General features: G+C 42.8%; 1 protein-coding gene across 1 annotated transcript; it reads left to right on the top strand.

The window, feature by feature from the left end:
* The first annotated feature begins 63,201 nt into the window (after positions 1-63,201).
* RYBP (RING1 and YY1 binding protein) lies at positions 63,202-134,899 on the top strand. The gene is made up of 5 exons (XM_059940190.1): positions 63,202-63,316; positions 64,101-64,226; positions 133,502-133,678; positions 133,773-133,871; positions 134,310-134,899. The coding sequence occupies exons 1-5, from the start codon at positions 63,285-63,287 to the stop codon at positions 134,560-134,562; spliced, it is 687 nt and encodes a 228-aa protein (XP_059796173.1). The 5' UTR covers positions 63,202-63,284; the 3' UTR covers positions 134,563-134,899.
* The last annotated feature ends 9,280 nt before the right edge of the window (positions 134,900-144,179 follow it).

The raw sequence follows: 144,179 nt of genomic DNA, 5'->3' as shown, positions 1-144,179 counted from the left end.
AGGGATGATGTGGAGAGTCTGGGCTGCCACTGAGAGTTTGCTTTCTGTGTTTGGAGGTTCAGGCATAGGTCCGCTTGGGAAGTCAGAGACTTGATACTTCCAGTTCAGTGATTTTTATAAGAATGCCAAGAAAAGGCTCTAAAGGAAATGTTGGAGCTGTCATTAGTGGTATTACCAGTGATCTGACTTTTCGTTCCTGGTATGCTGCCTTTACAACCTTGATTTCAGTAAAATCCACTAGGTTTCCAATAACCCGCCGGGATTGTAGCCATTGCCCACAGAATTTAAGGACTGAGTCTTGGCCCAAGCTGGTGGGCAGGTCTCAGCTCCTGCAAGCCACCGAGCATGTGCGCCATCCTCTGTGGATGACTTGAGGGTCAGATCAGCAGGGCAGGCACGTTGGAAAGGCCGAGGGTCTGGTTTACTGTGGGAAAGCCTGGGGGGATGGGCTGGATGGCTGTCGTCTGCGGCATCACAAATGCCGAGATGCACGTCGGCTGTGAACTGGAGTGGAGAAGATCTTCCTGGATGGGGATGAAGCACAGCCGCGACCACTTCTGATGTGAAGCTGTGTGACCAGACACTGATGGCGGATTTGCCCAGAAGTGACTTCTGGCTGGACCTGCCTTCACTAGTGCCTCCTAGGATAGGAGCTGGACATGCTATTTAAGGCCAGCATCCTTTTAAACTGAGGCAGCTGATTATTCTGATTGGATAATATCCAGCTGAGCCAGTTGTTAAATATTTTTAAAAGTCACCCCGGCCAGGGATCTCCTTCAAATCATTGTTTGCTGGCAGCCTCCAGTGTCAGTGACGCTACGCTAGTGTTAAATTTTCTGATAACTTTGCTTTAAAAAAAAAGTGGTGAAGCCCTTAACCAACCCCTAATTACCTCACATTTTGGGGCTTTTGAAATGAGTTTGCACTGGATTTTGTTTAAGATATCAAAAGGAGAAGATTACTAGGAATGGATAACCAGGGCCACAAAAATAGTAAAAGCTACTATTTACTGAATCTACCATCTATTGACCACTTTAGGTATATTATATCTAATCGTTGCATGAAGTGTTAGGTCTCTTTCTTATTTTACTCATGAGGGAAGCCAAGGCTGAGAGAAGCCAAGTGACTTGCAAAAAAGTCTTTCGGCTAATAAGTGGCAAACCCCGTATTCAAATATAGCGCCATAGTATTTGGTCTTTACGTTTGGGAAATGCACATGTAAGCTTAGCTGATGGAGTGGACCTCAGTGGGTTTTGCCACTCAACCCATCCGTTCCAGTCACCTTTCTTCTGCTAACAAAACCCTGATTTTCGTCTGCAGTACCATCTTTTCCCCAGCTCTCATTCCAGATGTTTGGGGGAGGGGGGGTCATGTGACTTGAGCCTGGCCAATCAGCACATGATATTCCCCTGGCTGCAGCAACTCCCTCAACAATTTTTTTTTTTTTAACTTTGTATTTTATATTGGAGTATAGCTGATTAACAATGTGGTGATAGTTTCAGGTACACAGCAAAGGAACTCAGCCATACATATACAGGTATCCATTCTCCCCCAGACTCCCCTCCCATCCAGGCTGCCACATAACATTGAGCAGAGTTCCCTGTGCTCTACAGTAGGACCTCACTCAACACATATTTATTGGGAGAAGCTGGGGTATTCAGCAGGGTCAAGGCAGGCGGGGGTGCTGCTGTGGTGGAGCCTATTTGCCAGCGAAGGCAGACAGGTAATAAACAAGCTACAGAGACTCAGCATAACTTCAGTTGGCGGTAAGTGCTTAAAAGCAAAATAAAACAGGGTAATCCATTGTAAGAGTAACACAAGGGGCAAGGTGGGGGGCTCTTTTACGGAGGGTGGCCAGAGCCAAAGAGAGGCAATGGGACTTCCGTTAGGTCTCTTCATACTTCTGCCTGCCTTGAACTTGGAAGAGCTTGGGACCCCACAACTGCTGGTGCCATCTTGCCCATCCCGAGAGTCTGAGGATGAAGGCAACATGGGGGACGAAGGGAGGAGGGAGGGAGAGAAAGAGGGTCCTGATGATGTCTTTGAGCCCCTGAATCAGGCTATAATGGGAATTAAACCTACCCCTAAATTTCTGTACAAAGGGAGCCTACAAATTTTTGTTTTCCTTAAGAGGGTTTCATCAACTGGAAAGAATCCTATCATGTACAGCTGAGTTTAGTCTAATCACTGCCTGGCATGTGAGCCTCCTTCACTGCTGGCGGGTCTGAGTGAATTTTAGATACATAAGCAGGCGACCGAATAGATAGATGATAGCTAGATAGCTCCATAGATTGATGGCTATAGAACAGATAAAAGTTAGTGTTTGTCCATGCATGGAGAACAAGATCAGAAAGACACACACCCAACTCTTCACACAGTTCACACTCTGGGATGAGAAGAAAGGGGTGTCACTTTTTAACGATCAGCTTGTGGAATGTTTGCATTTAAAGACAAGCATGCATGACCTTTTAATATTGAAAAAACTACAGATTTGGAAAGGTGTGGACAGAAAGGCCTGTGGAGTGGCCTTGGGCTGGGTCCTCAACCTCATGCCCATAGCACACACACCAAGGCCTCACAGGGCCATTACTCAAAGCAACTGCCAAGAAAATGACATGAAGGAGGACCTCACTGCCACCCCTGCTCTCTTTCCTGCAGAACTTCCCTACCTGTCTCAGGTGAGGACAGCTGGAAGATGGTAATATCTGTATGGCGCACTGAAGGATCAAGGCCACATGAAGCCAGAATGTATTTCCTGGGCACTCTTGTCAGCCCCAGAACCTGCCCAGTTGTCCCAAAAGCTGAGGGGATCATTTTCTTTACCTGGGACCCAGTCACTCAGCAACAGCTCAGTTGATTGTAGGACAGAGGCCCTTTCTATTGAAAATGCATAGTTTGTAAGTTCTTCTCCTTCATGCCAGGGGAAGTGTATCTCACTCGAAGTTCTGAAACGTGTCTAGCATTATTACAGGTGTTTGTTCTGGTTTTAAAATATTCATGGAACTCATAATAAATACTCTCATTGTGCTTGGATTTTGCTTGCACTCTAGTAGAAGCCTTTGTAGAAGACAACTGTGGCAGTCATTCTGGAATTGCCTTTCTCTTGGATACTTCCAGTAGACCGTGGATTGTTCCTGAAGCATGATCCCAGGTTAATGCTGTTTCGTACAGTCCAAGGTCCCATTGCGGATTCCAGCTTTGCTGTTTGTTGTTTAAAGCAAGGAACAAAACTTTATCACTCTTATCAGAAAAATCTTAAAGATTCTATGATAGAAACAGTCTTCATCACTTCTCCTTCTGACTTAGAAGTAAAAATTACTTCTATGTAGCAGATTACCTTTGGACCCAAATAAATTGTGTGCTAAAGCCTTCTGAAGCTATAGCTACTGCAGTCCTCCTCTTGTAATCTGGCTTTTTTTATATAATCACTGTACCCAGAGAAAATGAAAGGGCAAACTCCAACCTAGGGAAGGTTGAATAATCACAGACTCCAACCTTAAGGAATCTGAATTAATGAGATTTCCTGGGATTTTTCCAGCCAAGAAAGAACTACTGCCTTCCTCCCAAGGGCCTGTGATGCTCATAACTTTATTCACAGACGTACAACATCATTCCCTAGAGAAGGAATTATGGTCAGACTTTAATTTGGATCAACAGATAAAATTAGAAAATCTCTTGCGGGAAATGTCATTCATTATTTACAAATGTACGTAATTAAAGAAAGGAGGTATATACAGAATAAAGATGTTATTGTCTGTAGAGCAAAGAGTTAAATATAAGTAGAATTCCCTGGGATCTCACCAGGTGCATGCCCCAAACACATATTTAAAGTCTACAATGCAGAAAAAATAGCTTGAGGGATATACATCACACTGTCATCTAGGCTTTTCTCTGTGGACTGGGGAGAGACGTGGTTATCGAGGGATAAATTTCACTTGATATAAACGATTGCTGTGATGTTTGGCTCTTTAAATAATAAGTACAGTGGAAATTGGTTAGGCTCCTTGGCCACCTAGCAACTAGAATAGCTTGCCTGGATTTGTAGAATTTCCCATCTTATGCATCTGAATATGTCTAAGCCAGAAACTCACTTTCTGAGCCTCCCTTGTAACTCAGAAGGCCGATACACCTTGTAGGTGTATTAACCAGAATTCTCCAGAGAAACAGAACCAACAGAATAGAGGGGGGAGGCGAGGAGGAGGGGGATTGATTTATTTTAAGGAATTGAGTCATGCAATTATGGAGACCTGGAGAGGAGCTGATGTTGTGGTTCAAGTCCAAAGACAATCTGCTGGCAGAAGTCCTTCATGCCTGGGGGAGGTCAGTCTTTGTTCTATTAAGGCCTTCAACTGATTGGATGAGGCCCACCCACATTTTGGAAGACAGTTGGCTTTAATCAGACTTCACTGATTTGAGGTTAATCTCATCCAAAAACATAGTCACAGAAACGTCTCAAATAATGGTTGACCAAATATCTGGGCACTGTGACCCAGCCAAGTTGACACATAAAATTAACCATCACAACAGGGCCTGCCTGGACATATGACCTAATCTTTACACAAGGCTTTGGTTTGGAAGTAAGTACCATGTGGAATCCATTCTTCCAGAGGGGTGGTGGTGGAGACGTCCAGCTTACAGAGGCAAAGTGGCAGCAGTCCTAGTGGCAGCACCCTGTTGATGGAGTATACAGGGTTTGTGCCAGCAATAGCAGCAGAAGGATCCCCACTAGAGGCGTCTTGTTTTTGTCGCTCCAAGCCTCATCCTTTAGTTCAGGAATTTAGTGAACTACCCAGTTCCTTTAATACATTCCTTCTCTGTGTAAACTAACTAGGGTAGATGCTGTTGTTTGCAACCAAGAACGCTGAAATTCAATAAATGGTTAGATTATCTATTACTGCATAACAAAGTACCCAAAATTTAGTAGTTTAAAACAATAATAAACATTTTATTATTTCTCACGTTTTCTATAGGTCAAAAATTCGAGAGTAGCTTAGCTGGGTGCTTCTGGCTCAGGGTCTCTCATGAGATTGCATTCAAGTTGTTGGCCAAGGGGCTGGGGCTGGGGAATCCACTTTCAAGATGGCTTATTCATATGGTGGGCCAGTTGTGCTGGCTATTGGCCAGAGGCCTCAGTTCTTCTCATGTGGGTCTCTCCATAGGACTGCTTGAGTGTCCTCACACCATGGAGGTTGCCTTCCCCAGAGACGGTGATCTGAGAGAGAAAGGTGGATGCCACAGTGCCGTTTATGACCTTGTCTGTGTGAAGTCACACCATCACTTCCACCCTATTCTGTTTGTTACAAGAAAGTTGCTAAGTCTAGCTCTTAACTCAAAAGGAAGAAAATGAGTTTCCACCTTTTGAAGAGAAGAATGTCAAAGAATTTATGGATATATTTTAAAACTTCCTGTGGTAGCCAGCCTCAAGATGGCCACCCAATGATCCTTACCTCCTGATATTCAAACCTTTGTATATTTCCCTCCTATACTGTATCACATTTGTTCTGCGTGACCAATGGCTTATGGAGAAGTGATGGTATGTCATTTCTGAAGTTAGGCTATAAAAAGCTCCTTTAGTCTCTCCTGCTCTCTCTCTACCCACCCCCAACCCCCTTTCTCTCTCTCTCTGTCTCTCTCTGTCTCTCTCTCTCTCTCTCTGTCTCTGTCTCTGTCTCTCCTCCCACCCTCCATGTCCCTTGCTCTGCTCTGGGGAAGCAAGCAGCCATGTGTGAGCAGCCTTATGGAGAAGTCCACGTAGCAGGGAACTAGAGCCTCCAGCTACAGCTAGCAAGGAACTGAGGCCAGCCAGCAACCATATGAGTGAGTCTGAAGCAGATTCTCCAGCCCTAGTTAAGCCTTCACAAGACTGCATCCTCAGCTGGCCGTTTGCTCCCTCACAAGACCTCACAAGAACTTGAGTCAGAACCATCCAGCTAAGCTGCTCTTGGATTTCTGACCTTCAGAACTTGTGTGAGATAATAAATGTTGTTGCTTTAAGTTGCTAAATTGTGGAGTAATTTGTTACACAAGAATAGATAACAAATACATCACCATACATGTATTATTTTTTTCTCCAGAAGAAATAAAGGCGCGCGCGCGTGTGTGTGTGTGTGTGTGTGACTGGAAAAGAGAGTGAGCAAATAAGATAGAGATCTACCTAAGTCACCAAAGACAGACATGACCACCTCATGTTCTCACAGAACATCCATTTCCAGCTTTCTGAGGTTTTACTAAACTCCTAGAAATCCTTAACCAAATCTGAAGTTGAAATTGATCTTTTTTAAGGCTGGAGGCTGCTGCCTACCAAGCTATAAGCCACTGCCACCTAGACTATGTCAGGCAAGCCTGGGGACACCCTTCCCTCAGGACGGCATGTTGGGGTCAGACTGGGCTCTTGTGTGTGTTAATGGATCCTGTGCTTCAAAACTAGCCATGATTGTTGTTTTGAATTTTTGTGAGCCTTTTTACTTTAGAAAGTCTCTAGTTGCAGACTATAGCAAGTGCTTTGTGGGTTATTCAATCATGTTTATAGATTCAATAGCAAAAATAATTGTACAATCTATATCTTATTGGCTACTCAAGATAGCACAACATCCATTTATTCAATAAATATTTGCTGAAAACCCGCTGGGTGCCAGCCCTGGCCTAGGCACTGGAACACTGGATTTGAAATGTCCTCAGTACTGCGGGAAGAGAGCAGATGCCATTGTTGCAGTAGAAAAGCAATTACAGGAAAGCTAAAACCCCCCTCTTCCACTTGGGAAAAAAGCCAGAAGTCTGTCTCCAAGGAGCCCCACGGGGTGACTTGTGAATTCGCCCAGGCCCAGGCTCTGTCCGTGAGCTTTTCAGGCAGCACACCAGGAGTGGGTCCGTGCCCCAGGGAAAACCTGTAAACCACGCTCATATGACTCTTGTATAAAACCAGAGGGTCGGTTTATGAATGTACAATGAAAATTCTGACTATCCCGGGGACCAGAACACTCAGGTTTGCGTGTCTCACCCCAATCTCCCTCCCTCCTCCCGTGCTCCATTCTCCTGGCCTCTATTCTTCCCTTCCTTCCATTTCTGCTGTGACACATACTTCATGAGCATGTCCTAGGAGCCAGCCTGGGGCTGAGAGCCAGAGGAACCGTGGCGTATGAAGCCAGCAGAGTTCCTGCCCTCAGTCGGGGACGGGTGTGGGCGGAAACCCTAATCGAAGCACTCACACAGATAAACACCAAGGCCCTTTTTTGTTTCATGGAGGCCTTTGAGACGCTGATGACCATGAAGATCCCTGTCCTCAGAACGAGGTGCATCCTCTCACACACACAGCGTCTTACACACAGTTCCAGGGGCGTCTCGGTCACCCCGAAGGCCATCCGGGGACCTGGGGTGCAGAATCTCCCCCTCTGTAGACAGAACTGCACAAGAAGCAGCCAGGTCATACCCAGAAGGTTGCTTCTAGCTCAGAGTTGCAGCACGGGTTTTTTGGCCGCACCACGCAGCATGCGGGATCTTAGTTCCCTGACCAGGGATGGAACCTGTGCCCCCTGCAGTGGAAGCGCGGAGTCCTAACCACTGGACCGCCAGGGAAGTCCTTGACTCTCTTTAGATAGGCCAGTACCTTGATGCACTGAGAGCCATACTGATCTGGCCTTGGAATGGATGATACAGCTGACTTCGCCTATCTTAGCTCTGAACCATTGTAAATAGATTTGAAGTTTAACTTCAGCAGAGAGTGGCTTCTTCCTCACTTGCAAGTTCTTAGAAGGTGTCCTGGTCTGGGCCCCAGCAGCTCTCAGCTGGCTTTTCCAGGCGTATCCAGAAAACAATGAAAGACAGACGCCTGGCTCTTCAAAAATCTCCCCAGCCTACCTTTCTCCTCTCCACAATCTAGAGGAGCAGTTGGCAACCTTTTTCTCTAATGGGCCACATAGTAAATATTTTAGGTCTTTCGCAACTGCTCAATTCTGCTGTTACGATCCAAAAAGCAGCCGCAGGTAATGCATATATGAATGAGCATAGCTGTGCTCGTTTAAAACCTTGTTGACAAAACACCGTGGACTGGCCAGAGCTGGCCTGTGGGCTGTAGCGTGCTGACCACTGGTCTAGGAGAGGCTCCTGCTCCACATGGCTTCTCCCCGGCCCCCTCTGCTCTCTCTCCCTCACTGACCTTTTCGAAGGATTCATTACCATTGCATTTCTGAGGATTTAGACAGAGGGTCAAAATCTGTGGAAACAGCAAATGGAAGAAAGCTTTCAACTAGAAAAGGCATCCTTAATGCTCAGTCCTTCTTCCTGGTTTGTACAGTGTGGAGAAATGAATAGGAAAGAGACATTATGTGACCATGGGAAAACGTTAGGAATGTTTAATCCAGAAAATGGAAGATTCCAGCAAGGGGTGCAGAGTGGTTAAGAGTACTTAGGCTTCAGTCAGATAATGACAATAATAATCACAACACAACACAGATAACACTTACTGTACACTTACCATGTGCCAAATGCTCTTTGAAGTATTTTTCTAAATATCCTGTTTAGGGACTACCCTGGTGGTCCAGTGGTTAAGACTTCGCCGTCCAATGCAGGGGGTGCGGGTACCATCCCTGGTCGGGGAGCCAAGATTCCACATGCCTCGCGGCCAGAAAACCAAAAACATAAAACAGAAGCAATATTGTAACAAATTCAGTAAAGACTTTAAAAATGGTCCACATCAAAAAAAAAAAATCTTAAAAAAAAATTCATCTTTAAGGCTGGGTTAGCTTTCCAGGTCTGCCACTGTCGTGCTGTGTGACATCACTTAACCCCTCTGAGCCTCTGTTTCTTCATCCATTAAACCAGGGGTGTGGGGTAACCTCGGAAATGCGCTCAGCGCAGTGCCTGGTTACACCTTCATGCTCAGTAAGGGTTAGATCTGATTATTCCAATCTGTGGAGAGGCCGGGCTTGGTCTTTGTACCTCAGATCTTACCAGTGAAGCCAGTAGGTAGAACCTTCAGGAAGAGAGATTCTAACCTCGGGATAAACTTGGTGACTCAGCACTTCTAAGATATACAAGGTTCTGGGGACGTTGGTAGGAGATTCTTGTTCTGCAGTCAAATAAATCTCAGTTAAGCAAAGTTAAAGAAGTTTCTCAGCGGCTGTATTTCTTAGAGCCCGGAATACGCTATTGTGGTTTAAATATCTAAGCAAATATTATCACAAGCAGCTTTTCCCAACATATTTATCCACCAATCATTTTTAGCCCCCAGGGTAGCTTTGGGGATTAGTTTGTCACAGAAAACCCTTGAGGAAAATACAGTGGGAGTTGTGGGAAATAGACTGGGGGTAGTGAGCTCCTCTTTGAGGGAAATGTGTGAGCAAAGGCCGGATGCCCACAGGGCAGGGATGTGGACGGGATTCCACAGTGGGTGACACGGGGACTGAGTGAAGTGAAAAGCTCCGGGCCGTTCTGGCAGCCGGGCTTGTCCTGGTGGGCTCTGGGAGCTCTGCGGGTTTTCTATTCCAGCCCTGGAAGTTTGGACTTGACTGTGAATGACACCAAGAAAGAAGGGTGACGCTGGATGTCTCTGGAGGCCCCCAGTTAGGAGGCCCTGAGAAGCCAGGCCAGTATCCCTGCACGGGGGGGTCCCTTCAGGTTTGGTCACGGTGTGTATGGGTCATCAAGGGCAATGAAGTCACACTGTCTGACACGTCATGGGCCCTCGGGAAATGTTCCTCTTTGAGATACGTCCTGAGCATCCTGAAATGTTAACGGTTGAGGGCTGGCAGCCCTGACCTGGATTCCTGCTCTGGGTTTGCCACTTTCCAGCTGGGAGACCCTGGGCAGATCCAGTCCCTTATGCATAAAATGGGACTAACAGTCGATTCCTCCTCATCCCGTGGTGAGGACCTGTCGCGGACACCCTGGCGTCCCTGGCCTGTCTTAGGCGGGACACTGTACAGACAGGTGTAGGCACTCCTTGGGGCACGAAGCACAGGGCCTTCTGTGATGCTTTGAGCGCCTGTCCTGGGGAGGAACCTCCAACCAAAGCCAGCAGGAACAGGGTGATACACACCCCCAGCAGCCTTGGTCCTTGGGGTGGACAGTTCAAGGAGGCATCTGCATCTTCCCGGGGGGGATTGGAGGAATCCAGCTGTCCATTGCTTGCAGAGGTGGAGTGACCTCAATAACTCACCTTACACGGATGTGTCTCCCTTTACCTGTCTCATTCTCCCCACTCCCTCCCTCTCGCTTCCTGAGATCACCTCCCAAAGAAACTTCCAGTACCCCATTCCTTTTCTCAGGCTCTACTTTGGGGGAACCCAAACTAAGACAGGATTCCATAAGACAGTAAGACACTGCCTGTGGAATATCTGGCCATGATCAGTGCTTAATAATTAATAGCTCTAAGTAAGTAAGTCAGAGAAAGACAAATATCATATGGTATGGCTTCTATGTGGAATCTAAAAAAAAAAGGGTAGAAGTGAATTTATCTACAAAACAGAAATAGAGTTACAGATATAGAAAACGAACTTATAGTTACCAGGGGGTAAGCGGGGGGAGGGATAAATTGGGAGATTGGGATTGACATATCCACACTACTGTATATAAAATAGATTAACTAGTAAGTACCTACTGTATAGCACAGGGAACTCTATTCAATACTCTAATGAACTGTGTGGGAAAAGAATCTAAAAAAGAGTGGATATATGTATATGTATAACTGATTCACTTTGCTGTACAGCAGAAACTAACACAACATTGTAAATCAACTATACCCCCAATAAAAATTTTAAAAATAATAATAGCTCTGATTACTACTGAAAAAAATCAAGTCTGGCCTACCCTCTGGTCTCCATCTCGTTACCACCCAAGTGTATGTACACACCCACGCATGTGCACGCCCACACATACACACACCTGTGCACACACCCACACATGCACACCCACATGCTTACACCAACAATTCTCAGGCTACTTGAGGTCTTATCCTCCCACTCCTGGTTCAGATGTGATAAGATTTCCCATGTCCATTCAGAGCTGTAGGAGCAATCTGGTTAGTAAAACTCTTTAAATCCCCCCTTTTTCCCAACTCAACTGTGGACACACTGAAGGATGTTATGGTCTAAAACTAGGGCTATTCCCTTTCTCCTTCCAGAACAGGGGCCAGTCCGATTCTGCCACCACTCTTTCCTCCTTGCTTGAATTTTGCCACTTGTTACCACAAAAGACCATTCTGAGGCTGACTTTGTTGACAGAGGCGAGAGGTCCTGACTGGGGGCCTGGAACGCTGAACGCAGCGGGGGGCAACGTTCAAGACTGGAGATGGTGTGGGTTGAATAGATGTTCAGAAATAATGGCGGGGGTCGGGGGGACTTGGATGCTTGTTTACTGAGCTGCTGTTTCAAGCAGCAGGCAGGACGTCCCCTCTGGTCCTGACATCTCCTGTGATGGTAGTAAGTTCTGTATCTTCAGCACAATTAGTAGACATTCTCTACTCATTACACTGAAGTGCTCCCAACCCTTTTAATCATCTATCAGGTTGGGGGAGTGTCTTCGTTAAAAACCCACCATTCATTATCACACTTCTCGATTTCCTGGACCACTGGGGCACTTTATGGGAACCTAAGAACATTATGACTCTGTTGGAGAGCCCCCCATTTCCCTCTCTGTCCTATCTCCCCGCAAAATCGTGCTCTGAAGTGAAGCTGTTGGCAGTACCTCCTCAGTGACTCCCATGCCCTCTCCCATGCCTTGTGGAGCAGTTACTGGTTAATGAGAAGAACTTTCCAGTAATAGACGGTGACCTACAAATGAATAAAAGTTATCTCTTGATCTAGTTCAGAAAATAACGATGACAAAGAATTGCCATTTAAAGTAAAGCAAAGCAAATGGTTTTGTGATTATAAGGATGTACTGAGGCACAGTGGCAGGAGCCTGGGCCTCAGAGGTAGGTGAACCTGGTATTGAATCTGGCTGTGGCAGTTACCTGCTGTGTGTATCTTGGGTAAGTTGCTTAACTTCTCTGGGTCTCAATTTCTTTATCATTATAAATGGGGCAAATTATACTATGCAGACATTTTTTATTCTTTTCCTTTAGCATCTCCTGTTCTTTGTGGTTCTAGTGGAGGTGCCAGTCATAGTAACAGCCGTTACCCACCACCCCCCATTCCCTCAACAGGGCCCAGGCCTGGCCAATAAAGAATGGGTGTGAGGAATAGGCAAGGTCCTTTCTTAAGATTTTATATATAAACGCTGGAAGAGAGACTCTCTCTTCCCTTTGCTGAACTAAAATGATGGAAGTCTGGAGGTCTGGGTAGCGATGCCTCCGAATCCTTCTTCCATCTGCCCTCCATCACCCTCTCCCTCCATCCCTTCTCCTGCTGAAGAAAGAAAATAAAGCCAATACACAAAGAAAGGCAGATCTGTACCCAGAGGGGGAGGGAGTCTCAACAGCATTGTTTCAGTTTCTTTTGAATTCTCCTTTGTAACTATTACTGCTTTTTTATTTTGATTTGGGTTTTGTGACTGTTGGAGAACAAGAGGGGACTTTAAAGGTCGAGAGCCAACCTTTATTGTTTGCTAGATGAATAAAATGGAGTCGAGAGGCGGTGCCTTCTCTCCAGCCAGCCAGCTTCTCAGTTGGGACTGGCACCCAGGCTTCAGCGTCCAAGTCCACGTTCATTCATCCTACCAGGCAAGTCAGGTGACTCACAGGCCCATTGAGTGTATAATGGATAGTGTGTCCCCAACCTCACTGCCCCTACTTTCTTATCTTGCCCCCTAGCCCCTCATCAAGCCAACACTGTCTGAAATATCACCATTGTATTCATTCCATCCCATTCTCCTTGTGTTTCTTCTGGGAGTGGTAATACAGACAACTAATGTAAACTATTGGATGAATTGCTTTTAAGACCCTCTTCCATCACAGATAAAAGGGCTTTAGTATCTTAGGAGAATGGGTTAAAAAAGGGGGTGACATGTGGCAATGGTTCTAAAAGAAGGAAAATAGTATAGAAAAGGAAGTTCATTGCTCCTGAAAGCAGACTGCTGCAATTTTAGAATCTTCCTCCTCTTTCTCTGTCACCATAGTCCCCTTCTGAGTGTTCCTACATAGAATCAGTGCTACTGACCCTGCAGCCATTCCCTCCCTCTTCTCTCTGGCTGCAGATTCCACCTCCCACTTTAGAGACTGAAAATGCAACTCAATTTCCCAGCTTGCCTTGCAGCTAGAGTATGTGACCTATTCCTGGCCAGTTAGACATGAAGGGAAGTCTGGTGGAGTTGCTTTTAGGAAAGGTTTTTCTCCTTGATCAAAGAGAGATGCACATGAGAAAGCCTCCTTTATTTCTGCTTTTGAATATGGTAGTATAAAGATATGATGGCTGGAGCTGCTGCAGCCATCTTGCAATCACAAGGGGACAAGTCTAAAACCAAAGCCAGCACACTAAGGTTTGTGGCGTGGAAAGATGAAAAGAGTCAGGGTCCTGCAGGACACTGTTTCACTACAGAAATAACCCTGGGACAGCCCAACCATTGGATTTCTTGATAAGTAAGATAGTAAATGGTCTTTATCATTTGAGCCACATTTGGTTGGGTACTTTATTTCTTGCAGCCCCAAATCATCCCATTACTGTGTCTTAGACTTGTTTCCAAGAAGTTTCCTTGATGGAATATACATTTGTGTCTAAAATAAAGTTTTTTTTTCTTTGATGTTGCTCGGTATTTATTTTATTTTTTTTTTTTTAATTTCTGGCTGCATTGGGTCTTCGTTGCTGCGCACAGGCTTTCTCTAGTTGCGGCGAGTGGGGACCACCCCCTGTTGTGGTGCGTGGACTTCTCATTGCGGTGGCTTCTCCTGCTCTGGAGCACAGGCTCTAGGCGTGTGGGCTTCGGTAGCTGTGCCTCGCGGGCTCTAGAGCGCAGGCTCAGTAGTTGTGGCACACGGGCCTAGTTGCTCTGCAGCATGTGGTATCCTCCCCGACCAGGGCCCGAACCCGTGTCCCATGCATTGGCAGGCGGATTCTCCACCACTGCACCACCATGGAAGTCCCAACTCGGTATTTTTTATTACTAGAATTTCTGTTGGATTCTTTTTCAAATCTGCTGGGTGACTTGAGAGTTTCCTGGCCCATGTAGATATCCTCCACCTTGTCTTTTATTTTCATAAACATGTTAAGCGTGGTTAGTTTATAATCTGTTTGATAATTCCCATATGTAAAGTCTTGGCAGGACTATTTCTGCTGGTGTTGTTTCTGCTTGTTCTTATTCATGGTGCCTTATTTCTTTTTATTCATGATTATCTTTGATTGTATGCTGCTCATTGTACCTGAAAAACAATTTGTAGGAGTAATTTGAGGTCTAGGATAAATGTACCTTCCTCCAGAGAGAATGTGTGTCTGCATTTGCCAGTGGCCTGGGGACCCTTAAGCCAGATTCAAGGGTTTGAGGTTGCCTGCACCACCAAACACTGTGAATCCTGGCTGCAAATCCAGTACACAAGGCCTAGGTTACTTCTGGTTCACCTTTTCCCTAAGGGTGCAGGGCTTTGGGGTCCCTGTTATTATGGAGAGGCTCTCCAATTAGACTGCCCTTTTGATTTCTTCCTCCCTTATTCCACAAGGCCATCAAAACAAAAGTTCAGATTGTTGGAATCAGCTAATGCCCTTGGTTCAAAAGTGATTTCCATGCTCTGCTTATCTCTTTGGGTTCCTGTTTTTCCTTCAATAATGTCTTACTATATAATTAACTCTTAAGTGCTTGCAAGATGCTCAGTTTATCCAGCAAGTTTAGTTGTTTCCTGAAGGAGGGTTGGTCCAAATAACATAACCCACTGTTAGTGGAAACGGAAGTTTATCTTTGTCCATTCACCAAGTTGTCCGCTCCCGCCTAAACTGTGTCTCCATAATCCTTACCACTTGGTTCTTCCTGTCCGTGGACGTGCACTCTACTTGCCTGTGCTGTCTGGCTGCCTTGCCCTGTTCTTGATTTTGTTGCCCCCCTGATCTCTAGGCATCATCTGCCTGATTTCTGTGTGCCCTGACCCCTGGCACTTGTTTGCCCTCTGACTTCTCCTGGTTGCCTGTGCCAACTGACTTGGGTACCACGGGGTTCCAGCTGCTTACCTAGCTCTTGAACCTCCAGCTGAGCTTTGATCCAGGACTTTATGATATTTGCCAATATTGTCCTCTCCTGTGCCTCCTCTCTATAAGCCTCCTGGCTACCCATCTGGCCTTGACTTTTCTGATTAATTCTCCTTCCCCTTCCAGAGCCACTTAACTGCCTTGGCATCACCTACCCAATTCATGGCACCATCTTGGCCTTCCCTTGATTGAGTGTTTTATGTAGATGCATTTGAGACTGAGTCTCTTTAATTATCTTTGCCTAATAAAGGATCACACTGTGGGGACCTCATGAATGTTTTATAATGATGAGTAACTCTTAAATTGGAATCATTCTTTAAAATGTAGAAGACCTTGGGAATTCCCTGGCAGTCCAGTGGTTAGGTCTTGGCACTTTCACTGCCTGGGGGCCTGGTTTCGATCCCTGCTCGGGGGAAGTAAGATCCCACAAGCCACGAGGTGAGGCCAAAAAAAAAAAAAAAAAAAAGTAGATCAAAGTTGATGATAAAAAAGGAAACTGACAATGGCAATAAAGCCAGTCCTAGTCTTAAGACTTTTGTTTTTTGAGAGTCTATTTGGCCACCTATGAGAAATAATGAGTTTAGTATAGTGGTAGAGAGCACGGGCATATAAGTCCAGGGGACCCATGTTTAATCCCATTTTCACCCCTTATTAGTTATTTGAATTTGCACAATTCATCCTATTCTTCTTACTCTCTATTTCCTCATCCATAACTGGTGCTAATATTACCTTCTTCATGAGATTGTTATGGGAAGAAAGAGATAAAAGGCACATTTAACACAGTAACCGCAAACAGTAAGCGCTCAATTTAAAGGCATTATCTTTATCATGATTAATAACATTACGGTCCACCTTCCCTCCAGATATTTTACCACCTGGGTTGTCATGTGGCTGCTCATCCTCCATCCCATCCTGAAATCTCCACCATCTGAAGCTTGACCAAGAGTGTGGGGACAGTTGTTCCCAATGGCACTGGCTGAAACACACGTGTTCCTCTGGCCTCATATGTGGTCGCATTTGTTTAACGAGGTGACTAGTTGAATCAAGTCCTGCTTGATGAGGTTGAGGGTTGCAATATGAGACAAGTTATATTCACAGTTGAAAAACATCGTGGTTTCTCATGTCCCAGAGTCATTTTTCAGGAGATTGGAGGCTCAGCAGAAGGCTAAGATAATTAGGCTCCTGCAAGGGCAACAATGTACGTGGCCTTAAGGGTCTTTGGTATAAACATCTGTAGGATTTGAAGGCTAAATAGGTCTATTCCAACCTCCTCATTTGGCAAATAAGGAAACCGATATTCAGAGAAGTGAAATGACCTGCCCAGGGCCAAGCAGTCCATTGGTAGTAAAGTCAAGACAGGAATCCAGATCTTGGTTCTACAATTTACCAGCCATGTGACATGCTAGGTGTGGTGGTTTAAAACTACAGCTACAAATAAGTACACAAATTCTTTGACATTTCTCCTTTCAAAAGGCAGAGTGTAATTCCCTTCCCCTTCTAAACATAGTGACTTACTTCTAATGAGTGGAATGTGAGGAAGTGATACTATGTGACTTCTGAGGTTAGGTCATAAAAAGAATACAGTTTTTCCTGGTTCTCTCTCTCTCTCTCTCTCTGTCTGTCTGAGTCCAGCTGCCATGTTTTAAGGATGCTCAATAGGCCTCTAGGGGAGGTCTACTGGGGAGGAGCAGAGGCCTCCTACCAACAACCAGTACCAACTTGCCAGCCGTATGATGGAGCCACTGTAGGAGCTCCTTGTCTAGTCCCAGTCAAGCTCCAGATTGCAGCCCTGATGACATCTTGACTGCAACCTCATGAGAGAACCTGGGCTAGAATCGCAGAGCTAAGCTACTCTCTGATTCCTGACTCACAGAAACTGTGGGAGAGAACACATGTTTATTGTCGTAAGCTACTAACTTTGGGGTAATTGTTAAGCATTGATAGATAATGAATACACCAAGATAACTCATACTAATAATTAATACTAATATTGACTCAAGACTTTTTGAGTGGGAGGTGATAAAAATCCAATTCAACTAGTGAGGGAAAAAAAAGAATTATTATTGTTCCTGTCCTGGGGAAGACTAGAGATGGAGCAGCTTCAGGGATGCCCCATATTCAAATGATGTCATCAGGATTCTTTCTCTTGTCATTGCTCTGTTGGCTTCTTCCTTCTTCTTCATTCTGTCCTACCAGAGACACTTCCTCTGTGTAGGATAGGTTGACCTGGTTAGAGGCAACTCAGGGTTTCTTCATCTCCCCTTAATGGCCCTAAAAGAAACAGAGGCCTTCCCTCCCCCAAATGCATGAATAATTCCAGGGAAGACTCTCATTGGCCAAGTTTGGTTCCCATGCCTGTAACTGAACCAGTCACTGTGGAGATGGAAATAGGGTACTGTGATTGGCTACCAGTACCTTGGCTAACTTAGGACTAACTTGCTCTTTCAAAGCATGGTCCATGGACCAGGAGGAAAGCATCACCTCAGGCCTTGTTTGAAATACCAAATCTTGGCCCCTCTCCAGACTCTCTGAATCAGAATCTGAATTTTCCCAAGATCTCCAGGTGATTTGTATGCACATTAAAATTTGAGAAGCACTGAACTACTATAATTTATTTCCCAGCAAAAAAAGTAATCTTTCCTCCTCGTCTCCTATGTCAGTTTACTGCTCCTTTCCCCCAGTTAGTAGAGTACTTTTGTCTTTTAACCCTCTTATGTATTTTCATGTGCACATCCTCTCTCATCACACTTGGGTCTTTAAAGACAGAATCCAGTGTCTGATAGACAGTGTCCTCTTCTGTAAAAAAGGGATAATGCTGTTCACCATCTGGGGATCTCATGAGGACTAGAGGGAATAAAATACATGGGTTTAGAGCATAGTTATATTGTATATATTATTGTTAGATTGTAGATGCGTAAGGTTGAGAGCTGGTACTTTTTCCCTAAACTGTCATTTATTGGGGTGCTTACCATATACCAGGCACTGTGCTAGGTCCTTTATTATGTTTTCTCATTGAATCCCCACCATAAAACTCACAACTACATTATAAGGGAAGCAGGTATTATGACAATATAGGTATTTAGATAACTTGTAAATTTCCTCATTCGGAAATCAGGCAATGGATGGAACTTCCCTGGTGGTCCAGTGGTAAAGAATCATCCTTACAATGCAGGGGACGTGGGTTCGATCCCTTGTCAGGGAACTAAGATCCCACATGCCACGGAGCAACTAAGCCCGCGTGCCACAACGACTGAGCTTGTGCGCCTCAACGAGAGAGCCTGCGTGCTGCAAACTACAGAGCCCATGCGCTCTGGAACCCGCGCGCCACACCTACAGAGCCTGTGTGCCACAACTGCAGAGCCCACGTGCCCTGGAGCCCGCGTACCACAACTAGAGAGAGAAAACCTGCACCCCACAACTAGAGAGAAGCCCGCGTGCCACAACAAACAATCCCACATGCCTCAACGAAGACCCCACCTGCCGCAACTAAGACCCAACGCGGCCAAAAATTAATAATAAACAAATAAATAATATTTTCAAAGAAGAAAAGAAATCAGGCAATGGAACAAGGTTACACAACTAGTGAGTGAGTGAGGCAGGATTTGAATCCAGAACTGTTAACTCCATAGCCTAGTTCTTAAGAGCTCTGCTCCACCATGTTGCATGATGAAATCCCTCAACCAATATTTGTTAAAGAGTAAAAGCCCTGGGCCCCGTAAAACAAGGATCATAAGATCAAAGCCAACTCGGGCCAGGCCAGTAACATAATAGAGCAAAGGCCAGACTGATGAAACACTCTCTTCCCTCTTTACTGTGAGTGGGTCAAGCAAGTGTGATGATAAATGGCAGATGACCTTCACCCCAGTGTCAAGGAGACAAAAGGACAGATGGCGCCCCTGGGAGCTGGGGAGCCCATGGCCCATCTGGAGGCTGCGTGAACACAGCACCTTGCAGGACCACACGGAGTCATACATGGCATTAAACATTTTGAATCTGACCTCTAAGAAGGTGGACCCAGTGTTGTCAGAGTTGATTTTTCTAATAAAGCCAGAGATCTGGACTTTTATGTGAAATCCTTGACTTTGAAATACTGGTGAATAACTTTCTGTTAAGTATATGGGTCAGACATGTGGGTAGGTGGGTAGTGGTCACCAGATTATAAACCCTGGTCTAAACTGGAGAGGGAAACCTGCACTGTTTTTTGGCTTTTGTTTGCTAAACTAGTACAAAAATAAATAGGAAGTAAAAAAGGAAGGAGGAAAGGAAGAAGAAATGGAGGGGGACTTCCCTGGTGGCGCAGTGGTTGAGAATCCGCCTGCCAATGCAGGGGACACGGGTTCAATCCCTGGTCCGGGAAGATCCCACATGCCGCGGAGCAAGTAAGCCCATGCACCACAACTACTGAGCCTGTGCTCTAGAGCCCACGAGCCACAACTACTGAGCCCATGTGCCACAACTACTGAAGCCTGCATGCCTAGAGCCCGTGCAACAAGAGAAGCCACTGCAGTGAGAAGCCTGTGCACCGCAACGAAGAGTAGCCCCCACTCGCTGCAACTAGAGAAAGCCCACGCACAGCAACAAAGACTCAACGCAGCCGAAAATAAATAAATAAAATAAATAAATTTAAAACAAAAACAAACAAACAAAAAAAGAAATGGAGGGAAGAAGGAAGGGAAGGAAAGAAGGGAGGGAGGAGAAAATTTGGCTCCTTGACAACTTGAGTCTCAAGTAATAAGGTGGAAGACAGCTTTCAAACGGGGGTGGGGGGGAGGGGGAGGGGCATAGGGCTGATTGTCCCAAGGGCCGGGGCCTACAATGGGGAGTCCCTTCTACCTCCCAATGCCACCAAGGGCCAACCCGGCTAATCAACTTTTTTTTTTTCCTACCACCTTGGAGGCCCGCTCTGGCTTTGTTCAGCTGTAATCTTTCTTAATTAGATAATTGAAATAATCGTCCAATTAAGTTGGTTCACACGGCCCCCCCTTATTTGAGGACTTGCTGAATCCAGCTGGCATCTCATTTCCGCTGACTCCGTTTCTTGCGTCCTGCAGGGTCTGAAACAGGTTTCAAACTGTTTTCTTCCCTCTCAGTTCGCTGTTTCAGTTCATAGGAGCTACCACTAAATTTCAGTTCTGGCTAATGTCAAAATAGACTCCGTAGGAACTAAAAGCCGAGAGTTAGGACCGGCAGCAGCACAGTGGTGGCTGAGAGTGTCAGACTTGCAGGGGTTTGCGACCCTGTTCTACCATTGACCAGCTTGGGGACCTTGAACGTGTGCGCTGCCTCAGAGCTGCAGTTTCCTCATCAGTGAAGTGGGAAGAAAAAGAGGACCTACCTCATGGGTAGGGTTGTTGTGTGATTTAATTGAGATAATAGAAGTGAGGCCATCAGCCTTGTGTGTGAGACATAGTAAATGTTCACTACTTACGTGGGCTTGGAAAATGATGTATTCTTTTTATTTTCATTGAAGTATAGTTGGTTTACAATGTTGTGTTAGTTTCTGGTGTACAGCAAAGTGATTCAGTTATACATGTATATACATACATATATATACACTTTTTCAGATTCTTTTCCAAGGTAGGTTATTACAAGCTCTTGAGTATAGTTACCCGTGGTATACAGTAGGACCTAGGTGTTTATCTATTTTATAGTAGTTTGTATCTGCTAACCTCAAACTTCTAATTTATCCCTCCCCCTCCCTTTCCCCTTTGGTAACCATAAGTTTGTTCTCTGTGTCTGTGAGTCTGTTTCTGTTTTGTAAATAACTTTATTTGTATCATTTTTTAGATTCCACATATAAGTGATATCGTATGATATTTGTCTTGTCCGGGTTACTTCACTTAGTATGATAATCTCTAGGTCCATGCATGTTGCTGCAAATGGCATTATTTCATTCTTTTTTATGGCTGAGTAATATTCCATTGATCTATGATATATCACAGAAAATGATGTATTCCTAATAGCTCAAATAGTTGGCATCATATATTTGTTACAGAACTGGAGAAAAGAAAAAGAGAGGGCAATCACAGAGATATAAGACATAAATGACTCTTGGGGTTCTTTCGCTACTTGGTAGGCTTATATGGTACTTATACAGGTATTTGTTTTTGTTTTTGTTTTGGCCGTGCCACGAGGCATGCAGCATCTTAGTTCCCCGACCAGGGATCGAACCCTTGCCCCCTGCAGTGGAAGCTCGGAGTCCGAACCACTGGACAGCCAGGGAATTCCAGTATTTATATGTTAATCTAATATCTCCATCCAGTATTGTTTCAAGTTAACTCTAAAGCCATCTAAGAGACATAGGCTTTCCCTTGAGGTGGATCCTCTGTAAGTAAAATTTCAAGGCAGTATTCCCTTCCCTTGCCCATCAGAGTGGAAGGTCCATGTGGGCAGGGCTGTGTCTGTGTGTACGTCATGGTGTCCCTAGGGAGGTACCAAGAAATAATTGTTAAATAAACATATGTGGAGTGAGGGAGGACTGTTCTCCAAAAGGACATTCAGACCAGTTTCAAGCAGTAACACTTTAAAACAAGGTTATAAGGTGCATAACATTAGCTAAGGATGGAGAAAAATCTAGAAGTGGGCTAGTATTACAGGATCACAGAGTAAAACATATATCAGTTGTGACTTCAAAACCCAAATGCGCAAACCTTCCCCTAACCTGCTAAAATGCTGACCTCGCTGGAAGCCAGGCAGCCAGTAACCAGGGCCATCCCCCCTTGGCCCGACCTTAGCTATGTTTCATTCTTTAGCACAGACTCCTGGAAACTCGTTCTCTTTTATTTCACAGGAGTCAGGTATTAGAAGAGAATGATAGCTCTGTGCAGAGTATATTTTTTAATGCTTTTTAATCTTTTAAAAATTACACAAGCAGTACATCATTTTTTTAATGAGAAAAATGCCCATAAGTAAAAAGAAAAATGAATTTTCAAAGATTCTTTTTTTTTTAATTTTTTTAATTTTTATTTTTGGCTGTGTTGGGTCTTCGTTTCCGTGTGAGGGCTTTCTCTAGTTGCAGCAAGTGGGGGCCACTCTTCATCGCGGTGCGCGGGCCTCTCACTATCATGGCCTCTCTTGTTGTGGAGCACAGGCTCCAGACGCGCAGGCTCAGTAGTTGTGGCTCACGGGCCTAGTTGCTCCACGGCATGTGGGATCTTCCCAGACCAGGGCTCGAACCTGTGTCCCCTGCATTGGCAGGCAGATTCTCAACCACTGCGCCACCAGGGAAGCCCCCCAAAGATTCTTTTTTAATGATGTGGTTTTTTTCCTGGAATATGCTTTTAAAAAGGGGTAATCTTCAACTCCTATATAAGGCAGCAATGTGCTTTCTATACAGTGCATTTTTCAGGCTAGCAAAAGTAAAATGTTTCTTAGCACTTTGCTCTAGAGTTCAGCAATGGATAAGGGCTTGCAGTTCCCCATGTCTTCAAACATACTTGGGCAATCAATATTCTCCAGTACTGCATGGCTGGACTTTGGCTGGAGAGGACTGTTTGGTGTTGAGTGTAGTGGGAAGTCAGTAAATGTTCCAGACAACTGCCCAGTCACTAGTTTTCCGAGCACACACTCCCTGTTTCTGCCTCCGTGCCTTAGTGCACACTCTGGGTGGTAGCCAGCCTCCAAGATGACCAACACTGATCCCCACCTGTTGGTATTCACATGTCTGTATAGGGCTGGCTGATGTAATCAATAGGATATTGTAGAAATGATGGAGCCTGACTTCCGAAGCTAAGTCATAAAAGTCCTGGCAGTTTCTCCTCTGCTCTCTCTTGGATCACTTGCTCTGAGGGAAGCCAGCTGCCATGTCGGGAGAACGCTCAAGCAGCCCTGTAGTGAGGTCCATGTAGTGAGGAACTCCTGTCAGTGGCATGTGAGTGAGCCATTGTGGAAACATCTTCCAGCCCCAGTCAAGTCTTCAGATGACAACATCCCCAGCAGATATCTTTACTACACTCATCCTGAGCCAGGACCTCCAGCTAAGCCACTCACAAATTCCTGACCCACAGAAACTGTGTGAGATAACACTTATTTTTGTTTTAAGCTGCTGGGTTTTACAGTAATGTGTTCTGCTGCAAAAGGTAATTAATACATTCACCCTCCTGTCTAGAAGGCTTACTCCTTTCCTTTCCAAATTCTCTTTCCCTGAGGTGAAATTCCTCTTCCTGCCTGGATTCTCCAGCCCAGAGGAGTCTCTCCCTTCTCTGTGCCCCATCACCATGCCTGTCTTCCTTATTTGGCATTAACCAGAGCTAGAAGGAAAGACAGCCAAAGCCAAGCCTGACATCTGTTGTGTCTTTGTTAGTAGATGACCACATAATCATCTACCGATGGGGCATATTAATCATCTAGTGTATCATCTATACCGAGACACTTCTGACAGTGAAAGGGGGTGCTATTAATAATGATCCTGGGAATCAGCAAAATCCAGGACAGTTCTAGGGCAAATAACAACATTTGGTGACCACATCTGTAAGAGGTGCCGACACCTCCCCAGAAATACGAGAGAGAAAAAATTATTTAGCAGAGTTGCAGTTTTACTTGCCCAATGCTTGGATGTACCCCTCCCGCCAAAAAAGCTTGTTTACTTCTATATAATAGATGTTTCCCCCTGCATATCTCCGCCCAGCTAGATAGTGAAGGGGAGGAATATGATTTTATACCAGCCTGGTAATTTAAAGTCTCTGAGACCTTCAGTCATGACATGGCTGAGCAGAGGGAGTGTACAGCCAGAATTCCTAGCCCCATCTCCCCACCCCCATCACTGCAAACTCCCCTCCCACCTCACCTCTTAAGGTGAAAACTTGGGCATATGGGGGATGAGTAGGAAGTCACAGAGCATCAGGGTCTCCTTTAAAGGATGATTGGTCTGAGCCACTACCTGCACCGGGGACCTCCGAGGGGCTCTTTTTCCTCCTAGCTTTCTGTAGCAGTGTTCTGGCACTGGAGCCATCTCTCACAGGTGTGGGCCTTATGCCTTGCCCAGGTGTGCCCACAGAGGGGCTGAAATCTAGCCAGTGAGCCATGAGCCCGGGGGCTGTGTGTGTCAGAAGGAGGCTTTTTCCAGTTTGCACAACGGCATTCCCTGGGCCGGGACAGACCCTGGCCAGCACCCAGAGTCCAGGTTATTTGCCCTGGGCTTTACATTCTTTGCTTGTGGCAGCTTGTTGGTCCTGATCGCAGGCCAGAGCTGATTCCAAGTTCTTGTGGCACCTCCCTGACCCCACGTCGGGCCCGTGGCAGAGCTTAGGTCACCTCCATGCCCTGCACAGGCCACACAGGGTCAGGGCGTCTTCCTTAGACTCCTCTACACGCTCCTGACACCACCTGCACACCACTGCTGCTGGCCCCACGGACACGTGGCTTTAAGCTAGAGACAGGTCCCCACCCCCAGGTCCTGCAGACTTCCTTGCACAGTGCCTGGATGTGACCCACTTACCCTGCTGTTCTCACACTTCTCCCATCTCATTTTCTGGGTGTTTCTAAATCTCCTCTCCCTAGAGATATCTGATTTTATCAGTGGTCTGCAGGTTCTTCTTCCTTCCGCTGCCCTCCCAGGGTAACATGAACAGGTTTGGGGTATTACTGGGAGTGACAAAACACAGTGATTAAGAGCCATACCTCACCGGCTTTTTCATGTGCTAGCACACATCATATAGGAAATAATGTGTGGAGCCCATCGGGTCCTGGAGAGGATCTGGAACCCCAGAGGGCTGCTCTGGAGGACTAATGGGGTCCCCAGCCACCCATATCCTGCCAGGCTGTTCTGAGAGCAGAGGGGACCAAGTCTCCTGGGGCATTCAGAGGCACTCTGGTTGAAAAGCCCTTCTTAGAGCCGTCAGCCTGACTTTGGTGAGAAGGGAACTGAGTAATTGAGAAATACGTGCCCCCCTCCCAAGAGCCTGACTTTCAAGGCCATTGTCCCCCCTACAGAGGTCAAGAACCTCAGCTTAGAGACTAATGCTGATCAATGGCCTCTTTATTCGAAAAGATCTTTCTCCTTCCCTGGGGCAGTAAGCCTCCTGGCTCAGCCCTAGTGCTGGGCAGCAGCAAGAAAATAGTTTCCAGGATAAACAACGAGGTCCTACTGTATAGCACAGAGAACTATATTCAATATCCTATGATAAACCATAATAGAAAAGAATATAAAAAGAAAAGAATGTGTATATATATTTATAACTGAATCACTTTGCCATACAGCAGAAATTAACACAACATCATAAATCGACTATACTGCAATTAAAATTTTTTTTTTAAATTTTTTTAAAAAATGAAGAGAAAGGGACTTCCCTGGTGGCACAGTGGTTAAGAATCCGCCTGCCAATGCAGGAGACATGGGTTAGAGCTCTGGTCCGGGAAGATCCCACATGCCGCGGAGCAACTAAGCCCGTGCGCCACAACTACTGAGTCTGCGCTCTAGAGCCCGTGAGCCACAACTACTGAGCCCGTGTGCCACAGCTACTGAGCCCACGAGCCACAACTGCTGCGCCTTCGCTCTAGAGCCCGCCAGCCACAATTACTGAGACTACATGCCTAGAGCCCGTGCTCCACAACAAGAGAAGCCACCGCAATGACGAGTAGCCCCTGCACGCAGCAACGAAGACCCACCGCAGCCAAAAAATAAATAAATAAATTTATAAAAAAAAAAAAAATGAGAGAAAATAGTTTCTAGTGGGAAACTAAAATATATAGGCATAACGTTGGTGAAATAGGATCCCTGATACGGTGGTATTGATGGAACCTTCTCTGGTAGTGGATGGGGGAGCAGGGGTTTGGGGTTGGTGGGTGAGACCTCAAGGTAGCAGCACCCTAAAGTCCCATTACCTTGTGGCTAGACTGTCTTCTAAAGGAGCAGATTCCTCTTACCTCCAGGGCTTTTGTTCTGCTGAGTGGTTTATGCAGATGAGGGGCCAGCCCGGTGGCTCTGGGTGAGCAAGGGGAGGGAGCCGCCCTACTCCCCGCCCCTCCCACACTCTCTGCCCCTTCCCGGTCAGTACTCATGCCCACATATGAATTCTTCTGTTCTGGAGCTTCACCTAAATACAATACTACAGCATGTACGTTTTTGTGTTCTGTCGAGTTTCCTTAACATTATGTCTCTGACACCCATCCATGTGGCTACGGGTGGCATCAATCTGCTCTTTTTCCCTTGCTATGTAGTATTCTGTTGTAGCAAAATACCCTCGGTTTATTTAGCCCTTCTCCACTTCATTTGGATCGTTTTAGCTCTCACACACAAAAAGGCTGCTCTGAGCATTTTTGTTCATGCCCCTTTGTGGACCTCACTCATTTCATTCCTTATGTGGGATTTTTTGAAAAACATTCTTATTAAAATAATTTGTTTCTGATAAAAGTCATACATGCTCATTTAGAAAATGGAACATGCAAAAGTGCAAAGTTTTAAAAAAGTCATCATCGATGTACATTCAATTTTGTACTTGGCTGTTTCATTCCAGATACCCTGAGCATTTTTTTTATGATAGTCTGTGAGAAAGAGTCTTAGCCTCTTTTTAATTCCTTCTGGCCTCATTCCTTGTGTAGCCATCAGCTGACATTTGCGACGATTCTGAGAAGGTTTTGCCCAGGAGAGAAAGGAGAGACTGCAGACAGCTGGCCACCTGCCCTGTCCACCCCCAGGTAGAGGCGGGCTGTCTGTCTAAAGTGAGAAGGCGCTGGGTCTGCAGAGCACGTGCCTCCGTCCATCCCCGCCGGACTGAGCTCTCACAAACGGACCTAGCAGGGTGGAAGCACAGACTGCAAACTGAGAAGAGGATGAGAAGTGTGGCTGTGAGATCGGAAAACAGAGTGTTGGCAAATCGGGGAAGCGAGCGAGGAGTTTGGAAAGCTGTGTCACTACCCTCACTGTGCTGTCTTGGGCAGCGCAAGCCACACATGAACCATTCCAACCATGAACCAGTCAGTTCAGTAGGTGCCACGGATTCACGTTATCCTAACACAGAAAATCACAGGGCAGACACAAAGCTAACGGTTTCCGTGTCCCTTTTACTCTTAGCTCGTTTCAAATATTGGCAAACTTTTCTCCATCTCTTGTTTGCACTCATTTTTGCTAAGTATGTTTGATCGTAAACCTAAGATTCTTGAAGTACCTCTCTGAACTTCTGTTTCCTCACCTGTAAAATGGCGTGAAGGGTCGTTCTTATCTCTTAGATCAGGGTTTTTCAACTTCAGCACTATTGATTGACATTTTGGGCCAGGAACTCTTTGCTGTAGGGGCTGTCTTGAGCGTCATAGGATGTTTAAGCAGCATCCCTGGCCTCTACCTACTAGATGCCAGTCAGCACCCTTCCCTCCCCACAGCTGTGACCAGCAAAAATGTCTCCAGATATTGCCAAATAATCCCTGCTTGAAAAGCACTTGTTTAGAGTTACTGTAAGTATCACGTGAGATAATAATACAGGTAAAGCACTTGGAAGTAAGGGCTGCCAAGTAAGTGCTGGGTGACCCTTAGCCATCAGTGCTGATGAGAAGGTCCTGGAAAGGCGTGGACTTATGGCTGGGGCTACTTCACAAGCCAGTCTGCTTGTATATTTATTTCATCCTTATTCCTTTTTGCATCTTCCGTTCTCCCATCCGAAGTGCGTGGTTTAAAAGGCTTTTTTATTTTTTTATGAAAGGTGCCTTTCTACAAGTATCAGAAATAAAACTCAGAAGGACTGGCATTGGTCAGTGGCTTTTGGAACTGGAGAATGTCAAAGAAATGTAAATCATACTCTTCCAGGAGCATGAGTGTCTGTCTTTTCCTAAGACGTTTCGCAACCATTAACTCGTTGGACTCCATCACAGAGTATTCTGGCTGAGCCCGAACTGAATTCCGATCGTTTCTGTTTGTGGAAGGGCTGGGCTGTGGGAACTCACAGCGTTGGTCTGAGGGATTGGGGTTGGCGTGGGGTGTGTCTTTGCTTATTTCTGGCTGATGGAAGGGAGGACAACATTTGGTGGACTGAGGCCTGAGGGACAGAAGATGAGGAAGAAGTGGGATGGTGTTGGGCCTTTCACGTGGCCTTGAGGGATCTGAATGATGAGAGCGGGGTGAGCGGAGCTGGGAAGGGGCATCCTCACCGCATGCCCCTCTGCCTCAGACGCGGCCAGCTGGGGCTCCCTGAACCCAGATGCCTTCCAGACAGAAGGGGTTCAAGGCGTTTCAGGTCACCCTCCTGCCGGAGCTCACTGCCGTCAGCAGCAACGGAAAACACCAAAGTGTGTGACTGGGACCTCTTTTCTGATCTTTCCCCAGGGCCCCTAGGGCCTGTTCTCACCTTTGGCTCAGTTTCTGCCCGGACTCTGTCTAAAGCTCTACCTGTTTGGGGGACCAAGGGCACCATTCCGAGTTCTGCCATGCGGTCCCTGAGCTGAGGCCAGTCAGCCAGTAGGTAAGGACGCCACTGAGGCTGACAGCCACGCCCACAGCCTGTCCCCTCCTCCACTATAGCCACGCCCCTGGCTGTGACCACGCCCACGGTCTGTCCTCCAGCTCCAGTCACGCCCACTGCCACCGCCCAGGGCTGAAACCACCGGCCTGGACATTCCTCCTCACAGCTGCCTTCAGCCAAGTGGCTGCCACCAAGTTCCTGAGAAATGAGTCACAGGAGACTGTCACTCTGGGGGAAATCTCGTGCCAGCTTTATTTGGATGTTGCAAAGACCAGTATGATGAGAGGCCAACAGAGTGGTGTACCTGAACTCTAAAGCTTTCAAAAGTCTGCATTTGCAACTTTCCACTTTCTAGGCTCTGCGCTTCCCTCTGCGCCCTCCTCTGGGCCCTGTTTGTTCTCTTTGAGTGGAAGACAGGCCAGCTTGAGTACCTGGCACTGTTTTATACCTCAGCGTGGCATTGGGGAGGGCACCTAAAAGACCGCTGGCCCTCCAGATGTAGCTGAGCAGCCCAATAACACTTAATTGCCCATTCTGTCCCTTTGTCCCTTGGATCCTCACCAGATCCGACGTGCCAGAGCCAGCTCAGCTCTGAGAACTGTGCCAGGCCCCTCGGAAGCCCTCAGTAGGATTTGGACTGGCTGGCCAGCTCCTCCCTCTAGAACATGAGCTCTCCAAGGTCACAGGCTGTGTCTGCTTAGTCCTTGTTTACAGGACAGAAATTATTAGTGTGCAAATGTTCTTATGTCTTCTCTCTCACCCCTCCAGTCGCAACCTTGTAGTTGACAACGCATCTCATCTCCTCCCTCTCGCTGAAGGGTGGTGAGAGACTAGATTGATCCATCTAATAAAGAAAGTGAGAGAGGAGGGGAGAGGAACGTGTATCAGTGAGTGATTCTCAAACCATCTGCGTTGGAACCACCTGGGGATTTGGTTAAACTGCAGACTCTGATTCAGTTGGTCTGGGCCGGAGCCTGAGACTCTGCATCTCTGACAAGCTTCCAGGTGAAACAGATGCTGCTGGTGTTCAGACCACATGCACAGCAAGGGTGTAAAGGAGTGGATAGCTGGGAGGTTTGCACCGCACTGGAGAGAGAAATTCTGTGGAGCAGCTTCTGCATGTGAGAGAAAGGGATAGAAGAGGAAGGGATTTTTGGTTTTTTTTGTTTTTTTTTTAATAAGCATTATCACAGCCTCTGTATTTAGCTCTCTTCATTCTCAAGAAATGCAAGGACATTTGTTGTTTGTCAGCTGCCTCTGTTCCTCAGCTGATAGCTCTCCAATGTCCTCTGATTGAATGGTGAGCCAGGTACCGTCCCTTCCCAGCACACGACCGCCAGCGAGGCCAGTGGGGGCTCCTGCTCGGAAATCTGAATCATGGATTCAGGTCCAAAACAGAGAACAGTTGGAGTATTCTCATTCCAGCCGAGGCAGCTAAGTGAGATTTTTGAGCATTTTCTGCTGCCAAGAACCTTCTGGAGTTGCTGGGTGCCTGATGGCTGCAAGCCTGAGTCTTTAGCCTTCCCTTTGCTCTAGTGTACTCTCCAGTATCCTTCCAAGAAATTCTCTTTTTTGCCTAGATCAGCCAGAGTCCGTTTCTGTTGCTTGCAATCAAAGCACCTAACAGATATACTACTTAACCGGTATAACAGTTTGAGTTATTATTTTGAAATAACATTTCACTTCCTGAGTCTGTGTATGTGTGTGTGTGTGTGTGTGTGTGTGTTAATTAGAAGACCACTTCATCACTTAGGCTGAACCCATGGGTGCTGCCTTTATACAGCTTACATTTGGAGTCCATGCTTAGTACTGTGCCTGAGAGAAATGCAGTAGGTGCTCAATGAATGGACATGGAAAGAATGAGCAGTCACTTCACAGCATCTGTGCTGACCCCTGGCATCTGTCAGCTGCCCCTGTGCCTGGGGACATGTTAGATGGCCATCAAGCACTAAAATAGCAACAGCTTGTAGGAAAACGTGTGCAAGCTTGCAGCAGCACTAGCTAATAAACTTCTGACCTTTCCCTTGGATTTTCTTTCTCCCTGTATTTTTTACAAGCAAAGAGCTACAGAATATCAGAATGGAGCGAGGTCTTTGTTCCATGAATATGTGGTGGTTCGATTAAAATATTCCCATTTAAATGAGTAGCATGCCAGCAGTGGTTAAGAATCCTCCTGCCAATGCAGGGGACACGGGTTCGAGCCCTGATCTGGGAAGATCCCACATGCCTCAGAGCAACTAAGCCCGTGAGCCACAACTACTGAGCCTGTGCTCTAGAGCCCGTGAGCCACAACTACTGAGCCTGTGTGCCACAACTACTGAAGCCTGTGCACCTAGAGCCCACACTCCACAAGAGAAGCCACTGCAATGAGAAGCCTGTGCACCACAATGAAAATCCAATGCAGCCAATCAATCAATAAATCAATAAAATAAAAAAACAAATGAGTAGCACGCTAGTATTTCCACTGTGGCATTTCCAGTTGTGGCAATTACTGCTAAAAAGAAGCAAACACTGTATACACTATAAAGCCCAGCCTAGCCTGTGGAGGCAAAAAGATTTTCATCCAAGTCCATCCCAACTGTGCTGTGAACTAGCTGTCCTTGGGCAAGTTATGGTCTCAGAGCCTCAGTTTCCTCATCTGTAAAATGGGCACAGATGGTATTAGCATCTTCCTCAATGGTTTGTTATAAGCACTGAACAAGGCAATGCATAAAAGGATTTATGTTCCTTAAGGCAATGCATATAAAGTGCTTGGAATGGTGTCAGTACTCTGTAAGTGTAGCTATTATTAAAACACATTTTTCACTAAAACCAGCATGTGTAATCCTTCCCTCCCACTCTTAAATAGAAGTCTTAAAAAAGGCTTTTGATCCAATTATGGTTAAAAAAAATTATCATATACATGGGGAAAAGACAAAGAAAACATACTACCATTTTAATGTTTGTCTCTGGGTGTAACATTATATATAATTTTTATTTTCTTCCTTCAGCTTTCTGTGCTTTCCAGATTCTTTGGCAATGAGCATGTACATTACTTTTATGACCAGAGGAGAAGCGCTGACAAATGCTGTCTTTAAAAGAGAAGAAAAATATAGAAATAAACTGCAACATGATTTTGTAGGAACTGGGTGAAAAAAAAAATTCCCAAGTTAGATGGAGAAATAGATGTTTTCTGGTCAAGAGCTTATTAGGAGGGAAATGACATCAATTTGGGTTCACATCAGCTCGAGTGGCAAATCATAATGCAAAATGAAAGTACATTCAGCGGGGCTGAACCCACGCTGGGATTTTGTCTCGTGAATCATCGAGCTAGAAATGACCTCAGGAGGACATGTGACCCTGCCCCCTCCCCTCACCTTGGGAAAGCCGGCCCTGCAACTTTTCAGGACAGATGAGCAATGGTCCTATTTATAAGCCCTCTAGGAACTAACTCTACATACATTACCTTCCTCCTAAGCTTCAGGCAGGCTTGATTTATCCTCTGCAGGTGCCCCCAACTAGCGGTCTCCAACCCAGTTCTCCTGCCTGGGAGAGGCCTGCGAGTTGGCCCAGGTCCTTCCTGCTCACCGTGGGTCCTTGCACAAAACTTAGTTCCCCTGGAAGTCCATTTTGACAACTGTATAGCAGGGATAGGAAGGATTCGAGAAGATAAGGCAGAGCCGGGAGTTAGATGTTAAATGGGGGGGGGGGGGGGGGAGGAGGGGGGCGTCTCTTCCGGCCTCAGAGCCCATGTGTTTTATCATGTCTCTATTACCCTGGTGGGAAAAGTGACACATAGCAGAGGTAGCCTGTCTGCAAAAAAGGTGATGGGAATTTGGAGTTGGGGGTTGCGAGCCAGTGAAAAGGAAGTGAGGGGATCTGGGGAGGGAGGAAGGGAGAGATTGAGAGGAGAGGGTCCAGAGCGATATAAAAAGCATCTCGGGAGAGCAGTGATCAGCAAGGGCATATGCAGAGCAAGAGAAACCCCGACAGCCGAGGAACTCAAGGACCAGGCTGCTGGAGATGCCCTTTTAACCGATGGCGCTTTGCAGGACTGTCACTCCCCTCCCATCATCCACAAGCTTTTGGGAACCAGCCTTGTGTTCGTGGTGCTTTGGGAGGCGTGAAGGAAGTGAGGTGGTCCGGGGTAACAGAGAGGGGGACAGGGGGCGGCAGCCTCAAGAGCAATGGATGATGGTTAAGGACCAGGGAACAGAAGTGACCAAGGCTGCAGCCCTCACTGACCTGAGAAGGTAGATCTTTCTGGAAATCTGTGGAGGTTTTGAAGGAGACTTGTCAAAGCACTACTATGGAGGTTGAAACTGTTTTCCCAGTTTATTAAAGGAAAGGGTGATTACTGAATTCCAAAGAACCTGGGGCTCTCCAAGGGGGAGATGTCCGGGTGACAAGTATTAGCAGTGCTCGTATGAGTAGTAGTGAAGAGTATTACTATTAGTATTGATATTGGTATTGGCATCAGTATCTTTTATTCCTTTGCCTCCCTCACATCCTCGATTAGCTCCTGCATCCGTTCTCCTGGGGCCAAATCAATGAACCACCAAGACCCTGCCTCCAGGCATGCTGATGAGCATGGCTTGTGGTATCAAATTAAAAGCCCTCCTGAGGTCAGAGAAATACACTTACTGCTCTCTCCCACCCCTCCCCTATTCACATGCCAGGTCACTCCATCACGAAAGGAAATGAAATTGGCCTGGAATGAATTGCTCTTCCCAGAGCCATGCGGGTCCCTAACCTTCCTAGATGGCTGCCAGCTGAAGGGATGATTATCTCTTGCTGCTGTGATTACAGATCACCCCACAATTCAGTAGTTTAGAGTAACAATAAACCCTTAATTCTCTCACACAGTTCCTGTGGGTCAGGAAATAGGGAGTGGCTTAGCTGGGTGGTGGTGGCTTGGGGTTGCTCAAGAGTTTGCCGTCAGGATGTTACCCTGGGCTGGAATCATCGGAAGGTTTGGGGCAGGAGAATCTGCTTCCAAGGTGGCTCGCTTACATGGGTGGCAAGTTGGTGCTGCCAGTTGGCCTCAGTTCCTTGCTCCAAGGCCCTCCCCCTGAGCACACTTGTGTGTCCTCATGATGTGGCGGCTGGCTTCCCCCAGAGTGAGTGATCCAAGAGAGAGGAAGGCAGAGTCACAGTGTCTTTTATGACCTAGCCTCAGAAGTCACACTCTGTCATTTCTGCAGTATTCTATTGGTTACACGGGTCAGCCCTACTCAATGGGGGAGAATCCAAGGGCATAAATGCCAGTAAGTGAGAATCACCGAGGCCATCCAGGGCTGGCTACCACTCCCAGGTACCAACTGAAACTGACTAAGCTACCATTGACAGATACACTTGTTGTTTCTTTCTACATGAATGCGAAATTAGCCAATTTTCAGTTACATGAAAATGATAATCCTACTTGACATGTGTGCATCATTTCATCTTCTGAGAGCTATTTCTGCTCCATGCTGCAGATGAGAAAATGAAGCCTCATGGAAGTAAAGTGACTTGCCCAGTGTCCCAAAGTTAGAAGGTTCTAGAAGCCTGGGAACTGAACTTGTGTGTTGTAGCTCCTAATCCATTGCCCTTGCCATCATACCACACAGCTGCCCCCAAGCCTCAAAGACACCACATGTGTCCCTATCTTCCAGGACAAATGTGAACTGGAGAGCAGTTGTAGTGGAGTGAAGGAAATCTTTTTATTTTTAATTTTTTTTATTACACAGCTGATCCATGCTCATTTGGAAAGGCTACAAAATAAAAAATGATTCTTTAGAAAAGGAAGGAAGAAAAGACATTCCCCCATAATAATACCACCCAGATCTAGCACTGTTAACATCTTAGTGTATTCCCCTAAGAACAAAGGAAACAGTTTTAAAATGCATTACATTTACTACGGCATCTCCAGGGCGGACGCTGAAGGAAACCCCATCCACTTGGCTTTGCCTGAGGAGAGGAAGGATGTGAAATATGACCTCTTGAGTGCGGTGGGCTGTGTGTGTGTGTGTGTGTGCGCGCGTGCTCGAGCGCGCTTGTGCACACGTGTGTACACGCCTGGTACTTCTCTGTCCAGGCCAGGGAGGTTTGGCACACCAACACTTAGCCAAGTTGGTGGGGGATTTATTACAACCTTAGCAGAGAGTGTTTCTTCAAGCTAGAGGCAGGGCAGCCATGGCTCCGGGCGGCAAAGTGGCTCACCCTCTGGTTTGGTTCAAGTTCCTCCAGGCAGGAGAAGGTTGTTTCAGTTTAATTCCATCCATTTGGCCTTCTACGCTGCCCGCTGAGAGGTTGGGGCCCTACGTGCTCCCAGGGCACCGCAAGGCCCCCTTTCATCGTGTTCCTTACACTTAAAATGTCTTATTTGTGACCCGCTCCCTTGCCCCTCCCCCAACCAGAAGGTCAAGCCCCCAGGAGGGTGCCTCATCTGCCTTGTTCACCTGTACCTACCTCCCAGCACCTGCCGCTCTGTCTGGCAGGTTGTCGTACTCAAAACATGTCTGAATTGACTGCAGGGTTTGGGGGTATACACAAGAGAGTTGCCAAGGGCATTCACAATTCGTATCTACTAGGAACTAGATCCTGCTCAAGGGGGGCAGTCAGTGTCCCAGGCACCTTCTCTATGTCATCTATTTGTGACACAGACCCACCAAAGTCAGATGGCCACCACCTGGAGACAGAAGAGGCAGGCCTACATTTTTTCTTTGAAGAACTGTAAGAAGTGTTCCAATGTATTATGCACCTGTCTGTCCTCAGCTAGAGAGGTGGAATAAAATGGAGTGAGACTGATGAAATGGAGTCAGTCTCAGCTTCTGGAGATTCCATCCTCCAAGTACAGCATCTAGGAGGTAGTGAGAAGCAGCGTTATGAGCAGCAGACTTGGAGTCAGATGACCTAGGAATCAAATGCCGTGTCATCTACATTTCAGTTGTGTGAGTTGAGGGAGTTTTGTTGACCTCTCTGAGCCTCAGTTTCCTCATCTGTGAAATGGGAACAACAGCACTAAATTTTCAGTGCTGAGCTACTTCAGTGAGAAAAAAGTGAGAGTTGCTGGCGTAGTGCCTTGGCAAACTGTCTGTGTCTGAGTATATATACTTTTCCCTCTGGGAAGATCTCCTTTAACCTTGCAAATCTGAAAGCAGTGCCACCTACATGACTCCTGAAGCTTTTGCATGAGGAGTGCATTGATCAATTTTGCCCCTGCACAGCTCCCACTAAACTGCATCTCTATTCATGGACATAGAACCATCTCCTCGTGAGATTAGGAGATGCTGGAGCACAGCTCCAGGCAGTGAGACTGAGTGGCCCTCCCGGAAGTCCTGGAAGCCCACTCTCAGCACCAGTCAGGACCAGTCAGGGCTGAAGGAGAAAATGAGCAGGCTCTGCCTATAGGGATCTCCTTTTTTCTGCTTGGGTTGGGTTGGAGAGGTCCCTTCTCTAGCAGAAATCCAGGTTTGCGGGCTGAAGCTGAAGACCAAGGTTTCAGATGGTAATCCCAGAACCAGGACATTAGGAAGTGCCCTGTGGCTCCCCTGCCTCTGGACTTCTTCCCTCTCTTTGGGCATATTTCCTGTCGAAGGGACTCTGGGTGCTTCAGGCTCTCTCACTGTGGTTTCTTCTCTCCCCATCACAACTTACCCCTACCAAGTATGACTCGCTAAACCTAATTGCTTTGACAATCAGATCCATGTGAAAAAGTTACTGGGTCACAGTTTGCAAGGTGTGACAACTTACAGTTAACTAGGGTCTTCCTGCAGATCCCACCTGAATTCTCTGGGCGGGAGGACTGGAAATCGTGTCCATCCCGCCCCCAGGGTCTTCCGTCTTTCCACAGCATCTGGGAAAGCAGTCACAAGTGTTAAGTATTTGTCATCTTTGATCGAGACCAGTGTCCCAGCCCCATTTTATGGATGAGAAATCTAAGAATTTGAGGGGTGAAGTGACCTCCCCAAAGTCTCTTGGTAACTTTGTGGCAGAACGGGGGGTAGGGGTGCGGGTACAGATCTCCTGACCCCTTTCCAACTGCCTGTCCCTAATGATAGAATCTTTACACTCAAACTGAGATCTGTAGACCAGCAGCATTGGTGTCACCTGGGAGCCTTTTAACAATGGAGAATCTCAAATCCAACCTGAGACCTATCGAAACAGAATCTGCATTTTAACAAGATCCGCAGTTGATTCATATGCATTTAGACTTTGAAAAGCCCTGGTCCAGAACTCACTTTTCCCCCCTGGTTCCTTTCTCATTATTACTTTAACTCCAAGGGTCTGTGAACCTCCGAGGCTGAATTTAGCACAATCTCAACACACAATGTTCGAGTCCCAGTGTAATTACATACAGTGCAGTTTTCCAGTGGAAAAGATTTCTACTCTGTTTCTGACATTGTTTCCTTTGCCTTATTTAAAATTCTAAAAAGAAAAGCCTCATTAATGGGGTCCTTTTTAGAATGGGCAGGAGAATCTACCGTCTTAAATTTCTAGCAGAAAAGGTATGATAGACACTTAATAATCATAACTGGGTGGTGAAATGTATGTGAAAGTACTTAGTAAATTATAAAGCAGCGCACAAATGTTACTGATTATAATTCCTCGGCTGTAGGAGCACAGAATGAGATCCTTCATGAGCCCATTCAGGGTGAAAATGTTTTTCAGGAATATGATGTGAAACTTTAAAGTTTTTAAATTATTTTCATTTTATTAGACATCCAAGGAGCTAGACTTGTGGTTATCAACCCTGGCCATGCATCGGAATAATTTGGGGAGCTTTATTTAAAAATATATGGCCCTGGGCTCTGGACCTAGATTCTATTTCTTGAGGTCTTGAGGGTGGGACTGGGCAAGGGTCTATTTTTAAACTCTCCCAGGTGATTCTAATACACAGTGAAATTGGAGAACCACTGAGCTGGAAAGTTGTTATTTCCAGGTTTACGGTAAATATATGTGAGCGAGCATTTTATCCATATTGATGATATGGCTGAAGTTCAGGTTTTCTAATTTCTACATCTTAGTGATAATCAAACCACCAGGAGGTATAGCCGGAACTGAAATACTAATGGCTGCTGATTCCAAAGGGTATTAAGTTGGTAGTGACCATTTATTTCATCCATCATTCATTCTTTCACAATTTCATGTCCTCGACCAGCTAACATAACAACATCAAGGACTGAGTGAAATCCTGACAGTCTGTTTGTGTGCAGACTTGTACCCCAGCATCAACAAACAAATTCTCAAATTCCATGTGGTCTTACTCCAACGATTAGACATTTTGACGATGCAGGTTTGAAAGAACATTGATGAGGATTTAGGAGGCCTAAATTCGAGGGAATGTTCTTTCCTGCAGTTGTCTGATACTGAGTCAGTTTCCTGCTCTGAAAAATGAGGGTGTTGGACCAGTGGTGATCGAAGCTGGCTGACCATCAGATACATCTGGAGAGCTTTGTAAAGCCACAGATTTCAAGATCCTAGAGTTACCGAATCTAGACAGCTTGGGGCGGGGAGAGAAGTGTTGTAAAGAAGGAGTTTTAAAAGAATCCTGAAAGCTGACTGAACGATCACCTGTGTTTGGAGCCATTGAACAAGATAAGCTCCTAAGTTCTCGGCTCTAAGAATCTATGACATGACACCTATTCAGTTAAATTCTTATATCAGAGGAAACTGGTCTGCGGTTGAGGCCTGGCCAGAGGGCGGGGTCTACAGGGGGTCTAGAAATCTGCATTTTTATGAGCATCTGAGACATCCAAACTGCTTTTGATCTCCCTGTAAAACTTAGTTGGCAGCCTTTCTCAAACTTCCCTTCTGATAAGCATCTCTTGGGTCCTTCAAGGAATGAATGGATCAATAAAATGTGGTGTATCCATACAATAGAATATTATTCAGCCATAAAAATAAATGGCATATGGCTACCTGCTACAACATGGATGAACCTTGAAAACATTATGCAAAGTGAAAAAAGCCAGATGCAAAAGGCGATATACTGTATAATTCGTTTATGTGAACTTTCCAGAATAGGCAAATACATAGAGACAGAAGGTTGATCAGTGGTTGTCAGGGGTTTGGAGGGAGAGAGGAATGCAGTGGGACTGCTGATGAGTAGGGGTTTCTTTATCGGGTGATGAAATGTTCTCGGTGATGGTTGCACATATTTGTGACTATATTAAAAACCACTGAATTGTGTACTTTAAAAGGGTGAATTTTATGGCATGTGAATTATATCTTAAAAAAAATTCCCTGGAAATTTGCTTAAAAAACCAGATTCCGGGCTTCCCTGGTGGCGCAGTGGTTGAGAATCTGCCTGCCAATGCAGGGGACACGGGTTTGAACCCGGGTCTGGGAAGATCCCACATGCCGCGGAGCAACTGGGCCCGTGAGCCACAATTACTGAGCCTGCGCGTCTGGAGCCTGTGCCCCGCAACAAGAGAGGCCGCGATAGTGAGAGGCCCGCGCACCGCGATGAAGAGTGGTCCCCACTTGCCGCAACTAGAGAAAGCCCTCACACAGAAACGAAGACCCAACACAGCCATAAATAAATAAATTTAAAAAAAAAAAAGAAAGAGGAAATCTATTAAAAAAACAAAACAGATTCATAGGCCCTACCCAAAATCCACTGATTTAGTACCTCCAGGGTAGGAACCTAGGAATCTGTTTTTTAATAAACTCCCCAAATGATTCTTATCAAAATTGAAGTTTAGGAAGAGCTCCTTGGTGCTCAAGCCTGAGCTGCCCTTCCTCATGGACCCTGGAGACTCCATCTGTGGTTAGCAGCCTCTAACATGGCCCCCGTGGTCCCTGCTTTTGGTGTTCTGATCCCCTTGAGTGTGAACTGGGCTTATTTACTCTCTTCCAAGAAATAGAATACAACAGAATTGATGGGATGTTGTTTCTGATTTTAGGTTTCTAAAAGAATGTAGCTTCCATCCAAAGAAGATATACAAATGACCAATAAGCATATGAAAAGATACTCAACATCACTAGAGAAATGCAGCATCATTAGAGAAATGCAAATCAAAACCACAATGAGATATCACCTCACACCTATTAGGATGGTCACTATAAACAGACACACACAACACACACACACAGAGAAAATAACATGTGATGGTGAGGATGTGGAGAAATTGGAACCCATATGCACTTTTGTTGGGAATATTCACTGGTGTAGCTGCTGTGGAAAACAGTATGGAGGGTCCTCAAAAATGAAAACTAGAAGTACTATCTGATCCAGCAATCCCACTTCTAGGTATATATCCAAAAGAATTGGAAGCAGAGTCTTGAAGAGATATTTGCACACTCATGTTCACAACTGCACTATTCAGAATAGCCAAGGGGTAGAAGCAACCCAAATGCCTATTGATGGACGAATGGATAAAGAAAATGGCGTATGTACATACATTGGAATATTATTCAGCCTTAAAAAAGAAGGAAATCCTATCACATGCTACAACACGGATGAACTTGAAGACCTCCTAGATTAAGTGAAATAATCTAGTCACAAAAACCAAATAACTGTCAGTTCTACTTCTATGAGGTCCTTAGAGCAGTCAAATTCAAGTAGAACGGTGGCTGCCACGGGCTGAGGGGAGTAGGAAATGGGGAGCTGTTCAATGAGGATAGAGTGTCAGTTTTGCAAGATGAAAAAGTTTTGGAGATCTGATGCACAACAATGTGAATATACTTGACACTACTGAACTGCACCCTTAGACATGGTTAAGATGGGTTTTAAAAAAAAATAGATTGCAGCTTCCATTTCAGGCTCTCTCACTCCCTCTTGGTGTGCTCACTCTCTGGCTCTGGCTCTCATTCAGATCATCAGCTGCCATGTTGGGAAGACACTCAGACAGCCTATGGAGAGACCCATGTGGTGGGGAGTAGAGGCCTGCCAACAACCATCTGGGTGAACTTGGAGGTCAATCTTCTGAGGCCTGCCAACTTGTGAATAAACTTGGAAGTGGATCTTTAACCCCCAAGTCAGGTCTTCATATGAAACTGCAGCCCCGGCAAACAGCTTGACTGCAACCTCATGAGAGACCGAGGGACACTCAGCTGAGCTGCATGTGATTTGTGGGATAATGAAGTCTTGTTGTTTTAAGCTGCTGAATTTGGGGGTAATTTGTTATGCAGCAATAGGTGACTAATACACCATCCAATGCATTTTGCTCAGTTAGATTGCAGTGCAGACCCCACCGTGTTGCTCCAGCTGTAACTCTGCTTTTCAGGATATGAAAGAATATATATATATATATATATATATATATATATATATATATACACACACACACACACATATTTATATATATATATATATATAGTGGTAGGTCAAATAGTAGGACCCCCGAAATGTCCACATTCTAATCCCTGGAACCTGTGAATATGTTAGGACACATGGCAAAAGACCATTGCAGATGTAATTAAGGTTACAGACTTTAAAATAGAGAAATTATCCTGGATGATCCAGTGGGCCCAGTCGAATCACATGAACCCTTAAAAGCAGAGACCTTCCTCTGGCTGCAGGTAGGAGAGATTTGGCAGAAGTCGAAGTTGGAGAGATTTGAAGTGTGAGAGGGACCCCGCCATTGCTGGAGGGGACAACGTGACCAGCATGAGAATGAATGTGGGCAGCCTCTAGGGGCAAAGACCAGCTCCCAGCTGACAGCCAGCAAGGAAGCGGTACCTCAGCCCTACATCTGTCAGGAACTGAATTCAGCCAAAAACCTGAACGAGCTTGGAAGCAGTTTATCCAGAATGTCTCCAGGAGGGAATGCAGCCCTGCTGAAACCTTCATTTTGGCCTTGTGAAACCCAGAACGGAGAAACCAGTCCAGCCAACTGGGACTTTGGATTTACAGAGGTGTGGGATAATAAATTTGTGTTATTTTCAGTTACTTAGTTTGGGGTAATTTGGGCAGCGATAGAAAACTAATGTAATTATATGGATATGATATTTATTGGTTTTGAGTACTTTCCTATCAGGTATCATAGCTATGCAGATGTTTCACGATGCTATTTATCATTTTCCACTTATCCCACTGAAGCACTCATTCACTATCTCAGTGCCTCTCTGTACTGCAGGCTTGAGTGTTCCATGCATTGTTTTTCAAGGCTCTCTGGGAAAGACACTCCTTCTTTGGGAGCCTGGCGTCTGGCTGGAGGAAGACTGAGTGCCTGCTGGTTGTTTCTGAGGCTACTAATCAATACTTACCATTAGGACGACAACTCCATGCATCACTAAGCTTTGACCTCTGTGCCCCAGAGCCGTCCCAAGATGCCAATTGATGTACAGGCAATATACATATTCCTCAAATGCAATATCCCTTTCATAGACTTCCCTGAATTAAATTTTAGAGGCTTTAGCCATGGCAAAATAATGTTGCTAATGTACTAGCAAGCCCAGAATATTTAGAAAGTGTGCTTGGATGAAAGTAATTGTGTTTATGCTTTCTAAAAAGATGTTTGGGATGGACACTGCATTTGGACTGATGGCCAGCTGTTCCTGTCTCCTACACAGCTGGGTGGTGCTGGCATAAACTGTCTCTTAAGTCAGCCGTGAAAATAAGTACATACCTACAAGCCCAAGACCTGAAAGCAAGCAGTTGCCCCCCTCTAGAAATCACAAGGCAGGCCTAAAAGAGCCTGAAAGAGCTTTAACTGCACTTTTCTGTTATCTACAGCTTTTGGAATTTTATTTCCCCAGAAGTATGTGTTTTTCAAGGAGCTCTTCCGAATGGTCTGCCGTCACATAACACTGTGGCGCTCTGAGTAAGACACCTCTCCTCCTGTTTTCCTGGATCTATCCAAATGGGATCAATTGCCAAACAGTTGTTTGGATTAAATCCAAATAGTTAATCTAATCAGGCTTTCAAGAGGCAGTTATTTTGATTAAAGGAGCTATATCTGAATGACCTTTGGCAGCTTTTTATATCTAATCAGTGGGTCCCACACATTTAGCCCTTCTGTGGAACCAGGGGGTGTTGATTGCTCAGGTGAAAAGGGGTTTATCGAAAGAGAAGACTCACAAAACCCTATTGAAGAAAGGATAGCTGAGCCTCAAAGGCACTGAAAAGCCATTAAGAATCCAAAAGGGCTACTGCCTCTGTCTCTTTCTGGAGCCGCCTGGCCTCCCATCATTGCTTTACTCTGGAATTCTCTGCTTACTAGTTGGTGTGCGCAAGGCTGAGAATTCTCTTAGCCTTGAGTTTACATCACTGTGAGTTCTGTACCCATAACCATCATGATGAACTTCATCCTGAGTCTGAATTCCGATCCACTCAATTTTAAATTCCCAGGAGAGAATTTGATTGGCTTGGTGTGGTCAGGTGTCTAGTTCTGGTCCAATCAGCTGTACCCAGGATGAGTCGGGGTCACAAGGCATGAAGGCCTGGCTCCTCCAGGTGGTGGATAGGGCAGGGAGAAAATGATGCCTCCAGAATTTTTTCTGAGCTGGTAATAGCAGATGCCTCTTTGCTACTTCTTTTCTTACCCAATCTGCAAACTCTTTAAGGGTAGAGGGGTTTTCTCATCTTTGTCTTCACCACCATACTTAGCTCAGTGCCTTATATAAGGATGCTCAGTAAGTTAAAAAAAAAAAGTTTTTAATGCCAACTTCCAGTCATATGTACTTCTCATAGTCCTTACCATGCTGGTCTTAACCTATCTGGGTGTTTAGCCAAGAAAAGCAGGGTCAGATGGGCTGAGCACTCCCGCATTCTTTCTTCTAGCACTGCTTAGGTTAATAATAACTATTATGTATTGTCCATTTTCCAAGAGCCTAATGTAATGCAAAGTGCTTTATACATCATTATCCCATTTATTTGCTATGATAACCCTATAAGGAAAGTGGAGTTCAGAGAAGTTCAGTAACTTGCCCAAGGTCACATAGCTCCAAAGAAGTATGGTCAATTCTAAACCTAAATCTATAGCCCTGTCCTCTTAAACACTGTCTTTGCCTTCCTCCTGGGACAGGAGGAGTTGTGAATGAGGCTGAGAGATGAAGCTAAAAGGAGAGGTGTTGGCTGAATCAATGCCAATTTTGTGAACTAAACAAAGGTGTTCTGTGCTAACAGGTTTTGAAAGCTTTTTGAACATGGCCTTGCACTTTTCATGGTTCTGAGGTTTTCCTACAACTCTTCTTAATTGAGTCTTTCCAGGCTGAGCTGCAGGATTTAAGTAATTCAACAACAAGAAAAGAGTCCTCAGAATTCTCTTCCTTCCCCTTTAAGCTGGGTGAGAAGGTGTCCCCCAGCTTTCTGCTTTTAACCACTGGAAAACATTCCAGGGAATCCGAGACAAGACCTGGATCAGGGCCGTCATTTTTTATTGTGCTTTGCATAGTGAGGGCTAAAATCCAGGCTGCTCTCCACTCATCAAGTCATGTACCCTGGCACCAGGCTGGCTGTATTGCTTGGAGGGAGAGGTGCCCTACTCTAATTCACATGCTAGGGCACCGTGTGGGTGCACTGTGGTCCAGAGGCAGCCCTGAATGGATTTAACATTGTTTCAGATCCACCCTGCTTTAGGTTTGGATTATGATTTGTGATGATGCCATTTCTGGATAATACCTCTAATCTCTGTATTGGTAAGAGGAATCCAGATTCTTTCTCAAGGGAGAGAGGGGTTGACATTGGTGCCTAGAACTGAGTTTTCACATGCTGGTGGGAAGGCGGGGTCATCTCCTTGACACTTTCCAGCTGGTCTCTCCACCCACAACCCTAATCCAAGCCACAGTGGGTAATCTTAGCGGTCTTGGGAATGGTGGGGAAAGAAACTGAAAACTCAGTTAGCAAAACAACTGGTCCCAGCCTTAGAGCAGGCCAGTGTTAACCCCGAGAGAGGCTGGCTTGCCTTAGAGCTCTTTCTTTCTGAGGAATCTCAAAGTCCTTCCACCCAACCCCCAGGACACTACAGGCACAGCTAAAGGGTTACATAGTATTTATGCCCTCTTTACTTCTGTTTCTAGATACTGTTAAGATGCCTTTCCAACATGCTGCCATGATTTAAATTAGGCATGTGTGCTCATCCTGAAATATACACACTGGAATATATTTGGAACAGAGATAGGATTTTAAAGAAACAGAGATTATGAGTTTCAAGATCCCCTTCCTCCTGCCCCTCCACCAGGCTCATTCAATACCTGGAGATATTTAAAACGTGGCATTACCTTGGTAGTAACGCATAGTGGTGAAAAAACAGTCAATCTGAAGGGACAGATCTGGGTGGGTTCAGATCTTATGTCTGCCACTTACTAGCTGTATAACCTTAAGCAAACTGCTTCAACACTCTAGGCCTCATTTTTCCTCCTCTAAAACAGAGATAAGTTTCTTCTCCATAACCTCATTGTGAGGTTCCATGAGATAATGCATGTAAAACAGTGAGGACAGGGCCAAGAACATAGCACCCATAAATGCCAGTTCTTCTCACGTCTCGAGGTGGGAAGCTAAATTCTGGTTGAGAACTTGAACACGTGAGACAGTTTTTGTCGTCTTTTGTTGGAGGTCCCCCTGTACTCCACGTGAACGCTTTCAGAATTTGATCCTAGTGCCCAAAACCTTGTCTGCGTCATTACTTCCACCAGGAAGACGTTCTGGTTACCATGACATGCACTTAGCCGTCAGCATGCCTCTCTGTCTCAGTCTCCAGGCCCCAGAAGTGCAATGTTAGGCCAGGGAGCTTGTCAACAAGGGTGCAAAGCTGGAAGGAATGGGCTGTCCATTGGACGTACTTCAGTTGCAAAGTTGTGTGGAAAAATGAAATAGTGAAAACTCAGGGCACTGGTGGAGAGACAGAGCTCGTGGCAGCAAATTTTCCATTCTTATGCACAACTGCTTCTCTGTCTGGGATAAAACAGAACTTCCCAGTGGCTTCTTTTTAATCTAAGGAGGCAGTCAGTGGATGCCGGGATGAGGCAGCCCTTGGTTAGCTGCTACTAGGAACCTCTGGCAAGTTATTGAACCGCTATATAGCCCAGTTTTCTCCTCTATAGCATGGAAATATTAATAGCATCTATCTATCTCACTTATGTTTTGAGGATTAATTGGGATAATGAATGTAAAGTGTCTGGCACACAGTAAGCACTCAGTAGGTGTACTTTATGGCCAGCATCATCGTAATTATTACCTACATCTTGGTGATACTCAGTATATGATCTGCAAAGCAATCAGCCTTCTGTCCAAAGTTGGTAAATAGATGGTGGATGGATGTCATATCTCTGTTGTGAATATCAACTATGAAATTTAATCATTCTTTTCAAAGCTCTCTAAGCGCTTGTCCCATTCTGTAAGCTCTCTGGGTTGCTTCCCCATGGCCCATGCTCACCCTATGAAAGGATGCTTGCCTATGGCAGACACTGCTGGTTACCCCCCCAACTGTCAGTCCCCCTTCTTTCTTGTGTATAGAACACCAATCTGTTCAGGCAGCCATGTACCATGTGCCTGGCCCCAGGAGAGAAATCATAATTGGTGTAAGCCATTTATGGCTGTCCCCTTTGCCTTTATCTTAATCGGTCTAGGAGAAGGCATGGGATTGAGTTTCCAATGAGATATAAGGGAAAGTCTCCCAATAAAAGGAGAGAGCAGTGTGGGGTGAGCCTCATTTTGGCCCCTGCTGTCTTCCTTCCTGCTTTAGGTACTGTCAGGTGAGAATGTGATGCTTGGAGCTACAGCTGCCATTTTGTAACCACGTGGTTATAAGCATGAGGATGACAGAGCAGAAAAATAGAAAGAGGCCAGCTTCTTAATGACATTGCTAAGCTGCCAGGCTGACTCTGGGGATGCTTGCCTCCAAATTTCTATTTTAGTATACAATAACTGTTCTTATGATTTGGCCTATTGTGAATCTGATTTTCTGCTGCTTAATTGATACCCTCCTTTTCTGTTTGCCAAGTCTGGAAAATGACTGCTATATAAATTCTGCCCAGATATAAAGACATTCAATTCCCATTTTCTTCCTCTATATTTGGATAATCAAGTGTCTTTAAATAAATTCCACACTCACCATTATAGTGAAACTGCTCTTGAAAAGGTCACCAATGACCTCTTGATTGATGTGTCCAACAGCTTCATCTAATTTCACATCTTGCTGAACCCCTGATCCATTGGACAGCTTGACCACTTTCTTATTCTTAAAGTGGGCCCCTTCCTTGGCAGATGTCACTGTTCTTTCTACTTCTCTGGTCCCTCTATTTTCCCTTCTCTTTCTGCCCTTCAACCATGGATGAAACCCGACACTCTGCCCTTTGCCTTTTCCTTCTCATCTCTCACTAGGAGCTTTCCCTGAATGCTTTCTCCACTTCTAAGCCTCCACGGGCCCGAGTGATCCCCACATCTGTGTCTCCCGTGCAGGTCTTTCCTCAGCATCAGATCCACCTATCTCTCTGTGCACAGAACGTGCCCACTTGGACGTCCCCTCAGGACTGTAGACACCATTATTTCTAAACTGAACTATGTCCCCTACAAATTACTTGTCCTCTATGACACACCTCGCCACTCACACTAGCCCTCAGCTGGAAACCTCAGAGTCATCCTCAGCATTTCCTTCTCTCCCAACATCCAGTTAATCACCACCAAGTATAAGAATGTCTCTGTTCTCAGGAGTCTGTGGCAGCTTCCTCGTGTTCACGGCCATGGCCTCTGTTCGTCATCTCTGTATCGCAAAAGCCTCTCATGCACCTCGCATCTCTTCCCTTCCCAATCATCTGCATTGCTGTTAGAGTGGATTTTCTAAAAGCAAATTGAATCAGATTGTTGGATTTGAAATTTTCCAAGCGGATAAATGTGTGTGTGAGAGGTGGATGGGTGGGGAGACTGTATCAGCCCATCATGCCCTCCAAATAAAGTTCACACTTTAAAACATGGCATAGAAGACCTCTAGTCACTCTGGGAACAGACTGGATTTTGTGTTTCGTCTCCTACCGTCTCCCCTCCACCTTCCCTACATCCTCAGCTCGACCTCCCGGGGACTCCTCTTTCCCTCTGCTGTGTCCTCTGATTAGGTGCCACACCCCCATTCCCTAGCATTCTGAACGCCTAGCATCCTCTGGTTCTCACATCAAACTGCACTTCTTCCCAAAGCATCCCCTGAGCCTAGGACTAAACCAGAGTTTCTCATTCTCGGCACTGTTAACATTTAGGGTTGGATCGCTCTTTGCTGTGGGGCTGTCCTGGGCATTGCAGGATGTTTAACAGCATCCCTGGCCTCTGCCTGCTAGATGCCAGGAGCTCCCTTCCCCCACAGCCGCGGCAAGGAAAACATGGCCAGAGACTACAAAATATTCTCTGGGGGACAAAATCGTCCCACCACCCCCGTTGAGAACCACTGAGCTAGACTGAGTTCCCTTCTTATCACCCCATAGCTCCCTGTTCTTCCCCAATCATAACACCCATGGTGCATTTTTTTTTTTTTTTTTTAGAAATTCACGTTCTTTTATTTATTTATTTATGACTGTGTTGAGTCTTCGTTTCTGTGCGAGGGCTTTCTCTAGTTGCGGCAAGTGGGGACCACTCTTCATCGCGGTGCGCGGGCCTCTCACCATCGCGGCCTCTCTTGTTGCGGAGCACAGGCTCCAGACGCGCAGGCTCAGTAATTGTGGCTCATGGGCCCAGTTGCTCCGTGGCATGTGGGATCTTCCCAGACCAGGGCTCGAACCCGTGTCCCCTGCATTGGCAGGCAGATTCTCAACCACTGCGCCACCAGGGAAGCCCTGCATTTTTAAAATGACTCGTCTGACTGTCTCATCTGTTTCAACCGACTGTTATCTCCGAGAGGGCATCTCCCAGGGCCTGGCACCCAATAGGCATGCAGTGTAGCTTCATGAAAGAGACGGCTCCATGATGGGAGCAACCTTGCTTGTCCTCTGCCTAGTGCCCCGTATGGTGCTAGCACACAGTAGGGCTCATAAATATCTGCTGAGTGAAGGAATGACCGAAGGATCCCATTCAAACACTCGTTCCCCTGTGAAACTTTTAAGTATCCGAGTGAACGTTAGAATCTTTTCTTCTCTTTACCCTGTAATATTTTGTGCATGCCCCTGTCCTCCAGCACTTATTCCACTGAATGATAATTACAACCAACTTGTTAAGAAATGTTGGTAGAAATTAAAGCGTGCTCTCTCTCTTCAGGCCTTTTTCTAGAGACAGGAAAACTAGGTCCATTCCTGTTCCCAGGGATCGCATGGTCTCCCTTTTCCTTAAACTGCTACACCTGTTCTGCCCCCGGCTGCTCTCAGCCACACCCTCCATGCACCCTCCATACCCCTCCATACACACCTCATCCATCCTCCTCAGCTGACTTCAAAGAGGAGGACGGTCTCAGAGCTGCTGAGAATTAAGAACCGACTTCCACTTCAAGGCCCCTTTTTGCCCTGCTCTCCCCTGACTGTACTCCCAGCCCTGGCAATGAATTCTGAGAGGTCTTAATAACATGGTGGTCGCTCACAGCCTCTCCCGCTGGGAGATGGGATGGGAAAGACCACCTCTGCAGCATGCCCATCCCTGATGACTTGAAATGCAAGAGGCCACAGTGGGCTCCACGGTGGAAACGAGCCTTGTATTATTCAAGTGAACAAAGCGGTGGTCAAGAAGGAGAGCAGCCTGCTTGGGAAAAGAGATCAGGAGTCAGAGAAGAGTTGGGTGGCTTTTTCTGCACAGTAGACGGTTAATATGCATTTTTTAGTCGCAAAGGCCTGTAGGGAGAAGATGCCGAAGTTAATATTTATATTTGGCACCCAATCCTCCGCATAAATAACAGCACGGAGGCCCGGTGTTTGGTTTGAGGTCAGCTCCGTTTAAACAGCCAGGCCAGGTGCAGACCCACACGCTGGACCTTTGAACTCACTGTGTAGCAATCCAGATGTTCAGCAGAGGTGATGAACTTGGGTCACTGATGATGAGAGAGTGTGGAGTGTTCTTCTAGCATCTTCCACGGGGAGCCCTGGACAGTAGACTTGGCCCCGAGCCCATTTTCCTCGCTAGAGTCAAGAAACAGTAGCAGCTGCAGTTGTTGCTAGGGATGAGGGATCATCCACTGGGGAGTTGAAATAGCCAGGAGGGGGAGGTGGGTAGCAGGAAGGAGGTCATGAAATTGACCGTGCTTAGCCGCTGCCCTCGTTTGGATTACTTAGAGCCATTCTGCAACGGGAAAAATATTAGGCTTTAAATGACAGCCCTGACAAACATGATCCGTGTGACCAAATCAGTCTCAAAAGCAACTGCTATCATTTATTAATGGAGGACTTGCCAAATCGCATGGTTCTTCTAGAGTTTTCCAAGTCCCACACTTTGCCTCAAAAATGTGCCAAGTGAGAGGGGTTTGAACTTTCTGAATTTAATGCAAAGCACATATGTTGTTTGGGGTTTGTTTGTTTGTTTGTTTTTACAGTTGCAAAATATGTTTTATAAAAAAGAACCATATAGCAATAAAATGTTAATGTAAACACAAACCCTCCAAAAGGATGCAACATATTTCTAATGAAAGGAAACAACCACCTTCGCTTCATCCACAAAAGAATAAAAAAAGATGAAGAGAGGCCGTTTCATTCGCAGATTGTGGAATCCTACCGTTTACTGCTCTCTGAATGAGTATTTTTGAGGCAAGACTTAAAAAACGGGAATTTTCAGAACGAAGCAGCTCCTGGCATAGCGGAAAGGGTGCTGATGTTGGCAGTCAGACAACTTGAATTCTGGTCTTGACTGCTGACCCCCTGCTTCCTGGCTTCCACCCCCAGCACTCCATTCGAAGTGCTCTTGTCAAGGGTACGAGTGACCTTCTAATTGCTAAATCCAAAGGGCATTTTTCAGTCCACTTCTGACCCGACCTCTCTTCAGCAGATGACATAATTGCCCACTCTTTCCTCCTTGAAATCCTCTCACCCTGAGCCTTCAATGACACCATCCCATCCTGGTTATACTCCAGATTTCCCCGTCACTCCCTCTCAGACCCTCTCTAGGCTGTTTTCTTTTCCACCAACGGCTACCAGCAGCTGCCATGGGCTGAGGTCATGCAGGCTCTGTGTGCATTTTCTTGTCAGCTCCTCACAGCAACCCTGGGAGGTAGGACTTAGTGGTTCCACTTTACAGACAAGGAAAGTAAGGCTCTGAGCGATGAAGCAATCCTCACCCCAGGTCACATAGCTGATAAGTAGCTGGACTGGAATTCCCATCTAGGTTTGTTTGAATCCAGAGTCAAATTCTCAACGACCACACTGCCATTTATCTTCCCCAGGTAGCCCCCTAAATAGGCGTGTTCCCCGGAGCTCTGTGTTTGGCCCCTGTTTCTTCTGTCTGCCCCGTCCCTGTAGAGGTTCATCTACAGCCTTCCTCTCATAGCCCCTCTATGATAGCTTCAAAATATAGCCAAAATCTGTCCTGTGCTCCAAGTTGCCAGCTGTTCCCAAGGTTTCTCCATTTGCATGTGCCACAGTCACCTAGTAGAGGTGGTGATGGTGGACTCACGACCATTCCATTCCTGATATTTTACCAAAGTCCGTGATTGCTTAAGGAGTGGCCGCATGACCTGATTCTGCCAGGAGAGATTGCTGGGAATGTCTAGCAATAAGGGGTTATTCTCCCTCTTAAATAGACACATGAAAAACGGTTCCTTTTCTTCTTCTAGATGATGTTGTGCCTTGTAATACTGCAGTGGTGACAACCATCAGCAACCATGAGGGGTAGGTTGAATCCAACAAGAGATGGAGGGAATCTGGGTCCTTAATGACCAGCTGATTGTATCTTACTGGGACAGGGGCTTCCAGCTATGTTAAATAACACATTTTCTCATTGTTTGTATGGGTATTTGGTTTTGTTTTATTGTTGTTATTTGCAGCCAAAAGCATCCTAAGTGACACATCAAATTCATCATATCTACAACTCAACTCATTATGTCCTCCTCCAAACAGCCTCCCCTCCTATGACTCTATCTCTGTTAATAGCACCATGATTGACTCAGTCACCCATGTCCGAAACCTGGACATCATCCTTGACTCGTCACTCTGCCTCACCCCCAAAAGTGCAATCATGAATTATGTCCAGGAGATTCTACTATTGAAAATCTCTCGTTTTTTCTTTCCATTTACCCTCTCCTCGTTCTTTTCAGTTCTTTGCCATTTTACTGGTTTTCTGCCCCCTTTCTCAGTTTGACTCAAGCCACCACCATCTGTATTGCTCCCAACGAGATTTTTAAAACTCAGTACCAATCCAGCAACTTCCTTGATTAAAATGTGTCGACAGTCCCCTTGTCTTCAAGATGAAATCCATCCAATCCACATGGTTACTAAGATGCTTCAAGACGGCACTTACCTCTCTGAACTCTCACTTCCACCGCTCCACACATGCTCTAAGTTCTAGCCCACTGATTTTTATGGTCCACGAGCCAAGTGTCACTGCATGTGTGGTTCCATGGACCTGGGATGTCCTCCCTGACTTGTCTCCCTGGACAATCCTGGTTGGCCAGTAGATTCTTATGCACCTTGGCTTGCCACTCATACAACATAGCAGGTGTGAATTTCAGGCATGCCAGAAATAGCTTCCCTTATTTTCATCTCTCTCCCCTTGATTTTTATTTTGAACCCCCATCCCAACTCAATCTTGGTCCATTTGGTTCTTACCCTTTCTCTGGCATTGTATCCAAGTTCTAGACTCTCCGGCGTTGTATCCAAGTGTCAGGGTGCTGAGGGACGTGTCTGCCTGGTCTCAGGGCATCTGTTCATCACAGGTTGCCATAGAGACATCCCTGGTTTTCTGTTCATGGCCCCTTCCAGTCCAGGAGTCATCTTGGCAATGCCCACTCCATGCTGGGTCCCTGGAATCTCTACAAGGTGGCTTTTGCTGTGCCCGCGTAGGCACCCCTCTGCCTGCTCTGAGGTCTTGCCACCTTCCTGGGGGTTTGTGGACAGACACCCCTGCTCTCTGGCCCTTGCCCTCTCCGTCTCGTTACCTCCTTGCCATCTCTCCCTCCTTCAGCACCTGGGACGTTTTCTTGTCTCAAGAAAGCACATCCATCTGCTTTCTTCTTCCGAACATTTGCTTATTCCTTACTTCCCCTAAACTCCCCTGTGGGAATGTGGAGAGTTTAGAATTAGGGAACGTGAGAGGCAGACACTGACAGGCCTTATTTGCTTGTACTGTGTCACGTTGCTTCCTTCAGACAGAGAATTAACTGCTTGGGAAAGAGGAAAATGCCAGGAGACAGAAGAACACAGAGGGACCATTACAATCACCTGGCCACTGCTGCCCTCCCCACCCTGCTGTCATTATTTGCTTATGGCCCATTTCTCCCAGCCCGTGCGTTCCAGCGGCCCAGGCCCGCCGTGGCCTCCCCCTCCCAGGGGTTGTCAGCACCTGGAAGCTGGCACATGGTAGATGCCTCGTAAACAGTTGTCAAATCTAAAGCTAAAAGTTAAGACGAGAGTAGACGTTGGAGCCAGGGAGAGCTGAATGAATCCTGCCAGCTGCCTTCCCGGGGGTGTGACCTGGGGCCAGTTTCCACAGCTCTGTCTGTGGGCAGTAGCCACAGGGAGGCGAGGACTCGAAGAGGAGGTGAGAGACAGTGCTCCTTAAAGCCCTGGCGTTTGTACACCCCCTCTTCCTCGCCTGCCCAGATCCTGGCTCAATTTTATCATCTCCCCCTCACCCTTCGTGTAGCCCAAACTTCTATATCAGACGCCTCTCCTTCGCAGATGCATTTGGTGAGACCAAACGTTTTTGCCCTGACCCTTCCAGGTGGGTCCCTACTCTCCCTCCAGCGAGTGACTTTCAGGATTCTTGTGTTCCAGGGATTCAGTTTGTGATAAAATGCAGAGAACTTGGAATTCTGGTTCTGCCATGCCCTGGCTGTGGGAAGTTGGACAGGTTTCTGAGTCTCAGTTTCCTCATCCGGAAGATGGGAATGATGGTAACTAGACTCAGGCTGCCTGGGTTCACATCCCAGCCCTGCCGCTTTCCAAATATGCAGCTCAGGGCAAGTGACTTTTGTCTTCATTTCCTGTCTATAAAAGAGGCATCGTCATAGAACCCATCTCACAGGATTATTGTTAGCGTTCACTGAGTTAACAAACCTAAATTGTTTAGCACCTCGCCTGTAAGCGCTCCATGTATGTTGGTTATCATGATCCTGCGGTGGCCTCTCTTTAGCTACCTACAAACTCATGACACTTTATTAGTCTGCTTGGGCTGCTGTAACAAAATACGACAGACAGGGTGGCTTAAAACAACAGAAATTTATTGTCTCACAGTGCTGGAGGCTAGAAGTCCAAGATCAAGGTGTCTGCTGGTTTGGCTTCTCCTGAGGCCTCTCTCCGTGGCTTGCAGACGGCCGCCTCCTGCTGTGTCCTCACGTGATCCTTCCTCAGTGCATGTGCTTCCCCAGTGTCTCATCCTCTTCTTATAAGGACACCGGTCAGATTGGATGAGTTCCCACACTAACGGGCTCATTTTAGCTTAATCACTGCTTTAAAAGCCCTCTCTCCAAATAGTCACATTCTGAGGAACTGGGGGTTAGGGCTTAACATATGAATTTGAGCGGTGGACACAATTGAGTCCGTGACAGCGTGTAAAGAAACCCCACCATCAGACGTTCTTTGGGGGAGCCTCTTTCTTAACCTAATTCTTGATTAATGAATCCCAGGGTGTTTGGGTTTAGGGGATTTCTTTTGTGGTTTAGTAGAGAGGACCCGCACTCAGAGAAGCAGGTTTTGAAGCTCCAATTTAAAAGCTGCTCGTGGGTCTGTGGCCTGCCTGACCCTCAGCGAGCGTCTTCATCCTGAGGAGGAGGATGGTAACTCACATGAGGGTGGCTGTGAGGACCAAGGGTGCAGTGGGGGTGAAACCCTCCACAATCTCCACATCCCCAGGTTTTTGCCTCTGACCTAAAAAGACAGAACTAGATGGATTGTCTTGATTCTCCTTTGCATCCTCAAAATTCTATGACTGTGATTCTAAGGGTAGAAATTCAAGCATCAAGAACAAGCTGCTGGGGAAGCAGTTTCTGGGCCCAAGGCATCAGCAGATATTGTTGAATCAATGAAGGAAATCACACCCATCTTAGGGAGGCTCCCACTCTGCATATTCCCAAGGCCCAAACTGCAGCAGTGCCGATGTGTATCATTAAGTCCCTGGGTTCTGGCACATGTGGCTTGTCTGCTTTGGCAAGAACTCACAGTAACGTGGGCCCATTAACTAGGCGTGCAAGGGGCAGAAAGCCTACTTGTCTTTAAGAGGACCCTGGGATGCTCTGTCAAAAAAGACCACTTGAACTTCCACATCTGTCCACTTTCCTCAGGCTCCCTCCAAAACTGGCTGGTTCTTTTTCAATGCAAGGTGTGCTCTAGAAGGAGAGATGAAGGGATGGAGTCGGAGAGTCAGATGCCGAGTTTGAATTCAAACCCTGTCCCTGGCTCTGCGCACATCACTGACTCAGTTTCTTCATCTATCAAATAGGGTCATAATAGTTCTTGCCTCACTGGATCATTTGAAATTTCAATGGGGTAACAGATGTAAAAGTGCTTCATTCATTCCACCAATAATTTTTGAGCTCCTGCTACGTGTAGGAACATTTCCCACACTGTTCTAGGCACTAAGGATACAGAATGAAACGAAGCAAAGCCATTGTCCTGAGAGAAATTAAATTCTAGTGGAAGAGTCAGGCAAAAACAGTGCACCGTGCGATGCCAGATCATGATAAGGATGTAAAGAAAAATGAAGCAGGATGAGGGGATGGCACTGACTGGGGGTGATGCCACGTAAGATGGCTTAGTCCGAGAGGTCCTCTCTGAGGAGGGGGCATTTAGCAGCCAGCTGAACCATGAGAGAGATGGAGCCATGGGAACATCTGGGGGAAGAACAGGTAGAAAGGCCCTAAGAGGTGGCTGCACTTGGCAGGAAACTGCAAGAGGCCCGTGTGCCTGGAGCTGAATTGGGAGTGCATGAAGTCAGCGGGCCTTCAAGACTAGGGTCAAGATTCTGGATTTTAGGGCGTTCCCTGGTGGTCCAGTGGTTAGGACTCTGCACTTTCACTACTGAGGGCGCAGGTTTGATCCCTGGTCAGGGAACTAAGATCCCACAAGCCATGTGGCGCAGCTGAAAATAAAAAAAGATTCTGGATTTTATAACCTCTAAGCATTATATGTAATGTTTAGCTATTAATTCCATTTAGCTCATGACTCTCTCAGGAAAATGTATGATTTATTAATTTTTTATGTACTGTGAGGTTGGAATAAAAACAGAACATTTACTTTGTCATCTCAAAATTGATTAAGAAGAAAAGATCAACATCCTTGATACATTTTATATTGACATAATAAAGAATATTAAATGTAAAGACAGAAGGAAAATGTTAGAGGAAAAAATAAAAGATTCTGAATTTTAACCAAAGTGTCATGGGAAGTCATTAGAGGATTTTCAGCAAGGGGAGTGACTTTGTCATCTACATCTTAGAAGCATCCTCTGATTGCTGTTTGGAGAAGAGACTTTAAGGAATCATGGTAATCACCAAGCTGATCGCCAAATATTTCCTGCACCTCTCGGGCACATGGTGGGCTGCACTTTCTGTTGCCAAGTGACCAGTGAGCTGGGGGCAGAAGTCCACGAGTGTCATTTCCAGGGCAAGCAGTCAGTTGCCAGTACAAGACCCTCCGGAGTTCCTTTTCCCTCTGTGTCAGCAACCAGTAATGTTGGAGGTGAAGCCTGGGTTGCAGGGGGAGGAGACAGGGAAAAGAGCTGCAGCTGGCCTGCAATGGGCACATCACTTCAGCAAGAAATCAACCTTTGTCAGGATAAATCATGAAGATTTGGGAGCTGTAACCATAACCTAACCTAACCTATCCTAACAGGTACCAGGAGCAAGAGGGGAAGTAGGGAGCCAGTTTAGGAGGCTGGAAGGTGATCCCAGCTCGGACTGGAGTGAAAGCAACAGAGGATGAGGAGTGGTCAGGTTCAGGATATACTGAAGCTTAAGTACAAAGGATTTGCTGACGGACGGGAGGTAGGGTATAAGGGAAAGTGAAGAGTCACGGATGACTCCAGGGATTACGGCCTGAGTAACTGGGTGAATTACTGAAAAGAACACCCAGGAAAGCACAGGGTTACCCACAGTGCTAGGTGCACAGCAGAACTACAAAATGCTAGCTCTGTGGTTAGTACTATGAAGGGAGCAGGCAATGTAGAATGTAGAGGCTTTGGGACCTTTTCAATCCAAAACGATCAAGAGTCAGATTTATTGAGGCATAATTTATATACAGTGAAATTTGCTCTTTGGTGTCACTAGGTCTGAATTTTGACAAATTCATTTTGTCTTGTCACCACCTGCACAGTCAAGATGTAAACTGCTTCCATCACTCCCCCAATTCCCTTTTGCTGCTCCTCCCTTTGCAGTCACATCCTCCTTCCACCCCTAACCCCTGGCAACCACTGATCTGTTCTCCATCCCTGTCGTTTTGCCTTTTCTAGAATGTCACATGAATTCAATCACACCCTGTGGGACCTTTGGAGGCGGCTTCTTTCACTTAGTTTAATGCATTTGAGATTCACCTGGGCTGCACAGATGTGTCAGTAGTTTATTCCTTTTCCCGGCTGAGTGGTATTCCATGGTGTGGAGGTACCTACCATTCTTTGTTTCCCATCCACCAGCTGAAAGACATTTGGGTTGTTTCCAGATTTTGGTGATGATGAATAAATATCTGAGTACTGGTTTTTGTGTAAACATATGTCTTTATTTCTCTTTGTAAATTTCTAGAAGTGGGATTGCTGGCTCATATGGTAAGTGTATGTTTAACTTTGTAAGAAGCTGTCAAACAGTTGTTGCAGAGGAATCATACCATATTGCACTCCCACTGGTGGTGTTTGAAGGCGGCTCCATGTCTTCCCCGGCACTTGGGAATGTCAGGATTTTTTGATTTAAGCCATTCGAATGTGCAGTGGTACCTCACTGTGGTTTAATTTGCATTTCCCTAATGAATAATGATGTGGAGTGTCTCTTCGTGTGCTTATTAACCATTCATACCTCTTTTTTGACAAAATGTCCATTCAGATCTTTTCCTCATGTTTCATTAGGTTGCTTGTTTTTTAATTGTATCCTAAAAGTTCTTCATGTATCCTGGATACAATTCCTTTATCAACTATGTGTTTTGCAAATATTTTCTCCCAGTCTTTGACTTGTTTTTCATTTTCTAAAGTGTCTTTCAAAGAGCAGAACTTTTTAATTTTGATGAAGTCCAAGCTACCAACTTTTTCTTTTATGGTTCATGTGGTTTTTTTGGTATCATATCTAAGAAATCTTGCTCTATCCAAAGCCACAAAGGTTTGTTCTATATTTTCTTCTGGAACTTTTATAGTTTTAGGTTTTACACTTAGGTCTCTGATCTATTTTGTTTGTTTATTTATTTATCAACGGCTGTGTTGGGTCTTCGTTGCTGCGCACGGGCTTTCTCTAGTTGCGGCAAGCGGGGGCTACTCTTGGATGCAGTGTGTGGGCTTCTCATTGCGGTGGCTTCTCCTGTTTCGGAGCACAGCCTTTAGGCGTGTGGGCTTTAGTAGTCGTGGCATGCGGGTTCAGTAGTTGTGGCTCACAGGTTCTAGAGCGCAGCCTCAGTAGTTGTGGCGCACAGGCTTAGTTGCACTGCGGCATGTGGGATCTTCCCGGACCAGGGCTCGAACCCATGTCCCCTGCATTGGCAGGTGGATTCTTAATCACTGCGCCACCAGGGAAGCCCTCTGATCTATTTTGAATTAATTTTTGTAAATGGTGTGAGGCATAACCCAGGGCAAATGTGACTTGTGATATTTCCTACTTGTGCAAGAAGCAGATCAATAAAACTTCCTATCTCTGATGAGCACATGCACAGGTGACAGTGTGGCTCGTTGCAAAATCTGGTTAAGGTTCAAACACAGACGGTCAGGGAAGCTCCACCTCTTTCTGACTCAGGGGCTGCTTCTTCAGAAGTTAATCCTGTCTTCCGTAACAGCTCCACAGATGTCGCCAGTGATATCAGCACGTGCAGGCCTGAGTTTTTCAGTGAAATGAGCTAGGTTTTCCCCAGTTCCTAAGATACTCCAGGTAGTTAGATGCTTCAAGAAACAATGTTCTCTCTTAAACCACTGAAGGAACATTCAGTGCAAAGTAGGGCATTAAATCTTTGCAATTACGATCAAAATCTTAACCTTCCTAGCTTCCGTCCTTCGTGGGTGACTTTTTCAGTCACTAAGTGATACTGTTTTTTCCTTACTGTTCCCCTCAGTAACACCATCTTGAGAAGTTTCATTAAAATTATTTAGATCTTGGTACACTTAAAACATCAAGAATAAAATTGATGAGGAGAGTTAGGAAGCCAATAGAGAATTGTCCACTTGTGATTTGGTCAACTGAGGACATTTTAAGCAAGGCAAGTACTGTCTACTATTGCCAACACTCCATTTAAAAAGGAGGATTTAAGTTACCCAACCCTCCAAGAAAAGAAAAAACTTGGAAGGACATAATCTCAGAATAAAAAATAGTCTTTGCTGAGAACCAACTAATTGGTAATTTACTTGGGTGTAGGAAAGTATTCATACATTTCCCCTTTAGTTTTCTCATTTCACTGCTGGGTGGGGAAAACCTCACCCCAAACCACAGTTTGGACTCAGACCATAGGAAGGTGTAACATGGGTGGGGCGGAGTAAGCCCTAAGGTATCTGGAGAAAGGCTTTTTTTTCTCTCACTTGTGCGTAATACCTTTATTGGGTGTTGCTAAAGTTCAGAGCCCCAGTCTTAGTGTTTAGGTTTTCTGCCTGGAGTAGCACTTGCAAATGTAAAGGCAGGAGGAAGCTGAGTTGATAACATTCCAGACCCTTCCTTTGACAGGCACCAGTAGGTTTTGCTTCTTTCTGGAGCATAAGAAAGGGGGGAAGCTCTTTTAGAACTGCCCTTCCTTGTCCAACTCCCAAGCTAATCTAAAGGTCCTCCCCCTGCCTCCCTGCTCTAAGGGGTCTGCCTCTCCCAGTTCCTCATTCATGAAGGCAGACCAAAGACAGTCCCAGGCAGACAGAGAGTCTTGGTAAACTCATCAGTGGTTTCCATGGCACTCAGGATAAAGACCCCGCTCCCATCTCAGCCCACCCTGCCGTACAGGACGTAGCCAGGGGCTACCTCTCTGGCCCCATCTCTCCTCTCTCACAGGGCACCTGGCACAGCTGCTCACCTCTGTCTCCTCCAAAGCCCCACATCCCTGAATGCTCTTCCTTTCTCTTCTCCTAGGCAATCTTGCCTTGCTTCCTGTACTTTGTAGCATTTGTCACAATCATAATTAATTACTCTGATGAAGTCTGCCTGCTCAAGTAGAATGTAAACTCCAAAAGATCAGGAATTAAGTCTGTCTTGCTTATCTGATCTTCCCATCCCTGGCATGGGGCAAGGCATGGAGTTGCTGTGCAATAAATTACTGTTAAATGAAAGAAATCCTCTTCAATGCATGTTTACCAGGCACTGTTCTAGGCATTTATATATCACAGTGTGTGTGTTTTGGAGGGGGTGGGGGGGTGTGGTGAGGAGAAAAAGAAAAAAAAATTCCTTGCCGTTACAGAGCTTCTATCCTACTGGGTAAAGATCTGCTAAAACAAGATAAGCAAACAGCATGGTATGTCAGATGGTGATAAGTGCAAAGGAGAAAAAAGAAAGGCAGTTAAGGGACACACAGGGAGCTGGTGGATGATACTTTTAGATTTGGTGACCAGGAAAAACCTCATGGAGAATGTGACTTTTGAGCAAAGACCTGAAGGAGGTAAGGCAGCTGAAAATGTGGTTATCTGGGAAAAGAGCATTCTAAGCACAGGGAACAGCAAGTGCAAAGGCCCTGTGGTGGGAGCACGACTTGTTCCTGGAAGATCCCTTGTGACTGAAGTGGAGTGAATGAGAGGGAAGGAGGCAAAATGTCCAAATGTGGTCTTTTAATTTGCCCTGTGTATCCATGGAATCATTTACACCAGACATTTCTTGGGAAGTGCTTCTAACCAGCGTCTTTTCTAAAACCACGGGCTTCTAATAGTTTTGAAAGCAGTAGAACCCTTCCTTCCAATGAAATATGAAGTGGAAGTTCAAGATAGGAAACAGAGGAGCAGGAAGGCAGCTCTCTGTCAACTCCCACTCATCCCTTCACCCCACACTGGTTCAAGGTTACGCTGTGGCGGAAGATTTGTTCCCCACCCAGCTCAGGTCGAAACCACCGCTCTAGAATCATAGTCTGATGCTCTGCCTAGAGTCATGCTGTTCTCCATCATGAAGTAGTCTTGCCTGGCTCCTGTAACTATAAGGAGACTTTGAGTAGATATTTACGTCCAACATGTGAACGAACTTAGAGCTTCTACAGTTACAACCACATGGTGATGTGTGGGTCTGATATGTTCCTAGAAACTAGTTCTCTATTCTGGAACTTCTTTTTTCTTCAAACCAGTTTTTAAACTTTTTCTTTTTTTTGAAAAGATAAGACAGGTCAAACACACACACACACACAAATACACTAAAAAAGTCAGTCTCCTATGGATAACTAAATGACCGTGTATTGGCAATGGAATTTCACACCCTTAAGCAAACAAAAATGAATTACTGAGATAGGCAACAGTATGGATGATTATCACAAATATTTTTTTGAGCAAAAGGTGCCAGCCAGACACTTCAGTACATACCGTGTGACCCATGTGTATGATGTTCAGGCAAAGCTAATCTGCAGGGAGAGGAGTAACTCGCCTGAAAGATGAAAAGATTCTGTATCTTGATCCAGATGGTGCATGCAAAGGTGCAGTGGATACACATAAAAATTCACGGAGCTGCAAAACAATTCGTGCATTCTACTCTTGGTAAATAGTAATAAAGTCCATCTCCTTCCCACTACCTGTGGCTCCCAGCTACCCAGTTTCCCTCCCACAAGGCCACTCCTCCAGCCGGGATTTCTTAATGCCCCTTTTCTCGCAGTACCTTCACGCTAGGGGCAGAATGCTGGGAGCATGCCAGGCAGACATCAGAGGCCAAGGCTGCGGGCACTGTGCCATGGCTTGTGTGCATGCCCCTTGCCTTTCTCTGGCCTCTTTGGCCCTCAGCCCCGTGCCTTCCTCCTCCTCTTCCTCCTTTCCTCCCAGGAGGGTAGCGGGAGGTGGCTGACCCTGGCTGAACAGTGTTGTCCGTGCTGGCCCTCCAGGGTGTGCCTGCCTAGAAAGGACAGCGTGTGCTTATCAAGCTTATTGTTGACACATTCCCTCCCTCTTTAATTCTCTCCCTTCTGATCCCTGGACTGATCCTAGGACTTCTTGCTCCCTGGGCACTCTGTCTCAGGGAAGTGAGCTTCCCTGGTCTCCTGCCCTGGAATGCTTCCCTTTTATGGGGCAGTCTTGACAGCAACCCACTTTGTGTTTGCATATAAACTGGGGGGAGGGGGGCTGTCTCAGTGGAAGCTGAGGACCCATCTTATCTTCCCCACCCACCCCCCAACTTCTAGCATTATCCCTTGAGCCTGTCCCTACCCCACCCAGGGCTTCAGCCCAGCCAAGCCTTTTATCTTATCATCTGTGGTTTTCCCCCTACCACGATTCCCTATTGCCTAAGGCCAGAGGGGCCTAGCCAAGCCTTTTATCTTATCATCTGTGGTTTTCCCCCTACCACGATTCCCTATTGCCTAAGGCCAGAGGGGCCTGAGTCACGTTCAAGTCAATTTGGCAAGCGTCCTTGGAGCAGGGCAGAAAGTAAAGGGTACTACTTGTTCCCCGCCTCTAAGAAGTTTCTAAAGCAGGGGAAATGGTGCACAACCCAGGCCCAGTTATAATAGTTCTCAACCCACTACTTTGTGTTGGTCCTTCCTAAGTGCCAGGCACTGACCTGCCTGCTTTTCGTGCATTACGTCTCTGAATTTTCCAAAGAACTTAAGGAGGATGATTATTAGCCTCATTTAGGAGATGAAGGCGCTGAGACATAAGGCTTAAACTGTTGGCATGTGGCTGCCCGGATCTGAACAGCAGCTTCCCTAGGGAAACGCCCTATTTAGGCTCTGGGGGGTTCAAGCAGGAGCTGAGTGTCGGGCCTTGGCGGACATTCAGTTGTGCCACACCCTTTACGCACAGTTCCCTCCGGCGTCAGGGGCCTGGGAAGGGGCTTCGGGGCGGTGTATCGGCTGGAAACAGGGACTTCACGAGAGGCAGATACAAAGCTCCGCGTGGCAGAGGAGCAGAAGGGCGCAGGGGAACCCGGGCCAAAAGAGGCCCTGCCGGCTCCCGGGGCACCGCAAGCCTCGAGGCGTTGCGAGCGTAGCGGCTGTTGCAAGCCCCAGCGGCGCGCGCAAACTGCGCCCAACTACTTCCCCGGGGCGGCTTCGGGGCCCGGGGCCCGGCGATAGTCCCACGGGTCGGCCGCGCGAGGCCCGAAGCCCAGACCCGGCACCCAGGCGCGGCCACGTGCGCCCCGCCGGCCTCGCACGCTCCACCGCGCCGGGCCGCGGGGCCACCGGCAGGCACGCGCGCCCCCAGCGCGCACACACTCCCGGGCACGCACACCGACGGCCCGGCCCACGTCCGCCACGCCCCGCCCTCCCCCGCCCCCGCCCTCGCGGCGCCGGCCGCCGCCTTCCCATTGGCCGCCCGGCGCGTGACGCGCGGCGCCCGGCCCCGCCCCTCGTCAGTCACTCGGCGGAGGCGGCGCTGGTGGGGACTAGTCTCGTCCGGAGACTGGCAGCGGCGGCGTCGGCGGCGGCCGGAGCTCGAGCCCCAGCGGCTGAGGGCGGGCGCGGGGGAGGGAGGGGGGCCGGTCCGCGACGACTCCCCGGACGGCGTTTCTCCTCCGAGCAGCGCCGGTTTCGGCTTTGGGGGGGGCGGGGGTACAGCCCATCCATGACCATGGGCGACAAGAAGAGCCCGACCAGGTACCTGCTCCGAGCCGAGGGGGCGGAAGGGGAGGGAGGGCTGGGGGCGGGCGGGGGCCGGCGACGACTAGGCCCCGGAGCCACCCGGGGCGGGGGGAGGCGCTGCTAAGATGGAGATCCGGGGGCGGGGGGAGGCGGCGGCGGCGGGCGGTGGCGGCGGCGGCGGCGGCGGCGGGAGGCGGTGTCGCTCCCGCTCGGGGCCGGCGGCCGTGCGCGCCGCAGCCATGGCGGCTCCTCCTCAGCCGCCCTCCGCCGCCGCCGCCGCCGCCGCCGCCGCCGCCGCCGCCACTCCTCCCAGACAAAGGGAGATTTAACCAGGTGGGGAGGGAGGGAGGGAGGACGCGAGCATGGGAGGGGAGAGGGAAGGAGCCGGCCCACTCCCCGCCGCCGGCCTCGGGCTGCCCCTGCGCGCCCCCTCCAGATCCGGCCCGCGGCTCCCCTCCCGGCCCCCCCAGCCCCACGCTCAAGTCCACAAGTCCGCCCGCTTCCTGCGCCCGCCGCGGCCCTTCCCGGGGCGCCGCCGCCGCCTACTGTGCGAGGCAGCACGGCCCGGGCCCGGAGGCTGCATGGTGCCGGTGGGGGCGCCCCGTTCCCTCCCCCAGTTCCTCCTCTCGGCCCCGAAAAGGGTGGGTGGGTGGTCGCCAGGGCGAAGTTTCCAGCGCCGGATTCCTGCGAAATTACGACGGCTCACCAGCGCCTGTGTTTTGCTGTCTCTCCCCCTTTTTCCTGCTCCCTGACTCTTCCCTCCCCTTTCCCCCACTCCTCACTCCTCTCTCCTCTGAAGGCCAAAAAGACAAGCAAAACCTGCTGCAGACGAAGGCTTTTGGGATTGTAGCGTCTGCACCTTCAGAAACAGCGCCGAAGCCTTTAAATGCAGCATCTGCGATGTGAGGAAAGGCACCTCCACCAGGTACTTGAAGCTCTGTGTTACCTTTTGTTATAGGACTTTTTTTTTTTTTTAAGGTGGGGGGAGAGGGTTGTGAGCTCTACTTTCTGCCTTCTTTCCAACTTGTTGATTACGGCATTTTCTGTACGTGCGGGGTGGGGTGGGGGGGATGATGTCGGTTTGGGTTGTGTATATTTCATGTTGGGTGCAAAGCCTCATGTTCACTGATTTATGGGAGGGAATTTTTCCAGGTTTCGTCTTGTTTCAAACAGACGCTGGGTTTATTTGACACTTGTATCCATTGGCTTATTGGTATTGGCTCCAAAAGAGAGGAAGCTTTGCTATGGATTGTAGGACATTGGACCTTTTATTTTTGCCATGTGCAGAATGTTTTTAATTTGCCTGTCCTGAATTATTCTTCTCTTCCCTGAGAAATTTGGTGGTGGTTGTACAGTAACGCGGTGGTTGTGCTTTTCCTGTCTTGAACTGCAAATGTCTTTTTTTTGTTTTCCTTGCACTTGAAGATAAATGCTGGGGTTTGATAAAGTGCATTTTTTGGAAGACTGAACTGTCAGTGTGTGTGTGTGTGTGTGTGTTTCTGATTAGCTTATGAGGAATGGTGATGGAGGACGATTTTTGCAAAATGTAGAATGAATAGTGTGATTATACTGAAGTTTGTGTTTAAAGCTTTATTAAAATGAAAAGAATGTTGAAGGAATTCCTCATTTTAGTGAAGGTGGTTAACTGTGTGGTATCAAAACGAGTTGAACTACTCCAGATTTAACATTTAGATATACTTGAATGAAATGTAGAAGCTGATTTTGTAGTCTTCTGTCATCTTTTAACTTGTAACTGGAATTTGTTTCAGTGATTAGAGTTTGAAGTTAAAAACTATTCTTTGTGTCATTTAATGGGCAGACATTGGGGGGGGCTGTGTGTGTTCGTGTGTGTGTGTGTGTTTGTGTGTGTGTGTGTGAGAGAGAGAGAGAGAGAGAGAAAGCAAGACAGAATGAGTGAGTTCCTTGGGGATCTTTAAAGTTGATTGCCAAAAGTCTCATTTCATCAGGTACTTGTTTTCTGAACTGGTGGCATTCCAACATGACCGTGTAGTAACACTGCACAGTTCTAACTGGTTATTGTTCTTTGATTAAATGAATGTGTCCTGTTAGGATTTCATTGCTTTATTTATACCTGGGAATAAATAGGGTATTGGGCAACTTTGTCCAATTACTGGTGGAACAGTTCTGTGAATTCCACTAACTCTAAATACTGAGACTTTTGAATAAAAATATTCCAGAACTAAAAATATTTCCCCATAGGTACTTCCCCCCCCCCATGGGTACTTTTTAAAGTAAATTCATATCAATATTTTGTATTATCATAGAGCAGATTTAGTTAAAATAAGCAACACTCATTGGGAGCTTAGTAGATTTTGTTTTGCTATCTAAAACAAGGAATTCCGTCAAATGGCATGAAAGTTTAGAAATGTATTTGTTATTTAAAGCAATAGTGATTGTATTTTATTTGAGTAATGTTTTTTTATATGTAGAATCCCTCAGAGGCCAAACCTCTTTATTGTGGTTTTGCTTTGAGTGTTACCGTAGATGATGTTAAAGTAAATGACTAGGAAACTCCTAAGAACTTGAAAACTTCACTGGTGAAGAGAAACTTAAAGCAGATTCAAAAGTTTACATCCAGTGTATTGCTGGGAACAATTATCTCATAATAAAGTGCATTTCAGTTTCTACACATATAAAAAAAATCTGACTCATCAGCTCTTTGGAAGCACGTGGAAGGTTTTGATTTTAAAAACAATATAGATGTTGAAAATTTTTTCAGAGTCACAGATGACAACATTGGAATTGTTTTTTTAACAAATATATTAAATTACTAATAATGAAAATGTTTCAGGAACAGGATACTCACCTACTATCTTTAAAAGTCTGTGACTTTTTTAGGTCTGTGGTTGTGTAGGATTTGAAGACAGATTTTAGAGATCTGAGGATTTAAATTCTTACCAACTCATGATACTTTTACATAACTTAATTTCATCTTGGTTATTGTCAATATTTTTGTGTGTTAGATCTGGAAGTCTTTATAAAAGATTTTGTTCTAGAAGTCATTGATCAAAAGGCAAATAACATTTGGCTTTCTTATGCTGTGAATGGGTTTCATGTGGAAGGGTGAATTTCACAGGTTTTCCTCCTGTGTTGTCCAGCGTATTAACTGTTGGTTAATTTTTCTGTGACACTAGTTACTACTGCTTTGTTTTTTTCCTGGGCCTTTTGTGTGTGTGTGTAATTTTCTTGATACAACAAAGATTTGACGTTTGTTGCCTTGTATAGTTTTAATCAGACTTGGTATTGATGGCAGTAGAAAACTTGTTGGGTTTTGGATGCTGGGTAATAGGCAAAAATTAGTGATTTTTAGAATAATTTTTAAGTAATAAAAGGACTTCTAACCTGTTGACTGGCCTAGAAATTGGGTGTTATTGCTCTGAGCTGATGTTTTGTATTATAGCAGGCTCGCTGGTTGGGTAGCCGGTGGTAATTCTGGAGTTTGTTCATCATTCTTGTCACTGTCGTTGCCATCATCTGTCTACCAGTCAAGCAAGGAAGTCAGCTTTGAATTAGTGATAGTCCACTAGGACGTAGAGCTGTATTTACTCTTTGAGAATAGAATTGATATCCTCAGTTTCATTAGGAAAATATTGCCACTCATCCAAAAAACATTTATTAAATTACTAGGGTGTGAAAGAGTCTGCTCAAGACATTGGGGACGGGAGGCGGGTGTTGAAAGGTTGGTAAGACATGTATAGAAATGGCCGTAATCCAAGTTATAAAGGCTCTAAGAGAGGTATAAATAACGCGCTACGAGGAGGTCTGAGCAGTCTGGCTTGGGCATCAATTAGAAGAATTCCCCCTCCCCTCAATTCTTCTGGATAAGAAGAATTGATTTCTACAGAATTAGCTGCCATCTTTCACTATTATTGCCATGTGTACCAGATAAATTTAATTCTGTGGGTGGAGTCATGAAAGTGATTCAGAAGATCTTTTCTTCTTTTTGTAGCAGCTTAGAGCAGAGGGTCAGAAGTTCGAAAGGAACGTGTTAAGGGAAGAAGGAGACAACACTTAATAGGCTACTTGGAGGTTCAGGGGGCAGTGGAGAGCTTTATTTTGGATGTATTACCAATTTTGTTTTGGGTCTGTTTAGTTCTTAAATACATTCCTTTTTCCACTTATACTGTTCCACTCTCTACCCTGCTGTTTTTTTTTAATAGCTTTATCCAGACATAATTTATATACCATACGATGCACCAACTGAGTAAGTGTACAATTCAGTGATTTTTGGTAATTTTAAAAAGTTGTACAGCCATCACCACAAACCAGTTTTAGTACATTTCTATCACATTGAATGGCTTCCTCATGCCTCTTCTGTGATAACACTTTTACTAAGTCTTTAACACTAGAGCGTGGAGGAGGCACCTGCAGCTGAGAAGTTCGCCTCCCCACCGTGCTGATGTACTCTGAGCCTTTCAAGGTAGTAAATAAAGGAGTGTCTGTGGAAGGTGGTGGTGAGTGGGAAAGAAACACTACCCCCTTCCCTAGGTAATAGCCAAAGTAGTATTTCCCAGCCCACTTTGCCTGTCTCATGAAAGAGGATATCAGCTTTTAAAAGGAAGAAAACCAACAAAACCACAAACTCACAAATTTACCTAACCGTTGTTCTGCTAAGTTGAAGTTTTTGAGTATTGGGCAGAGTAACTTCCTAGACATGGTGATAAATGAAATATATTTTACTTTTGGTTTTGTTATTTCTCTGAATGCAATGATTGCTATTGTAAAAATTACTAAAATATTGCTGCAGTTCTTCTTGATTAGTGGTTCTTTGATAATAGTGCTGCACTGAATACTATTCCCCTGAAAAATGTACTGTATTTAGAGTTTTTACAGACAAGTAAAAGTGAGGAATTTGCTTTAGATGTGTAATAAGATTGTGTGGCTTAAAAAAAAAACCAAAACTCTGGTACTAAGGATATTGAATGGGAAGTTGGTAGTACTCAGTTGTTTGTGTGTAAAATATTTTCCTTGTCCAGGAACTCCCTGATTCTTTGCAGTTGTAACTTTGGACTTTTTCTCCTCTTAAATTCAGATACCCTGACAGTTGAAAGTCTCTTGACTAGTCATGAAGTACTTTAGAAGTTTTAGGGGAAAACACACATATTTAGTGAAACGTGACAGTTTTGATCTTTGCTGGAAGCTTCAGAAGAGCATCATCCTGTGGTACTTTTCGGATAGGAAGCCTCCCAGAAAGCAGAGGGGTGCTTGACCTAGAGAGGAGCCGGGCCCTTCGCCGCAGTTCTGGGTCATTCGCCACAGTGGTTCTGCTCCTTAGGCCAACATTGGCTTTATTGTAGTGTTTGTCTTTTGTAAAATTTCTCCATAAAATACATAGAAAAATTACCGGTCCTCCAAATCATCAAACCTTGTCAAACCTTTTGGCCTCGAAGCTGATACAAAAGCAGGTACAGGTTTAGAGATCACTCTTACCCAGAAACGGAGTGATAATTTATTTTGTGTTTGCTATTACACTGGACTTAACTGATTTATTAGTACTGACTTGATCTTATGTATACTTGGTGACCTTAAAGTAAATTACCTGGGTAGTTGACAAGTTTTCATTGAGCACACAGACATCTGGGCTTTGGGTGTACAGTGGTGTACAGACAGATGAGATCTTTGTTCCTGTGGAGCTTAAAGTACTATGGCGAGGACAAGAAAATAAACAAGTGAACAGAAGAATAAGATCATTTCAGCTAGAGACCAGTGCTCCGAAGAAATTAGAGCAGAATAGGGAACTACTGAGTGGTGAGAACTGGGCAGAGCGACTGCTTTGTAGACAGTGTCGAGATACACATTTGCCTTTTTAGGAAACACTAAAGCTGCTTTCTTTTGGAGCAAGGGGATAGTTATTTCTGGAGGTTTACCTGTGCCAGTTAGCTCATTTGGTGGGGGACAGTTTATAGAGTTCGAGCCTTTCTGCATAGGCTACTGAACTTTTAGCTACACATTGTAGACTAAAGTCTGGCCAGCTAACGTGCCAGTATATCCTGTTGCAGTTGACACTTGAACAACTGGAAGGTGAGGGGTGCTGATAGCTACCCCCCTGTGCATAGTTGAAAATCCACGTAACACTTGTCTTTTGGTATCTGAGGGGCATTCGTTCCAGGACCTGCCACGGATTTCCCCGGCTGCTCAAGTCCCATAGTTGGTCTCCATATCTGCAGGTCTGCATCTGTGGATTCAACCAACCACGGACTGTAGTATGTGTTTATTGAAAAAAATTAGTGTATACGTGGACCTGCGCAGTTCAAACCCATGTTGTTCAAGGGTCAGCTGTTACTAGGATGGGAGGTTTTGAATGGATTCAGTATGTATTATTTTTTCATGCATCATGTATTTATTGTGTGCTTCCGTAGATGCTGAAGAAATTCCAAGTGGCTGTGGTTTACGAAAATAGTTATCAGCACTAATTCGGTTCCTTACTACTTTAGGGAATAGTGGGTCTCCAAAAGTCTCCTTTACAACTTGAAGTAAAACATTCTACAATCATTGTGGTTCTCATTTGCCCTCTTGTCCCATTGCCAGGGCCTTTTCTCTTTGTGACATCTTCCTTTATACTTCCTATCACTATCTCTCCTCCTGTTTTTTCTTTTTTTTTCTTTTTGCCTGTTTATTTTTAAGTAAACTTTTTGAACTGTAGCATACGTACAGAGAAGTGCACAAATCATAATTGTAAGGCTTGATGAACTTTCACAATGTGAGCGTACCTGTGTAACCAGTACCCAGATTAAGAAACAGAACATTACCAGGATCCCAGAAGCCCCTTGTTCACTCTGCAGTCACTTCCCCCTACCCAACCCCTATCCTAACTTCTGCCACTGGAGATGAGTTCTGCTTGGTTTTGAACTTTATTTAAGTGGAGTCATACAGTATGTGCACTTCTGGGTCTGGCTTTTTTCACTCATTCTTATGTTTGTGAATATCCATGTTGTGTGTGGTTCTTGTGTAGTCAGTCACTGCTGTTTTATCCTAAGAATATCTTAGAGCTCAACTCTACATACAGACCCGTAACACATTGGAGAGATGGGATCTCTCTGCACCTTCTGTTCATTACCTGCACAGTTGAACACAGCCATCTCCTCCCAGCAGCAGCATGAAATCCACACATCATTAGGTGAAAGGAATAAAACCTGGTGTGTGGAACTTTCTGGGGTATGCAAATGGAGTAAACTTCTGGCTCTCATGAGTAATATTGTTCATCAGTCATTTATATTTCAGGGCACTGGTTGAATAAACAAGGAACCTAACAAACTTGTTGAAAAGATAAGACCATAAAAAGATAGCCAGTGGTGTGAATGCAGTGGTAGGCATGGAGTGAATGGGTACCTGGTAGAGACCCTAAGTGCTTTTTAGAGGAGGTAGAGACAGTATATGGGGTATGTTGCGGAAGGCCTCACTGAATCTGAGGTTTGAACTAGGCCTTTTTCGTTCTTGGATGTAGGGTTTGTTGTACAGGTTGATACAAGTTAGTTAGTTCTTTGCCTCCTACCTCCTTTTTAACTGTTCGCTCTCCTTAGATGTCACCCATACCTTTCCACTTCTGTTCACAGGCTGGTAATTCCCAGATACTATTTATTAACCACCTGTCACCACCCCCATGTACACATACACGTGACAGACAGATCCGACTGGTTCTTGGGCCTCTCCATTTGGACAGCTTAAATTATCTCCTGGTTCTCATTGCTTTTAGGGTAAAGTCCAAATCCTGAGCATCGCAAGGGACTCCTGATTTGGTCCTCTACTGTTTCTTTAGAATTTCTGGAAGCAGCCTGCCACCACCCCATCTGCCCTCCACACATAGCATGTGTGTGTTTCATACCAAACTGCTTGGTGTTTTCCTAGCATGGACCGTGATGTCTCATTTCCATACTTTCACACATTCTTTTCCTCTGGATTTCTTCTAAAATGCCCCTCCTTCCTTGTAGCCTGGCTGACTCTTACTTGTCTTTCTACGTGTCTCTGGAAGCCTTTTCCAGCGCCCTACGATCATGTATACCTCTTCATAACATTTGAACTGTATTTTTGTTTGATCACCTTTGTTATGTTTTCACCTTCTTTTTGAGGGCACAATCTTTCTTTTCGTATCTTTTCCTGTGTCTGTTGCAGTGCCAGGCACTTGGTAGGGGTTCACTCAATGTATGTAGAATAGATGAAGAGTGGAAGTTTGGAGTCGCCTTTAAAACTGTTGCAGTTAAGAGTTCTGATACATATTCTTGCACTTTGGGGCTTGTGTCTTGTCTGTAAAGTTATTGGATTACGGGAAATTTGTCTTTATAAAGTATGTCCTTAAGAAGTAGTGTTCTCATTTTTCTGATTTTGTTTTCTAAACATGTTCTAGAAATTAAACACAGACTTTACAACCTTGGAGACCTTGGGCCATGCATTTAAAGTGCTTCCTGGAGTGGTGTTGGGCTTCAGAGCTTTAGCACACTTAACTAAATAACAATAACTGTGATGATTCTTTTTCCTTTTTTGTTGCCCATTTAGTGATTTAAGCTGCCGAAAGTCATGTCGAAAAGTGTGCTAATAAAGCAGAGGATCAGTCACGTTGTGGAAAACCAGTTTTGAGGTGTGATAAGGAACTAGGTGGGTGCGCTTGTAAGCTGGCACCTAAAGGGAGTTTAAAAATGGCTACGGAACATTTTGGGTGTTCTTGGAAATGTTTTGCTACGCTGTTCATTGTGTTAAGTTCTGTTGTGTTAACATACCCATAACTTGATAGTTGTACCTTGTACGTGGTATACATTACTGTTATTTGGATTAATTACTGCTGTTAAATCTTGACTCATTAATTTATGTGGCTATTTTTTCATTTCTGTGCAGTGATTGACACAGACTGTGGTGCCAAAGATGAATTCTCCGTAAAGGCATTGCAGATAAACTCCCGTGTTACTCAGAAATCATAAATACAGGTTTTTCTTGACTTTAAATGGGGTTGCGTCAAGATAACCTGTAATAAGTTGTCATAAGTTGAAAATACCGTAAGTCAAAAATGCATTTAATACGTACACCTAACTTGCCAAACATCACAGCTTAGCCTAGCCTACCTTAAACGTGCTGAGAACATTCACAGTACCCTATATTTGGGCAAAATCACCTAACACAAAGCTTTTTTTTTTTTAATTTTTTAAATTTATTTTTGGCTGCATTGGGTCTTCGTTGCTGCGCTCAGGCTTTCTCTAGTTGTGGCGCACGGGCTTCTCATTGTGCTGGCCTCCACTGCTGCGGAGCGCAGGCCCCAGGCACACGGGCTTCAGTAGTTGTCGCTCGTGGGCACTAGAGCGCAGGCTCAGTAGTTGTGGAGCACGGGCTTAGTTGCTCCGCGGCATGTGGGATCTTCCCAGACCAGGGCTCGAAGCCATGTCCCCTGCATTGGCAGGCGGACTCTTAACCACTGTGCCACCAGGGAAGCCTATTTTTAACAAAGTGCTGAATATTTCATATAATGTATTAATACTGTACTGAAAGTGAAAAACAGATTGGTTGTCTGGGTACAGAATGGTTGTAAGTACATCAGTTGTTTGCCCTGCTGATCACGTGGCTGACTGGGAGCTGCGGCCCCCGCCTCTGCCCAGCATCACCAGAGAGTACTGTACCACAGATCTCTAGCCCAGGGAAAGATCAAAATTCAAAATTTGAAGTGCGGTTTCTACTGACTGTGTACCACTTTTGCCCCATTGTAAAGTTGAAAAAGCCATCATAAGTCAGGGACCATCTGTAGTTGAAATCACAAGGTAAACAGATGAAATTTTTATTTTTAAGTATGATTAGATCTTTATTCCTCCTCTCCTTTCCTCTCTTTGTCAATTTAGAAAATCTATTTAAATTATCATTTGACTGGGAAAAGAAACTAGGAAGGGGGGATGTAAAAGAAACATCTTAAAACTTGTTCAAAACATTTTCTCTGTAATTTCAGATTGTAAGCAATACAATTGAAGAGGAAACTTTTTGATAGCCTTTGGGAGGGACAAGAAATTAAGGGTGATATAGGATGTCAGTTTCATCAGCTTATTGGGTCTTAAAACACAAAAGTGCATGGTGGTTTCTCAGAGGGAGAAAACAAACCTGGTGACTGTTTTCTAACAACAGATCAGATTTCATATGTAGGCTATGAGGTTTTGATTAAGTAGGTCTGGGGTATCCTGAGAATTTGCATTTCTTACAAGTTCAAGTCCAAGGTGATGTTGATGCTGCTGGTGTGGGGAGCACACTTTGAAGACTGGTTTAGATGACCTTAAATTCTCCTTTAAAGAGAAGCCAGCCACGCTTCCTCATGAAGCTGAAGATCGTTTTTGATGTCTGTTTTGGAAAAATTATGTCTTGGTATTTTGAAGTGAGCTTAAGAGAAGTAAGTGATCAACGTTCTAGGAACCAAGTTTTTAATCCAGAGATGGCATTAGAGGTGATTCCTTAATTAATAAATACGTTGTGTGAAGTATAGGAATTGATAAATTGGGGGACCATATCAACTAAACTAGTTTAATTTTTACATCCTAAAATCAGCAGTTATCTCGCATTACTAACACTTGGCTTGAATTTCAGACGTTTATTTTAAAAACCTATATTTTTGCAACATAAGTTAGAGAGACAGAACCAGGTCTTAAAATTAGTGAACCAACATTCCAGTAAAATGTTGGCAAAGAACATGAACAGGTAATTTATGAAAGAACTGCAAATTAAGTTAAGAAGTGTGGGAAATGTATACAACCTTCCCATTATTCGAATAAATACAAAACAAGGTAACATTTTTTGCAAGTAAAAAATTAAAGATTAAAAAAAAGTTTTTAGTGAGGCTAGGAAGTGGGCATTTTCACAGACCCTTGGGTGGGTGGTGTGTAAGTTGATTTAAATTTTCCAAAGGCCATCACGGCAGTTGGTAGCAAATGCCTTTAAAATATTTGTATCCTGTTCCCCAACAATTTAATTTACAGGAATATGTGTGATCTGCATGTGAAAATTCTGTGTATGTATATTAATAGCATCGTTATTTTAACAAAAGATGAAATTACCTACATAGGAATCAACAAGGAATTGTTAGAAACTATCGAATAGCCATAAATATTTTGCACCTCTTAAAAATGGTTTGAGATCTCTATCAAGTGGTGGTGGGAATGTAGAATGGTACAACTACTCTGGAAAATAGTTTGGGCAGTTTTTTATAAAACTTACCATATGACCTAGGAATTTCACTCCTGGGCATTTATTCCAGGTAAATGAAAACTGATATTCACACAAAATCTGTTCATAAGTATCCATGGCAGCTTTACTTGCAATAGCCTGAAACTGGAAACAAAAATGTCCTTCAGTATGTGAATGGTACATCCATACCATGGACTGCTACTTAGCAATTAAAAAGGAAGAAACCATCAACGCATACAACTGGCATGGATCTCAAAGGGCCCTTATGCTGAGGGAAAAAAGTCAATCTCTAAAGGTCACCTATTGTAGGATGCCATTAACATTCCTGAAATGACAAAATTACAGAGAGAACAGATTAGTGGCTGTCAGGGGTCAGGGATGGTGGGAAAAGGAGGGAGATGCGTGTGTCTGGAAAGGGGTAGCAAGAGGGAGGTCTTTGTGGTGATGGAACAGATCTGAATCTTGATGGTAGTGATGCTTTCATCTATCTACATGTGTGATTAGATGGCATAGAACTGTTTACATACAGTATACCAATGTAAATTTCCTGGTTTTGATACTGTACTATAATCAAGAAGATGCAATTTTGGGGAAATTGGGTAAGGGTTATTTGGAGCCTTGTACTATTTTTGCCACTTCCTGTGAATCTATAATTATTTCCAAATAAAAATTTAAGAACACATTTAGAAATAATACGTAATATAAGAAAATGCTCTTAATATATTAAAAGAAAGCAAGTTACAAAATGATAAACAATATAATCCCACTTGAAATAATATTTCATACCATTTCATCTAATATACATACCTAGAAGTAATGACTGATCAAAATACTAATTCTGCTTGGTGGGATGATGGGGTTTTTTTGTATTTGTGCTTTTCTGTGATTTCTGTAGTGTGGATGAGTTGGTATCAGTTTTGCAGTTGGAAAAACCAGTTTTCATAATAGGAAATTTTTAAAAATCTAATTCTAGAATATTGAAATTTAAATAAGCAAAATCAAATTTTAGATTAAGGGAATTTAAAGTTTTGTTTATATTGGTTACACTAACTTAGTATTAAAACAGCTGTTAATATTGGAACATATCTGTATAGTCTAAAATGTGTTTGTAAATTTAAAATTGTTTTGTGCTCTTGTATAATATCGCTTATATGTGGAATCCAGAAAAATAATACAGATGAACTTATTTGCAAAGCAGAAATAGAGACAGTGATGTAGAGAACAAATGTATGGATACCAAGGGGGAAATGGGGGTGGGATGAATTGGGAGATTGGGATTGACATATATACACTACTATGTATAAAATAGATAACTAATTAGAACCTACTGTATAGCACAGGGATCTCTACTCAGTGCTCTGTGGTGACCTAAATGGGAAAGAAATCCAAAAAGGGGGGGGGGATATATGTGTATATATATATAGCTCATTAACTTTGCTGTACAGCAGGAACTAACAAAACATTGTAAAGCAACTATACTCCAATACATATTAATGAAAAAAATATTAAAACATTTAAGGAAAAAAAATGTTTTGTGCTCTTTGATTTACAAAATCCTGTATAATATTCTAAATCAGTGTTGCCCAGGAGAAGTATATGCATTATAAGCCACATGTAATTTTAAACTTTCTACTAGCGACAGTAAGAACGTAAAAAGCAGGTGAAGTTATTTTTAGAATATATTTTATTTAATCCATTATATCCAAATCACTGTCATTTCAACTTGTAATCAATATTAAATTGCAGTGAGATATTTTACATTCTTTTTTCATATTAGGTGTTCAAAATACGGCGTGCATTTCACAGTTAACAGCATGAGTCAATTCAGACTAGCCATGCTGCAAATGCTCAGTAGCCACAGGTGCCTCATGGCTCCCATATTGGAGAGTAGTAGCAGTAGTAGTGGAAAGTCAGGGCTTTGGTTGTCAAACCTAAGTTTGAGTAACACCAGCTCTGTCATTTGCTAACCTTGTAACCTTGGATATGTTACTTTAACTTGTGCTTTAGTTTTTCAGTTTTGGATAATAACTTCTCTGTAGGAGTATTCTAAGGATTAAATGAGTGAATGTATATAGCATAGCTGGCACAGGACCTGGCACAGAATACATACTGTAAACAATATATAACTGATGGTAATGTTATTATTCCAATAGATTGTGTATTGATTGAACGATTAATCATTCTAAAGGCACAACTGATTTCTTAATAATATTACTAGTGAATAAATATGTAAGGAGTATATGAGATAACCTTTGTTTTCCAGAGTTAAAGTTTTGGGGCCTAACTTTAAAGTTATGACTGAATGAATGGACAAATATTTGAGCACTTATGTGCAAAATATTGCATGAGGCACTTGAACATTTAGACTGTAAGTCATAAGATGATATCCTCAAATACAGTGTATTTGCATAGTACTTTACATTTTGCATACCAGTTTTTTGTCTTGTTTTCCCAGTGCAGTACTCAGAGCAATCCTGAGAGGTAGTTGTTATTCTAGCTTTCACAGGTGAAGAAGCTGAGGCTCAGAAAAGTGAAGTAACTTATTTGATTTCCTACCCAGTTAGTAGAATAGAAGAAATAGAAAAATGACTATAATTAAATGGACAAATTAATATGGTACGAAAGTGTTTGAACTGTATTCTTTTGATTCAGAATTGTTCCGTCATTATTATTAGCCTAATCAGGTCACCTGTGATGTAAAAAGTTAATACAAGCCTGCGTAGATTAGGTGGTGTATTTTGCTTGTTGTGATGTTTCCCTTTATAAAGTTGAGTGTTTATCATTCTGTTTCTTGGTTAAATATACTCATAAAAATGGGCTAAGAATCTGCTATATATGCTGACTGCCTTAAAAACAGATTATTTGAAGTGCTATTTGTCTGAAGTGCTGTTCATTGCTTGACTTACTCAGAAAATTAAAGAATTCTTTGAAAGAACATTGCATGCCACCATTAAAAGTCAGTGGTGAGAGGCAGTTTGTGAATGATTGACTCTCCCAGTGCGGTGGTGCAATAGAAGGCAGACATCTCCTGGGCAGAGTCAGGTGCAGCATATATCATCAGGTATTCATTCTTTGTGTTCTAATATGTAGATTCTTCTTTCAGTGTATGCATTGCTGACCTTTTTTCTGGTTTCTTCTTCAATTAAGAAAATTGAGGAAGTCACAGGACATCCAATTTGTTGCTGGGTACCCTGGGACAGAATGTGTGACAGTAAACTATCAAGTCATCTTGACACAAGTACTTTTGGTGTGTATCGTTGAAGCATATTTATAAGAAGGGAAGTTATGTTTTGGTGCTCAGGACCGAGTGATGACAGGGGGAGGTAGGTGGAATGTTCTTTGCCCCTTGGTTTTCCCTCTGCCTTTTCGGATAGTTTTACTTTGGCTCAGCACGATTTGCCTGACAGTGTCTCTCTTCCTGTCTGTGTAGCCTTTACCCTTATATAGTTCAGGGCTGTAAATCTTACACGAAGAACCCATCAGAACTCCTACGAAAGACTCATCATTTCTGATCTTGGTGATTCTTACAACATGAAATTCTGCTTTGGTATTTTTTTTTTCTTTGTTGAAGAGTTGTGAGGTTTGTGGAATGTAGCCATCCTGATTGACTTTGGGGATGAAGTTTGATGTTATCATGTTTCAAAGATTTCTACTATTTTGGCAGGGGCAATCTTAATGCCTAGGATTTCTTAAAAGTTTCACTATACACAATGTCTGCTACTACAATTATATATATATTTTAAATAATATATTGTAAAATATATATGTACAGATTTGTGTGCTAGGTTGGAATGTAAAACTGTGGGTTGCAGTTAACACTTGAAATTCCCTGAAATTCACAGAATGAGATGATGTCTCTGTTTCCTCCAGTTTTGAAATACTGTGATTTATGTCAATTTTGTTAGCTTTTAATATAATGACTCCTGAGTATCATGATGCCAAATAACTTGTCTTAAAATATATAGAAAATAATGTATTTGTAATGTCTTACCCTCCACCCCCAAGATACATCAGTAGATACACATTTCAGAATCTCGAATAGGAAAACTTTATTTGTTAAAGCTTTTTGGCATTGTCAACTTTATGTGTAACTAAATAGTTTCCTATTTAAGTTATAGTTAATCTTTTTATTTTTAAATTCTTCATTTATGGGTTAATAAATCCTTGTCCCTGATTTTCCCAAATAAATTAAGCTCATTGCAGACTGACCAAAACACTAGATTCATTTCATATCCTATTAAGGATCTTTAAGATAAGGGCTTTGCGACAGAACACCTGGTGTGGAAGATGAATGGTTTTTTTTTAAGTACAGACAGGTGTACTGCAGCCCTAGGGGTATGCTTACTTGGTCTTTATTATATTGTTTAATTAAAAGAAAGACTGTAGAATGGATGAACAACAAGGTCCTACTGTATAGCACAGGGAACTATATTCTTACCTCTTACTGTTGCCTAGGAAATGCCACCTTCTGCTTCTAGACATAGCTCATGTCAGCTCTTTTGGGAACTCCTTCTTCATTCTTTTTTTCTGTGATCATTGAAGCACTTTATATGCATCTCTAGCATAGCATAGCATCATTTTTGTACCGAAACTTCTTGTTTGCATTTGTTGCCCCAAGTTTACATTTGAAGCCCTCATGGGCAGGCACAGTGACATACCGTTATGTCTTCAGAGGCAGGGTCTTCTGTGCTGCTGTTGTATTCTTCATGGTACCCTTTAGAGTGTAATCCATTCTCCTAATCTCTTAAAAATCTTGTTTCCTTTTTAAAATAATTGTGCTGTATATTGGTTAGCCCTCTCTGCAAATGGGTATGTCCATTTAAAAAAAGAACACCTTGGTAAATGACTTGGAAATACTGCTAACCCTAGTTTACGTCCTCTCTTTAGTTTCTAATTTTACATTACTCTTTGCATAGTCTGTTGTTACTGTTCTGTTGTTACTGTTTAGATAGGTCCCTTGATTATCTCCCTTTCAAGTTGATACCTGCTTTTCTGCTCACAGCTGAGACGACAATTGATTGCAAAATAGAATTCTTCTGAAGCAGTATCTTTTAAAAAGGTGATCCTTCTCAGGAGAACTCCTAAAGAATGACCTCCTCTTAAATTCCATTCTGCTTGCTGGCTTAAGGTTTTAGAAACAGAGCTATCTTTAAAGGTTTGTAAAACAGTGACTAGAGGGTCTACTAGACTCAAGAGTATGGCTTAAGGAGGAAAAGGTGGATTAAAATTGACAAGATCGTGAAGTCTTTATTTTTCTTAGAAATTTTGCAGCTACATAGGACTCAGAATGATTGTAATTCTCTTAGCAAAAGGATGTTCAAGAGATGGGCTAGAGAATTTTTTGAATTGTTTAATAATTTAGACATGTTGGAATTTTACCTGTTATTTTTCAGGAGTGAAGTCCCAGATCGTTCCCTTTCAGCTGGTACTGTTTTATAAACAAAGCCTCTGAATTGTTAGTATTTTCAGAAATCTTTGATGTAATAATGAATTTCATGTGAGAAGATATTTTCCCTGATTAATTGGGATGTTTTGGTAAAAAAGTGAATTTGTTGCATTTTAAATAAAACTATTAGCTATTAATAAGCACTTAATAACTGGAGTGTGAATTTTAAGAATAAACAAATTATCAGTGAAAATAGAGACTAAGGTTTCTAAATAGATGTTAATGTAGAAACTTCTGTAAAGTCAATACCTAGTTTTAAAGAATATTTACAAGCAGGAAATGTCTTTACAAAATTGAATAAATGTAGTACACAGCAACCAGGCTGATCAGTAGATTGGGAAACTTTTGCTAAACTTAGTATTAGAGTTAATCCTAATACTTAATCAATTTATGCTAACTTGACGAGTCATTGTGATCCTCTTGTGGTTTTGAGAGGTGTATTTTCAGAATTAATTTTGTTCGTAACATGCTCACAGAAAAGTGGTATAAGGATATTGCTTTGTGTTTCTCAGTGACCAATTGAATCTTTAAAGTGTCCTTTTTAGTTTTGTTTTCCTGTCACTGGAAGTTTGTTTTATTTCCAGTTCAGTGATTTTGTCAAGTAAACAGGTCCTGATTATCTTTTCCTATTCCCCTTTCCTTTATCCAGGCTCTATAGTTTTGTATGAAATACTGCTTTAGAAATTTTTGTAACTCTTGTTCAAATGTCTATAAAGTAAAATTCAAATTTACAATAGTTTTTATTCTCCAGCTTCTTAGTAATAGGCAGTGTGGTCAAGTGGAAAACCTTTCAAAGTCTGACATAATGACATATATATTTTGGATATTTTTGTGTCATTTTAACTTTTCTAACCCTCGTGCTAATGAATGAGAGTTTCGATAGGTCAGAGCTAACTTCTAACTTTGACTTTATGGTGGTGTCTGCTACTGTGAATTTCATTTTAAAACTCTTTTACCTTTATGTAATTGAGTAAACCTATCCGGATTGTAGAAAGTAAGGTATAGTATGTGGTCTTCTTGTGTTCTTTATATTTTCCTTTAAAGAATAGGCTTTTGGACTTACTGATTGTTCTTTAGGGTCAGAATATTTGTAGTGTGCAGGTAAATCAGACTTTTTCTATAGTTCTGTTCTTGAGGATACAGTTTGACGTTCAGTTTAGCAAATATTTGTGGAATACATTTTATTACCTGTGAATGAACACATTTTTAATTCTTTCCATTGGCTGTATTTAGAATCAGAGAAACCAGTTTAGTTGGCCTCCCCTGCTTCTGCTTTATGAGATAAAGCAAAGAGCAATGAATGCAGAGCATTAGAGCCAGTTTCAGTTGTCTTATATGATTTAGAATTTCCTCATCTAACCCCCAAATTCATTTTAGCTTCATCCTTTTTATCATTTCCCCGCCCCCCACCCCACAAGAAAAATCCCCAAACAAAACACCAAACAGGAGACACTGGAGTTAGACCACACGAGGCTTCTGGCAAGTGGAAATTGATACATACTTTTCTTTGCTTACCTCTGGCTTTTCAAGACTCATGGATTCAAAAGTAGGGAAAGAAGTCCCAACTCTCCGTGTCCAGCCCCATGAGAAGTTTTAGGTGACGTGAAGCAGGGAAGAGCTAACTAGATAACTGACCATTCAGTAAATTCAGCCTGGCTGTGTTTCGTCCCTTTCATATCTTTTCTTGTGCTGGACATGAAATTGTTTGGATCAGATACTGGTATGGAGATAAGAAGAGTAGGATTACTCTACTGTAGGGAATGTGAGAAATAGCATAGCGACCCCAAATACACAACACGAAGTTGTAAACAAGCTAGATTTGTGATCTCTTCCAGTCATCAGGAAAACCACTTTATGCCTTGGTGAAACTCTGGCAGTGCGGATTGTTTCTGAAGAGATGCATGTTATAATTTATAGGGTGTGTTTTGTATGTGTGTGTGTGTAATGGTAATGATGGTATTGATACTAAATTTACAGCTAAAATGTCAGGCTCTATTGCCAGTTAAAATTACTAGGAATGAAGATAGAGTATTTTGAAAATACTTAGAAGCTAGCAAGAAAATAACTCTGCTCTACAAGAGGATCTATTTGTAGCATTTCTACAATGTGTTGTCAAATAGTACGAAACAGCTAGATTTTTTATCTCCTGATTTTAAAAGATGATAAACAGTAAGACCTGTATAAATTTTGTACACTAATGTATAATTTCTGTATTAACTCTGTGTTACTTAATCCTTTGTATTATTTAAGAGAAACCAAGAAGTATTATACTGCAGTCAGGAAAAAAAAGCACAACATCTTGTCATCTGCGTTTCTTTCTCAGTTTTATTAAGGTATAATCGGCATATAAAAAACTTCACATTTAAAGAGTAAACTGGGAAACCACCACAAAGAAGATAATGATCATATCTATCACTCCTAAAAATTTCCTCTTGCCCCTTCGTAATTGCTTTCGCTCCTTTCTGTCTCCAGGCAACCACTAATCTGCTTTCTGTCACTATAGATTAGCTTGCATTTTCTTGAATTTTACACAAATGTAATCATACAGTATGCACTTCTTTGGGTCTGTTTTCTTTCAATCAGCATGCTTATTTTGAGATTCATCCATGTTTACTACTTCTGATTGCTGAGTAATATTCCATTGCATGCGTATTCTGCTATTTGTTTATTCTTTCATCTGTTGATGGACCTTTGAGTTTCCATTTTCTGGCTCTTAAAAACAAAAAGTGCTTTGTACTTTCCTGAACAAGTCTTGGTATAGATGTATACTTTCACTTCTCTGGAGTACATACCTAGGAGTAGAATCAGTGGGTGTGTTTAATAAACTGCCAGACTTTTTTTTCAAAGTGGTTATATTATTTTAAATTTCCAAAGCAGTGTATGAGAGTTCTAGTTGCTCCACATCTTGCCAACCTTGATGTGGTCAGTCTTTTTAATGTTAAGAGGGCTTCTGATGGTATCTCATTGTGGTTTTAATTTGTGTTTCCCTAATAACTAATGATGTTGAGCGTGTTTTCATGTGCTTAGTTGCCATCTGTGTATTTTCTTTTTATTATCTTTTTTATATCTTTCCTCCATTTTAAAATATGGTTGCTTGACTTATGAATTGTGAGAGTTCTTCTAGATTCAGATACATGTTTTGAAAGTGTATTGAAGAGCAGATATACTAATTTTGATGAATTTTAATTTCTTTTTTCTTTTATAATTTTTTGTGTCATTTAAGAAATCTTTCCCAAACATCACTAAGATTTTCTCAGATCATCTTCTAGAAGTTTTATAGTTATAATGCCTACATTTAGGTCTTTAGTCTATTTTGGGTTAACATTTGTATACAAATTTTGTAAGGGTGAAGTAAGTTGGGTTTTTTTGGTTTGTTTTACATATATGGCTATCCAGTTGTTCTAGCACCATTTACTGAAAAGATTATTCTTTCCTCATTGAATTGCATTGGCATCTTTGATGAAAGTCAATGGACTGTATATTTGTCACTCTATTTTGTTCCATTGATATATTTGTCTTTCTTTACTACTGTCTTAATTAGTATAGCTTTATAATGTCTTGGAATCAGGGCATATGGTAGATCCTCACTATCCATGGGGATTGGTTGTAGGACCCCCTTTTGATACCAAAATCCATAGTAGCGCAAGTCCCCTATATAATATGGTGTATTTGCATGTAACCTATGTACATTCTCTTGTGTACTTTAAATCATTTCTATAGTAGTTTTACTATTTAACACAATGTAAATGCTATGTAAATAGTTGATGACATATGGTAAGTTCACGTTTCGCTTTTTTGGAATTTTTTTCCCCCCAAATATTTTTGCTTGGTTGCATCTGTGAATGTGGAGCCCTTGGATACAGAGGCAGACTGATAAGACTTTTAACTTTACTTTCAAAGTAGTTTTTGTTATTCTAGGTCCCTTGCATTATCATATAAATTTTAGAATCAGCTTGTCAATTTCTACAAAAAAGCCTGCTGGGATTGTTGTTTGGATTCGTTGAATCTATAGATGAACTTGGAAAAAATGGACATCTTAACATTAGATTCCATATTCTAATCCTTGAACATGGTGTAGCTATCCATTTACTTAAATGTTCTCTGAACAGTGTTTTGTGGTTTTCAGTGTGTATGTCTTGCATATTTTTTATCAAATTTATCACATTTTTGATGCTTTGTGAATGTTGGTGCTTTAAAATTTTCAGCTTCTGGTTGTTTGTAGCTAGTTTATAAAAATACAGGGTTCTTGTTTTTTTTCAGGTTCTGTAGTTTTTTTCATCGACGATCTTGTCTATGAATTAAGAGTTTTACTTTTCCAATTTGGATGCCTTGATTTTTTTTGTTTGTTTTTTCTAACTTGCTTATTGCACTGGTCAGTTGTCCAGTACAATGTTGAATAGAAGTTGTAAGAGTGAAAATCCTTGTATTGTTCCTGATTTTTAAGGAAGTAAAGCATTCAATCTTTTACCATTAGGTATGGTATTGGATTTTCTTTTGGTAGGTTGAGGAAGTTTCTGTTCTGGTTTGCTGAGAGTTTTTTGGGGGGAATAGATGTTGGCCTTTGTCAAATATAGCTTCCCCCTGGATTTATTAAAACAGTTATACAGGTTTTCATGTGCAATGCTGAATTACATTGGTTGATTTTTGGAATTTTAAACCAACCTTGTATTTCTGGGATAATCTCATTTTGTCATGATGTATTCTCAGGGCAGTAATCCATATTAGATTATTTTGTTAAGGATATTTGCATCTGTGTTCACAAAGGACATTGGTTTGTAGTTTTCTTACCTTGTATTTGTTTGGTTTTACATTCAGGCTAACGTGAGTCTCATAGAATGAGTTGGTAAATGTTCCTTCTCTTTAATTTTTTGTAAGAGTTTGTATGAAATTCATGTTATTTCTTCCTTAAATGTTTGGTAGAATTCACCAGTGAAGCCATCTGGGCCTAGAATCTTCTTTATAGGTAGTTTTTAACTACAAATTATATTTCTTTAAAAGGTATAGGAATATTGAGATTACTTCTTTCTTCTTGCACAAGCTCTGACAGTTTGTGCCTTTCAAGGAATGTAGAACTTCGTCCATTTCACTGAAATAAAGTGGCTTATAATATTACCATATCATCCTTTTAATATCTGTAGCATCTGTAGAGATGTCACCTCTTTTATTCCTTATTGGTAATTTGTGTTTTCTCCCTTTTTCCTTATGTGTCTAGTTGGGTTTACCAGGATTTTATTGATCTCAATGAGGTTTTGATTTCACTGATTTTTCTTTGTTTCTCTTTTGTATTTCATTGATTTCTGTTTCAGTCTTTACTATTATTATACCTTTCTAGTTTTTTAAGGTATAAATTGAGGTCATTGATTTGAGAGCCTTCTTTTTTAAATACAGGCATTTGATGCTATAAATTTCCCTCTCAAGTGCTATTTTAGTTACAACCCATAAAATTTGATAATGTGTTTGCCTTTTCAATCAATCCAAAATACTTTTTTTTCCCTTTAATTTCTTTTTTGACTGATGCATTATTTAGAATTATGTTACTTAGTTTCCAGGTGTGTGAGGATTTTCCAGATATCCTTCTCTTTGACTTCTGGTTTAATTATCTCAATTTTGTTATTACAGTGTCTAAACATTTAGAATAATGTCTTTTTGACGAATTGAGCTCTTTGTCATTGTGAAATAACCTTATTTATCCCTGGTAATTTTTTGCTCTGTTACCTACTTTGTCGTATATTAATATAGTAATTCCAGCTTTCTTTCAACTAGGGTTAGCGTGGCATACCCTTTCCCATATTTGTATCTTTATTTGACGTGGGTTTCTTATAGGCAGTATGTAGTTGGGTTTAGTTTTTCTGATCAGATATCACAACGTTGCCTTTTTAATTGTGTTAAGACCATTTACATTTAATGTGATTGTTGGTATTATTGGTTTTAAATCTACTGTCTTACTATTTGTTTTTTATTTTTCCCACCTATTTTTTTTTTTGATTATTTATTTTTGGCTGTGTTGGGTCTTCATTGCTGCACGCGGACTTTCTGTAGTTGCACTGAGTGGGGGCTACTTTTCCTTGGCACATAGGCTTTTCATTGCAGTGGCTTCTCGTTGCGGAGCACGGGCTCTAGGCACAGGCTTGAGTAGTTGCAGCACGCAGGCTCAGTAGTTGTGGTTCGCAGGCTCTAGAGTGCAGGCTCAGTAGTTGTGGCACATGGGCTTAGTTGCTCTGCGGCATGTGGGATCCTCCTGGACCAGGGATTGACACTCCCTGCATTGGCAGGCGGGTTCTTAACCACTGTGTCACCAGGGAAATCCCTTCCCACCTATTCTGGATTCTTCGTTCCCCCTCTTCTTTTGGCTTGAGGTTTTTTTGTTTATTTGCTTGTTTGTTTTTGTTTTTTTATTTCACGTATGTCCTTTCTTACCTTCTCAGCTATTACTCCTCAGCTGTTGTTGCTTTAGTATATATACATCTTTAACTTAGTTTACCTTTAAGTCATATTACACTTCTTTATATATAGTATAAGAACCTTATTGTAGTAGCCCCTTTCCTGTACCTAGCCTTTACACATTATTATTGTCATAGATTTACTTCTGCATATGTCGTAGTCTCCCACAATTAACTTTTGCTTTAATGTGTCAAGTTACCTTTTAAAGAGATTTTAAAATATAACGAGAAGTCTTTTATATTTTCCCAACATATATTTTTGGTGCTGTTCATTCCTTTCTGTAGATCCAGATTTCCATGTGGTAATATTTGCCTTCTGCCTGAAGGACTTCCTTTAACATTTCTTGTTAGTGCAGGTCTGCTGGTGATTGATTCATGTTATAGTCCATAAACAGTTATTACGATCTTCGACTTCCAACATTTATGTTGTCTTTGGAAGTCTGTGGTTTGGTGTGCTTGACAGGTAGACTTCTTATTTGAAATGAGGGGGTTCGGGGCGTGAACTTTCTTTCTCTTGACATATGTTTCCGTTCTTCAACCCATCTAATTTCCCCCAGTGGGAAGTATGTGAGAGTGATTGGTGTTTTTTTAAGTTGCCATCTGTATCACATCCATAGCACTTCCTTTCCCTTTGTAAGATGTCCTTTGTTTTTAGAATCCTTTCATATTGATTATTCGTCTTGATGACTTTCTTTATAGATAATTGTGGAGCAGCTGGAATACTTTGACAGAGGTAGAATGCTTTACATGTCTTTTTGAAGCTTATCTGATTGGTTGTACATTTCTATGCATTAGAAACATACTGTCTAGTGATGTGGAACAGCCAGTCATCTTGTCTTGCAGAGTTGAGGTTTGATGAAGCTGGTTATATGAGGCTCTCAGAAGGCCATCTAGAAGGACATGATGAAAAGAGTTTTTGAATGGAAAACTGAAATGATAAAATATTTTAGAGAAAATACTTAAGAAAATATATGAGAATTTTTTAAAAATCTGGTTTATTGAGGTATTTGTATATAGTAGTATCTAACCTTTTCATGTATTAGGTCTGAACTTGGTCTTTTAATTACAAACAAGGAAAAGAATATTTCCTCATCCTAAAAGTACCACTTGGTATTCACGTCAGCAGTGTAGGAATTCCATTTCTGTGCATCCTTATCCTTCGCAGTACTTGGTATTGCCAGTTGCTGTTTTGTGTAGTAGGTTGTAGTGGTACCACATTGTAGTTTTTATCTTCATTTCCCTAATGAATAATGATAAGCCTCTTTCCATTTGCTTATGTAACTCACCCATGTATCTTCGGTGAAATGAGTTTAGGGTTTTTTTGCCCATTTTAAAATGTTTTGTTTCTTTGTTATTTAGCTTTTAGAGTTTTTCATGTATCCTGGATAGCAGTTCTTTATCAGATATGTGTCTTGCAAATGTTTTTTCCTAGTCTGTGGCCTTTATATTTTCCTAATAGTGTCCTTCAGCAGGGAGGGAGAATTGGAATGAGATGGTTAAAATGTACGAACTTCCAGTTTTAAGAGAAGTAAGTAATAGGGATGTAGTGTACAACATTATGACTTTAGTTATCACTGCTGCATGGTACACGGTAGTCCCCCCTTATCCATGGGAGATACTTTCCAAGACCCCCCAAGGGATTCCTAAAACTGTGGATAGTACTGAACCCTATATATACACCATGTTTTTTTCTATACATACATACCCATGATAAAGTTTAATTTATAGATTAGGCACAGTAAGAGATTAACAACAATAATAATAAAAAAGAACAATTATAACAATATACTATAGTAAAAGTACCTGAATGTGGTGTCTCTCACACACTCACTCAGAATACCTTATTGTATATATTTAATGCCTTTTTCATCCTGTCTTAGCATGCATGGTGGCCATAACTTGTGTGGTTTGAGGTGTGACAGCAAAACTAGCATAGATTCTCTCCCCCCCACCCCTTTTCACACTTTGATGGATAGACGATGCATTCTTGCCCTAGATCTTAGCAACCTCAGCAGACAATTTTTTTTTTCTTATTAAGTTAAGAACTTTCACTTGTTTACTTAAAGGAAGCACTTTATGGCTTCTCTTTGACAGATTCAAATTGCCAGCAGCACTACTCTTGTGCTGTGGGCTTGTTACTAAGTAAAATAAGACTTAACTTGAACGTAAGCGCTGGACTACTTTGATATTCGATCGGACAACCAGGACAGCTACTAAGTGACTCACGGGTGAGATATACTGGACAAAGGGGAGATTAACATGCTGGGTGGGATGGAATGGACAGCACGAGATTTCATCACATTACTCAGAAGGGCCCACAATTTAAAACTTATAAATTGTTTATTTCTGGAATTTGCCATGTAATATTTTCAGGCCACGGGTGACTGAGACTGCGGAAAGTGAAACCGTGGATAAAGGGGGACTCTGTTCTATAGGAAAGTTAAGAGGGTAGATCTTAAGAGTTCTCATCTTTTTATTGTATCTATATGGTGGATGTGAACTAAACCTATTTTGGTACCCATTTCACAATATATGTAAATTAAACCATCATGCTGTACACCTTAAACTTATACAGTGATATATGTGAATTATTTCTCAATAAAAGGGGAAAAAATAATGTCTTTCAAAGAGCAGACATTTTTAATTTTTATGAAACCCAGTATATCCATTTTTTTCTTTTATGGCTTATGCTTTTTATGTTTTATGCAAAGAATCTTTGCTTAAACTGGGATCGTAAAGATTTTCTTTTATGTTTTATTGGCAGCTTTATAATACGTTTGAGGTTTTACAATTAGGTGTATGATCCATTTTGAGTTAATTCTTACATATGGAGCATGGTATGGATTGAGTCTCTTTTTTCTGCACCATTTGTTGAAAGACTCTTCTCTGTCGAATTACATCGGTGTCTTTGTTAAAAATCAAATGTGTGGATATATTTCTGCACTCTGTTTTTCCATGGATTCTACGTGTCTGTCCTTTTGCCAGTACCACGCTGTCTACTGCAAAGTAGTCAGCGTAAATCGTGAAATCAGGTAACCTTCAACTTGGTACAGTTGGCCTTCCGTGTCCTTCGGGTCCGCATCCATAGAGAACCAAACATGGATTGAAAAAATATTTTTTTAAAAAACCACGATTCCAGACAGTTTCAAAAAAGTAAAGCTTGGAGTTTGCTCCTTGCCAGCAGCTATTTGAGTAGCATTTACTTTGTATTAGATACTGTAAGTAATCTAGAGATGATTTAAAGTATCTGAGACGATGTGCATAGGTATGCAAACACTACTCCCTTTATGCAAGGGACTTGAGCATCTGTAGATGTTGGTATCCTTGGGGGTTTCTGGGACCACTCCCCCGCAGACACCAAGGGACAGCTCTACTTTTTCAAAATTGTTTTGACTTTACTAGGTCCATTGTTTTGTCGTCTAAATTTTAGAATCAGCTTGTCGATTTCTATGAAACTTTCTGGGATTTTAATGGGATTGCATTGAATCTAGAGATCAGCACCGCCCAACAGCAATAGAACTTTCTGTAATGGTAGTCATGCTTTGTATCTACACGGTCGAATACATGGTAGTCACTAACAACATGTGCCTATTGACTTCTTGAAATGTGGATATTGAGACTGAGGAAATGAAGTTTATTTTTTTTAATTTTATTTTATTTTTGGCTGCGTTGGGTCTTCATTGCTGCGCGCGGGATTTCCCTAGTTGCGGCGAGCGGGGGCTACTCTTCGTTGCGGTGCATGGGCTTCTCATCGCGGTGGCTTCTCTTGTGCAGAGCACGGGCTCTAGGTGCACGGGCTTCAGTAGTTGTGGCGCATGGGCTTAGTTGTACCGCGGCATGTGGGATCTTTATGGACCAGGGATCTGCATTGGCAGGCGGATTCTTAACCACTGCGCCACCAGGGAAGTCCGGAAATGAATTTTAAATTTCATTTGATTTTAATTAAATTGAAGTGTAAATAGTCATGTCACTAGTGGCTACTTTATTGGGATAGCTCAACTGTAGATCATTTTGAGGAGAATTGAGTTCTTAAAAATACTCAGTCTTCCAATCTACGAATGTGGTGTATATCCCCTATTTAGTTGTCTTTGATTCTCTTGTCAGTGTTTTGCAGATTGCAGCATACAGATCTTGCACATATTTTATTAGATATATCTCTGAGTATTTTGATGCTGTTGTAAATGGTACTTTTTCATCTTTAGATTTCCATTTGTTGTTCATTGCTAATATGTAGAAATAAAATTGGTTTTTGTATTCACTTTTTTTTTTAGAATTTTTTTGGTATGTTCCTTGGGATTTTCTGCATACACAGTCATGCAAACTATGAATAAAGACAGTTTTATTTTGTCCTTTTAAGTCTGTTTGCTTTTTATGTATTTATTTTTCCCCCTTATTCCATGGGCAAGGACCATGGGCAAGGACCATGGGCAATGTTGAATAGAACCCTTAGTTTGCTGCCTTTTTGAAAATTATTATGATGAATGGATGTTGAATTTTATTAATGCTTTTTTACTGCATTTATTGAGATACAGTTGTGTTGTTGTTGTTGTTTTGGCCACACCTCTCAGCTTGTGGGATCTTAGTTCCTGGACCAGTAGATCGAACACAGGCCCTCTGCAGTGAAAGAGAGGAGTCCTAACAGTGGACAGCCAGGAAATTCCTGAGATACAGTTTTGTTTTGTTTTGTTTTTTAATCTGTTCTTCTTGGCCAGGGAGGGAGAGGTTCTTCTGGTTTTGTTATTTTAATTGCTGAAGGTTTTTAAGTACAAATCAGTTTATTTAGTAGATATAGGTCTATTTATGTTCTCTTTCTTCTTGAGTGAGCTTTGGTTGGAAAAGTTCCTTGACACATAGTTCATCTAAGCAGTCAACATTAAGCGTAAAGTTGCTTGTAATTTTCCCGTATGTATTTAATGTTCATAAGAGTTGTAGTGATGTCTCTTCTTTCATTCCTGATACAGAGAATTTTTATCTTCTTTTTTCCTTGACTAATATGCTAACCCCTTTCAAAACTTAAGAAAAAACATAACCCTGCAAGCTAACAGAAAAGTACAAAAGAGTAGGAAAAAGTACCTCCGTACTCTCTATCCGTTGTTAATAAATGTTAGCATTTTTTCCTACATCTGCTTTGGGCAGTTTTAATTAAAATGTTTAAATAGTGCACATTAGTTGGGGTTTAAATGGTGAGTACACCACTGTTACTGAAGCAGATGTATATCATTCATGTGCATATTTTCCTGTTTTTAGTACGTGTTTGTATGAATTCATTATCAATATAAACCTTTTTTCTTTGTTTGGACAATCAACCTAAATAGTGTACAGTACCTGTCTTATATCTTGTTTTTTTCACTCAGCATTGTTTGTGATACATCCATGTTGATACTAGATCTGACTTGCACATGTTAACTGTTGTGTAGTATTTTATTGGGTAAAATACAGCTTGTCTATTCTTAGATAGATTTCTTTTCCTTTTCTTTATTATAGATAGCACTGTTGGAAGCATCTTTGAAATTTTTTTTTGTGATAAGTATGTGAGTTTCTTTAGATTAGAGATTTTTAAGTGGAATTGATGGATCATAAGATACGAGCTTCTTCAGTATTAAGAAACACTGTCATCCCTGGGTATTACCACGGGATTGTTTCTAGGACCCCCTGCAGATACTAAACTCTGAGGATACTCAGGTCTCTTAAATAAAATGGCATAGTATTTGCATATAACCTACGCACATCCTCCCGTGTACTTTCTAACATCCTCCTATGTACTTCAGATCATCTCTAGGTTACTTAATACCTAATACAATGTAAATGCTATGTACGTAGTTGCTGTCATGCCACAAATTAAAGTTTTGGGTCTTGGAAGTTTCTAGAAATTTTTTCCTTTTTTTCTAATAGTTTTGGTCAGCAGTTGGTTGAATCCATGGATGTAGAACCTACAGATAGAGGGCTGACTGTCTATTAAATTGTCCTCCAGACTCTTCTTGCCAGCAGCAGAATTCCAGTTTTCCTTTGCGCTTCACAGGTGATGCATTTTACACATGGAATGTTGTGGCAATCCTGTGTCAAGCAAGTCTGTTGGCATTATTTTTCCCAAAGCATTTGCTCACTTTGTGTTTCTGTGTCACATTTTGGTAATTCTTGTGATATTTCAGACTTTTCCTTATCATTATTATATCATGATGATGGTGATCTGTCATCAGTGATCTTTGATGTCACTATTGCAAAAAGCTTACAACGCGCTGAAGACTCAGATGATAGTTAGCATTTTTTAGCAATACTTTCTAATTAACGCGTGTATTTTTTTTAAAGATGTTAACACTTAATAGACTACAGTATAGTGTAAACATAATTTTTATATGCACTGGGAGACCAAAAAGTTCCCATGACTCACTTTATTGCTGTGGACTGAACCCAGAATATCTTCAAGGTATGCCTGTAATTACAACACTTAGGGTTATCAGATTTAAATTTGAGAAGGGAGAATGGAATCTATAGGATGGGAAAGGGTTTTTCATTGTTTTAATTTACATTTCCCTTATCAAGAAGGTTAAACATCTTTTCACATGTTTGTTAGCTATTTGAAATCCTTCTGTATTTGTTAACTGTGTTGGAACGTTGAGAGGGTTTAATCTTCTGAACATACTTCCCTGAGTTTGAACTTTGGCATTCCTTTTAGTTCCTTTAGCATCTCTTCCCATGTTTTGTTATCCTTTTGTCTTTAGTTACCTGTTTAGTTCAGGGTGCAAAAAGACTACAGTATGTGCCCATTTTGCTTTTCTTTCTATTGTTATAACTATCAGGTAATGTTACGGTTTTTCAAATGGCTACTTTACAGCTGCACCTTTCTTTGAAATGGGCAGGAAGGCTTCCCCACCTCTACCCAACACTCCTTTTCCTGGCAGCTGTCCATTCCATTTGAAGTCTTGATGGTGCCATCAGTAGGTCACCAGATTCCAGGGGCGGAGCTTCACAGGCTTTCAGTGGGGGATAGTAGGTGAAGGAAGATGAAATTAGGCACACAGAAGACAGGTAGAAGCAGAATGGCAGTTTATGATGATAGTTCTTTCCGCTAACCAGAATGCTCAGATATCCTTATCAGTTGCACTTTGTTACATGTCAGGGTGCTAAGGAACCCACCCAGGTTAGTGATTTGAAGTTGCTTGGTAAACCTGGAATTCATAACAAAAGCTGTGCCTGTTTGTGTGTCTTACAGTTTTTTAAAGACATGGCTTATACCACACTGTAGAAAATACCTTTCTGATTGATAAGATTGTTCTTGTTTTTGGTGAAAATTTTAAGTCTACTTCCAGAGGTGGTTTTATGTTGCTTGGTGTAGAAGTTTTAAGTGCTGAATTTCTTTCCTACCTTTTTTTCTCTGGTGTTTAGGGGTCGAAAGTTAATGATTGATTTTGATCACAACTTTTCTTCTGATGAGGAGGTTTATGCCCCATAAAAAAGAATAATACATCGTAAGACTTAAACATAATGCAGCTTCAGATTATGTGATTTATTGGTATTCCACAGAAGAAGTAATGCAAATATAGTGCCTTGATTTTTTTTTTTTAAACTTAAAAAAAACCTTTATCTTGAAATTCTTACAGGTTCACAGGAAGTTTTAAGAAATACTACAGAGAAATCTGATGTATCCTTTTTACCCTGTTTCTCCTAGTGGTAACATCTTGCATGACTAATACCACTTCCAGAAAATTGACGCTGATACAACCCACAGACTTTATTTAGATTTCTGTAGTTTTACTCAGACCCATATGGTGGTGGGTGTGAAAGCATGCATATTCGCTTCTTTGTAATGTTGTCACACGTGGTTTGTGTGACCACCATCAAAGTCAAGGTGCAGAATTGCCATCGCAAGAGCCCCTCAGCTACTCTTTTACAGCCACAGTTACCTCCGGCACCCCCAGCCTCTCTGGCAACGACTGATCTGTTCTCCAGCTCTATAATTTTGTCTTTTCAAAAATGTTATATAAATGGAGTCATACATATGTAATTTTTTGAAATTGGATTTTTTTTTCACTCATAATTCCTTTGAGATCCATTCAGATTGTGTGCATCAATAGTTCATTCCTTTTTATTGCTAAGTGGTATTCCATGGTATGAATATACCACAGTTTTAACATTCACCCATTGAAGGACATTTGGGTTATTTACAGTTTTGAGCTATGAACAAATAAAACTGGTCTAAATGTTTGTGTACAGGTTTTTATGTGAACATAAGTTTTTGTTTCTCTAGGATAAACACCCAAGAGTACAATTACTGGGCAATACTTTTTTCTTTTTTTTTTTTTTTTTTGACACTACAGATAAGACCTGGAATATGTATGCTATGTTAGAATTTTCTAAACAGCGTGTCTTAAATGGGAAACTGCTACTATCGAGTTTCCTTTAATTCTAATACAATTTATATTTGAAAACAGTCCATTGTCTAATTGGTAAATAAAGAATAAGGAGTGAGAATATTTTGAAAATTAGCTTCTATATTTAAAAAATGTGGAGGATTGGGTTAAAGTTAACAGCTTTATTGCATTATTTACTCTACAGCTCACCCATCAAACAATTCAGTGAGTTTTAGTGAACTTATGCAGCTGTACAGCCATCACTAAAGTCCAGTTTTAGAACACAGCACTTCAGAAACTTCCCTTGGGCCTGTTTTCAGTGAGGCCTCACTCCAGGCAACCATTGATACTTTTATAGTCTCTGTATAGATGTTATGGCAGTGGAATCATTCACTGTATAGTCTTTTGTGTCTGGTTTCTTTCACTTAGTATAATGTTTTTGAGGTTTGTCCACCGTGTTTCATTATTGCTCTGAAGTATTTCGTTTTCTGTATTCACCAGTTAATGGATTAGGATCGTTTCCAATTGTGGTTGTTATGAATAATGCTGCTATAAATGTTTGGTTATTATTATTATTATTATTATGTTGTTGTTGTTTCTCTTGAGTAGGTAACCTAGGGGTGGATTGCTGACTTGTAATTGTATATTTAACTCCAACGAAACTGTCAAAGGGCTTTCCGAAGGGGTTATACCGTTTTATATATTCCCACCAACAACATGCAGGGGTTCCATTTTCTCCACATCCTCACCAGCACTTGGTTGTATTGTATTTTTTATTATAGCCTTTTTAGTGAATGTGTTGTGGAACTTCATTGTGATTTTAATTTGTGATTCTGAAATCACTAACGAAGAGCATCTTTTCTTGTGCTTACTAGACATTTGTGTATCTTCTTTGGTCAAATGTCTATTCACATATTTTTGTCCATTTTCAAAAATTGGGTTGTCTGTGTTTTTAGAATTGTAATGTTCTGAATGTATGTCCTTTATCAAATATATGTGCCTTTTCATTTTCTTATTGATGTCTTTTTTTTTTTAAAGATCAAATTTATAGAGAGAATGTTTTTGCTTATCTCTTTTAAATTTTATTTTTATTTATTTATTTATGGCTGTGTTGGGTCTTAGTTCCTGTGTGAGGGCTTTCTCCAGTTGCGGCAAGAGGGGGCCACTCTTCATCGCGGTGCGCGGGCCTCTCACCACCGTGGCCTCTCTTGTTGCGGAGCACAGGCTCCAGACGCGCAGGCTCAGTAATTGTGGCTCACGGGCCCAGCTGCTCCGCGGCATGTGGGATCTTCCGGGACCAGGGCTCGAACCCGTGTCCCCTGCATTGGCAGGCGGATTCTTAACCACTGCGCCACCAGGGAAGCCCCTTATTGATGTCTTTTGAAGAGCAGAAGTTTTAAATTTATCATTTTCATCCTCTTATAGAAAAATATTTTTTAAGAAGGCAGTCTTACTAGTGAAAAATGATATATTTTGACCTTTGTTAGTCTGTTTCTAAAATGATACTGGGTTCCTGACTTGATTATTTTCTTGGTTTTTAGCTTTTTTTACCCAGCAATGAAACAACAGCTTATAACATCTATCTATATTTTTGCCCCAGAACCTTCTGAATGTATTATAAATCTTGTGTGAAAAGTTAGGTTTTCATCATTTTACTTTATAGTGAAAAAGCAGTAAATAATTCTACCCTAGGCCTGTTCAAGACAGTTTCTTGAACAAGTAATTAAGCTTCATTGAGATACACAATATATATTAAAACTAACACCAAATGGCTCAGATTATTAGAAATTCAGGGTAGTGGGGAACAGGTGTCTGTGTTTGAGCTCTTTTTCTTCATTCTGTTTAGAACTCAGCAGAAGAAATAAAATGGCTTTTTAGTTTCTCCTTTTGTAACTTTTTAATGTATATTTTATTGATGCAGCAAGCTTTTTAAAAATTGCCATCTGGAGATCAATCACAACAGTGTAATTCTGGCTTGAGAGTGTCAAGTTTTTATCATCCTTTTTCTTCTCTGCATATCTCACTTTTGTCTTAGTTTGACGTTGGCTCACTAGTAATAACTTACTAAAGTGCAAGGTAGATCTTGAGTAAATTTTGTTTTAAAAAAGAAAACTTGATAAAGGAAGGAATGCAAACTGTACACCTAATTATGGCATTCGAGTTGGATTTTCTTAGCCACTCATCATCTTCATATGCAGAGTCATATGCAGAGGGCAGCAGAATGATAACACTTAATTGAAAGTGAACTTCTCAGGTGGATTTCAAGATGGGTACAAGTTGAAGGTTATTTGAGTACTTTTTCCACTGCTTTGCATCAACCATCTTTTATGAATTTTCCCTGTGCAGAACAGTCCTAGCTTTGGTGCAGTGTGTCATCATGTATGGACAGCAAGCTATATAAGAGACTCTGATAATGAAGATCAGAAACTAGAGGGGACTGAGATCACCTTTCAGATAGGACACATTAGTATGAACTGTGTGTACACTTCCTACCTCATATGCATATTTTTGCCATTAGAAGTTAGAATTTTTCTTGCTAAGAAGTAAAATGACACACCGAAAGTTGGTCATAAGATGGGGGAAAAGTTAGTAGGAGTTTAGTTGTTGCTTCACTGAGTGCCTCTTAAATGAGAGAATTCGATGAGGGAGAATGTGCCTGGCGTGCGGAGTGCTGGCAGAGTAGCTTGTTAAGCTCTTGTGCAGGCTCATTCCCATCAGAGAATTAGCTGTGCCTTTTTGGAAGTCGTCTCCTTTGTTTTGCATTGTACACCATGCCGTGGAGGTTCATCTTGTAGACATGGAGCACCTGCTTGTGCAAACAATTAACTTGGTGCAGTTTTTCCCAGCGTAGTTGATAGCACAAAAGTGAAAATACAGGAAAGTGTTTTAATAAGCATGCTGTATATAATCTTTTAAACATCTACTCTCTTGGAGTTTGCCAGAAATGTATTTCAAGTACGTAATAGTTTTCAAGCCTTCTATGGTGATGGGTCCTGCTGAGTTAACCACAAACTTTTGGTTAGGCTGCAGTTAGCCAAGCAGCAGTTAGCTATACAGGCAATCTGATCCTGTCCCCTTGTTACCTGCCAGGGTTTTTGGCCTCCTTAATCAATAGAAATTGATCAGAGGCCAGACAAGAAATTCAGGCAAGGCTTTATTGGGGCCCCTGCTGCAGCAGGGGGGCAGTGGGAACAAAGAGCAGGTTCCCTTGCTTGTTCGCTCCCCGGGGGGGCGGGGGGTGGTGAGCTTGTTCCTTATATGGGGTGAGGGTAGGGGTGTGGCCAGGGGTCCAGCCAGAGGGGTGGCTTAGGTGTTTTGCCCACCCCTTAGGTGGTGGTGTGTGCAGGGGGCATGCGTGCAGTACCCTGCTTTTGCTCCTGATGCCCTGCTTTTGTTCCAGGCTCTTCAAAAGTGGCAGTTGGGTTTTTTGGTCTCTTTGTATCTTTTGTCCAGAATTTGCCCCAACTGCCAGGCACGCAGTTATTTTTAGTCCCATACGGTTTTCTCTGTATTTTGTTGCTGGAGGAGAGGTGTGTCCAGGTGCAAGCATTGCAGCACTGCAGCAAAGGGTCCCAGGTCCCAGCCCGTCTCACCCTTACCAACCTCGTCTAGTAAACTGAGGGCGCTCCAACCTGGCTTGTATGCCTTCCCTCAATTACAAACCAGGGTGCATGTTTTGCAGACTGTTGAGGAAATGTGGAGAGTTAACAAGATGACTGGACTTAACTTCCTGTCTTTAATTCTCTTCCCCAAAGTGATGGTGTTGCTCTGACTGGCTGTGTTTTCACTATATGATATAATAAGGTTTTCTTCACAGCATTTAGGGCTGATGATGAGTTTCAGTTTTCTGTTTTTGAAGAATATTCTCTGATACACTTGTTTGTCAGTGTCAGACAAATGCCAGGGAGGGTTTTTGGGGAAAGAATTTTGATTTGGCCAGGAAACTTGCACTGGTGGATGTCTAGGCTGCTCTATTGCACTTAAGCATGAATATGCATAAAGAAAGTGAATGTGCTAACAAATAATGGAATCCCATTTGCTGCAATATAGAAAAAATGTTAGATATTTGTCGTTCTTTATTTGCACCATTAGTATAGCTGCATAGGGTCGCTGGGGACCCTTCTGAATCTCTTGCGTGGTAAGAGTGACCCATCCTCACTGTCGCCTCCCTGCAGATCTTGGCCTTTAAAGCTGCCAAGGTGCATATGTCATCCTGGTCACCTGTGAAATGATTTCGTGGGCTGTGGAGGACCCTCTTTTTACAGTAGGTTCTAGAGGTAAATACTGAGGTGGCTTCTCATCACAGATTTACAAATTGGCTGAATCATCTTAATTTTTGCTATTCATTGGTCTAGGATTTGTCATGTGGGCTAAAGTTGATTGATTGCTCATTTCTCTTATATATAAATTATACTTAAGTTTGTGTTCTGAGGTGTCTATATAGTTTAGAATATACTTTAAAGTTTCTAAGTAGATCTTGTCAAAAGTTAAGTAATAACCACTTTTAAAACCCATGGCACCTTGTAAAGCAATTATACTCCAATAAAGATGTTAAAAATAAATAAATAAATAAAATAAAATACAAGTTACTGACCAAAAAAAAAAAAAAACCATGGCACTGTGAAAATAAATGACTTTGGCTTAAGCCAAGTAAATTCAAACTTTCCTCATTCTGAAGGTATAAATGAGACATGAGATGTTATGAAAATTGAATTTGTAAAATATTTTCTTAGAGAAGCCTTAAAGAGGGAATTTGTATTTTATTTTTAACTTTAATTTTCAAAAATTACTACAGAATTAGATATCTATAAGTTAGATGGTCTTAGCATATTTCTCCTGATAGTAGTCAGTTTTTCACTGATGAGAACAGCAATGTCACCAATAAGTAAACAAATCTAAAAGTATTTTCACACTTCAAAAAGTTGACATTGAAATGCAACCGGACAAGCTTAGTTACTACAGTGTGTGTTTCAAGTGAATATAAACGGTGAATTTGGGAAGCATTATAAAGTAATGCTTCTTCTTCCCCGTCGTTGCAATTGCTAATTATCACTCCATTATATATCCTTTATTTTGAAGTGGTGTATGTCAGCTGTAAAGAGGACGGGTAGTGAACGCAAATGGAGAGTGCCTGCAAAGGCCTGAGCTCCATGCAGCCTCTGCCTGAGCACGGGGTGTGACTCTAAACTTTCCCTGGCTTTTGTTTTCTAACCTATCAGATAAAAGGTTTATATTTAATAGATCTCTGTAGTGCTTTCCAGCTCCAGATCCTCAAATTTCATGGGTTGTAATTTTTTTACCCAGTTTTGTTCTAAATAAAAACATCATCTGATATGCTTAGCAATTAAATTATTTGCAAATACTTTACAGACTGTGGAAACTAGCATATCTTGCTGCCTTCCTTCCCCCTTTCGCCTCTGAGAAAAAACTATAACACCAATGGAAATTCCTTACCGTCTGCTAACTTTCAGATAAGAGCAGAAGCCTCAGGTTGAGTTTCTATACATTCTGTATTCAGTGTTAGGATGCCTGCACAGAGTTCTTAAATCCAACAGACTTCCTTAAATGGTTCTGAAGAGAATTAATCTCTACTGCTCTAAGGCTTCCATTGGAGATAGTGAATTACCTTCTCTCCTATGCATTCAGAATCATACGTGTGTGTGTGTGTGTGTGTGTGTGTGTATGTATGCGTTCCTATCTATATCCTTGGGAGACTTGAGAAAATAATCAATGAATGACTTTTTGGTGTTCTGTGGTTCAGGTTGAAAAAGGCTGTGGACACTGTGATGTGGTATAATCAATTCTTATGTGAATTTACAAATGCAAAACAAAACCCACAGCAGAGATGTTCTTTGTACTTGAGACTTCACCACCTGGCATATGCTTTTAGTTTTCCAGCAACCCAAACACTTAGTGAACACCTACAGTCCTTTCTGTTACCGGTGATCATGTGCTTTGGCTGCCCAAATTATTTGGCGTTCCCCGCACTTACTTGTTTGTCTCTCCCCTTGCATTTATTTCCCCCTCCTCGGAATATTCCCTTTGTTCACTGGTTCACTGCTTGAAGACTCCCTAGTCAGCTTCCGTTGAACTCATCTCCCAGGACAAAGTTGGTTTTGCCTCTTTTGTACGCCAGTACCTGGCCTGATAACCATCATCTTTCACATTTGAAAAATCGTATTTTGCGGAATCATCTCACCAACCCTGTCCCTACCCATCCCCAGAAGGACTGCTAGACTTGTCAGCACCTGCTCTGTGTTGGTTGACTATGGAATGATCCGTTTACACTCTCTTGCTCAGTGTAATGATAGGCATTTATAGTATGGTTTTGCAGCAGTAACAGCAGCAGCGTATGGGGGTACCAAACAGCAAAACACCTTGGTCTACGTGGAGACAGAAATGCAATCTTGGCTTCGTTAACACCACACTCAAACCACCTGAGCCCATAAATGTTGTTACTGCCTGACAGGAGCATAAAGACATTAAAAAACAGCTTAAGTGATGTAAAGACTGTATACATCAAATACAGATATGTAATTAGTGGCATAGAACAAGCCAGCAATGTCTTTAAAAAATAAATAAATAGAACAGCGCTTCAAAGGAGGTACGTACCCAGGAAACCTAAAATGAAATTGCCTACATTGTCACTATATGGACGGTCTTAAAAGGTCAGTACCATTCTTGGGCCTCTCTTATAGTTTTCTCATTTGTGAAATTGTTGTTTTGAGAGAATTGCTTGAGGAGGATGTATGAGCAAGTGTGTTGAAAGTGAGAAAGCAGCAAAATAGAAGTGTGAAGTGTTAGTGAAACCGAACAGATTCTAAGTTTGAATTGTTGAGAGGTTTCTAGGTCTCATCTCTTTTGTCAGTCAAAGAGGTTAATACATAAGGTCTTGCATACAGTGGATGTTCAGTAAATATTTGTTGAGTCAAGGAAACAAGTGAGGCTTGGGGATATAATGAACAAGAATGACACTGTGGGTTGGATTGGGGTGCAGAAGAGTGTTCCAGACAAAAGGATCCTCTGGAGAATGTCTAGAAGTGTCAGTGCTACCTGGCAATGGATTGTGAAGGTAAGAACTTTAGATCCGGCTCCCATTGCACGTGGGAACTCGTGCTGATACTCTGAGGAAGGGAGTGGTGTAAATCAGTGACAGAGAAAGAATGAACTTTGACACTCTTGTGGTAAACTAAAGAAAGGACAATATTAGAGGCCCGGAGGTTTGTAGTAGAAGTAGCTCAGGTGAGCTGTACTTTGATCCACAGTGGGAGGTGGAATAATAACCGTTTATTGAGGGACCATGATATGCCAGGTCTGGTATGAGGCATGTACTTTTATCTTTACAGCAGCCCTGGAGACACCTGGTATTACTTCCTTTTTAAAGATGAGGATAGACGTAACCCATCCGGAACGTACATGGTGTTAGTATGATGTACTAACTCGAGTTGCAGAGAAAGGCGTTACACGGCAGAGAAAAGTGCGGGTGGGGTGGCAGCTGGGGTGGGGTGAAATATGGCCCTTAACGTGTGGGCCTCTTGAGGCGTTGCCTTTACAGATTTGGTGGAGAAATACCACCCAAGCTGGTGCTGGTAGCTTGGTGAAGCTCATTTTGATTTCTTTGGAAACATTACTTGTTTTTGTTCAAATTGTTTACTAATTATTATTTAAATAAGTCAGACCTTTATATGTTTGTTCTGTTATACTGAACATTAGCCTTACTGCGAGGAAGGATCTTTAACCACTTGGGAAATGCATACTACCTGTTTTAAAGAGATCATTTGATGAATGAATGGTGGTACTGTATTGTAAAAATTTTGAATTGGGGGAGAAAAATAACCATTACTACATATGTTTGAAAGTAAAACGAAGAGCTCTGTCCGGTAACTAACTTGCCACTTGAGTAACTTAACTACATTAACCACCCAAAGAAGAAATGAAAGTAAAATTTTTTATCATTCAAATATTTGGCTGTGTCCACTGTTTCTGTTGTTTTATATGCCGAAGCCCCTTCCTTGGACAGATGACGTTTTCCCCTCTGATGTCTTCACACTTCTTTGCCTTATATAGATCTTACAGGTTTATACACAGCAATCCACTTCATTTAAGCTTTCTATTCCTGCCTGCAAGCCTCCTTTCTAATTGCATTTCTTTCTGAAATGCCTTATATCAGCTTCTCAGCTTCCTCCCCTCAGTAACCCCAGAGATTTGAGTCAAGTAGATTCCTATAATATCAGGAGGTTCAGCTATTCTATAGGGAGTCATAATATTTATTGCAGCATACTGCTAGTATTCCTTTGCCTGTTTATTCACCAGTCTACTGAATGCACTGTTTAGCTTGATAAGATACTTTGTTTTTTTTTACTGTGTATGTTCTGAATATTTTTATTTATAGGTCTAGACCATAATGTCCAAAAGGGAACTGTAATGTCTTTCATTTGTTTGGCATTGAGCTTAGTCCAGTGTGAACAGGCTCATTTCTTCAAAAAAAAAAGAGAAGGTTTTAGTAAGAAAAAAATTTAGTGTTTTTTGTGTGTTTTAAACTACACCAATTGGATGAAATAGTAAAGGTAGAGAATATGATTTTAGGAATATGAAATTGCTAAGTTTATAGAAACAATTTTTAAGTATCACACGAAAAGCATTGTATTTGTGAAAGATGCCTGATGTATTATAAAATAATTTTGACTTGTTTCTGCCAGTCCAAAGATTTATATTAAGTTAACGTTTTAAACACAAAGACATACTGTTGCCTTAGTGGTGGTGATGATGAAATAGGACACATTTCCAAGAATGCAGCCATCGTTAAAAGGACTTCTATTGGATGGCATTTTTAAGTCATCTCTTTTTTTCAAAGTGTAATTTTCAGGAAGGAAATAAAAATCTGAACGAAAAGTGTTTTTTATTATGTCATCAAAAGGTGGAATGAAATATTCTTGTTCCTGGATTTAAAGAATAAACATTTCATGTATGTTTGAAACTTAGAAGTTTGGAGGTGAGAGGCATTTTGCTGAGCAGACATTGCTTTTTATTTCATTAATTCCTTCAGGACTCTCCTCAAGACACTTGATGTTAGGCTGACAGTTCCATGTTAGTTCAGGCACAGTGCCCAGGGTTCAGCCTGTAGCTAACGAAAGTAAAGGCATTAAGAATCCCAGTAATCCACTCTCACTCACATCAGCTCTGTATATTCTGGTCAGTGGAACTGGGGAGAAATTGGGGGCATTAAGTGGGCTAGACAGTGAAAGGCACTTCTGCCATTGATGTGTGAGACTCTTTAAATGGAAAATGACTTCAAATAATGGTGCCAGGATGGTGTCCTTTACAGTTGGCCCAGGTTCATCTTAGAATGGAAAGTTCTTGGAGAGAGCTAATTTTTCTCATTGTGTCACCTGTAATTGTTCTTAAAATGGCTTCACTTTTAAAATAGAGAAGGTGAAAATTGCATCGCATCTTTTGAGATAATTTTCAGCAACAAATTCTGATTTTTTTTTTTTCCTTTGTAAAACTGCCTACTTAAAATCTTTATGCTTTGTGTGTCAACCTCATACTCAGGAGATATGCACAGAAAATCCAAAGTTGCCAGTGAAATCTGAAATTACTCATAAGTTGCATTTAATTTTGAATTATTATAAACATGATCTTTGTATATAACCAGAATTCGGGGGTAGAATCCTATTATTACAGATAACATCGACTAGCAATTTTCTTATATAACAAACATAAGCTTATAGCCAAAGTCTCTCTGCTTAAACTCTGGCAATTTTAATAGCTTAAGAGTTGACCTACATTGACTTGTGTTTGAGTTCCTAAGACTGTTCGATGCTTGCAGCTTCAGGAGCAGGTTTGAATGCCCTCCTCCTCCTGTTCTTGGCATCCTGCTGTCTAATATTCTCTGTTGGTTTCTCAGACCTTTTTGCCTGAGATAGCAAGCAGACACGAATCCAGTGGTTTCCCTTTCCCTGTTCTTTTTCCTTTTTTTGGCTGGTGTTGGGGGTTGGGGGGAAGCTTCTCTTGGACAGAAGTCACCCTTCTTGTTTTGTCTGCCACCTTAGGGATTTTACTCCTTTCCCACAGACAGGAGTTTTGACTAGAGTATTCAAGGCTGAACTTACTTTCAGGGTGGTTTTTTTAATTCCAGCTTAACACCTCACTCCATCCCCACCTCATTTTTTATACCAACTTGATTGTTTGAAAGGGTGTGGAAAGAATGAGTGTGGTTCCTGGGACTTAGCTCTTCAGATATGTCTGGGGACCCCAGCAGCTGGGTTAAGTCTAGGAGGAATCGGGGGCAGTGTCTAGCAGTTAAGGAAGGGCTATGAGAAACACAAGGCTATTTCTGAGAGGCTTGTTAGGAGAGTATCCCTAAGAAAGATGGTTCTCCATGCAGACGTCACATTAGCCTCCTGGGGAGCACAAAACCTTTGTATAGGTGGGGGCCCATCTCGGACCCATTCAGTCATTGTCTCTGTTGGTGGGACCGGAGCCTCATTCTTCTTTAAAGCCTCCCCTGTTGATTCTAACGTGCAGTCAGTTCTGAGAGTCACTGATCTAGCGGTAAAACATAGTTGACAATCAGTGGTATGAATCTGGTAGGATTGTCTACCAAGCTGTTCATTTCTTTAGCAACTTTTGTGTCTCTTAATGCTTCAGCATATTCCTGTTGTTGAATTTAACTTTTCATTCAGCTAGTGAATTTTACCTTTCTGGTTAAGTAGCACTATAGTACACAGTACAGAGGGTTTACAGTAGCTGAGTACATGCTCCCTAAATAATAGTGTTTATCTGGCTCCCTGCCTGCCCTTCTGGCTTCATCTTCTGGTGCCCAGTCTCTGCAAATCTGCCACCTTGGTCTTCGTATTACCATACTATTTTCCTTCCAACCACAGGGCCATTTTCTATACTTTGCCTACCTGAGACTGTCTGTCCTTGACTCTTCCCTCCCCCCATTCTGGTTAACTCCCTCACCGCCCCCGCAAAGCCACTTTCTTTGAATGTGCCCTTCATGTTCCTGTCTTTTGGAATGCTTTCCTCAGTTGTAATTTCCTACGTATGTGTGTGATTATTTGCTAGTTTGACTCACTATTTAGACCTAGCTCTTTAAGAGCAGGGATCAGGCTGTTTTTACTCACCATGGGGTATTTCTAGCACCTAGCACAGTGCTTGAGATAACAGCGTGTGTTGAATGAATGAATAAAATGCAAGGTAACGGGACACAAATTCCATTAGCTTGTATATGTCTATAGAACCAAATAAATAGGAGAGTTGATAGGAACTCAAGAGACTTCTGAGGCTTCAGATACTGAGCAGCGTACGGGTTTTATCTTAAAGCCTTCAGGAGTGTTGTTTTGAGGATTCTGGAGCCCCATTTGGGCTCTGCTATGTTTGCTCTGGGTTTGGAAGGGAGAGAAATTATGCTGGGTATTTGTCCTCCAAGGGCTTTGCAGGATGGACGCTAAAGAGTCACTGTGGAGAAATAGTGGTTTATAAAGAGTGGTTATTTTTAGAGAAATTGTTACTCAATGGTGGCAAAATTTATGGACATAAGTAATTATGACTTCTCTGGGCACCTTTTTTTTTTTTTTTTTTTAAGGAAATGGGGATAATTCATACTTTTTTAAGTTTAAAATTGGCAAGCAAACCAATTGTTCATTAAATCACCTGCTTATTAATAGCAGATGAGTTTTAGGACACATGTCTAATACTTAGGAGTATATTTTCACATATCTATGAATATTACTTTCAGAATATTTACACGAATTTTATAAGGAAGGCAGTGTTATGGGATAAAAGGATCAAGACCACTGTACCCAGGAGTCAGAAGACACTAAATAACAATAAAGCCTTTGGCAGACCGCTAGGTATCTGCCTTTCATTTTTGTCATCTGTAAAACAGAAGAAATTGAGCTAAGTATTTTCTCACAGGGAAGAACCAAGAGAACCTGGTTAACTACTACTCTTTTTTGTCTGGACTTACCTCACAGCTTAAAAGAAAACGCATTGTAATACATAAACCAAGGGAAAAAAGGTAATCATAGATGGCTCCCCACCCCCCATTAATTCCTGTTTTTAATTGTCCAGGGAATAAAATGCATGGGGATTCACCACTGTTTTTTTGCTAATGACCAGCCTTGCAGGAAGCCTAAGGCTTAATTAAGCTCACTGGAAAGCATTAGCAAAGCCACAGTATTCATGGCAGTAAAACGAAGACCTTTCTGTGATCTTGGTGGGCAGCTCTTCTGAAAAGTTTCCAGGCAAAAATCACCCTCCATCGCCTATCATGTAGAACTTTAGGGAGTCAGTTTAGTACCTGTACATGTGCTGAGGTGGGCTCTCTAAATAACAAGAAACGAGACTGCCTGCAGCTGCCTCTGCTTGTTCACCTGACAAAGGGGGTCGTTGGCCTGGTTTAAGTGCCGTAATTGTTGTCATGCCTTAGGACTCACCTCGGTATCTGGTTGCTGGTGTCCAGGCCCTCATCAGAAAATTCCTCCTCCAGCTCATTTTGTTCAGCTTCTCCCAAAAATTGCTCCCCCCCCAAAAAAAATTACTGATAACAAAAGATTAGAGAGACTCAACAGTCCATTTGTCCCTAAATTCTTTCCCTTAAGGATCTAGGGGCCCTAAGTGGAGACTGTTGCCCATTGGTTTTTAAAAGTACCAGGGAGCCATGGGAACCTCAGCCAAAATTTGCATTTTGAGTAACTAGAGTGACAGTGTCAGTGCCGTATATTCTTTTTCCTGGTCCTAATTTTCTGCTCTGGTTTTCATTAGTATTGATTTTTTAAATATATAAATATTTAATCTGTGATTAAGAAAATTTGTAATCCACTGCCTCCTTTGTGGTGTACAGTGGAGGTAGAATAATGGTTAGATTTTTGAGAAAATGTAAGTTTTCTTAAAGCATTGGATTTCCCTAATGTACTTAATATTTTACAATTTTTAAAGAATTTTACTTCAGTATGGACTCTAAATACATTCACAGCTTTATGCTAAGTATGTCTAAAATATTGAAGACTTTAAACAATATCTCAATACGTAGCATACTTGGATTCAAACTGGATCCTTACTTGTCACTAGATGTCAAAGATAGGATAATGAGGTCTTCCTTAAATGCTCTCAGCCACCAAGCAAGAAAACTGCGTTAACCAAGTGAGTGCAAGACTTTATGTATAATTTCCCAGTGAGTACCTGGCTACCCATTTGTGGCAGATGGAGCTTGATCCTGTTGTTTTTCCTATGGGGATTTTCAGGGTCATTGATTGGCCCACCAGACTGATTGCAAGCACTGTCAGTGATATTTCCACTTAAGAGAGGACATTTAACAGGAAACCTTTACTGGGGGAAAAAGATTTCTACTGAGAAGATTAATGGGTCTATAATTTTAGAGACAGAGACAAAACACTGTCTTAAGGCAAATTAAACAATGAAATTGGCATTCCCTTTAGAAAACATTTCACTGGCTTCTTAGAGAATTTTCATAATACAAGAACATAAGCAAATGATGTATCTGCCAGCCCTTAATTTTTCTTCATTGTTCTGCCTTTTTTTTTTTTTTAACTATAAGAACACCTGCTTACTGCCTAATAGCAGTTAAGTAGACAGAATTAAATTATTTTAGGCTTTCTCATATTTGTTTTAAATATATGTTAGAATCATGGTCTTTTGTCATTCAGAGGATTCAGATGTAATAAACTTGAGCTGCATCATGTAGAATCTGAATCTCAGAGAATGCAAATGACTGGGAAAGGTTTGAACAGCTAGTCACAGAGTATAAGGACTAGACTTGGGAGTCTCCTGACTATTATATTGTTACAAGGGCTAATTTAATAGGATTAACCTCATTTTAGGCATCCAGTGGCCCAAATAAGTTGAGTTTGCAGAACTGCGCTCTCTTTTTTAAAAAAATAAATTAGGAAACCTGTCACTTGAGGAATTTTACAACCAGAGGATGTGATAAGGGCAATAGTTGAAGGTGAATTATATGATTCCTTGTTGTATTGGTTAACTAGTATGTCATTTTTACTACTCAGACCCCTTACTTGTTTAATGATAAATTTATTTTCTGGAAACATTACCACCATCGTTCTCTTGCCCCTAATATCCTGACTGAAACAAATTTATATTTTTTCCAGTTTGACAAGAATGTGTGTGTCTTTGTTCTTAAGAGTTCCAGTGTTGATGTTGTTTTAACTTTGGAATGGCAAGTCTTGTTCTCTTATGAAAAAGCAGCTATTCTAGTTTCAGTTGCTTTTTTATTAAGATTTGCATAATATGCAACCTATGGGGAAGTCCTTTGACATACAGACACTGAAAGCTTTGGATTTGCTTTAGTGTGAGAAACCGTATGCTCTTTGTAGTCTAGACTTGTAATCGGCAAACTGGCCCACCACCTGTATTCTGAGCCTGGGAGCTCAGAATGGTTTTACGTTTTTAAATGGTGGTTGTTTAAGTGTCTACGTAATCTTCTTGATTTTGTCTCTTGGCCTGTAAAACCTAAAATAGTTACTGTCCGGCCTCTTACAGAAAAGTTTGACCCCTGGCCTAAAAGAATGCAATAAATATTATTGATAATATTTAACTGGGTATCTGAAGAGTTGACTAGGAGGTCAGAGCTGAGTTACTTATATTAATTAAGATTCACTTCTGGCTTCCTTGAATTAACCATTATTTCCTCTAGAGTAGATCTGATCAGAATGTAAAACCGTAAAGGTTTTGTAGAAACTCAATGTATTTTAACATGGAACATGAATCCTCTTTCGTAGGCATTTTTCTTTACTTTTAAACTGGTGTCTCTTTGAGAAATGTGGGAAGCATGTGTCTGTGTGTGAACTATCTATTGCTGTGTAACAAATTATCCCCAAAGTAGCAACTTAAAACAAATGTTATCTCACACCTTCTTCTTTCAGTTTTATTGATATATAATTGACATATGAGTATACACACACACACACACACACATATATAGCACTGTATATAAGTTTAAGGTGTATAGCATCCCTTGACTTAGATATATTGTGAAATGATAACCACAATAAGTTTTGTTAGCATCCATCGCCTCAGATACCAAAAAAAAGGAGAAAAAAATTTTTTTCCTTATGATGGGAACTTTAAGATTTACTCTTTTAGCACCTTTCAAATTACTATACAGCAGCAGTGTTAACTGTAGGCATCATGTTGTATATTACATACTCAGTACTTATTTAATTTTATAACAGGAATTTTGTACCTTGTCACCACCTTTATCCAAATTCACACACCTTTTAAAAGGGTTAGGAATCTGGGGGTGGCTTAGCTGGGTATTCTGGCTAATGAGGTGGTATCAAGGCGTTGGATGGGGCTGCAGTCAGCTGAAGGCTTGACTGGGGCGAAAGGATCTGCTTTTCAAGATAACTAGTCCTTACGTGACTTGGCTGAAAACCTCAGTTCCCTGCTGGCTGTTGGCAGGCAAGGCAGGAGGTCTTAGCTGCTCACCACATGAACCTCTCCTTAAGGCGTTGTAAGCGTCCTCAACACATGACTTCTGGCTTCTCACAGTGGTCCAAGAGAGAATGAGGAGGAAGCTGCACTCCCTTTTTATTCTCAGCTCAGATCACTTAAGTCATATTTTGTTTGTTACATGCATGTCATCAAGTGAAGTGACAGAAGGAAGGTACAGGAGTATGTATCTTTTGGGTGGAATTAGGAGCACTGGTTTATTTGGATGGTGTATTTGTGTCTATTTCGTTGGTGTCATGGTGTGTGTGTTTGAAGACCACGTGCTTTTGGGGGGTGTGGAACTTGTGTGGGGTGGATTTGGGGGATTGCTCAAGGGGCGTGGGTGGGCATGTGTATGTGTCTGTCTGAAGAGGGGTATGGTGTGTCTGAGATGAGATTGAGACAAGGTAACACTGGGATGCTGTTTTTATCAGGAAGGAAGGCTGACTGGTGGGAAAAGGTAGACTCTTCACTCTCCCAGGCGGGTTGAGGTTTCATTTGGAGGCCTCCAAGAGAGGCTACGTTTCTGCTTTTGGAAGCTGCCTTTGCCGTCCGTGAACTGGGATTATTTCATTACACACATACATATATATATGTATGTATATACATATATGGATTTTTATATGGATGGCTTTTCTACACAAGCCTGTGGAATTTGCCTCACCCAAGCTACCCCATTTTAGTCTGCCCCGGTCAATTCAGTCAGGGATCTGTTTGAGGTATCACCAGTACATTTTCAAACTGGGCCCAGTGGATTCAGTTATGAAGGAGATTGAAAAAATCTTTGTATACAAAGTCTTATTCCCTCACGTTGAAACATATTCCAAAACATTTCGATTTTGAGAGGACTTTAAAGTGCAGATTTTGAATTCAGGGCTATTGTCCAAGGTGTCACAGGGGAAAAGAAACACAACATCCTATAATACTAGACGTTGGTGATTTTCCTTAATCTTCAAGATAATATTTTACGGAGGCTTATATTTCAAGAAAGAATAAAAACTATTCTTGGGTCACAAAATGCTTACAATTTATTAGTTATGGAAATTAATACACAAGCAAAAACTCACTTTAAGAATAGATAAGCAAGTTTAAACTTAAACTCTGTGTTAATTCTTCTCTAGTAAATGGTAATGATGGGACCAGGGTGGAGAGGGAAAGATGGAATGATTCTTGGATGTGTGTGTTCTGTCTGCACCGTACTGCGAATAATGTCGGTGACTGTATCTGTAGAAAAAAGGTGGCATTTGTGTGTGGCCATGTTCAGTCATTTCCATTTAGCTAAGTTTTTGGATACTGTTCAAGGACTGATTCAACTTAAATTCAGCATTTGCAGTTCTCATAGTTGATAAAGGAAAAGTCAGACAGCTTCAACAGTAACATCCTGAGATTCTGAAAGTCCCAGATGGAATCTTAGCTAGTCATCCCTGTTGTTCTTGTTTGTTTTTATACAAACTGGTATTTGCCGGACCAGTTGTAACTGTGGGATCTACAGATCTGAAATTGCACGCCATCGTTTACTTGTTTGTGCTTTTTTCTGAGTAGGTTAATAGCATATTCGCAGAAGTTTCCAAGAGGGACCCACGTACTCACCCAGGTTAAGAACTACTGAAGAATCTATTTGCGATACTCGTAGTGTTCTTTATCTTTGTTTCCTCAGCACTTAGCACAGTGACTAAATATGTCCCAGGGATACAAGCTGGTATTTTTCTGGGAAAATTTTATTACTATAGATGTCTCATGATTCCCTCTATTAACCCATGTTTTGCTTCCTTTTTCTTCTTGGGCCCCAGAACCTTTTAAAGAGAGCACTCCTCTTGGATCATTTGGAGAATTTTTATTTTTTAAGGCACTAGATAGACGTGGTCTGAAGCTTTTAGGGGAGAAGTATTAACGAAAGTTAAATATTTTGGATTAAGTGGGAGTAGAGGGGAAGAAATCAAAGCAGACCTCAAAACAAGAATACTAAGAGTATTTAAAAATTGATTCAGTTTTTTAAATCCAGTTTTATTGTTAAGCATGATGTCTTTTTACTGCAGTGGTAGTAGCAGCGACTGTGGACAGGCATAGAGTGGTCCAGAGGAGTAAATCACGTCACACCGTGTTTTGCCTGCTCTGTCACATTCCCATATTTTAACCTTTCTGGCATGGTGGCACATATTAATATTGTTGACATCTCAGTTGGCGTTGGGAAGTAGAGGTGTAAAAATTTCCCTTTGACATGTGGTAAGATTAAGAAAACATGACATCAGTTGGGGCTTGGAGTAGATGCATAAGAGTTTTAGTTATGCACTGACCCTTCTGCTAAAAACTGGGGAAATTTTTTAGGAGTCTTGGTTAGGCACTTACCACTGTGTGGAGAGGCAAATTAAACCCAAATTCTTGAGAAGATTGCTAGCTTTCCCTAAGCCTATTGCTTATCTGTAAAATAAAGGAAATTTTTCATTATTATTAAAAAACAATTACTTTGAAACTAAGCAAAGGAGAGAGAGTAGCCAGTGTACTCCAGCAGCCTCTGCAGGTGTTCTCCAGTCTCTGTCTGCATTCTTGGATGGCAGTTATGATCATGCAACCACAATAAGATTACCCTGGGAATTGTAATGTGTGAAATGCGTAAACTCATTACCCTATTGGTTGCTAACTCAAACTTTTATCACAGACACATAGCACTTTGGGGAATTAACTTTTATTACTAGAAAAAAGGAAAACAGTGAATCACATTTTCCTTTAGGATAACAGAAAATACTACCCCCATCCTGCTCTCCTCAAAAAAAAAAAAAAAAAAAAAGAGCAGCAATCCTCATACTTCAATTTAGTTCGATGGTAAGACAGATGGAACATGAAAAGGACACTGTATGAAAGTTAGAAAGTCAATGAATGTAATAAATAGGGAAAATAGCAAAACCAAAGATGGTTCTTTGATCAAAGCAATGTGGGATCATTGGGTAAAAACAATGCTATGCAGATTCAGTGTAGAGTTTTTTTTTTTGTTTTTTTTTTTTTTTTTTAATTTATTTATTTATGGTTGTGTTGGGTCTTCGTTTCTGCGCGAGGGCTTTGCGAGGGCTTTCTCTAGTTGTGGCAAGTGGGGGCCACTCTTCATCGCGGTGCGCGGGCCTCTCACTGTCGCGGCCTCTCTTGTTGCGGAGCACAGGCTCCAGACGCACAGGCTCAGTAATTATGGCTCACGGGCCTAGTTGCTCCGCGGCATGTGGGATCCTCCCAGACCAGGGCTCGAACCCGCGTTCCCTGCATTGGCAGGCAGATTCTCAACCACTGTGCCACCAGGGAAGCCCCTAGTGTAGAGTTTTTTGGTCTTCAGTGTTTACCGTCTGTTGTGAACTTTAAAGGGGATACTAGGACGTATAGTTCTCAAATTTATTTCTTCAAGAAACTCCTATTTATACCTCACCAAACACTACTTAGCAACTGCTCTAGGTCACATTATGACCATGAGTCTGAGCTAGGTCTTCAGAAGCTTGAAAATCCTGTTTATTTCCTACATTTCACTTGAAACCTCCTCCCCCTTAAGCATATTTTTCATCACACCAACTGGATGTATTTTCCCCTTTGAACAAAATTCTGATACACTTTGTACCTTTGGGGTATTTATCCTGCTGTATCTCATTATGGTCTCCCTGGCTTGTTCACCGTTATTTTCTTGTATCATCTAGTATGGGGCCAGTTTTGCATTTACTAGACCCTTAAGGTACGTGCTTGAACCCCATCCTCCCTGATAAGGAACAGAAGTGAGAGACAGGCTTCTGGTTTTTTCTAAGCACCATTGATTTCCTCTCTTGGCGGCTCGCTGTGCACAGGCAGTGCTGGGGCTTCGGGCAAGATCCTGTTGACCAAGAGATGGGGTTTTCAGGAACTTAGGAAGAGTGTGGCTCTCAGCTCCCTTGTCCGGTCTAGTCACTGCAGCCTGTGGATCTTGAACTGTGGGTAACTAACTCTTCACAACTCAGAAACTGAGTGGAGGTATCGCTGTATGCTGTGCCTCCCCCCACGATTGACCCTCTTGCTCTCCTTATCACTTCTTCTATTTTAAACATGTTCATATTTTTCTTAACTCTGTGGGAGAGTATGTTTAGTTTTGCCAAAACATGGTCAGCAAGCTGTTCATCATATTCTTCAGTAGTTGAGAAGGTTGAATGAAGCTAATTCTGTTAGAAGTACAATAAAGAAGATAAATTGGTAGTATTATTTAGAGTTTTGTGCTTTTCTAAAAATTCTGAATTGAATTTGCTAGCTCTTTAGGAGTCATTTGTTGGGTAGGAAACACCTCTACTCTGATGAAGATTTTAATGGTTAGTCCTGATGTCCTCACCCGTATCCCTGCCAATCAAGAGTATTATTTCCGGGACTTCCCTGGTGGCACAGTGGTTTAGAGTCCACCCGCCAATGCGGGGGACATGGGTTCGATCCCTGGTCCGGGAGATCCCACATGCCGCGGAGCAGCTGGGCCCGTGCGCCACAACTGCTGAGCCTGTGCTCTAGAGCCCACGAGTCGCAACTACTGAGCCCTCGTGCCACAACTGCTGAGGCCCGTGCACCTAGAGCCCTTGCTCTGCAGCGGGAGAGGCCACCAAGATGAGAGGCCCATGCACCGCCGCATTGAGGAGTGGCCCCCGCTCGCCACAACTACAGAAAGCCCGCGCGCAGCAACGGAGACCCAACACAGCCAAAAATTAATAAATAAATGGATAAATTTAAAAAAAAAAAAAAAAAAAAGAGTATTATTTCCTAGCTCCTGTTTGAAGGGAAGGGTTTTGGTCTTGATTTGCTATGTTTGTTGTTCCCAGGAGTTAATGTTTTCTACTTATAAAATGAGTATGACTACTGATGAGTTTGTGTCTTCCTGAAGTTTTCCTTACTAGATTTTAAGTTTGGCACGTGCATGCATATTGAGATTACGTGGCTGTGGCTTATTTGTTAAGAACTGTTAGGTATGGGAGGAAGTTTTAAATGTATTTTTTATGATTGATGCATTTGATGCAGTAGTAACTCATGTAAGAGGACAAGTTCCTTCAAAAGACACTTGGACAAGACCCTGAATTAGTGGTCAGAAATTGAATACATTGTAATCTGCTTCTGAAAGAATTGTGTTCTCAATTCTAGCATGCTATTTTAAGTGCATTCCAGTTTCCCAGAACGAGGTCTGGCTATGGGTGTGGATGGCTCTTATCTTAACAGGAGGAACAGTGGACAGCTGCTAGGTAACAGAGATGGCATGAGTATAGGACACGATCATTGATCGACACCATGAAAACAGCTTTATGGGCTGTACAGGGCTAGAGCAGCTCTGCACTTCTCCAGGGAATTTCAGTTTAATAGCAGCGTAAAGTAACCAGAAGGTTAAATTGTTTTCCATGTAGTCTTTAATAATACAAGGAATTAGGAATACAGTTTTTAAAAACCTTTAAAAAAAGAACTATTTGGCAAATTGGCTCATGACTGGTGGTGCTCAGTAAATGTAGTGTGGCAATTAAGGCTTGTCTTTTTTTCTTATTGAATGATTTTTTTATGTAGTATCACCTCTCTGAGGCATATATTGGTATGAAACTTGGGGAAGCATTCTTCTGTTTTTACTAAAACCAAAATTTTAGAAGCTTGCATTTGCTTTATGACTATGCATACAAAAGTGTGTGTGTGTGAATGTGAAAACCAAAATAGCTCTGCTATACTTGCCCCCTCCAAGTGTATGTTTTGCTGGTTCCAACATTTTATCTCGCCTGTACTAAGAAGAAGGTAGGACAGGTATTGGTTGGCCAAAAGGTTCATTTGTTTTTTTCTGTAAGGTGGCTCTAGTAGTGCTTAGTTGTCTTTAACTTTGTTCGAAACAATTTTGTTAGATTGAATTGTGGCAGCTGTCATATCAGAGTGCATTAAAGAAAAACATCAAAATCGGTGAATTTTTGTGTAGCCATTTGAATATTGAAGATGGAAGAAAAGCAACCTTTTCGGCATATTATGCTTTATTATTTCAAGAGAGGTAAAAACGCAACTGAAACGCACAAAAAGATTTGTGCGGTGTATGGAGAAGGTGCTGTGACTGATCAAACGTGTCAAAAGAGGTTTGGGAAGTTTCGTGCTGGAGATTTTTTGCGGGGCGATGCTCCACAGTCGGGTAGACCAGCTGAAGTTGACAGCGATCAAATCGAGACATTCATTGAGAACAATCTTCATTATACCACGTGGGAGATAGCCGACATACTCAAAATATCCAAATCAAATACTGAAAATCATTTGCAGCAGCTTGGCTGTGTTAATCGCTTTGATGTTTGGGTTCCACATAAGTTAAGCGAAAAAAACCTTCTTGACCGTATTACCACGTGTGATTCCCTGAAATCAACTGAAACATAACAAAAATGTTCCATTTTTAAAACAAATTGTGATGGGCGATGAAAAGTGGTTGCTGTACAATAATGTGGAATGGGAGAGATCGTGGGGCAAGCGGAATGAACCACCAGCAACCACGCCAAGGGCCGGTTGTCAGCCAAAGAAGGTGATGTTGTGTTTATGGTGGGATTGGAAGGGAGTCCTCTATTACGAGCTCCTTCTAGAAAACCAAAGATTAATTCCAACAAGTACTGCTCCCAGTTAGACCAACTGAAAGCGGCACTGGGTGAAAAGCATCCAGAATTAGTCAACAGAAAACGCATAATCTTCCATCAGGATAACGCAAGACTGCACGTTTCTTTGATGACCAGGCAAAAACTGTTACAGCTTGGCTGGGAAGTTCTGATTCATCTGCTGTATTCACCAGACATTGCGCCTTCAGATTTCCATTGATTTTGGTCTTTACCTCTCAATGGAAAAAATGTCAGTTCCCTGGAAGACTGTAAAAGGCACCTTGGAACAGTTTTTGCTCAAAAAGATAGAAAGTTTTGGGAAGGTGGAATTATGAAGTCTGAAAAATGGCAGAAGGTAGTGGAACAAAAGGGTGAATACATTCAATAAAGTTCTTGGTGAAAATGAAAAATGTGTCTTATGTTTTTACTTAAAAACCAAAGGCACTTTTTGGCCAACCCAATATTTTCTCTCTTTTAACGGTTGGGAAAACTGAGGCTGAAGGCTGTGGTTCTTATAAATCATTCTGCAAATTGGTAAGAGAACCAGCAGTAAAATTCCATTTTCTTAACATCTATGACTCTTTTCACTAGACCAGTTACATTCAGATTAAGAAATACAGCAAGCAGATTTCCTCCGTAAATATTGCTTTCCTGTGACATCCTATTGTCTGATATCAAATCTATTATTCCAGTTCGCTGAACCCCTTCAGATTGCCATTCTGTCATCCAGGGTGGCAGGTATCCCTCCAGCTCACCTTTCTAGTCTTGCCACGTGTCTACATCTAATGCATTGATTTGTACAGACCTTTATATCGTACATACACTCTTATTCGTCTGGAGCAGCTGGGTAATTTTTAAGAATTAGTTGATAGTAGGTTCTTGAAAAGCTGTTTAGCTCAGAGTCAAAATGCTTTTATTCCATTACTCTGTACCTAAATAAGACAAGTAGTTGTCTTTACTTTAATTCTCTTCTTTCTGAATCCTTGTACCTCAGTTAAGACCTCAACTGAGGTCTTAACTGAGGTACCTCAGTAAGATATTCTCAATAAGATTATTGAGAATTATTGTACCTCAATAATTATTGTACCTCAATAAGATGTTCTCTGGGCAGGCAACCCAGCAGGCTTCTGGTTTATTTTTAACTTTTTTTCAGTGGACACAATTTAAACACAGAAGTAGAGACATCGGTCTCTCTGCCCATCACTCAGCTTCAACAGTTATCGTATTGGCAAGCTTCTCGATCTTCACAAATACTATAAAAGCTTACTGTTTCCGGGAAGCCATCAACTGCATTTGTGTAAAACTGCATCCTGGACAAAAAGTTGGCTCAACATTTGTAGTCATTGGGGAATTGCAAGTTAAAGTCACATTGAGATGCTACTGTACACGCACTAGAGGGACTCAAAGAGACTGACAGTAGCAAGTGCTGTTGAGGGTGCGGAGCAGTTGGAATGCCCATACTTTGCTGGAGGAAGTGTAAAACGGTGCAGTCACTTTTGAAAAAGAGTTTGGAAGTTTCTTCTTGTCAAGTTAAATATATACTTGCCATAGGTTTTTTTAGCCAAGGGAAATGAAAACAGGTCCACACTAAGACTTGTATGTGAATGTTCATGGCAGTTTTATTCATGAGAGCTGAAAACTGCATACAGCCCAAATGTCCATCAGTAGGAGCCTGGGTAAACAAAACACACAGCAACAGGGATGAATGTCAGAAAATACTTTGCTCACTGAAAGTAGCCATAAGAAACAACGAATATATACAGTATAATTCCATTTATGTGAAACTCGAGGAAAGACTCATTCAGTTCACAGTGAGGGAAAACAAATCCGTGGTCTCTTAGAGCTGGGAGTGAGGATTGTTTGGAAAAGGACACTAAAGAACTTTGGTTGGGGGTGGTGATTACACTGCTCTATATATTTGTCAAAACAAACTGTACCCTTAAAACCACGTGCGTTTTGTTGTGTAAATTGTATCTCCTTAAGATTTGTCCCAGGCAAAGATTGTCCAAGTCAGCAGACCTCAGCAGCGGTTGCTATTTCTAGCCCCCCCCAACCCTACCCTTTTTTGGGGTGTTTGGATGGCAGGTGATCAGGCACCTGTAAGCAAGCAGGGAGTAATTTTGGGGGTCCCTCTCTTCTTTAGTGCTTTTGGAGCCGTGGAGAGGGCGCGATAAAGTCAAAAGGAACAGTGTCGTCGTTGCTTCCCTCCACCACAGGCTGTTTACTCTTTGGAACATGCACTCAGCCTTGGCTCTTGTACCCTTATTCCTCATTCCAGAGTCTGAAATCTTTTCCCTTTCCCTCTGCAGAATGCCAGAAAAATACATTGTGTGTTCTTAGAGGACACTTGTCTAACTAACTGGAATCTTATTCCACCTGGAATTTTCACCTCTCGCCACAAAATGTTTGATGATGAAGTATGTCTTTAGAACACAAAAGTTTTCTGTTAATAGAGGCATTAGATAAGTGATTACATTCTGAGAAAATGTACTCCTTAAGATATCCAGAGCTCTCACTTGCTTAACTATCACCCAGCTTTTGTTAGTGGTTATGCTGTGTGGAATATAACGCTGATTGTGATAATATGTAATGATTCATCACTTCGAATGACTGTTTGTTTTGTTCCTTCTCTAGCTTGACTGTAAGGGTTTTCTTTGAGTATAGTGCTTAGGAATGTAAAATAGTCCAAGGAACATTGGATCCTAAAAACTTCTAGACTTTTTGGGATCAAAAAAGGGTGGGGGCTTGTCAAAAGAACTCAGCCTGAAGGAAGAGCTCCTAATGGCCAAAGCTGGAACAACTTAAGCAACAAAATAAATAACGATAGAATTGGGTTTTAACCCATAGGATAAGATAAAAAGCCATGAATTCATACTGATAAAAATAATTGAATGAATGAATTTGAAGAGACAGCTCTTACTTAAAGAAGAATTCCAGTTAATAAATGTGGAAGACCAAATCATCATGGGGCCAAAACAAAACAATAGCAATATTTGCACAGTCCACATTTGAATGCTGAAGTTAGTGGGTGAAAGTTTGAGAAGAAACGGCATATCATATTGGTATATAGAGTCTCAAGGTAACTCTTTTAAAGTCTTTTATTTAATAGATAATAACTTTAAAGTGGAGAAACCTGACAGACACTACCTTAGTCACCTGGTCATGGTTAACATCGGGGATAAGACATGGAAACATCCGGAACCCCTTGCTGTGATGCAGTCAGGAGAACGCACGTCTTTGCTTTGGTATTGTCAGAATGTATAACCTCATTCTGGTCATGAAATAAACCCAAATTGAGGGACATTTCTCCAAAACAACTGACTAGTACTCATCAGGAGGGTCCAGGCCGTCAGAGACAAAGAACCTGAGGAGCTGTCAGAGATAGGAGGAGACTGAACGTGAGGAAAAACAAACGGCAGTGTGGATGCCTAGATGGGAGGCTGCCGGGGACAAGGACTTCCGTGGGGAAACGAGTGCGAATCCAAAAGAGTGTCCGGTTTAGTTAAGAGTACTGTATCAGTGTTAACTTTTCTGGTTTTGATAATTATCCTGTTTATATAAGATGTTAACATTAGGAGAAGCTGAGTGAGGGGTATGTGGGAACTCTGTGCCATTTTGCAACTCTAGCTTAAGATGAAACATTTAAAATTCTGTTTTAGACTTAAAAAAACATAAACCTTGCAAAATCTCCATTGTACTTCTGCAAATTAGTCAATCAGATGTTCAGCAGATCTTTGATGACAGTGCACTTGCAGCAGTGTAGTTTAAGAAGAAAAAAGTCCCTTTCAGACGAAGACATTTCAAAGTCATTTTTGGCACACACAGGCCTTACCTTGTTGGAAACTTATTACAAGGCATGCAAATTCGCTTACTTTGATGCCAAAGGGAGATGCTTCAGAGTGGAATACCAACTTGAAAAAAAGTACCTGTACCAGAATGATGCAGATATGTGTGTGTGTGCAGTATACCATCGTCCCAGTTTAAGTGTCCCTTTTTATAAGCTAAGGATTTAGATAAATCTGTGTAACTGGAGAGCTTGCTGGTAGTGTGAGAATCCCACTTGATTCCACAGTACTTACTCTGGTGATAATGTGGTTTCTCTAAGGTTAAGTAAGCAGACTTATTAATTGTGTCATGCTCTGTGAAGTCAGTAGTTACTACCCATAGATCTTTTTTACTTTGATAGAGAAACAGAAGACCAAGAGCATTCCTGAAGGACTTAGACTTGACTTCCTAAGAATTTTGTCCTAATTCCCTAGCCCTAGATATTTAAAAATACAGGCACTGCAGTACAGAATGTCATAGTCTGCTTTTTTCATACCCGTATGGTTGTGAGTATAGGCGGAATATGTTGAAGTAGTTGAGATATTTGAGGTAAGAGGAAAGGTGGAAGGGTTAAGGGGCACATATGTGACCTAGTGAAGAAATGGAAGAGAAACACTTCGTTTGGAAGGGCACCTCCTTGACTGGCAGATTCAGAGACCTGTTTTCAAGTTTTCATTTGCTGCAGTTTTCAGTATTACTGACTATTTCATGAAAACTTTCTCCTACTCTCTTTTTAGTGTTTTCCTTTGTTTTCCTCACTTTCACTGGCTCCAGTTGGATTCCCTTTCTTCTCAAGGTTCTTTGGGTTGGGCCATGTGGCTTAGTGGAAGGAGCATACACTTGGGGTAAAAGGTCTCAGGATTCTTCTTTCCGAATCCTACTCTCTTATAACCCCAACCAGTTAGAATGATGAATATATTATATATATTTTTGGTAGATATCTTTGGATAAAATTCTGATGGGTCAAGCGCTATTCTTTGCTGGGCTGCCTTCCCATGTTTGTAAATGTTTCTACTCCTTTTTATTATATTCTTCTGTAGACCAGTGTTTCTCACCTGGGACTGATTTTGCCACCCAGGGAATATTTGGCAGTGTCTGTCGGAACTTGGGGATGGGGGCGCCACTGGCATCTGGTGGGTAGAGGCCAGGGATGCTGCTAAACATCCCACACTGCATTAAGCACAGCCCCACAGCAAAGAATTACGAGGTCTAACATGTCACCAGTGCTGCGGTTGAGAGACCATGCAGTAGACGTCCTTCCAAAGTGATGATAGGCTTTTAGAAAGTTTTGACTACCAGCGATTTAGGAAACCCATTATAATTTGACCGTGAACTAACCTGTTTGTTAGAACTCTTATTTTCTACTACATGTGTTTTTGTTTTGTTTTAAGGATTAGGTTTGAGGGAATCCTTAAGATTACCTTAATTTAGTCCAACCCTCTAATTTTACCGGTGAGAAAACCAAGACCTGAAGAGGGCAACTGGTTTGTTAGATCTTGGATTTCTTTAAATTATCTAAATAACGTTTTTTTTTGCGGGGGGGGTTTCCCTCTGAAGAATTACAAATTCTTCTGTGTGCTTTGTAGGTGCCCAGTTTTGTGGCATGAACTGTAATTTCAAAATGGTTACGTGCATTTTAAATGGGATCTCTGAGAGCTATAAAGTAATTTTCAGAGCAGATTGGATTGCTTTAGTATAGTTTCTTGGAGAAAGACTTGATACATCATCAAGTTTATTTGCATCTGAAGATATATAGTTTACGAAGAGATTTGTAGTGTCTTGTGATCTTTCTTAAAATCATTTGCATGATTTATAAGGTAATTTTGTGTATCTTCTGGGGAGATTGGGAGAGGTCATATCAAAGTCACTAACCCAGCAGTATAGTTTGTCGAATGTAGTTAATGCAAACTTGCCTGTACGTTAAGAACAAATAACTCTATTTGGTTGTTTTTATTAAATATCGAATACAAGTATCTGAGCTGAAGGAGCCATAGAGATTGCTTAGTTACTCTATTCTGATCTCTTTTATCAGTGAGGAAACTGCAGTCTGGAGAGAGTATGTAATTCATCCAAGGTCATGGAGTTAGGTTCTAAAATAAATAACAGAAAGCAGAGGAGAGAGCTGAGGCACCTCAGCCTGCTAAGTCCTATGATCCAACTTGTGTGACAGGGAGCAGCCCAGAAAACACAAAGGACCCTCAACAGAGATCTTGGCTGTTGAAATCTAAAGCGTCATATTTTATCAGCTTCTTGGAAAAGAAGCATATACCCGTACTCAGAGTGCAGAGCGCCTGCCTTGGCATAGAGTAGACACCAGGAAAAGTCTGTTTGATGAATTTGGAAACATAAGCCCGAATGCCGGAGGTGAAACCAGGACAAGAGACAGCACGAGGAATGTTGCATCTCTCTCTGCTCCTTTATTCAGATGGGCTTTCGAAGTAGGGACGCTGGCCCAGAGAGTTGGGATTTGGTAACCTACATGAGCTTTCCCCCTCAACGAGGCGGGCGAGGGGAGGTGTGTCTCCACCACTTCTGTAGTCACAATACCGCAGCTACTGTAATTCTCACACTGCCTCATGCGTGGCAGCGATCCTAACACGGCTCAGACGAAATCCTCAGCCAGCAAAACACCTTTCCACTCTTAACACCAACGTCTTTTACTGTAGAATAAAATTTGTATTGAAAATTTGGAATGGCAGGTATCAAAAAGAAATGCAGTTAGCCATCTTCAAAGAAGGTCCATTTTGAAAACAATTTAGGAAACATTTTTCTTCACATGATGTCAACTAGTCCATTCTTTGTCAGTGGATTTACTTTTGGAGAAATGCTGTGAGAGATCTAAAGGGCATATTTATTATGGGACATTTACTTTAAATATTTGAATGACCACAATGAAATTCTGTTATTTTAGGCACCACAGGGGAGAGGAAATGGAAGGAAGCCAGATTTATAGTCTGTGGTTGAAATACTTTAAGCCTTGTTCTTGAAAGTTGTGCTTGTGTTTAGGAAGTTTAAAATTTTTTCTTTATCTTTGAAATGTTCTCTTAACCTGCATTTGGAGGTGATGCTGCTTTTCATGGTGGTGGGGGTTTTTTGTTGTTTTTTGTTTGTTTTTTTGAAGTTTTGCTGAGCAAGAATTTAAGCTTGAGTTGTTTTAGAAGTTGTCTTCTGAAGAAAACCTCTTCTTTCTTTACCTGTGATGAAGCAGCAGACTTGCACAGTAAAATATTTGTCATGGTCCTAGGGTAGCAGCTCTCAAGCGTTTTGGTCAGAGGATCTCTTGCACTGTTTAAAATTATTATGGACCCCAAGTAGCTTTGGCTCATGTTGGCTATACCTGTAGATACTTTCCACATCAGAAATTAAAACTGAGCAATGTTTAGAACACAGGAATATACAAACATACATTTCATTAGCTCTCAGAGCAGCGATGTCACGTGTCATTTAGTCTTTGGAAAACGAAAAGGCAAGTATTACTGTGGAGGTAATTATTATAGAAATAGTTTGCGCCTTGTAGACCCTCCTCAAAGGGTCTTGAATGCCCCCAGGAGTCGCTGGACCACAGTGCTTTGAGAACCAGCTGGACTAGGCTATCTCTCCATTGCTGCCAGCTTCGTTTATAAAATAAGGGTTTTGTTTTCAGGAGCCTCAACCACTTGTAGCTCCGTTTACTTTCTGAACATCTGTTCCAGAGTTGCAGAAAAGTTACAGTGCCGACGGTGACTGGTGCTCAAGTACTTTTTAAGTAAGTGTGTTTTCGGAGCATAAAAGACATTTGAATACAATGATAATTTTGAATCTGTAGTAGAACATTTCAGATTCTGCTGTTAAGGATGCTTATGTTAGTTCTCTTGGAGCCAGTTGTTTCTAACCAAGTTGTATCATCTGGTGAGTTTGTGCAATACCATGTATATAGTATTGTAAAATTGAAGTCCGGTAGCCTCCCCTAAAGGCATTCTCTTTTAAAAGGAATATCTGCAAAACTAAAATTCTGTCTGAAGTAACGCAGAAAAACTGACAGCTAAGTCAGTGAGGATCTTTAGTGCTGCCTCTGCTACCAGACAGCATGATTAACATAGGACACTAAGCTACGTGACGGATTTCTGTCTCTAGAACCGTTTCCGTAGGGCAGAGCTTACCAGCTTCTTTCATTTGTAAATATTTCCATTGGCCTCCAAGTGTCTGTGGAAGGGTAGTAGATGCATCTACAGCTGGAAAAGTTAGTGCTTTGAAATGTAGATATTACTTTTAAGGGGGATTATTTTGTGGAATATCTGCATGTTCTGTGTACGTGTACTATGATGAGCTAAGAGAACTTTACCTCCTTTAATCTTGAGTTCAGCCCTGTTATATTAGGTGTGGCCCCATTTCCATTTTGAGTAATTTACCCAAGCTCAATAGTGGAGTCTGGATAAAGTCCAAAGACTGTCCTAACTCTAAAGTCCGTACTCTCCCTATTACCTGTGAAGGTGAGGATGGAGAGGTAAGTGGAATAAAGGGGATGGCTTGACTTTTTTTTTTTTTTTTTAATTTGATAGCTGGAGTCCGAATTAAGGGGGAAATTTTAGTTTTCTGGTACAAGGCAGAGTGGTTCTCCTGAGTCAAGGATGTATATTGGTGGGAAAGAGTAACCTAGAAGATGAACTCAGACCCCTTTGGGCCACCCAGTGGCTCATTCTAAAAGATTTGAGAAATTTCATGAAAACAGGTGTTTACATGAGAGGCGAAAGAACTATTTAGGAGAGAAAAGAACAGCAAGAAGAGATACTATTTGGGGAGCAGAGAGAATTTAATAATGCCACGCAGTGTATGATTGTAGCAGTGAAGGTCACAAGGTCATAGAAGTTTCGTATTACCCTGGTGTAGCGTGGCCTGACTCTGTGGCAACAGCAGCTCTGGGGAAGGAAGGCCATGAGTATTCATCTTTCCAAAGCAAAGCCAGCTAGGTCTGCGTAATGTTGAACTGAGCCTAAATCAGCAAGCTGAAAGAGCACCCTAGTCACTGGGACTGACAGCTAGTACAAGGTCTTATGTTTCCTGCGTCAGGGAAGAATTTGACTGGAGCTCTTGTGTGGTTTCATCCCATAACTGAACAGATGAATATTTGTCCATTGGTCTCCTAGGATAATCAGCCCTTTAAAATAGTGGCAAAGAATGTGCTTACCTAGAAACTCCCTGGGAACTTATTTACGAAACTAGATTATCTGCCATATTTCCTCATCTATTATTCTTCATTGGGCTGGATTGACTCACCTGGGTGATTCTTAGTAATAACTGTACTATAACGTGCATCAAATATGAAAAGGTACAGAAATTTTCATGAGATTAAAACCCTTTGTTACAAAACTCTCAGCCTAGCATGGTACACCTGAAAGACTACCAGACTAATTGTCTCTGGTGTAGTTGTAAATCCTCTCTCTCTTTTTAAACTGAGAATACTAGTGGTTGTGTAACATACCTTTTAGAATTGTTGAGGATAAAGTGAGGCAGTAGTTGTTAAAATATAAGTATAGGTGGAGGGGAAAGAGCCCTAAAGTAGCCTAATTACTTCAAATCTGTTCTACCTGTGCATGTCTAGAGTTTAAAAGAAGTCTTGTATCACCCTTTAAGATCTCATGGTCATTGATGTTGGAGCCAGAGTCCTGACTTCTGTGTTCTGTTCACAGCATTTCTCCTCTGCTTTATCTTTGGTTTGTAACATACAATGGGTCCGCAGCGGGTGGGTAAAACGAACAGAAAGCGAGCTGTTCTCATAGGGCCTCTTTTCTGTTGTGCTCACCGAAGCCAGGAGCCAGTAGTGTGTGGTCGGCAGTGTTGCTGGGACAGACCCTGAATCTTAATGCTTACGTGGCCTTGGAGCTAAATACAGGCGTTAGCCGGCATGAAAATGGGTTCACAGCTTCTTTTAACTTGGAATACATATTGTATGCAGACAAAGATCAGATTTATTTACCCTCATTATGGCTTTAACAGGTACTTCTGCAAAGAAAAGTGTGCAGTTTATAACGCACTTTACACATTTGGCCCACCCGCTTCCCTGAGGTTGTATTTACTATTCCCCTTTCATTTTCAAAATATTTTAGTCGGTAACGGCTGTGCAGAGTACTCTGCTGTGTTCCCAGCTGGTGTGTGTGTGTGTGTGTGTGCGTGCGTGCGCGGGCGCGCGTGTATCGTGGGCTCGGTAATACAGAAGTTCAGTCATTGGTGCACACGTGTAGAATAACCTTTTGAGTGGAGGGACAGGGAAATGGGTCATGTAGAGAAGTCTCCTTTTAATTACAGAGCCATGATGTGATCTCTCATAAAGACTCGTGGGCTCCTGATAGAGTGAGCTAAATGGACAGGCATTTTCAGAGTAGTTCAGTCCTGGAAATTGCTAATTTTTCAACCGACAGATTGCCAAGGCAAGGAAGGGCTTGGTGGGGGAGGTAAAGGCGATGGCAGGAGAACTCAAGGGCAGTGTCAGTTAACTTGGCAAAGATGTTTTGTAAGTTGCAGGGTACTTTTTTTTTTTTAATGGATAAGTTGATTGTCTGATTTCAGAGCCCTTAGGGTATTTTAACTAAAAATGGAGTTCTATAAGTGGACAAAACATAAATGTTAGTTTAGGAAGAGCTGAATATAATCAAGGGAAAAAAAAAAAGGATTTGTTATTGCTCTTTGTTGCCTGAACTACGAGAAGATGGCTTTGTCCTGTTTCTCATTGTGGGAGCTGAGATACAGAAAAGCACATGAGAAATGATCACAGATCTCAGGTTCCGCTGAGCACACAGTGGAGAAGGAAAGTGTTGTATGGGGGAAACATATGGTTTGCCCATGTTCCCCCAAAGCAATCCAGGAAGATAGCTTGTTTTTTGCTCTCATTTGTGTTCATGTGTGCTCGAACTCTGAAATTTTTCTTTTTCAAAAATTAAGGATGTCCCTAGATAAAGATTTGCTTCACTTTATGGAATCAGCTCTTCTCTGAAATATTAGCTGTTCAAATGCAAATAAATAGACAAGATTTCCTGACGATGTCTATTACTGAAATGTCACAGCAGATTTTCCTTTGTAAACTCTATTGGAAAAGCAACAATAAAGGTATGAAACAATTTTCAGAAGCCTAAAAATTTTTTATTAAAAAAATACAGTTTTGAAGAAGATTGGAAAAAACTTTTGTTGGCAAACGTACTTATAAAGGAAACCAGGCCCCATGTTATATACTATATAGTATTTCTGGTCAAACAGGGCTTTTTGTTTGTTTGTTTGTTTTGTTGGTGGTTAATGGGCTTTGAGGTGTAGTCACCAAAAGCAATAAGCCATGTTCTTTGATCTGATGTTTTCCCCTGTATTGGGAAAGCTGTTAATTGCTTATTTAAGATTTGTTAGTTGGTAAACTTAGGTAATTTTGGAGAACCCCAGACTCTCAGCTCCATATTGAAGAATTGACGTCCTGCAATATGCTGGAAATTCTGCGAGCTATATACAGTGTGTTGTATGACACTTAAAAGACTGCATTGAGCAATGTAAATCTGTGGGAAGTAACTATTTCTCACTGATCAGCAGTGTTAAATGTCGTGATACGGGTTCATTCCTTACAGGAAATGTTAAAAGACATTGGAAAACATACTTTGCCATCTCCTCTCCCCGTGCCCCTTCCTCTCCCCTTAAGGACAACCAAGTACTCCTCTTCTTACCCCAGTGAGGATGGTGGGGCTAACGAGAGTGCTGGAATTCTTGGGCAGGTATCTGTTGAAACCGTAGCCTGAGTTGACCTGGGTCTTCCATCCCTAGTACCCTGTGCCCCCTCCCCGCCCCCTGACACACACACACGGTGGGGAGACTCATTTGAAGTTACTTTCATAAGAGGAGTCTTTGGGGACTTCCCTGGTGGCGCAGTGGTTAAGAATCCACCTGCCAGTGCAGGGGTCACAGGTTCGATCCCTGGTCCGGGAAGACCCCACATGCCACGGAGCAACTAAGCCCGCGTGCCACAACTACTGAAGACCGTGCGCCTAGAGCCCGTGCTCCGCAACAAGAGAAGCCACCACAATGAGAAGCCCGCGCACCGCAACAAAGAGTAGCCCCCGCTCACCGCAACTAGGGAAAGCCTGCGTGCAGCAACAAAGACCCAACGCAGCCATAAATAAATAAATGAATGAATGAATGGAGTCTTTGAAAAGTTCAGGTGGATCTGGGTTAAAAAATCCCAGTTTAGCCACTTACTGTGAACCTTAGACAAGGTTCTTGATCTTTCTGCTCTCAGTCTCCTTAATTTGTCAAACAGAGACAATCACTTCTGCCCTAGAGGATGTTGTGCTGACTCTGGCCTCGCAGTGTGCCTGTCCTGTGCTGGCTGTGAGGTGGCTCTGCCCCGGCTGCTTCCGGGCAGTTCATAACATCTAACCTGGGGAGCGCGGCCGGGTCGAGTGGGATGCGCGTGGCTCTCCGTGGAGGTGGCACGTTCCCACCCTTATGCCGTCAGAGTGCCGGCCTGCAAGTAAGTAGGGGACGGATGGCAGGAGCTGCCACAGCAGTTATGGCAGGGTGGCACCTTTGGAGGGTCTCCCACCGATGACCCTTCTCATTTCTTCACCTTCTCCAAAAAGTATGCATTTTGTTCAGCAGCACTGCACCATTTCAAAATGAATTAGGTGCATTTCCCCATCTCAGCCCGTTCCCTGGTCTGAGAAGGAATGTGGGATTTGTTGGGGGAACTAGTTTGAAAAAACCACTCTAATAATTAAAATAATAAATTCCCACCTGTTGGTGAGGGTTTTTTGTGGGGAAGGAGCAAGTGATGATGGAAGAATTACTAGGTTGTTATTTGAGAACGTTGAGAACACAGCGGTACTTGTGAAACAACACAGGTGCTTTTAGCAGACATCCCATATTTCTTGGTAATAATCTGATCCCAGTGAGCCTTGGGTCCTTTTCATTTGTGAAGTTTCAGTTTGGTTGCCCATTAGAGAGGAGGAACACTTTCACTATTCTAGTCAGACATCATTTTCTTAGGAACAAGTGAGGACATCGGCGCGGTTGTGCACACGTGCTGCATTTGAGGAGTTGCCGCTTATGTTACCGTGTGTGTGTGTGTGTGTGTGTGTGTGTGTGTGTGTGTGTGTGTCCGTCCTACAGATACTGGATTGTGGTGCATGCACTGAAGAATTCTGAGGGTTTGCTTGCCTTGCTGAAATGTTACAGAGTGGTCGTCCGCGGGAGGAGTATGAGACAGGCACCTGGCCTGTTGCCCACGCTGTGCCCATGGCCTTGGCGAGCCGCCCGTGAGGGGATAATCCATCTTGGATCAGCACGGCGTCTGGGTGGTTGAGAGCTGCTTGCAGGTGCACCACACGCCTGCCGTTGGGGCTGTTTGTGAGGCGAGGGTGACTTCCTCTACTCTCTGCTCTTCCCTAGCTCTCTGTTGTGCTGGTAGTGCCAGCTGCTCACCAACCCAGGCGCCACTTCTGATGTCCATCGTTTCAGGATCTCTCCTTCGATCTCTCACTTCATATTCTGCCAATAATCCCCCAGTACCTAGCATCCCTCCCGTCTCAGAAGAAAGTGTCTCTCTTCCTTTCCCAGCACTTTTTAAAAAAATTTTTGAATTTTATTTATTTTTTTATACAGCAGGTTCTCATTAGTCATCAGTTTTTTACACATCAGTGTATACATGTCAATCCCAATCCCAGCGCTTTTCTTTTTTTTTTTTTTTAAGATTTTTTTTTGATGTGGACCATTTTTAAATTTATTTATGGCTGTGTTGGGTCTTCATTTCTGTGCGAGGGCTTTCTCTAGTTGCGGCGAGCGGGGGCCACTCTTCATCGCGGTGCACGGGTCTCTCACTGTCGCGGCCTCTCTTGTTGCGGAGCACAGGCTCCAGAAGCGCAGGCTCAGTAATTGTGGCTCACGGGCCCAGTTGCTCTGCGGCATGTGGGATCTTCCCAGACCAGGGCTCGAACCCGTGTCCCCTGCATTGGCAGGCAGATTCTCAACCACTGCGCCACCAGGGAAGCCCCAGCGCTTTTCTTGATTGTATTCTTTCTCTCCTTTGCCCCATGGCTAACCCCTCTCTTCTGCCTGCCTTCAGTCTTTCTCCCTTTTCAGTGTACAACATGATTTTTAAGCTTCCCATTCCCAAGGAAATCTCCTCAAACCCTGCTGACCCCTTTCTGCAGTGGCAGGGCTGTCCTTGACCTCAGCACCACAATTCTCAAAAGGGTTCCTGTTGGCCGCCTCTAGATTATTCCTCTGACATCCTGTAATCCCTTCATCTTTGCAGCCCTGATCGCGTGTGGCTTGCTCTCCTGAAAGTCGGCAGTTGACTTCTTGATCACCAAAGCTTGGGCCCTTGTCTCAGTCCTTATCCTACTTTGTCTTTCTCTGAAATTTTCGTTTATTATTTATTCATCCAGTAGGTAATTTTATTGGGTACCTGGTACTGTGCTGAATGCCACAGTGAGAAGGATGATTAAGACACGGTCGTTCCATTCCGGAGTGTACATTTGATTGGCAGTTACAGTGCGGCGTGCTAACTGACATCACAGAACTCTGTAGGATGTGCTGGAGTGAGACAGGCCCCCCCTAACTCACACTGGGTGGGCTTGGTGATGGGGCTGGGGGTGGTTTCTCTGGGGCAAGCGTCTGGTGTGCCACGTGCCGTTGGTTCTTCTCGCTGTTGAAGGTAGTCTTGGACTGGTGTCCAGTTGTCCTCTCTTGTCAGACTTCCATGCAGTGAAGTACACATACTGGCTTAATTGAAAGTCTCCCTCAAGGTGTAGTTTTTCATAAAGTTTTATTCAGTTAGTTAGTTAGTTTTCACTTGGCTGAGTTATTTCATTTTGACACCTGAGTATTGGTTAGTATATGACAATTTGTTTAAACTCTGATTTAAACTGCGTGGTAATCCCTGTAGACAGCTGGTCTGTTTGTGTCCCCTGTGAGTACTTGTGAAATAGTTTGTAGTGGTGATTATCTTCTCTGTAAGTATTAACAGATACACATCCTCTTTGAAAGAGTAGAATGTGTTAGAATGGCTGCTGCTGCCTTTGTTAGACCTGTAAAGAAAGAATGTTACCTTTCACCTTTCACTTGAGGGGCGGGGGTTTAGAGTTTTGTTTTGTTTTGTTTTGTTTTAATTTATTTTTGGCTGTGTTGGGTCTTCGTTTTTGTGCGAGGGCTTTCTCTAGTTGCGGCAAGCAGGGGCCGCTCTTCATTGCGGTGCGCGGGCCTCTCACTATCGCGGCCTCTCTTGTTGCGGAGCACAGGCTCCAGACGCGCAGGCTCAGTAGTTGTGGCTCACGGGCTCAGTAGCTCCGCGGCATGTGGGATCTTCCCAGACCAGGGCTCAAACCCATGTCCCCTGCATTGGCAGGCAGATTCTCAACCACTCTGCCACCAGGGAAGCCCCAGTTTAGAGTATTAAGTACCTTCCTCCCTTTGTCTCGGGGCACTTCACATCTTTGAATCCCTTGCTAAGTGGCATGTGAGGCTGCTTGTGGTCCAGCCTGAGGTGACCGTACCTGTTGTGGGCTTCATCGTATGCCGCCGTAACCAAGGCCTGTGTTTGCCGGAGACCATTAGGAAACTTGCTCTGGGATTGCTCCTTTGTTGGTGTGCTTTCTGCAAAGCCACACTATTGTGGAACCAGCACTGAGACACTCAGAACAAACCCAGTGACTTCCCCTAGCAGGCTGGCCTTGATGAAGTCAAGGAGTAGGTGTCTGTCCCCTCCTTGTCCTGTATTTCTTCTTTGCCACATCACACCTCCTCCCAAGAGGTGCTTCAATAACTGTGCTTAACTTAGGAGCCAGCGTGTCCTGTATCTAGCAACTCTTTTTGTTTGTTTTCTTGAAAAAAAAAAATGGTGGAATTATTTAAGAAAGAAACTTTTGTTTTGTTTTTCGTAGGCTTTTTTTTTGATTTTTTTTCCATTTCCGTTCTTCCACCACTGGCTCCCTCATTGATGAGGCAGACCTTGTCTGTCCAGTTATTTTTCTCTGGCCAGTGCCTCCATCGTTGGGAACAGAGGGGGATGTAGGGTCTGAAGGGGATCATTACATCATGGCAGGTGGTTGCTTCACCTCATTAATGACCCACTTAGATATGTGTTTTCTGCCTTGTACTTGGAGAATTTATTATATTGTAAACGTCGATCTAGATGCTAATGTCTTTGAAAATTAATATTGTATAGAAATAGTGCCTAGGTTTTCCTTTCTCCCTTTACCATTTGGGTCCAAATGGTTATGCATTGTGAGAAGCGTTTGGCACCGTTTAGAACTTGTAAACAATAGTGTTAACAGCCAGTGTCAGTTGGAGACTGGTGCAGACATAATGGTTGATGGCACAATGAATGTATCACTTGTCTAAGATTTTTTTATAGTGACTTTGTCTTCACCCGCTTGGAAGCTCGTATGAACCACGGTTACCTTCTATTGCTCTGTACGTGTGTCTGTGCCAGTCGCAGAGCAGCAGGGGAGCAGAGCAAGTCGGAGTAATTAGATTGAGGAGTGAATGTCACACTTCTAATTTCATTCTCTTTTCAAAGGATTACCAGTGTCCATTTAATAAAATGAGATTAACCCTCTGCAGCAGGAGTATTTGAAAGCTGTCAGTCAGTATAATCTTGACAGCTCAAAAGAAGTAGTGTTCTCAGCACTCTGAGAAGCAGCGTCATGTTGTATTGGCTGAAAGTCTTGACTGCACAGGGGTGTGTATGTTTGTGTGAGCACGTGTGTTTATGTCATTAAAGGTAGATGTACGGAGAGTGGATTTGAAAGAGGAAAAGTTTTATGGACTTAACCGTACTATCTGGAAATAATAAACACCATATAATTTACTTTGAGTTGCCAGATACCAGTAATAAAATACCTAAAAATTATGAGACCAAAATTTTAAAATTAAAGAAACAGTTAAAAAGCAAATGATGAGGCATCTTTTCTTGAATGTTTTAGAAAACCTCGGATCAATTCTCAGCTGGTGGCACAGCAAGTGGCCCAACAGTATGCCACTCCACCACCCCCTAAAAAGGAGAAGAAGGAGAAGGTTGAAAAGCAAGACAAAGAGAAACCCGAGAAAGATAAAGAAATTAGCCCTAGTGTTACCAAGAAAAATACCAACAAAAAAACAAAGTAAGTTCTTGGGTAACTCAGTACAGTACTATATTATTTTGCAGGTGAATGAAAGATGTCTTTTAAATGCCTCTTTTTCTGTCTCCCCATTTAGACCAAAGTCCGATATTCTGAAAGATCCTCCTAGCGAAGCGAACAGCATACAGTCTGCAAATGCTACAACAAAGACCAGTGAAACGAATCACACCTCAAGGTATTTGAAACTAGAGTGAAACACCACGTCGCTGCCCTGATTCACCTGCTCATAATCAAGAGTCAGGGGTGCTTTTGTGCCTGTGGGTTTGTAGGCTAAGAAGGGGTGGGGTGAAGATCTGGGGGGGTGGGACTGTTAACTTTCAAAATACATGTACATAGATACGAGCTGCTTTTATATGACTGAGTCCAAAACAGGAGAAAGATAAATTGATCATAATTTGGCAGTGGTCCGAAGCTTTGCTAACTGATGGCGGTTTCATTTCTTGCTACGCTTAGTCGGCAGATTGGGTAGTAAGCGCTGGTATCCGTGCTGGCGTTTTAGATTCATTGCCACAGCGACATGCAGTCTGTGTGTGTGGCGGGGTGACGTTGGGCCCGAAGTCCTTTGCATCCGTAGCTGATTTCATGGGCTGTCCCCCTGTGGTGTTGCTTTCAGGCCCCGGCTGAAAAACGTGGACAGGAGCACCGCACAGCAGCTGGCAGTGACTGTGGGCAACGTCACCGTCATTATCACAGACTTTAAGGAAAAGACTCGCTCCTCCTCGACCTCCTCATCCACAGTGACCTCCAGTGCAGGGTCAGAACAGCAGAACCAGAGCAGCTCGGGGTCGGAGAGCACAGACAAGGGCTCCTCCCGCTCCTCCACGCCAAAGGGCGACATGTCAGCAGTGAATGATGAATCTTTCTGAAATTGCACATGGAGTTGTGAAAACTATGAATCAGGGTATGAAATTCACATCCTCCACCTGCCCATGCCGCTCGCACCCCTGGAGAATCTTCTGTGGACATCGACCTCTTAGTGATGCTGCCAGGATAATTTCTGCTTGCCATGGGCATCTGGCCCCCAAGGAATTTCGCACCCTGACGATTACTCTTGACACTTTTATGTATTCCATTGTTTTATATGATTTTCCTAACAATCATTTATAATTGGATGTGCTCCTGAATCTACTTTTTATATAAAAAAAAAAAAATCTGCTGTGCACAATTTTCCATGTACATTACAACTGGTTTTTGTTTTTGTTTTGTTGGGGGGGAGTGGGGTGGGAGGGGGAGGGAGCTTTTATTTATTGTGTTCACAGACTCCATCCTTTCAGCATATCCTTTTAAGTTTAGTTCTTTCTTCCAGTTATACTATGTACTATCAGTTTTGATATAACTATATATATATAAATATAAAATTATATATAAAGGGTTATTTGAAACCAATCCATGGCAACGCTGGTGCTTGATACACTGTGAAGTGAATTCAACATTGAACAGTTACAGATCTGGGACGGTCCCTTCTATGAAAGTGCTGAAATTAAGTTAAAATCAGTCTTACGTGAAGTATGTTCCAACCCACGTGGGAACTTGACTCTCTCATCTGTCTAAAGAGTACTGGACGATAGAAAAATATATATTTTTTAAACAATGTGATCTCAAATTAAAGACTGCTCCAGATAGCCTGCATCTGCGATGGAATAACTGACAAATCACAAGTGGTTTAGTTGGGAGGGCTTTGATCAGTCAAAAGTAACGAAACTAGCTCCAGAATGCCAAGTATTCGTGTAAATTACGGTTACATGTTAACATTGCTGTTCTTACATAAGCATTCATGAAAATGTGGTATTCTGTAACTCGAATTCCATCCATTTTCCAGACCTCTACTCATGTCTGAGGTAAATTGATAAATTGTCTCTTAGTTTTAGGATTCAAACTGTCTAACCTGTATTTTTGGTCCATACAAGAAGCAAATCCCTGTCTCCACTTTGCATGTGGTGTTTTGTTTAATCGAACTTTGTTTGCCTCACTTCCCCTCGTTTCCCTTACCCTACCCATTCAGTTGTGAGAATTCTTTTTTCTTTCCTGAAATCTAGTCTTGTTGTTTTACTGAACAAAGGTTATCAACCAGTACATGCAGTCCCCACATGGAGCTTTTCACTGTTGGGAGACGTGTCTCAATTCCCTGCTGTGGGAAGGAACTCAGTGGTGAATAAATGGTTGAAGTGCTGGCAGCCAGAGTTGCAGGGAAAGCTCCTACTTCCTGCGAGCCTGTGATCTTTTTCTTCCTCAAGATAAAGATAGCTTGAGTGAACTCTCTTTTAAAAAAGATTCTTTTCACTCTCTCTTTTTTAAAACTGTCTTGCAAAAACAAACAAAAAAAGGGGGAAAAAAAAAGACCGCTAATATGAATCCACCCCTCCTCATTTTAAAAATGTTCTGTTTTGCTTTGTTTAGATTTAGGGTCTGTCTTCTCTTTGACTCTTACATTCATATCCGCAGAGTTCATAGACTTGAGAGTCATTTCAAGCATGGGAACTTGATGTCACCTTCCTTTATTTGATGGTACTTCCGGGAGGGTAGCAGATTAGTAATGAAACACCACATTTTGGTGTGAAAAACCTGGTCTGCTTAAGAATAGAAGTAACTTCTGTCTGTGGAGGCAACAAGTAAACAGAAAAATTAACAGCTTGATTTGAGTAGCCAACAGGAAGGCTCCTTTCACATTTACATTAAAACTATTCCTTAGTCACTAATGTACCATCATTTAAATTCTGTTCTCAAAGGTATAGATGATAAAGCAGTGCCATTTGTTGCTGTGGTCCTATTCTCAAATGCATGGACAATGTTCCCCCTCTTTTTAAAATACTGCTTGTATCTGGGATGCAAGCTATACTTACCTTTTTAAATACATTTTTAAAGTATTTATTAATGAACCAAAGGAAATCAGATGCTTTCTATAAGCATCAGGATATAGAATACATAGTGATTTGACTATGAATTTTAAATCCACATTTTAATATTAGTGGAGTATTGCAAAGACATTCCTTCTAAAGTTTTAATATTCCTTTTATTAAGGGTCTCAGGGAGGGTGAATTAGTCAGCCATATTTATTTTCCAGAGGTGTAAGGAATTGCTAAGTTTTTTAATTAACTTTTTAAAAAAATTTAAACGTCACCAAACTCATGTGGGTTGCACTGCTTTTGGAACCAGTAAGTGTTGGTTTGCACTTTGTTCAGAAACACTGTGTACTTTTTCAAAATTAGTTTCATGTAAAGTGATTGGACCCCGAGATGTGTGGGAAAAGCTGGTTCACCAGCTACTCAGAGGCTGCTAATTGATTCATTGCCAATGTCTTGGTTTTTCAGTTTTGCCTCCGTGATAAAGAATGGGGAGGGGTGAAGGAAGGGAGGATTGCTTTAGAACAGGTGAGAGGATGAAATGGCCATTTTGGTAGAAACTGCAGCGCACGGTGGGACTGGTCTCAGCAATCAGATGTTCTTGGGCCCATCCTTTCTGCTGTTGTGTGTTCTGTTACGGTAGTGCGGTGGTAGGTACTTCAGGCTTTTGATTTCCGAAATGGATGACATCCCTCAGGCATGTATTCTGGAAATGGAATTCCTGTAACTTTCTGCATTTGCAGTCTGCCCTACAATTAGTAGGCAGTGTGTGAAAACACTAGTGTAGATGATAAAGATACATATTAAAAGAGGACCAGAAATACTTGGTATTCAGCGGCACAGTAAGCAGGTTATAAAAACAAAACAAACAAAAGCACAGTGTTACGCTTGCAAGTTTCCATTTGTTTTAATACCACACAATTCTTCACACTCGTGCGTGCGCGCGCGCGCAGAGCTTATCTGACCTGCTCTGCTTGAGTCATGCAGTTCAAAAAATAATAGTAGTAATAATAAGGTAAAGACATCTTGACACCCACAAAAAATTTTAATCAAAATCTTTCAGTTTCAATCTGGATATTCAAAACATTGGCAGAAGCTTCTGTGAGTTTAGTTCCACTAAGATGTTTCACCTGCCTTATCAAGACCATTCTCAGTCTACTTTTTTAAGCTACCGTATCTTAAATTATTGAAAATTTATTAATTGCTGAATATATAATAACCTTTGCTTGTATGTAACCGAAAATGGTTTAAGAGCCAACATTTAGAGTATGACAATGGAGCTGAACAGTTTTTAATGCGCAAGCAGTTCTGTTCTTGTGTATGACTTGTAACCTTAATTTACTGTGTAAAGATGGTTACATTATTTCCTTAGCTTTGTTTGTTGGAGACAAATAGAGAATGCTTGTTAAGTATGTCAAAACATAATCTTACCTTGTGAATTTTTGTTAATGTATTATACGAGCTATATTTTTCATTTGCCCAGAAAGACAGCTTGTATAACGCTTTTGGAAGTTCCTGCTCTGTAATGTCTTTAGAGCTGACAGTCTGTTAGGTTTGTTTTTTTTCTTCATGCTAAAGTGTCGGTGGTTTTGTGAACTGGTCAGAAATTCACAGGTCTTAAATGTTTGGGGGAAATTTATATTGGACACTGCTCTTTGTCTAGCAAATAAAAGATGTTAATATATTCCTGTTACTGGCATGTGCACGACTATGTTATTAGAAGCCACTTTATCGTTTTCCTGCTTTAAATAGAAATGTCTATTTATGAATTCTGCTTGTAGTTTTTTCACAAATAAAATAGTAAAATTTACATTGAAATCTTTATTTTTGTCTGTGTAGACTTTAGCCTGTAGGAAAACAGTTAACTTTTTGTACTCAGATTTTTCACTTGTGTAATATTTCCAGTAGAACAGGAGGCCAAGAACTTGAGTTTATCAGATGCTGAAGTTGACTGGGGTGTCTCAGTGCACGGCTCAGAGCTGCAGCAGAAAATATAATGGAACCAAAGAATGGCCGAACTTTGGAAGAAAGCGAGCTAGTGTCTGTAAATGCATCCTTTGAGGTAGGTTGCAGTGATTTAAGGAAGGAAGTGGAGATGATGGGTAACGATGATTAATTCAGTGCATGACTGAAAACCCTCAGAAGACAACCCCTTTCTGGCCAACTGCAGTTAGGTAAATTGTGACTCTGATGTAAAGGAAATGCAGTGTCAAACCTAAAAGCCCCACAAACAAAGCCGGCTTATTGCCCCGTTTTAGGGAGACTGCTGCCGAGACAGTCACTTCCAAAGAATGTGGAAGTCACTTAACAGCACTCGTAAGAGTCATCTGTGATTACTGTTCTTTGGCCCGAGTCTGCACTTGAACTAGCACGGAGAGGAGGAGAGTATAAATGGTGCAGGACTGTAATTGGAAAATGGGTTCGTACTGGTAAAAGAAAACTTAGCAAACTTCATTCTTTTTTGTCTTTGCTCCTGGCTCCTCGGGAGTCTTGGAAAGGATCTGGAAGCATCGAAGAGCAGGGAGCAAGTGGTGTCTCTGATGTTTCCCAGGGCTCTCAGATAAGTGATGGGCTGTACCCCGACCCGTCAGCTTTCCTTGATACCTGAGGAGTCCTTTTTGAGGGCCCGTGCTGCCAGTGGCACTGGCACCACCTTTTGAGGAGCACGGAGGCTGCTTTCCACACCAGATGGAGGTGTACAGCAAGATGTTGGCCCCTACAGTGAAAGTGCAAGGATGTCTTTTACGAAGAGTGGATTCCTTGCGGTTGTGAAGATGAGAAGGGAGGTGAAGGCTTCTTCCCTCATATCTTTAGCTAAACCCCAGCCTTGATACCACATGTCCAGACCCCTAGTGAGGAATACCGTGGCCGGGGTGTGACACCATCGAGGTAAGAAGCTCTTGCTGAATTAATCTTGGTCAAGGGTAGGATGATGTGTTCAGCCGGGAAGTAACCAGGCCGTGCTCTGCTTTCCTTGTCCTGTAACATGGAAACAAGGGCAGCGAGGAGAAGAAGAGGGCTCTCAGGGAGGCCCTGCATCTGTTTCATCCTTGACCTCCCAGCAGTTCTGAAGAGCTCCTCTGAAATTTTAACATCATAGCAAGGAAAGCTTCAGAGCCATTGTCGTGTTAGGCTTAAAAACTCTTGATCAAGGTCTTGTTTGTTAATCATCAAGAGAAGCCAGGTTCTAATCTGGCTGCCCTTAATGACGTTTGTCAGGAAAGGACAGTCTTCATCCCGGCAGCCTGGGCTCTGTAAGCTCAGTGGAAATGAACCACTGAATACTGCAGGGAAGGCTCTAATTTTTCTAGAAAAGATCGTAGGCCATGTCTGGAGAGATTGAAGGGAGGGGGCTCAGATCTGGGTAGACCCTAGAGTGAAAGTAGGCATCCATCTGTTGTGTTCTGCCTGGTCAACCTGCCTTCTCTCCAGGCATAAACCGCAAGGCTGGGGCGGAAGCCAAGCTGTAAGGCATCCAGTGCCCGGTTACACATCCACCGTGGTTCTGAAAAACAGCGAATGGGGCAGAGTGTGTGGAGACAAGGGCACGGGCTGCAATGGGCCCATTCCTGCAGGTGCTTTTGACCTGGACCACCGACCCTGTTCTCCCCACCTCGAGCTTGTGCCAGGCATCACAGATCGATCGCAGTACTGTTTTTCAGCTGAGTTCAGCCTCTGAAACCTCAACACAGCTCTCCAGCCATCCTTACGCCACGTTCCTGTGAGGCAAAACTCACTTGCCCTTCCTGCCCTGGACCAAACCCACCCAAAGCAATCGGGGAACCCTACAAGGCAGTTTTGAATCGACCGTTCGGTTGTGGAGCGCTTGCTGGAGCCATAGGGATTCCAAGCAGTAGGCAGCTGAGAGGCTTGAAGGAGTCAGGAAAGAAGAGAACAAAATACCCAACACCAGCTCTTACCACAGTTCACAACGGGACCAGAGGAGGAGGCAGACCTTGAGCACTGCAGCTTTGAGTGCCAGACCAGCAGCCCGCCATGTAGGCTGGACCAGGACCTGCCCAGGCTGTCACACCGCTTCTGCCAACTCGGGGACTCTCAGATGACAGGACAGAACACCAAACGGGTGTGATTCCTGGAAACAGCAGGATACACCTTTGGAGCCAGATTCCTGGAAACAGCAGGATACACCTTTGGAGCCAGAACTGGGTGAGACTCCCACCTCCACCTGACTGGGTGACCTTGGGCAAGTCAGCCTTCTCAGGCTCATTTTCCTCACCTCTGAAGCAAACTTCTCCTGCCCTGTTCTCTGCTCCCAGGGGCCATGGGCCAGTGGCCCCGTCGTTGCTTGTATTTTGCTGTGTTTCTAATAATGGAGAGCAAAACTTTTCTCGAATGTTCATTCTGATGCTTCACTGATGTTAACACCAGGAGTGAATGAGAAGGGTTTGTTTTGTTTTGTGATTGTCCTGTTTTTGAATATTTCCTTTATCTGTCTGTCTGTCTGTCTTTCTCTCTATCTGCCACTTCCCACCATGGAGGCCACATTTGGAACCACAGTAGCTTTGCAAGGGGATTGCTCGTGTCACCTTCAGGTACCAATTAGTTGCAGAGATAGGACCATTCAGAGCTGTAAACCGGAACTGCCACCACAGAAGAGGGAAGGTACTGGCGCTGTAATTGCAGATGGGGAAATCCTCCTGGAACATCTGCGTGCCAGCACCGTGGCCTTGGCGGGGTGCCGGCTCCCCTCCCTGTGGGGTTGTCCACCGTCACTTACCAGGGAGGATTTAACGGTCTGCTCCGGCTGTCAGCCGTGCTTTTGGATCCTCTCTCATCTTAGTCACACTTCTGCTTAAGTGAGTCGTTCTTGACTCCCTGGACACCAGAAGCCTTTCTTCCTGACAGCAGGTGAGATGCTGGCAGCCTCTCGACAGGGACCATCCACTTCAGTGCCTGCGAAAATCCCCACCGCCCGGCGACCCAGACATCTGAAGATTTTGCTTAAGAGAGTCGGCTGCCACTGGAGGGAGGTGTGCTGGGCTGGCGGGCCCAGCATGAGCCCCGCTCTGCCGGAGCCGGGCCCCCCCCCCCCACCCGCTCCCGGGCACTGCTGCCTGGGAAAGGCTGGTGCTGCTGGAGGGGAGTGGGGGGCGGGGGCAGGCCGCCTGGCACGCAGGAGGAGCGAAATTGACAAGATCGATTCCGGAAGCCTAGGGGGTGGTGACATACTACTTCAGCGTGAATTTTCACAGTAAAACGCAGGACCTCAAAGAAATTTCACATTCTCCGTATACTCTGCTGCCTTGACGGGTGCTTCTGTTGAAAAGTTTGAGGAAGCCTGCTATTTTCCTGCTCCCAACCGCACAGAGCTTAGTCTGAAGAGGGGATGGAGAAGGCGGTAAATATATATTTGACAAGGTGTGGGTTCCAAGGCCCTGCTACGGGCGTTTTCTAGTCTCTGGCAGTCGGCAGATAGAGCCAGGGCCTTCTCTCACACATCCGCCTGAGTTCCTCTAAAAAGCCTGGCACTCAACCACGTGAAAGCCGGCCCGTAACTTCCCTCTGTTCTTAGCCGGTCTCTGCCGCTGTGAAGCCATCCCCCCTCACAGAGCCCAGCACTGACTCTGCTGCTGTCTGGTGGTAAAGGACATAGTTCCAGGACAGCGGCTAGCCGATATCCTCACCCCCTTCCCCACTCCTCCCCACAAGGAAGGTTCTGGCTTCGCCTTACAATTCTCGTGGAGAACAGGCTCTCCCACTCCAGGGCCACCAGTCCTGCCGGGAGCTTGCATCCCAAGAAGCAGCAGGCCCTGTGGGAGGAGCCGGGATGGTGGCCAGCCTCCCACCGTCACGTTGAAAGACTTAACATTTTATTTCCTGAGTTTTGTTTGGATGGCTTGGCTGCTTTTCTCTTTGTCAGATGTCAGCCCACCCTGGAAATGACAGTCTCATCTGGCCTCCCACTAAACCACTGCCGTGGACCATACACAAACAGAACTGTCCTTAGGTCTTGACAACCCTCACTCAGGGTCACAAAGGGCACAGCCAGCCCGAGCCCAGACCTGTCTGATCAGAAGGGCCATAAGTGAATATAAGAGCAATAACATCTCCCAGTTATGCAGTAAAGACCCTTAATGTCCTTGAATGATGAAAGGGAGGCAAGCATCCTTATGCTTTGCCTGATTCCTCAAGCTTTCAGCTTGGAACTTGAATGTGATGGCTGCAGCTCGGTCATCTCGGCCTATGAGGTCGCCTTAAGGATGGAAGCTACACAGTAAGGATAACAAGAGCTGAAAGATAGCAGCCTGGGTGCCCTGCCCAGCTCCTGACCTCTCACAGGCGAGACATAAACGTCTCTTCTATTTAAGCCATTCTGTATTAGTTAGGGTTCTCCAGAGTAAAAGAACCAAGAGGAGATGTACAGTTGACCCTTGAACAACACGAGAGGCTTAGGGATGCAGACCTCCTCCCCATGCAGTAAAAAATCCAAGTATAACTCACAGTCGGTCCTCTGTATCTGTGGTTCTGCATCTGCAGATTCAACCGACCAGAGATTCAACCCATCGCAGATCGTGTAGTGTTGTCGTATCTAGTTATTGAAAAAAATCCGCATATAAGTGCACCTGACTAGTTCAAACCGTGTTGTTCAAGGGTCAACTGTAGATAGATAGATAGATAGATGAGGGATATGTATATCTATATATATCTACCTATCTAGAGAGAGAGATTTTTTATAGAAATTGGCTCACATGGTTATGGAGACCAAGAAGTCCCACAATCTGCCATCTGCCAGCTGGAGAAACAGAAAAACTGGTGACTTGATTCAGTCTGAGTCTAAAGGCCTGAGAATTCGGGGGCTGATTGTGTAGATCACCTCAGTCCTCCTCTTTCTTGCTTTACTCCCTCATTTTGGCAGAGCTCATCCTCCAGTAGCCTCCTGAGAAAGAGTGTATGTGTAGGAGGCATATTCTTTGAGTCCTTTCCAGACCAATGACATGTTTATTCTTCCTTCACACCTGCCTGGCACAATCGCTGGGTTGGAAGTCATTTTCCTTCCTCACAGCCTGGTGATCTGATGCTCATGAGAAGCCTAATAAAGCCCTCTGGTTCCTGACCTGTGCGTGGGACCGATTTTTTCTCTCTAGACACTTAAAGAACTTTTCTGTGTCCCCAGTGCGCTGATATTTCATGGCTGTGCTCTTTGGTGTGGGTCTCTTTTCACCACTCTGCCGAATGCCCAGTGGACCCTCTCAATCCCCAAATTCAAGTCATTCAGTGTTCAGAAATTTCCTTGAAATATTTTGCTTATGACTTCCGTTCATTTACTCTCCGTTTTCTTGCTGGAACTCCTGTTATTCAGATATTCAGAGAATCACCTCCTGTGATTTTCTTGTGATTTCTCTTTTGTGTTCTATCTTTTTATGTTCTTGTTTTTCTTAGAAAGAAACATCCTCATGCTATGGGTTGAATTATGTCCCCACAAAAGATGTGGATAACCCCGGTGTCTGTGAATGTGGCCTTATCTGGAAATAAGGTCTTTGCAGAGGATTGGGTTAAAATGAGGTCAGTAGGATGGGCCATAATCCAATATGACTGGTGTCTTTATAAAAGGGGAAATTTGGACATAGAGACAGACATGCACATAGGGAGAATGCCACATGGAAATGAAGGCAGAGATTGGA

Source organism: Balaenoptera ricei, chromosome 11 (genome assembly GCF_028023285.1).
Source record: "Balaenoptera ricei isolate mBalRic1 chromosome 11, mBalRic1.hap2, whole genome shotgun sequence".
NCBI classification, from domain to species: domain Eukaryota; kingdom Metazoa; phylum Chordata; class Mammalia; order Artiodactyla; family Balaenopteridae; genus Balaenoptera; species Balaenoptera ricei.
Note: the sequence above shows the minus strand (reverse complement) of the source record. Positions and strands in the feature narration are given on the sequence as shown.

Excerpts from the sequence above, each read along its gene's own strand:
- RYBP (XM_059940190.1), top strand. The coding sequence starts at position 63,285 with ATGACCATGGGCGACAAGAAGAGCCCGACCAG. Across the intron at positions 63,317-64,100 it reads GACAAGAAGAGCCCGACCAG|GCCAAAAAGACAAGCAAAAC; the intron begins GTACCTGCTCCG and ends TCTCCTCTGAAG. Across the intron at positions 133,872-134,309 it reads GAAACGAATCACACCTCAAG|GCCCCGGCTGAAAAACGTGG; the intron begins GTATTTGAAACT and ends TGTTGCTTTCAG.